At 36.6% G+C, this 125,036-nt stretch overlaps 6 protein-coding genes across 16 annotated transcripts; 4 read left to right on the top strand and 2 right to left on the bottom strand.

The window, feature by feature from the left end:
• Window positions 1-3,475: 3,475 nt before the first annotated feature.
• CUZD1 (CUB and zona pellucida like domains 1) lies at window positions 3,476-20,341 on the top strand. The gene is made up of 8 exons (XM_087932477.1): window positions 3,476-3,573; window positions 4,988-5,248; window positions 7,177-7,347; window positions 7,940-8,163; window positions 9,880-10,052; window positions 10,902-11,287; window positions 19,618-19,886; window positions 20,172-20,341. The coding sequence occupies exons 1-8, from the start codon at window positions 3,476-3,478 to the stop codon at window positions 20,339-20,341; spliced, it is 1,752 nt and encodes a 583-aa protein (XP_087788603.1).
• On the bottom strand, window positions 16,180-30,410 carry C4H10orf88 (chromosome 4 C10orf88 homolog). Of its 2 annotated transcripts, XM_087932576.1 has the most exons (7): window positions 29,566-29,903; window positions 26,617-26,817; window positions 25,535-25,607; window positions 24,216-24,419; window positions 22,754-22,970; window positions 22,510-22,603; window positions 16,180-21,644 (listed from the first exon to the last, which is right to left on the bottom strand). In XM_087932576.1, exons 1-7 carry the CDS (start codon window positions 29,784-29,786, stop codon window positions 21,422-21,424), a joined length of 1,233 nt encoding a protein of 410 aa, XP_087788702.1. In that variant the 5' UTR covers window positions 29,787-29,903; the 3' UTR covers window positions 16,180-21,421. The 2 variants fall into 2 exon arrangements, with proteins under 2 accessions (XP_087788702.1, XP_026560703.1); XM_026704918.2 differs by having other exon boundaries at window positions 22,510-22,970; window positions 29,566-30,410.
• Window positions 30,411-37,795: 7,385 nt separating this feature from the next.
• Window positions 37,796-75,723, top strand: LOC113439166 (disintegrin and metalloproteinase domain-containing protein 9-like). Of its 4 annotated transcripts, XM_087932570.1 has the most exons (23): window positions 37,800-37,973; window positions 38,941-39,038; window positions 41,197-41,273; window positions 43,086-43,164; window positions 45,837-45,913; window positions 48,460-48,661; window positions 49,169-49,234; window positions 49,555-49,623; window positions 52,924-53,096; window positions 54,242-54,326; window positions 55,074-55,195; window positions 57,955-58,126; window positions 58,913-59,002; window positions 60,472-60,667; window positions 61,953-62,058; window positions 62,708-62,882; window positions 64,635-64,715; window positions 68,618-68,723; window positions 69,520-69,652; window positions 71,779-71,872; window positions 72,608-72,660; window positions 73,457-73,647; window positions 73,678-75,723. In XM_087932570.1, the coding sequence occupies exons 1-23, from the start codon at window positions 37,901-37,903 to the stop codon at window positions 73,725-73,727; spliced, it is 2,568 nt and encodes an 855-aa protein (XP_087788696.1). In that variant the 5' UTR covers window positions 37,800-37,900; the 3' UTR covers window positions 73,728-75,723. The 4 variants fall into 4 exon arrangements, with proteins under 4 accessions (XP_026560706.1, XP_087788696.1, XP_087788697.1 ...); XM_026704921.2 differs by having other exon boundaries at window positions 37,796-37,973; window positions 73,457-75,723; XM_087932571.1 differs by lacking the exon at window positions 49,555-49,623 and having other exon boundaries at window positions 37,801-37,973; window positions 73,457-75,723.
• Window positions 75,724-79,717: 3,994 nt separating this feature from the next.
• On the top strand, window positions 79,718-88,050 carry PSTK (phosphoseryl-tRNA kinase). Of its 6 annotated transcripts, none has more exons than XM_087932582.1 (7): window positions 79,718-79,791; window positions 81,453-81,572; window positions 82,826-83,117; window positions 84,714-84,912; window positions 85,257-85,332; window positions 86,963-87,056; window positions 87,788-88,050. In XM_087932582.1, the coding sequence occupies exons 1-7, from the start codon at window positions 79,738-79,740 to the stop codon at window positions 87,982-87,984; spliced, it is 1,032 nt and encodes a 343-aa protein (XP_087788708.1). In that variant the 5' UTR covers window positions 79,718-79,737; the 3' UTR covers window positions 87,985-88,050. The 6 variants fall into 6 exon arrangements, with proteins under 6 accessions (XP_087788708.1, XP_087788707.1, XP_087788706.1 ...); XM_087932581.1 differs by having other exon boundaries at window positions 79,752-79,791; window positions 81,453-81,688; XM_087932580.1 differs by having other exon boundaries at window positions 79,752-79,791; window positions 81,325-81,688.
• A 3,443-nt stretch (window positions 88,051-91,493) lies between these two features.
• Window positions 91,494-102,716, bottom strand: IKZF5 (IKAROS family zinc finger 5). Of its 2 annotated transcripts, none has more exons than XM_087932578.1 (6): window positions 102,583-102,716; window positions 99,959-100,078; window positions 96,458-96,544; window positions 94,650-94,813; window positions 94,319-94,501; window positions 91,494-93,895 (listed from the first exon to the last, which is right to left on the bottom strand). In XM_087932578.1, the coding sequence occupies exons 4-6, from the start codon at window positions 94,780-94,782 to the stop codon at window positions 92,952-92,954; spliced, it is 1,260 nt and encodes a 419-aa protein (XP_087788704.1). In that variant the 5' UTR covers window positions 94,783-94,813; window positions 96,458-96,544; window positions 99,959-100,078; window positions 102,583-102,716; the 3' UTR covers window positions 91,494-92,951. The 2 variants fall into 2 exon arrangements, with proteins under 2 accessions (XP_087788704.1, XP_087788705.1); XM_087932579.1 differs by having other exon boundaries at window positions 99,968-100,078; window positions 102,583-102,707.
• A 311-nt stretch (window positions 102,717-103,027) lies between these two features.
• ACADSB (acyl-CoA dehydrogenase short/branched chain) lies at window positions 103,028-115,142 on the top strand. The gene is made up of 11 exons (XM_087932577.1): window positions 103,028-103,144; window positions 104,919-105,078; window positions 105,667-105,767; window positions 106,311-106,517; window positions 108,149-108,319; window positions 109,509-109,634; window positions 110,084-110,176; window positions 111,223-111,312; window positions 111,906-112,043; window positions 113,007-113,106; window positions 114,265-115,142. The coding sequence occupies exons 1-11, from the start codon at window positions 103,091-103,093 to the stop codon at window positions 114,333-114,335; spliced, it is 1,311 nt and encodes a 436-aa protein (XP_087788703.1). The 5' UTR covers window positions 103,028-103,090; the 3' UTR covers window positions 114,336-115,142.
• The last annotated feature ends 9,894 nt before the right edge of the window (window positions 115,143-125,036 follow it).

The following is a 125,036-nucleotide window of genomic DNA, read 5'->3' as shown; positions in this document are numbered from 1 at the left end:
TATCCAAGTACTTCCTAACGGCAAGCCACCCCACCATTCCCCCCCATTTTGCATGTTTTAATATAGGCCTTGATTTGGGGGGAGGGGCTTAATTTCATTTCATGCCTATAAAACATGCTGGGACTTCCTATTGGGGGAGACTGTATTGTTGGAGAAACAGGATATGTGTATGTATGTATGTATGTATGTATGTATGTATATGTATGTATGTATGTATATATATATATATATATATATATATATATGGATCTTTGGTTGTTCGGGTTTTCTCCCGCGTAAGATTCAAAGTATCTAGGCAACGTTTCGATGAAGTCTCATTTTTCGGAGAAAACCGAACAACCAAAGATCCACATACAAATACCCGAGAACCTCAGAAAACAAATATATATATATATATATATATATATATATATATATATATATATATATATATATATATATATATATATATATATGGTATTCAGCTTTGTTCGGATTATATATATATATATGAATCTCGCAAACCTGTCCAAGTTTCTCTATGTTTCACCTTGTACTAAACAAAAGCAGGGTTTTTAAGCATTTTTTCTCAAGCTTGCCTCCTTTACAGGAATGTGTGATCTGCTCCATAATTTTCGACTTTCACACAACCTTTAAAGTCTGGTTCATTTCTTCCCACGATCAACCCTACATTCCCTTTCATGTCATTTATGAAAGGATCTTCAAAGTAAAGAGCCTCCACAGCAAGGGGCAATCAACTTCAAGTATTGTCTTTCAATAGTAGCATGAGAAATGGAATGTACGCTGTCAACAAATGTTTGCTATCATGCCTCAAACTTATTTTATATTGCATAAGAAAAAGTGTTAGATTTAGTGGAACTCATGTAAACCAAGGTGCTATAGTACTGCTTGCAAAGCCCTTGATAGGATAACCCGGGGGAAAGAGCACTACTTTTAATAGATGGGCATAAAGGATGAGGCTTGTGCCATGGTGATTGAGCATAGCATGAAAATGACATATCAGATGAAGTGAGGGTTCACAAATACAACAGGCTTTATTGGGAATTCTGTTCCAAAGAAGTCTTGCTTCACCTCTTTGACAAAACAGGTAAACCTCAACTTACAATAGTGCGTTTAGTAACTGTTCAAAATTACTACAGCACTGAAGCACCGTTGCAGCATCCCATGGTCACATGATCAAAATTCAGATCAGTGGTGGTATGCTACCGGTTTGGACCGGTTCAGCCTAACCGGTAGTAAAAAAAAAAAGCCAACGATCAACTGAGAGGAGGAAAAAATCCTCTGGACAATTAGCTGAGAGGAAAAGAAAAGAAAAGCGCAGGATCAGCCCTCCCACTCACCCCTGCACTTTTCTCTTCTTATTCTCTCAGTTGATTGCCGCTGCAGGTCTCAGCTGATATGGGGAAAGCTGCACACCTGCATTAGACAAAGCATGCCCACCAAGCCATGCCCACCAAACCGGTGGTAGAACAATTTGAATCCCACCACTGATTCAGATGCCTGGCAACTGGTTCATATTCACAATGGTTGCAGTGTCCCGGGGTCATGGGATCCCCTTTTGCGAACTTCTGACAAGCAAAGGCCAGATTCATTTAACAATCGTGTTACTTAATATAAGAACTGCGGTGATTCACTTAGCAACTCTGACAAGAAAGATCATGAAATGGAGTAAAGCTCACTTAACGCCTATCTCGCTTAGCAACATAAATTGTGGGCTCAACTGTGGTTGTAAGTCAAGGACTACCTGTATATATTACTTCAAATCATTTACAACAACTATTAATGATGAAGAATTCTTTTGTATATCTAATGTACTTTAAGCACATTCCAATAAACCATTAATCCTGCAAAGATTCATGGGTTCTTATGCTAAAATGGAGCAATTCTTATTCATAATGCTATGTAATACAAATGAAGTTTGGAGAGGAAATATCTAATTGGAACCCTACTACAGGAAAAACTGTTGAACAAAAAGGCATCCACAGTGGGTTGTTTTAAAAGACAATTTCTTATACAGGTAGTCCTCAACTTAGGACTACAATTGAGCCCAAAATTTATGTTGCTAAGTGAGAATTTTGTTAAGTGAGTTTTGCCCCATTTTATGACTTTTCTTGCCATGTTTGTTAAGTGAATCACTGCAATTGTTAAACTAGTAACACAGTTGCTACATGAATCTGGTTTCCCCACTGACTTTGCTTGTCAGAAGGTTGCAGAAGGGGATCGTGTGACTTCAAGACACTGCAAAAATGTGACTTAGTTGTCAAGTGTCTGAATGTAAATCCCATTACCATGGGGATGCTGCAACAGTCATAAGTGTGAAAAACAGTCAGAAGTCACTTTTTTCAGTGTCATTGTAACTTCGAACAGCCACCAAGCCAACTGTTGTAAGTCGAGAACTATCTATATAAGAAACTAGTTCAACCTATAACCTGGATCAACATACAATCTGCTTTCAGACTTTTTAATCTTCATTGCATAATCATGACTCTTAAGGGAATCTGAGCCTTAGGATTTGTCCATCTATGAAATTGTAGACCTGTAGATTTTGAATGAATTAAGGCAAATAGTTAAAAAAAAATCCAGCTTTTTGGATGTTACATGGTAACTATAAATAGTTTATTCTGGTCTTCAAAAAATTTATAGTATGCAAAATCCATAATGTTAGCACCTGGTTCTTTCTCACGTACATCTCCAAATTGGGCTCAGACGTTAATGATTGTGAAATAAGCAAAGATATAAAAGGCCTTGAAAGGCATTAACGATTTCATAGCAAAATGTCTACACTGAGGGAATATGCTTCTGCAATAATCTTCTTGGCATTTTTCTTTGGTTTGAGTTTTGCTGAACAAAATCTTAAGTTACAAGGTATGGAAAACTAGAACAAAAGTTAAAGTAATATACATATCTAGTTAATGTGCAGTGGCTTCAAAATCAATCTTTGCCTAAATTATGAAACTATATTTTAAGCATAGTCTTCATTCTTGTAAATGAATTCAAAATGTTATATATTTGATAAGTTCTCTTATTGACATCACTATCACTATAGTTTATAAAATATTGTAATTGTTACATTGTTCTCTTATGTAAGACAAAGTGTAATGCACACATTTAAAATTTATTTACTTATTACATTTATATGCTATTTATGTCTCTGTCGAATGACTCTCAGTGGCTTATAACTTCACTAAAATATTTAAAAGGTAAAACATTGATCATTGAAAATTAACAAAAAAACCTGGGTAAAATAGAAACAAATACATAAATGGAGTGAAAGTCCTATCTTTTCAGTCTACTAACTACTTCCAGTGAGGAACATGTAAATATATAGATGCTTTTATGAGAATTCTACATTTACGTAAGTAATTGCCAAAAGTTTTCAGTCAAAATTCCTCTATAAAATTTTACTGAGATTAATGCTGGTTTTATAGAACGGAACACAGCATGTGTGAAAACACTGATGAAAAATTATCAAGCAATGCCAATTCAACTCAACGCAAGTGAAAATTGCATCTGGGAAATAAAGGGAGAAAGGGATACAAACCAAACCATTCGACTTATTTTTTCTTACGTCGAGTAAGTATTCTTTGTATGAATTCTGCCAGAAAAATTAGATAAGCAACCAGTATCTGCACTAGTTCGCAAACTGGAAATAACAAGATGCAAAGGAAGGAAGATCCTTGGAAATGGCAAGTTAACCAGAGAGTGAGATTAAGAGAAGATAGGGGAGTGGGACTTTGTTAGGCATTGTTTAGTCAGTAAAGAAATCAGATTTGGAGATCTATAGAAGAGAGATGTGTAGATTTACCTCAAAAGCTGGAAAGACAAGAAATAAAATTTTGTGTTTTAAAATGTTTTATTGGTGAAATATAATAACCAGAAGATATGATGTACAACTATTAACAGTGCTAATAAAACAAGACAGGAATATATAAAATGATTAAATGAATGACATTTGAAGAAAGTAAAAATATATCCATACAGTGTTAATACAGAACTAATTCAGCCTTATCAAATTATTAAATCTAGCCATATAGACCAAAGAAACAAAAAAAGCTGTGAAGTACACAAGCCATAGATGCACACAAATGTTCCAAGGACAACAGAGAAAAACCAAAGCAACTTAGCTTGGGTAGCATTAGGGGAAAAAAAGAAAGAAAAAATGATGGAACACTTAGATTAACTTTATTGTCGCGTTGAATATCCACTAATCGGCATACCTTAAAATGAAATTTAGTTGCATATAGCTCTCAAAGGGCCAACACCTCCAATATATACTACACCTTTTGGACTCAGTGCATCAAATATTTAGAAAATGCCTAACTTGACTGCTGCTCCTCTCCCTCTCCCTCTCTCTCTCTCTCTCTCACACACACACACAAAGAGAGAGAGAGAGAGAAATACCCCTCCCCCAGCTAGACTAATCTTGAGGTAACCCACAGTCATAGTTTTGCCATCTCTGACGCAGACACAAGCAACAAACCAGGTTGGCACAAAGATCATGAGTAAGCAAAGACGAAGGGAGAATTCATGTGATCATTTTTTGTAAACTTCTGGCAAGGAAAGTACGTGGGAAATCCTGATTCACTTAAAAACCATGTTACTAACTTAATAACTTCAGTGATTCACTTAACTGTGGCAACAACAGTCGTAAAATGGGGCAAAACTCACTTAACAACTATCTCGCTTAGAAGTTTGGGTGCAATTATAGTCGTAAGTTGAGAACTACCTATATAGGCATCATTTGTGCAGGGTGTCTTTCTTTTTTCAGTGACAGAGTGACAGAGAATTATGACACAATTATATAAAGCCAGGATTTGGAGACCCTGTGTAATGTTTGCAGGAGGGAGATACAGTACTGCTATAATGGAAGCTTAGTGCAAATATTTTGTTTGGTTTCAATCATCAGAAGATTGCATAATCATTTTGTTTTATCATGGGATTTCATTAATACCAACACATAGAAAAACCAATCTTCTTTTTCTCTTAGATTTAGCCCACTGTCCTCATGTGACGAAGAACATATTGAAATATATGACGGTCCCTCAACAAATTCATCTGTCTTAGGAAGAATATGCCATACTCAAGACTCCGCATTTCACTCATCATCTTCGGCTTTAACGTTTCGCATATCAACAGGCCCCACAAATTTTACACGAAAGATCCATGCATTTTACTACTATATTTCACCAGATACACGTAAGTATCCACAGAAGATGGGTAGGAGATCTCCATCCAGAATCGCCTGGGAGTTATAGAATAGAAACTGATCGATGACACTTTTGTAGAATTATTTGAACCTATAAAAATTGCACTTAGCTTTTCATAGCTATGATGAATTCTTAATTGAAAAGTGAGTTAAAAATGAAGTAAAAATACTTGAGTACAGAGAATTTTAAGAAGTCTGTACATACTCAATATACTCTGTATATACTCAATACCAGAGAGATTTCCACCTTACAGGTAGTCCTTCATTTATGACAATTGGGCTTGAAACAGGGGTGGAATTCCACCGGTATAACAACCGGTTTGGTGATCGTGCATGCGCACTCCGCATTTTAAAAAGGCAAGCCCATACTTACCTTCAACTGAAGCTTCTGTGAAGAAAACAGCTGAGGTGCGGCAAACCACTTTGCCGCGCCAGTCTGCTGGGCTCTAGACAAAGGCATAAAGCACAGGAAAGAGCAGGGGCAGGTGGACGGGTCCACTTCCTCATTGCGGTAAACCAGTTTGGAGCGAGCTGAACATAGGAACAAGGGGTTCACCCAATCCAGTAGAATCCCACCCCTAGCTTGAAATCTTGGTCATTGAGCTAAGCTGTCACTGAGATGCCACATGACTGCTTCATATACAACAGCTCAAGTTGTTATATCGAATATAACAGTCCCAGGCCTTCTCCCCACCCCACCAGGGACAGCGATTGTGAGAATGCTGATGTTTGCTAGCATTTTCATACCGGCAGAATTTGAGGTTCATTCCTCCAGCATATTGAAGAAGTTCCCCTCTGGAGGGGAAATCTGTCAGCTCACTTGGAGAACAGACCTCAAATCCAGCAAAAGTGCTAGCAAATGCTTCTGTCTAGCAAATGCCAGAGTGAGAGTGGCACAGTGGTTAAAATACAATATTTCAGGCTGACTTTACTTTCTGCCAGTTCGCGTCTGACTGATTCAAAGTTGACTTAGCCTTCCATCCAGCAGTATATAAGTTTAACTGCTATTGCTATTTTTCCCTCCCCTATGGAGCCTTTCCAATCCTTCCAGAGCGAAGTAGAAAGTATTATGGAATACCAGTGTTTTGAAAGGCCTGAAATCCAGGTATTCACTAGTATTTTTACCAGATCTAAGATCTGTTCCTCCAGCATGTGGAACAGTGGTGTCAGTTCAGACTGGCTCGCCTGTACTGGTAATTCTGACCATGGGCTGGGCCTGCCCACCCACCCCGGTGCTATCTTATCCTATATATCTGGCTCGTTCTTCCCACCCACACAGCCCAGCTCTTTCTGCGCCTTACCCGCTCTACTCACCACAGCTGCTGCGCGCAGGAAATCCCTGTGTTTTTGCAACCATGCGCACTCACATTTTTTGGTTCTGCACTAGGCGAACCAGTTGTTACAATATGTGCAGCCCATTCTGATGTGGAGGGATACCATTCGGGAGGAACGGACCTCAAATCCAATGTTGCCTCCACTTGCAACCTTCCCCAATAGCTTCCTTATATACTTCCTGAAAAGCCAGCAGAGAAGCTTGCAAATGATTACATGATTGCTGGGCACTTGGCAACTAATTGTAAATGTGGACAGATTGCCAAGTGTCCAAAATGTGATCATGTGAATGTGGGAAGTGGTGTGGTATTTTGCATCAGCTGCAAGTGTTTTACAGCCTGTTGTGACTGTGACTCTGAATTTTAACATGAGTTCTTGTAACCGAACACCAAACAATCTGGGCTCAATCTGTTTATGGCCAATCCCCCTATGATCAGCACAGAAATTTAGCGGAAACTCTATTAATTCCACATTGCGTGTATAATCTTTTTAAAAAATCTAAACTTGAACCCTAAGGATTACTGTAAAGGTAATACAGGCAATTGCATAATTTCTAAACAGCTTGAATCCTCCCACTGGCAAAGGGTGGGAACAGGAAGGATGGCAAACTATGTTGTATTTTCTGCGTACTGATGTAGTTTTTTTTTTTTTAATCTTTCTAAAGCCAAATGTGGAGGTTACTTTACTGGCCCAGAAGGAACATTCAACAGCCCAAATTACCCCAAGAAACACCTACCCTTTACATATTGTGTCTGGCATATAGAAACAGAACCATATACCCAAATAAATTTAATTTTCAAGGATATACTGTAAGTAAATTTTGGTTTACATGTGTGTTTCAAATTCTGGCCAGAGTATGAAATGTTAAAATTTATAAATAAAGAAATAAGCTCAAATAAGTTTTCAGATTAACCTTGCATTTAAAAATAGGCAGAATCATATGATGGCATCTCAATAAAAATCATTCAATAAAGGAAAAGTGGGATTTTAGCAAAATAATTACCATATGCTTATTCTTAAACTAATATTTGACCGTCACCTTTTTCCAAACTCTTTATTTCCTATTTTCATTCATTCTTGGGTCCCTCATTTTATAATAATCACTATAATACATTGATTCATGAATTATATATATTTTGGAAATATTTGCCTAAATCCAACCTAGACCTTACATCCATTTAGCTTCTGCAGCCAGCATCCAAACACTTATGAAAGCTAGTCCCAAAAAGTCAAGAAGGTATTATCTGGCATAGAACTAACATGGAGAATAAGTTAAGACTGCCCAAACTAGGACTGGGGAAAACCTGGAACCAAAGTTATTCTAAGGATAAATGAAGATAAATGAGAAAAGGTGGTATGGAAATAATAGTATAAAAAACTGTTGTTTTTCTCTGTGTCCAGGTTAGAAATGGATGAATACTGCAGATATGATTTTCTCGCCATTTTTGATGGTCCAACGTCCAATTCTCCTTTAATCAAAAAATTGTGTGGTCACTCAACGCCAACATTTAAGTCTTCATCTAATGCTATGACAATTGTGATGTCAACGGACTATGCTAACTCTTACAGGGGCTTTTCAGCTCGTTACACTACTACACCAATATCACAACCGAACAGTAAGTCCAGTGAGGTTGATTTATACTGATTTATATGGATATGGAAAGGGAATACCAAATACAGATCCATTCTTCCAATGATGTTTCGTATATAAATCTGCTTAATGACATCTTTTCTGGTTTTGGAAACATGGCAAGGATTTTGTCCTTATTTCAAGTTATGACTAGTTTAACATAGGCACAAGCACACTCAGATATTTTATCCATCATCAAAGATTCCTACTCCTATTTTTTATTTTGTGCCTTCAAGTCAGTGTTGATTCCTGGCTAGTATCTAAACAAGTCCCTGTAGGACTTTCTTGGCAGGATTTTGATTTACTATTGCTTGTTTCCTTGCGCTTAAAGCAGTGGTCACCAACTGGTGGGCCGGGGACCACTGGTGGTCCACAAGAAAATTTTTGTGGTCCACAGAGAAATGTTATCCCCAAAGCACCCCACCAAACAATCCAGGCTGTGTGGGAACACAAAGCTTGCGTCGCTTGCATTGCGAACAACACAAGGTAGTGAGGGGAGGGGGGAAAAGGTGGAGGGGGGAACTTGCCGCATGCACCCCACATGCCTGGCCTGGCCATCGGGCTGCTTCTTTCTTCTGCTTTTGGCTGCATGCAAAGAAAGCAGCAAAAGTCTTTCTATCTCTCTCCCAAACTCCGCCAGAAATGAGACTTTGGGACCCTGCAAGGCATCCTGTTCCAAGAGGCTATGCCAGCAAAGACTCATTTCTGGGGAGAAAAAGAAAGACTTCTGCTGCTTCCCTTACATGAAGCCAAAAGTCAGTCAGTCGGTCAGTCAATCTCTCTCTCTCTCCAACATTAGCAAGCCACCATCTCCTGATTTCCTTAGCCATCACATCATACTAACTCTCAATACAGCTATGCCTGACTATAATTATATACTCCTGATGACATGTAAGATCATTTATTTGTACAATTTATATAGCTGCCACAGCAATGTCACAGCAATGACTCTGGGCAGTATGCAAAGTTAAAACCAAATATTTAGACAATTTAAATAATAAATATCCAAGGTCACGTACAGCTAATTACAATTTACAATTAAAACACCAGCCAGCAGATGTTTTGTGGGTCTTTTTTAAAGTTCAAGTTAGTTCAAAATACAGCAATTATGAGAAATCCTAAAAAAAAAAACCCATGTTGAAAGTACGGAGCTTTGCTGGATCTCTGCCTGCAGGATTATAACATCATACAGAGAACAATGATGATGTACCTTGAACCTTATTTTTTTTTACTCTCTTTACAGAGCAGCTGTTATAGAAGGTAAAATATACATTTCAGAATCAACACCCAGTATCATATGCTAATATCTTGCTTACACTCAAAGAAATAATTTTAATATTTTTCTTCACCACTTTGGAAGTGCTTCAAGCTCAAAACATTTCCAAAGTGATATTAATAGTCAGTTTTCTATTTGTTTTACTTTACTGTTTTGCCATGGAACCAGGCTTCCCTGGGAATCTCCCATTTATATATAAACCTGTTTAACACTACTTAGCTTTTTCAACAAAGTCTTGATTAGATGCTACTTGTCAAAGATGTTTTGGTTTTGACACAAAAAGAAAAAGAAATGATCCCTTTTTCGCACAAAACAATTTTATAATCTCTATCACTTGGTTTCAAATCCATCGGGAATAGCAGTCACATATTTCTTCCTTTGACAAAAAGTTTATATTATTCATGACTCTATTCTATTTTTTTTCTTTCCTGTTAGCATCCCTCAGTTGTTCTTCAGACAGGATGACAATTACTCTCAGTAATTTTTACTTGGCTTCACTCAACTATAATGCAAGTTTCTTATTTCTAAATAACCAAACCTGCAAGCCTACTTCTTACAACCCAGTGATATTTTCTTTTCCTATCAACAGCTGTGGAACAATTAAAAAGGTAACATTTGTCTTTCTGTGAATTCATTTATTTTTTCCCAAAGCTGTAGTTGCTTTTAGTAGAGTCACTAATCAGGCTTGAAAAAAATCAAGATGACGATGAGTTGGCATCAGTTAGTTTTCCGTACTGGACTTGTTTCTTTCTTGGTTATCAGATTTTTGCAGCCCATCCTTAAGATCTTTTCTATTTTACTCGTTTCCACATATGTTATCCCTAGATTTAAACCCATCAATGGCATGCAATATTAAGTGAGTCCAATATAGTTGCATATCTCTGTACTCTGCTTTTACACAACTCAATATAAAAAAGAATGCTATCAAGCTATAAGTAAGTAAAATAAAAAAATACCCCATGAGTATAGATAGTTGGGAAGCATCAAACAGGATGCAAAATATGCGGAGCATTTACACCACATCCCACGAAAATTAATGGAACTTACAAAGGGGTTACAATCCTGAAACTAGAGATCAAAGCTGTAAATGGACTGCATACACTTTGTAGTTTTATTTACTGGCAACAGCCTGCTTCATTTAATGTCCTATGCTTTTACAGAATTCAAATGCTGATTTTTTTTTTTTCAAGATACCTTCTTGGTTTTCAAATGGCAAAAGTAGTAGTATCAAAGAAACTGATATTAGAGAAAACTACTTTTCCAATGTTCTTCAATGTATTATCATATATGATTTCTTTTCTACTGGTTGTTAAATTTAAACAAAATACTTAACTATAATTTTATAATTAGAGATTATAAAAACTTAGACACGTTTATTTGTAACTCAGAAACATTGTTTCTGTCTCCTGAAACATTGTACCATTTAAAATATCTTCTTTCTTTCCTTTCCTTGGCAGACTGAAGGTCAAAGCATCTCATACAGCAATACTGTAACTGCCTTGCCAGCGGGCGTTATGATCACCCGCCAAAAGAAAGTGGAAATTGTTGTAAAATGTATAATGGAAAACAATTCAACAGTAGAAATTGTGTATGTAACAGAAAGTGAACATTTAGACAACACAACGACTGTAGGTAGATACAATCTCAGCATGTCGTTCTATGAAACAGACTCCTTCTCCAAACCAATACTTGAAAATCCCTACTTTGTTGACTTGAACCAAATGCTCTATGCACAGATCAGCCTACATTCTAGTGATCCAAATCTGGTAGTGTTTGTGGATACTTGCACTGCATCTCCAGATCTTAATTCTAAATCACCAAACTATGATTTAGTTAAAAGTGGGTAAGTATATTCAGTGTTAATTACAACTAGGGTTTACTGCAACTATAAACTGAGCTGTATTACAATAAATAGAACTGATGTAATTTCCCTCATAGAGGAAAAATAGGACAAAAGGTAAAATAGGACAAAGGTTTCATACTGTATTACATACATTGCTTGTTTAAAGATATCTAAATGGCATGTACTGTGTTTTCCTGATAAGACCCATCCCCCAAAGTAAGCCTTGGCCTGGGGGTGGGCCTAATATAAGCAAGCCCTACCTCAAAAATAAGCCTGGGGGATGGGCATGGCCAGAAGAGATGGTGTGTGTGGGGGGCCGACGGTATCCAGCTGCCACTGCAGCCAGCTGACCCCTTGGTGCAGTGCAGTTAAGTCTGAGCCCTGAGACAGAGGCGGGGGGACAGGCGATGCAGATGTACTGTGTGACTGCATGGCTCACGGGAGGCTCACACTGTGGCAGCAGGTGGAGACAGAGGCACAAAAGGTGAGGCAGACAATCTCCATGCCCTGTGTGAGTGCCTGCCTGGCACGGCAACGAGTAAGCCAAGAGTTTGTGGGACGGAGTGGGCAGCACATTGTGATCACCTGCCTCTCCTCCCCCCATGCTTCTGCCTGGCTCTACCGGCACTTTTCGCCTAGAGGGAGACAAAGCTTTCTCTGCTTGCAAATGGGACGTTTCGCAACAGAGCGATTAGCTCTGCTTCAAAGCGTCCCATTTGCAAGCAGACAAAGCTTAGAGCCTCCGCATTTTTTTTTTAAACCAAATTTTATTGAATTTACAATTAAAAACAAATCAACAACACATACACAAACAGAAAAAGCAGAAAAGAACAAAAGAAAAAGAAATGCAAAAGTAAAAGCAAAAGAAGGAAAGCAGAGAAAGTGAACAGTTAAAAACATTCTCATTTTCGACAGTTTGTAAGATCTTTTGTCTTCTTATTTTATATCATATATGCACATCTTATCCATATCTATATTTAGATTGCACTCATGTTTGTCCCATTCTTTTTAACTTTATAATATATAGTCTATCTTTGGTCTAACCATTTATACCAGCAATTCCAATTGTTGTAATATGTTGAAGAATCTTTATTTTTTAAGGCTAGGGTTAGTTTGTCCATTTCTGCACAGTCTGAGATTTTCTGGATGATCATCTGTTCAGTAGGTATGTGAGGTAATTTCCAGCACTGAGCAAACATTAGTCTGGCCACTGTTAAGATATGTATTGTTATATATTTCACTCTTTTAGGTAGCTGTTTGTCAAAAATCCCTAACAGGAAGGACTCTGGTTTATATTCAATCTGTTCTTTTGTTATCTCTTCTAGCCACCTTCTAACTCTTTGCCAGTATTTCTGGGTTTCCTTAAATGACCACCACATATGAAAAAAGGTTCCATCTATACTTTTACATTTCCAACATTTTGGGCTCGTGTTGGGGTGCATCTTTGCTAACCTCGAAGGAGGAAGGTGCCATCTGTAAACATTTTGCAAGCGTTTTCTTTATAAGCTGCGGATTTGGTGATCTTATTGTTTCTGTTCCAAATCTTTTCCCATTCTGTTAATGTGATACTCCGTCCAACATTCCTACTCCAAGCTATCATGTTCCTTTGACTGTCTCTTCTTTTAATGCTACTTCCAGTAGGTAGTTATAAAATTTAGTTATATTTTTTTTATTTGATCCTAGTAAAAATTTTTCTAAGTGCTGAAGTTTGTTATTAATTCCAAAATCTTTATTATCTTGCCTATATCTACTATGGATTTGGAGATATACCCACTGATCAATTTTAAATCCCCACTCTTGTAGTTCTTGTCGTGTTTTCAATTTTCCTTGTGCATCTAATAAATCTTTATATTTGATCATTTTTGTAATGTCTAAATTGTTGGGGTGAACCATTGCCTCCATTGTCGATAGCCAAATCGGTACTTTTAAAGTGTTTTTTCCATACTTTTTTCCAAATGGTTAATAGTGAACCTCTAATTTTCCAAATGGTTAATAGTGAACCTCTAATTAAGTGTCCATGAAAATATGATTGATTGGGTTTCCCCACTTCCAATAAGAAGGCGTGCCAACCTCTCTGCAAGTCGTGGCCTTCTAATAATAGCGTTCTTTTGTTAAGTAAGTTCACCCAATCTTTTAACCATACTAAAGCAGCTGCCATATAGTATAGTTCCCAATTTGGAAGTGCTAATCCCCCTCTACTCTTCAAGTCCTGTAATGCCTTTACGTTAATTCTAGATTTCTTTCCTTGCCAAATGAATTTGAGTATTATCTTATTAAGTTCTTCAAAAAAAAAATATTATGCAATTTAATTGGAATCGTCTGAAATAGGTGTAAGAATTTTGGTAAAATATTCATTTTGATAGAAGCAATCCTGCCCAATAGTGAAAGTTGCAACCTACTCCATGATTCTAAATCTTTGTTTACTAGTTGCAACAATTTGTCAGTTATTCTCTTTGAGTATCTTACATTGTGGTGTTAGCCATATTCCTAAATATTTAACTTTCTTTGTTACCTGTATTCCCATACTCACCTCTAATTCCTTTTTCTGTTCTTCTGTTAAGGTTTGGGTCATTAATTTGTTTTTCTTCTATTGATTTTAAGTCCTGCTACTGCACCGAATTGTTCTAGTTCTTTTATCAATTTATATCCTTTTTCTATTGGTTCCTCCAAAAAGAAGAGCATATCATTGGCAAACGCTTGCAATTTGTATTCTTCTGTTTTAATCTTCGATCCTTTGATTTTGGGATTTTGCCTAATACGTGTTAAGTGTGTTTCTAAAGCGAATATAAAGAGAAGAGGTGAAAGAGGGCAACCCTGTCTAACTCCTTTTTCTATTTTTATTGGACCTGTGTGTTCCCCATTTATTAAGATGTTGGCCTGCTGTGTATTGTAAATTGTGATGATATTTTCAAATTTAGTGCCTAAATTCATATTATAAATTTTTTGAATTAAGAAATGCCAATTTAAGTTGTTGAATGCCTTTTCTGCATCTAAAAACATAAGTGTGGATTGTTTCTCAGGGTAGGCTTCATAAAATTCTAAAACGTCTATTACTGTTCTTAAATTATTCTTTATCTGTCTAGTCGGGAGGAATCCATTTTGGTCTTCATATATGTACGGGTTTAAAACTTGTTTTAGTCTATTGGCTATAATGGAGGAGAATATTTTATAATCGGTGTTTAGGAGTGAAATTGGTCTATAGTTGTTAATATATCTGTGGTCAGATTCCTCCTTCGGGATCAGCGAAATCAATGCTACCCTCCATGAGTCTGGCATCTTAGCTGCCAGTAATACCTCATTAAACACTTCCATCATCAATGGTCCAATTAATTCCGCGATTGTCTTATATAATTCTGCCGGGATCCCATCTGGCCCTGGGGTTTTATTGTTCCCTTGATTCTCTATTGCTGATTTCAATTCGGACCATGTAATATCTTTATTTAATAATTCTATCCATTCATCTCCAATTACTTTGTCTTTTGTTTCCTCTAACTAATTTCTTATTTTATCCTCATTGACTTCTTTTTTATATAACTTTTCAAAATATTTGTGAATGATGTCTTTTTTCTTTTCTATCTTTTTTTTTGAAACAAATTTTATTAATTTTAGAGACAAACAAAACATCATTAAACAATAAAAACATAAAACCTCTTTCCATTGTAAATCTTTACAAGGCAGATAAAACATTATTTTATACCGCATAATTCTAATTTACCCCATTTCCATATGAACACATAAATATCTTTTAACAAATTTCTCATTTCTCTTTATTCTTATTCAATTACATTTCTTTTCTATATTTATCTGTTTTATAGTCATCATATTTATATTTCCCTCTGACTTGTTTACAATTATTCTCATCTAACATTCCTCCAAGGTTTTATTAATTCTCAATCAAACATAAACACACAAAACACAAAAACATAAAACTTCTTTTTAGAAAGTGGCTTAGCCCCAGATTACCTCTCTTTGTACGGACTTCAATTAAATTCATGCTCATCTTATATACCATTACCTATCTTATTTACCATTCTATATCTTCTATATAACTCCTCCCCGCTTTTCAATCTTCTTAATTCTATTTTATTTATTTCATCTTACTTTAAATCATTATACTTGTATCTTTTGTCCATTCTTTTCCAATTAACCATTTATCTCATTCTCTATAATTAAAAAAAAGAAAATTTCTCCTGAAATCACTAATCGGAGTATGATGCCTTTCTATCGTTCCCCTAGATTAACATTTAAAATAACACCTAGATCCCAGTCTGATTCTGCTTAGTACATTCTACCTACTAAATTTTAAGAAAAAGAAAAGAATAAATCTATAAAATAATTAAGTACATAATTAAATATTAAAATCTATCATTAAATCTTAAACGTTTTAATATTTTAATTTATTAAATCTTGTAACATTCCAATTGTCTATTTCAAAAACAGATGCTGCAATAAATCTATATTAACATCAACACAATAGCCCATTAAACTCTATAATTAAACTAAATATTAAACTTTAATATTTTATTAAATCTTAGAATCTATCATTAGCATTTTAATATTTTAATCTTTTATTAGATCTTATAAAATTCTAGTTTTCTATTTCTAATACAAATACTATCATATGTACTTTGCAGAATTTTTTTTTTTTTAAATTATGCATTACCCTTTATCCCTAAAAAAAATTTGCTTTTTCCCATCTTGTTTCATACCTTTGTGGCTTTTCCCCCCCTTTTCCCTTTCTTTCTTATCCCACCTAGCCTTTTTACCCCCTCCTCTCCTAACCTCTGCCTTTTTAGCTTCCCCTCTCTGTTGTATTCCTCTTTTCTTTTGCTTTCTAACATTGTATTGATTTTGCATCTTATTTTTCTCTTTCTTGGGTGTTTTTTTAGGTCTTAAGTCCTTCATTTTCCTTCCTCTCTTTCTCTTTTCTTTCTTGATCAAACTTTTTGATTCATTAAAGATGGCTTCTTCTTCTGCTGCTGCTTCCTCCATCTGTTGTTGAGTTTGCTGGTAAATAGCAAGCGCCATTTCTAAAAAGAGAAAGGCTTCTCCCACAGCGTACTTGCCTTCTTTGTTTTTCCATATTCCTTTCTTAGTTCATCAAGAGGTAAAGCCATTATAAACCTTTTCCTCTTCTTTTTCTTTTTCCTCTTCTTCTTGTTAAACCAACCAAGATATTTCAAACCTTAAAACAGTTCCCCAAAGTCCCAGAGTCATCAAACAGTCCAAACAGAGCACAAAGTTCTTCCCTTTGCAATTTCTCTTCCTGGGGTAATATCAATTAGAAAAAAAACCAATCTGTATTTTAAAGCCTTATTGCAGTTAACTTCTAGTCTCTAAATCTTCAAGGCATCTCCTCCAACAAAATCTTAATATAAGTTTTTTTTTCCAGTCCTCTCCCTTCCCACTTGTAACAAAGAGCTTTAAAATTTTACCTTCTATAAAAAAGCAGGTTTTTCAGTGTCCATTTGTTAACTCCGTAAGGGAGGGAGAGTAAGCTTTCCCTTTCAGCACTTCCATTCACTGCTTTAAAAATCTCCACTGGAAACAATGTATCATCCAAAAGATCATGGTTTTCAGGATATTAAGTGTATCTTAAAAGTCCTGGTTCAGCCAAAAAACTTTCACTTTACAACTTTCTCCTTCTTCCTCCTGCACAGTCTTGTCCAGCTGCCGGCTTCTTTGTTTCGGCCATTACAGACCGCTGCTCCACCGCCTTGAGAAAAGGGGGTTTTGCTGGCTGGGGAGGGGGTCTGCGATACCCCCAAACCCCTATCTGGATCCCCCCTGTCTTCGGCTGCCTCTACGGGGCAGCCTTATCTTCCAGACCCGTCAGGATCGGAGGCACCCAGACGGCTAGCATGGCAGGGATCGCGCAGGATCGCAAATCCCTGCCGTCGCCGAAGCCTGGCAAACCGGAAGTCGTTCATTCTTTTCTATCTCTTGTTGTAAATCGCCCTTCTCGTCTATTAATTGGTATATCAATCTCTTTTCTTTCCTTTTTTTAAGTTTATAAGATAGCCATCTTCCTGGTTTATTTGCATATTCAAAATAAATTTGTTTAGTCATTTTCAAATTTATTTTTCCATTTTTTCTTGTTCCATTAAGTTCAATTTATGTTTGACTGTTATTATCTGATTTTGTACTCTTTGGTTTTTAGGGTTTTTTTGTAATTGGATTTCTAATTCCTTAATTTGTTGTTGTAATTTATTTTGTTGAGCATATTTTCTTTTATTTCTCATGGCATTATAAGAGATTGTTATTCCTCTTATAACTGCCTTCAATGTATCCCAGATATTTTGTTTCGAGGTTACATCATTATCATTTTCCTTTAGGAAATAATTTAATTCCTCTTTAAGCTTATTAATATACTCTTCTTCTCTTATTGTTTAATGTCCATCTTTTCTTTGGTTTTTTCCTGCCTTTCCAAATTATTTGAATTGGGTTGTGATCACCCCATTCATTTGGTAAAATTTCGATTCCTTTTATTTCATTTGCAATTTCCCCATTCATCCACACCATATCTATTCTTGTCCATATTTTATGTGGGTTCGAGTAAAATGTAAATTGTTTTTCTTCTGGGTTTAATCTTCTCCATAAATCCACCAAATTTGTTCTTCCATCATTTTTTACATGTCTTGGGAAACCCTCTTTTTCCTTTTTTGTTCTTGCTCGCATTACTATGGTCCTTTTGGTAATCAGCAATAGAGTTAAAATCGCCTATGATACAGATGTTCCTTTTTTCAAATCACATTATTTTTTGGTGTAAATATTTTTTAAAAAATTTCTGTTCTTCATTTGGAGCATAAATTGCTACCAATAGAAATGAAATAGTATTAATCGAGATTTGTAAAACCAGAGTTCTTCCTTCCGGGTCTGACCAAATTAGATCTGCTTTTAAGTCATCTTTCACATATATTGCAATTCCTTTCTTTTTTTGTTTATCTGCTGGTGCCGTAAATAACTTCCCTAGTTTAGAGCAAATTAAATATCTTTCATCAATTTTCCTTATGTGGGTTTCTTGTAAACATATTATGTCGGTGTTTTGTTTAATTAATTTGGCTATTGTCCTTTACCTTTTAGTTGTCAAATTTAAACCATTTATATTGATGGATAGAAGTTTCTTTTCTTCCTCCATTTAGTTAAATCTGTTTCGCTTTTTGTCTCATGATAATTCAGCTCTCTCCTTGTAGTTGTTATGGGATTGGTTCTTCTCTCTCTTGATGTGGGTAGTCATTCCCTTGGCTTTGCGGGGGGGTCCTTTTTTATTTCTAAGGCAACTTCGGTCTTCCTGCGAATTTCTTCTTGATTCCTCCTTACTATTTTGATCTTCCGTACCTACTAACTGTTCATAAAAGTCTTGTGCCCGTTCCATAGTCTCTATTTTGATTTTTCTTTCTTTCCATGTTACTAACATCCCCTCTGGGATTAACCATTTGAATGGAATTCCTTTCTGATTTAGAAAACTGGCTAGGAATTTGTAATCTCGTCTTATTTCCCTTATTCTTCTTGGAATTTGCTTGAGGATCATAATCTCTTTGCCCTTGTACATTATTGTTCCATCTCTTGACATTCTGAGTATTATATCTCACACACTCCTTCTTGCAAAATGGATGTGAACCTCTCTTGGACATTTATAGCGTCTTGTGTAGTTGGTACTGACCCTATAGACTTCATCAAATTCCTTGAGTATGTCGTCTTTGTCTTTTCCTAATAATTCAGCCAGTATTTCTGCCGTTAGCTGCTCCAGACAAAGCTTAGAGCCTCCGCATTTCTCTGTCCACGTGAAAACTGTGTCTGTCTTGGGAAGCCCTGTAAGCCGTTGCGCCTGCAAAATAAGATATCTCCTGAAAACAAGACCTAATGGGTCTTTTGGTTTGTGTGTGTATGTATGTATATGTATGAAAATAAATTTAAAAGACTCAGTCTTATTTTCGGGGAAACACAGTAAGTACGACTTTTGTTTGTAAACAAAAGTGGTACAGAGTGGCTATAGCCATTCATTCACCTTTACATATATTTAATAATCTGCTCAAAAGACTCCAGGCATTTGATAAAATAGATTAATAACTACAAGCATATAAATTGTAATACATCTCACATGGCTTTATTGTACATATGCAACAGACTAACATGAGTAACCTTCTGGACAGAATATAAGAGGGGTAACTACAGACTGAAAGAATTCATGTACCAAAGGAAACAGATGTAGGATTGAAACTTTTTTTGCCTTAAAAGAACCCATTCTTGAAATTTTACAGTTCTGATAAGCATAATATATCAATGCATATTATTAATCATGATAAAATAATCTGAAAATTCTATTTCAGCTGCACCAAGGATGATACTTTTATGGCCTATCCCATCATTGAGCATTACGGGAGATTCAGCTTCAGGTCCTTCAGATTTCTAAAACATTACCCATCCGTTTATCTTCGCTGTGAAGTTATAATTTGTGACAGCAAGGATTCTAATTCTCGCTGTACCAAAGGTTGCATTTCTCGGCATAAGAGAGATGTTTCCTCCTACAAATGGAAAGGCGATGCTGTGATTGGACCCCTCAGACTGAAAAGAGAAGAAAGTTCCATAGATCGCTCAGGTGAGAATGTTTTCTTGAAATTGATTACATCAGTAGATTTAACAGGGGTTTTTTTTGCGAATTGTTTAAGAGCACTTTCAGTATTATAAATAGCAATCAAAGCATGCTACCACTGAACTACAGACAAGCAGAACTGCCAGTATCTCCATCTCTACCCAATCAATCATAAAATACTGGCTAAAAAAGTTATAGCCAACAATTTTACACATTTTATTGTATTGTTCCATGATTTTGGAATTTGTGAAGACCCTTTAACCTCTTTGTCTTCTGTTTTTTTATATTCAGCCATTTCCAGTGAAGTTTATCCAGAAGAAAGTCTTAATGCACAGCCCCAGACCCTATATATCCTTGCATTTATTGTGTTGGCTACTAACATAGTACTCCTGGTTGGTCTAGCAGCAAAGCGTCTCATTACTCGAGAAACTGGATACAGATACCAGAAATTGAGTAACTAACAAGGATCTTCACCTGACTCGCTTTTCACCTACAGAGATATGAATGGAATGTTCTGTTGTCTTTCCATGATTTTTCCTTAAAGGATAATTTCATTTAAGATCAATGAATTATAGCATTAAACACATCTGGAAGGGAAATAGCCAAATACAAAACACACATACACACAGTTACATCAGATACCAAAAAAAGGAAATTGAAATTGAGGAAACCTATGGTCATAAATATGATTCTGCTCTTCCCCCCATCTTTTTCTTCTGGTGAATTTTTCAAGAAACACAGATGGCTGTGGGAAAGAAAACGGCCAGGAATATTCTCCTTCCATGAACTCCTTCACGTTAAATTTATTTTCAGGCAAACCCTTTAACCTTGTTTATGTATTAATACACAATCATTCAAGGAAAGTACTAAAGAAAAGTATACATAAATAAATCATAGAGAAAAAATAGTTTTTAATGTCAGAAATCATTTGATTCTATTGCTGTACTACAAAAATTCATCATATGTGTATTTACCCATGAATCGTTGTCAAATAGAGATAAATATATACAAAATAAGATCAGAGCAAATACATTTTGAAATATCTAGAAGTTCTACATGGATAACAAGACCAGATACAGAATGTGCCAATGAAATACACTGACTCCCTTCCCTTAATTAATCTGCTTTTTTCTAAGATTGATTTAGAACCCAGAATGAATGGATATAATTTATTTTATGTGAAATTACCCTACACTTAACTATAAAAATATTGTTAAATGTTGATAAAGCTACAAAGCACTTTATTTAGAATGTTTCAAAATAATTTAGTAAGACATTTATCATGCCCCAAACTAATTTTTAAATAGTTACAAATAAATAGGTCATAAGTAGATGTAGAAAATATTCTGAAATGTAAAAAATACTTATTACGCACATTACAGATATATAACAATTAATATTAGCACATAATACTTGCAAAATTACATAAAAAGTACAAAGTTTGAGATGTAAATGTTTACAAGCTTATAAGCAGAAAGTTTGTAAAATACAGACCCATTCTTATAAAACATATTAAGGTCTTTGATTTTTATAAGGATTTCCTACCTCTTCCCATCTGTGTTTCCTTCTTTCAAAGGATCACATTCTTGAGAAACAATATTGAAATTATTAACCAAATCCATGATTAAAGCAAGTTTATTATCAACATGTTCTTGAAGTTTTTGCATACGTAGGTCAATATAATCCATTAATCTCTTCTCTGTCACGTCGATCTTTTTGGACATGAACTTTTCCAAATACAGACAAATATGCTTCTGTTCTAAACTGCAAAAAAATGCAAACAACCAAAAACTGATCCATGCCATCCAAAAGTATAAATTATGTACCCAAAGTAGCATGAATTTTACAAATACTCTAGTAGAATATCTGACAATGAACAATTAAAATCTGAAAATCTTTCAAAGCTAACATTACTTAATAGTACACATACTAATAATTTAGAAATCTTTAATGTGTGTTTTTAAATATTAAGCAGTATCATCTACCAAATGAGAAGATGATTTATTAAATTAAGTCAATCAAATACCTCTGGTAAGGCAGCAAGTAAAATATGGTTATAGCCCCTTAATGAATACAGAGGCATACAATTCTTCAGCATTTGAGTACAGATAAAGTAACCATTACATTACATTGGAATTGGAAGAAGACACTGTTTCAATATGAATTTTGTGAATTATTGTACCCAATGCTATAGTGTGCTTCTACAAGTTTGTTGGATTCTTATTACTGATGTATTATTTCGTGTTCTTATCACTGTGAGTTACTCAAAATCATTTGATAAGTGGGCACCCATATCAACTGAATAAGTAAATAAATATCTTTCTTTTCCGTGATTTCATGCCAGCATCTTAAAACAGTAAATATTCAGAAAATATCTGCATAGTGAACTATCTTTCAAACTCAACTGATTAATCTTTTGTATAGTTCCTACCATCAGAGTGCAAATATTTATGGAAAGTGAACCATTCAGAAGTTAGTAATTTGAGTGCCCTCAAAACCCAGGTAAATTCAAACTCAGGTTTTGTTAACAGTTACCTAGTTCAACTGCCTGGGTAAAGTCTACGTTTTTTCAAAGAGGCATTTTGAGCCCAATTTTAAAAATGGATATTTTTTTTCAATACAAACTCACCCAACAGTTTGAATTCCATCTTTCTGAGAAGCAAACTTGTTTTCACAACATTTATCCTTTTCATCTGTGGGCAGACGATCTACTTGACCACAGGCTGTTTGAAGAAGTGGAAGCAGCAATGAGGAATTAGGTATATTTGAATTTTCATTTCTTTGTTCTTGAAAAAACGATGCTAGCAATCCTTTACAGTCACTTTCAGAATGTACAGTACAAGGCTGAAGTCCAGGGAGCTCAAATAAATTACCTGTAATCTGTCTGGTTATCTTGGAGTGTGCATTCAAATCCTCTGCAACTGTTTTAGCTACCAAATTAGCTTTTAAAAGAGAAGGTCCATTGGACAAGTGGTCTAACTGTTCAAAGTCAGAGGTCTTTTTCAATCCATCAATGGGATGATTTTTTCCATACACAAATCCATTTCCTCCTAAGATGGTTTGTAACTTGCCTCCAAAAGAAATCCCATTCTAATGGAAATAAAATACATGGTCTCATTAATTAGATATATAATCCAAAAAAACAATTGTACAATTTCTAATCTCAATAGTATTTCTTTGTATATTGCAGATTCATATTGAACTGATGAATAATGCCCTTATTGGAAAACCATTTGCTCAATGTGTTGTTTTTCTAATAATTTTCTATATTTAACCCATTGGCTCCTGCTAACCCTGGCTATGTTGGAGAGAAACTCACTGAGCAAGGGGCAAGAACCAAGCAGGAATTAGTCTGGAACTGTTATGTGGGCATAACAGGGCAAGGTCCAATCCCCCCTGAATGTTCTTGAACCTAGTTTGGCCCAGATGCAAACTGCCACTGACCTGTGAAATAGGCACGAGCAAGAAAGTAACTAATGGAATTCTTCATTGAGTTGTATAGATCTGATTGTCCATGCCTAACAGGTTGTTTGATAATATTGTACTGAACTTGGCTTTATTTTACTATAATTTTTGATAGGACATAAATAATTTGGAGCTTTCAAGAATAAAGTATAAATAGCTCTTTTCATTGTTATCTTAAATTCACACTCTGCTAAATATGGAATGAGCAGGACAAATGAAAAGGAGAGTAACAGTGGTAGAGCAGAATATAATTGCATTTTCACAGTTATTTTCTTAATTACTGGATTGATCCAGACCTTAGAAGCATGATAATTAATGAATTACATAGCTTCCAATCAAATGACACCCACATTCACAGTTGAATAGTATGACTACCTGAAACACCAGTGCAATTGTCTTGGCAATAATATAGGAATTGTTTGCCATCCCCTAGTTCATTTTTTCCTTCTAGACTATCCTACAATTCTGGACTCTGGTAGCCTCCCAAGTACTATGCAAAACTGAGCTTATCTATGTTTGGAGTCTAATTGGAAGATTCACGTGTTACTTTAACTTCAACTTATATATCCCCTACCTTTCCAGACCAATTATGCAACTTTGTGTTACATGTCTAATTATCTATCTTCACTATGCAAAAAGACCACATAATTAATCTGTAAAGGAACACTATATATAAACAGAAATTCTACTACACAATTAAATTTTGTATGAGACATTAGGAAGGCAAAACCTGCCTTTATTTCTGTTACTTAAGAGCACACAAATAATATACAAGTGAAGAATACAAATATCCCATATTATACAGTCTCTTCTATATCTTGCACATAAAAAGGACGTTTTATGAACCGTGTTTTGCAAATGGTAACTTACCTTCTGTTGAAAACGAACCATATCTAGGAGTTGTTGTGCCCCAGGTGATAATTTGGATCCCATTGATTCCATTATAGTTTGTACTTTATCTAGGTCTATTCCTGATCCTAATGTAACATTTGGCACAGTTTTTGCACAGGCTGACTGGACTTGTACTATGATTTTATTGATGAGTACTCTTTGTTTTCCACTGATGGATAATAGCTAGTGAAAAGAGAATTCTGGTGAATTGAGGAAACAATTCAATTAATTTAAGATACCTCTTTAAAAATAACCTCCAATTTTCTCCTCTTAACTCTCATGGTAAGCCTTATGCAGGTGCTAATAATAGGTCTGATATAACTAAACATAAGAATAGGCTAATAATACTAGGTTGAAGCAAAACAGTAGTTGTATTAAAATTTGTTATTAGATACCATTAAATCCACAATTTCAAGGATTAGTTTCTTGATTCTGCACTCATGTGACTTCAAGCTTACATCTTATGGAACTTTTGAAAGCAAAATGTCCATTATGTCAGTAAACATGAGTTTCTAATCTTTTATTTTCTGAAAAATCGAGAACCTCTTTTCTATTTTCCTCTGATCAGTTTTATATTAGTTAGGCATACTGAGTCAGGCCAGGGATGGAGGTTAAAGAATGAAGAAAAGTTCTGGGATAGATATGCTTATTGCACATTTGAAACTGGGAAGGAATAGTTTTTCAGAACAAACCCTTGGTGCTTCTAAAAGTTATCAATCTGTCTCCCTATCATAGTTTACTTGTGCTATATTGCTTTTTTTCCATTTCTAAATATCCTCTTTACAAACAGAGAGAAAGAGATAATTAAAAACTACTTATAATCAAAATGTCTGAAAGAAAAATATCACAGATTAAAGGAAATGGTCTTCTTTTTACAACTTCTGAAATGTAAGAGGGAACACAATAATTTTATTTATCATCATTAGGGTAGTACAAGGCAGTCAACAGAGGCTCTTTATAAAGCACATCTCTTCTCAAATCAGCTCTATCACTGGAAGGCCTGTACAACTACTTCAAATATTGTCTCAAGAAGTTTGCAGGTGTGCATGTCCAGCTGCTTTATTTGCAGTTTCAGAAGTATTGCCTGTGTATACCGATACACATACAGTACGTACATTCAGCTGGAGAAAGTTTTCAGAGAACCTGCAAGACAGTTGTTTCAATGCTTTCAGGAGGAGTGCTTCGCACACTATCATGCTTTGCAAAGGCCCTCTTTAAAATAATCTGCAAAACTCCTGAAACTATCTTTAAAAAAATGAGCCAAAATTTAAGAGGGTTTTTTTTTTGTAATAACCTACCTTAATCTTACAAGAAACCGTGGGACATTCCATTTTAAGATATTTTTTGTATAATGAAACCTGGTCACCTTTGCTAGAAAAAAGCAAAATAAAGGAATTGTAATTTTTTTATAAATATTGCATCAGTGAAATAGTTTTTCATAAAGAACAATACAACAAATACTGATGTTTTTCAAGATGCTACTTACATTTTTCTAACATCCAAATAAACAAGACAGCACTAGTACATTTTCAAATATTAGAAATTTTCAATAGCTCTTACATTTTCTTAGTAATCTGCATAATATAAGCAGTTACTTATATATAGCAAAAAAAACTAAAAACCCCACTCACAATCCATAAATTCTATGTACATGGCAAGCACTTCAGTGTTAACACTGAAGGTACCTCTATCAAATGAGTACCTCTATCAAATGTGGTACTCACTGAATTCCACTGAAGGTTCCCCCCCCCCCAAAAAAAAATCACAAGGTCAGGAAAATAGATATTAAGAGCTATAGTGAGATGAATAAGAAAATTGCAATGCTTAATGCTCAGCAGGAGCTCTAACAATGAACTTTATAGTTTATTTTAGCTATTTTGGAGAAAAATATCAAAAATAAATTTAAAAAGTTAGTCATCCATATATGATTAAAAGTCTGCTCCAGGATTATTTTTAAATAAACCTCTTGGAAGCAACCTAGCTATAAGAGTTCTCTCTCCTTATATAATTTGAGCATGTTTAAATAATCTTTTTTTTTCTTTCATGTAATGAAATATTATTAAGATCTCTATTAGTATGTCAAATTATTAATATTGTATCTATTATATTCCTGCTATCCCAGCATGATTCTTTAGGAGAAAGACCTTTCAAAAATTTTCTAACCAATCATCAAAATGTTGCTTTTAGTTTGACTACATTAGCAAAATGCAATCTACATACCAGTAAGAATGCAGAATGAAAAAAAACAATCAAGCCACATTACTGACATATAAATAATAAAATATTTGATATATAATTTCTGGAAGTCTTACCTGCGAGACTAAATATAATGTTACTATATTATTGACTGAATCAATGTGAAAAAAGACAAACAACTGACCTGCCATGTTTGACAGTACACACTCGCTCTCCCCTTCCAGTTCCATAGTATTCATCTCCTAAGTAGACTTCCATGTTCCTTGCTTCACTTATAATACTTAGACTGACAATTTCTTCAGATCCACATGGATCACAGTGCAAGGACAGTAAACAGGGAACTACACCGTCATCATTTATTTGTTCTTCAAGAACAACATTCTGACTAAATAAGAGAGAAAGGTTATTTTAAGTAATTTAAGTAAATGAGTAATTTAATTACTCATTTAAATAATCAGTACATCCGGGAAACAAATGTTTCAAATATACATGACAAAAATCCAAATATTTATCCCATGGCTAAAATCTGACACAGGTCTTCAAACGGCTCTCTCTTCAAAGTGTTATTGTAGATACATGAAGAAGTGGTTTTTCCTACCCTTTGAAAAGAGAGGCTAAATTTAGATTCAGAAAACTGAAGCATGGACTACTGAAAAGAAGAAAATGAATCTTGAGAGCAAAAACTGTATGGCGTCCATACATAAAAGAACTGAAAACTGCTATTATCCAAGGATTCCAAACATTTTTTCTACAGTCCTCAATCTCTAGGGACAGCATCAGCTTTTCTTTATTTCTGTTTCATTGAAAACATTGACTTTCTACATTTTCTACCCTGTCAATTACCTCTCCTGCTCATCTCCTCTTTTGTTTTCTCTTTCTTTCTCTTCCTGCGTAGCCATCCTTTCTCATCCTATTTCCATCTCATGTTTTCCACTTGTTTTACTTGGTAAAATAAAGGAAGATATTTATGTATCTGAATGTGTATAAGTGAATGAGGCAGTAGTCTGTGGTGAAGGAAAATGGTTAGAGGATGTGTATGTGTGACGAAGGAATCAATTTTTTAGAATATGGATTCTGGCAAATGAGTATATGTATAAAAGAATAATCATCAAGACTACTTTTAACTGAGCTGGCAACCCTAGGTTAACAAATCAGGGAAGCTAAAACAAGTTACATAGATTTGAGTGTACGTCTAAACATTTTTGTGTTGGGCTGATACAAAAGATAAAGACTAAAATCAACTTATTGACAGCCAGGGATTGCACTGGGTGATAGTGGAGAAAATCACTGTGGATACCTTATATGTATCATAAGTGGGGGGGTGGATTTTTGCTTTGCTAAAATAAGTGTGGATTATTATTTATCTTGTGTATGTTTAAATCTGTCTAGCTTATTTTAGGATCTGCACTGGAGCTTTTACACAACCAAGAATGAATGACTAATGAAATAAGTATGAACCGAACACAAAAAGGAGTTATCAATATTAAACAAGTATGTTGAGACTGTTTGATTACAAAGGCCTTCCTTAACAAACAGTAACTGGGGCTGGCAACTCCATGCTAAGCAACATAGTCATAAAAAGCAATGTCACATGACTGTACTGATTTACAATGGCAGTTATTGTTGCAAATCCTCCATATTGTTCGGTGTGACATCACGATTGTCATTTGCGACCTCCTGCCAGATTCCCCATTGACATTGTTAGTCAGAAGCCAGGAGTGAAGGTTCAAATTGTAATGCAACAGAGGATGCTGCAACCATTTTAACCGTCAGCTGCCAAAAGCCCAAACTGCAATCATACAACCGTAGGAATGCTGCAACAATGAGGGCCAGTGACAGTCACCTTATTCAATGTCATAATATCTGAACGTGTGGTCATTAAATGAAAACTACTTGTTTAGAGAATGAATGAGAACCAAACATGAAACAAATCAATAAAGGAAGATAAAACAGGTCCAGAAGAAAAGTAAGCCCTCAAAAGTTGTGACTGGATGCAGGTGGGGAGAACTCAGAAAGAGGGAGGTAGAGAAGTTTAAAAAACCAAAAGCCGATGAAAGGAATGGGTGCAATAAATGGATAGATGGATTGCACAGAATTGTTTGGAGTGAAACATTAAATGTAAACTAGATTTGATTCAATTTATTTTCTTTCTATCTTTTGCCTTTCATTTATTTTGCTATTTCTTACTATTTTCTCCTTACCCTTCACACAATAAGGCTTAATTCAAAATGGATTAATTCACTTTTGGACATTTGATTCACTCATGGCACTAAATCTGAGCAAATGGGAAGGGGGGAGGGGGGCAAGAAAAACATACAGTTAATTGTCAGCAGTTCTGCTCCAAGATGTTGGGGAGGGAGCCGCAGAAAACCCCATCAATTGTTTCTCCTCCTCCAGTTCCCACTTGCTAACCGCAGATTTGGTGCCATTAATAAACCCAGTCCTTCTATTACAATGGTTTTAAGTTTTATTTTTTATTTTTTTGAAGCCTGACTAGCCAGCAAATCCCAACAGATTGGATTCACACATCCAGGTAAACCATATGCCGCGATGTACAGAATGCATGCCACAGCCCATGCCCGAATTAAACAAATGACGGGCTCCTCACTGCACACCAGAAAAACTAGACACAAGAACAGTTTTTTCCTCAAACACCACCACTCTGCTAAACAAATAATTCCCTCAACAGTCAAACTATTTACTAAGTCTGCATTATCCTCATATTAACCTTCTCATCGCTCCTTATCACCCATCCCTTCCCACTTGTGACTGCACGACTGTAACTTTTGTTGCTTGTATCCTTACGATTTATATTGACTGTTTCCTAGTATGATTTGATTGCTCATTGTACCCTATGACTATTATTAAGTGTTGTACTTTATGATTCTTGACTCTTGAACGTATCTTTTCGTTTTATGTACACTGAGAGCATTTGCATCAGGACAAATTCCTTGTGTGTCCAATCACATTTGGCCAATAAATAATTCTATTCTATTCTATTCTGAACTCAGCCTGGATAGAACTACTCAACCACCCTGCTGAGGAAGCCTTGGCATCACCAGGCCACTCCTCGGCCGTTAGCTACACTTCAGCGGTCCCCTTTTCCCTCCCCGCCTCAAAAGGCCCTTCTCACCCGTTCGGGGCGGGTTCCGAAAGCTCCTCCGTATCGAATTCACCCGTCGGGACGACGCAGAGAACACTCGCCAGATCGCTCGGACACACCCAGGAACAGGCGACCGAGACGCGGGAGCCGCCGGCAGAGTCGTCCCAGCCAGACTGGGGCTTCTCCGTCAGGCTGCTCCTGTTACTCGCCATGGCCAAGTAAGAGACCCAAGGGCCTTTGTAACACAGCATCCCCGGCCGGGGTGAAACCCTGGCGGAGTAATTTTAAGGCGGAACTGAATATCCAAGGGACGCGTTGCTCACCGGACGTAGGTTTATTGGAACTTCCGCCTTCTCACAAATTTAACCATAGACAAGGAGACCCCTGTCGTCGGTATAGGTAGGAAGTGAGTTGTTCAAGCACGTGATAGCGCCGCGGCTCCTTTGTCAGTAGAGCGACCTGCCTGTTTTTGGTGCTGTGGCTCTCCGGAGCGTTGTGCTTCCTGCAACTGTCTGTCGAGATAATAGAAGACCGGCATTTGCTGATTGCTGTAACGTAGCCACAGTGTCTTTGCATCCAGTCCCTCTTCGGCAATAGAAGCCAAGAAGGAAACTCGTGGTTATTTTAAGGTTCTGGGTGCAGAGCAAATAATGTAACATGTTTTTAAAGAAATGTTTTCCTGATGTTTCCTGTATTCGAGAGTAAAATTAAACTGCCCGGCATGACTAAAAATGAAAAAATGCCCATACTCCTCTCAGGCAATCCAAGATTGCAGCATCCCTTGCCTGCAGGTAGTGATTATAAAGCTGGGTCTTCCTTGTAATCAAAAGCTTGCAACGCGCGGTCTGTCCTGCTCCATGTTTGCTTGCTTGTGTGTGCGTGTGTGTGTGTGAGGGAAGGACAGAGAGAGATGGAATATAAGGAAATGGATTCACGTTAGGCACAAAGCCATGATTTGCTTAAAAAGAATTGTCAGGGTTTGCCCAGTTTAGGCAATCATGGATTATAGACTGTTTTATGGCTTGGGTTGATGGGAAAACTTAACAGAAATTTATTTGCATAACCCTTGAAAATGAATGGCTATGGAGATTCTCAGTCATCCAGGTCATGGTTGTTCCAAAGAAAGTCCAGTTGCCTCTTGAAAAAACACCATTGGGACCTTGGAAATTGAATGAAATCTGTACTATATGTATAGTGCAGATATGCAACACTGTTTGCAATGGCTTTCAAAGAGGCTGGAGTAGAGGCCATTCAGGCTTTAAAAACCCTCACAACATTTTGATCACTGAAACTGCAGTGCTATAGAACAAACACACGGAAAGTAGAAATACTTTGATTGAAAGTCATGCTTAGGCCAATGAAGTTTTATAAAATAGTTTTTCAGGAATTCTTAAGAGTTTGCATGACATTTTCATGTTAGTATGTTGCACAAACCAAACATTGATTAGTCAAGGCAAACTCATAAAACTGGTTTGTGTAAACCATTGTTAACAATGAATAAGCATGTCTTGTAAACACAATTTTCATCAGATGATATGGTTAAAAGTTAGAAAAATGGAGATAATAAAGAGCTAAACAAGGAGTTGCCAAAAGAATGGATGGAATAAAAAATAAAGGGCTGAATTATCTGGGATAATCTAACAGGAAGAAATGAAAGAGTATTTTAGAAATCCACTGGTAAGTTTTTTGATTCATGGGCAAATATCAGTACTTCAGATCAGTTGATTATTTCTGGCACTGCAGGAATACCATTGGTTATTTAAATCTGCTTAATGGCAATTGTGGAAGGGGGAGAAAATATGCAAATGCATACGAGTTCATCAAACTTAATGCTGTCAGTCTAAATAGCAGAAAACTGCACAGCTCAAGAAACTCAAGCTGAGTGACCAATCTAAAACAGGAAGGATTCCTTCAGGTGAACTTGAAAAAGAAGGCAGAAAAATCTTCCCTTTTCTACCTCCCTTATAATATCTTTCATTCCCCCAAATTAGAATATCTGTTCAGTCTGTTTCCTACTTCCAGTCCCAATTGTGGTAGTAAGTCAAGGACTACCTATATACTCTTAAATAAATAATATGCTTGGAATTGCTTTTATAGACTGTCATCTTTTGTAGTTTGTCAATATTTTCTATAGAAGACATTACATGAGTCATTAGACTTTTTAAAAAAAAATGAAGGGAAGCTAATTTGGGCTCTTCTATGGAAAATTGGAAAAAGGCAAAAGTTTATTCTGAACATCTATTTCCCCTTGTGAACAAAAAAAGAAACAGTTTAGTGTCATGTTTTTTGTTTCTGCTTTTTTTTTGCAAACTAGCGAGCATAGTATATATGTATGTGTGCATACATACACATACACACACACTTATGGGGGTAAGTTGATTCATACAATAACAAATACATAGGTCAAACTAGCAATGGGGAATAAATAAAACACAGATCTAAAGCACCCCATTTTTCAATGACCAGAAAATAAAAGGATATCTATCTGATGCCATATGAAAAGTCTTTTTGACTAGCTATTCAAAAGGTATATGCCATTTTTGTTTCCTTATCTGATTGCAAACCCTAGAGCAGGGCTTCCCAAACTTTTGGACCTCAGGGACCACCAAATTCATAATTTTAAATCCCGCGGACCAGAGATCCTGGAAAAATTCAAAAAAAAAGTATGCAGGAAAATTCCCTACCCTGTTTTTCTACCGATCGACCATTGTTTATTTGGGATCACAGGATACCATCTCCGGCTCTGTTCTCAGGGGGAGAGAGGGACAGAGACTTTTGGCTTCATGCAAGGAAAGTAGCAGAAGCAGCAGAAGTCTTTCTCTCCCCCAAACTTTGCCAGAAATGAGTATTTGTGAGACTTGTCACACCGGCACAGCCTCTTAGAACAGGATGCCTTGCAGAGTCCCAAAGACTCATTTCTGGCAGAGTTTGGGGGAGATAAAGTCTTTTGCTGCTTTCCTTGCATGCAGCCAAAAGCAGAAGAAGAAAGAAGTGAAAAGAAGCAGGCCGGTGGTCAGGCCAGGCACATGGAGTAAATGGGGAAAGTTCTCCCCCTCCACTCTTTCCCCCCTACCTCGACTACCTCATATTGTTCGCAATACAAGCCTTGTCTTCCTGCACAGCCAGGATTAATTGCTTTGGGGGTGACATTTCTCTGCGGACCAACAAAATTTTCTCGTGCACCACCAATGGTCCCCGGCCCACTGGTTGGCAACTACTGCCCTAGAGGACAGCTTCAGAAGTACTGTACTTTGGATTCAAATCCGTGAATACGGCTAGTGATAGACCACAGGTATCCTGGCCTTAGGCAAATGCATTTTTTACAAATCCTTTTTAAAAGCCTCCTTAAATTTGATTGGGAAACCGACCAGTTCTCTATGCAATGCCCTGACAATTAATTAATTAATTACTCTTATCTCAAATTCAATATCTTCTAGATTAACTGGTCTATAAGTTTGCCATCCTCAGCTGATTGGGGATGGTACCCAGAGTCCTTCAGCAAATTTGCAAACAGATAAAAAGTATTTTATTATAGTTGTATAGTTACCCTCGATTAGAGGTCTAGGCATTTCATAATTGATTCAAGGCTGAAATAAATGATAAATATAAATAATAGAAAAAACAACTGAGGGGTGTCATCCAAGAACTTTTTCTCATATTTCAAATGGGAAATATTTAATTGCTTAAATAATTGCCGGAAGATTACTTTTGTCTCAACAAAATTGTGGTTGGTATATCATCTTAACTTATAACAGGAACTTTGGGCTAGATCTAGGAATATCCCCTCCCCCCAAAGTATGAGTTTTACCTTTCAAGGGAAGTTCCACTATCTCAAAAATAGGATGAATGTTGCTTAGCTGGCAAGTGAAAGTCATCTGCAATCATTCACATCTGAGTTTTCAGTTCCTTGACCCCCAATCAAGCCATTACACCACAAACATTGGTGCAGAGACATCTTCCTTGCCTTTAATGAAAAAAAAAAAAACAGCTCTTCCATGCAGATCTCTCAATCTTGAAGGTCTCAAGGAAATACAATACATCCAAGACGTAGAGACTATGTAACCTATACTGACACAGCAAGAATTTCCATGCTTACCTTCTGGAATCAATTATCCAAGGAATGAAGTAGCATAAAATATCTCTCTGTGAAACCACTTAGTTAAAAAAAATTGATGGTATTGAAAGACCATCATGCATAGATACTTTCTGCATTCAGAAAAATACTGAAATTAATCAAAGATTTCATTGACTCATAATTCATGACTACTTCCACTCCCAAAGCACTTTTGCCTTCTTATCACTTAGTATAATTCTGTAGTTAATGTGTCAAGTATATTCAGGTTTCCACACCCAGAGGAAACCTTGACATAACCTGCCCACGATTTTATAACATTTCATAATGGTGACGGGGATATCTATCAAATTCTTGGCCAACTGTTGACTTACGTGAAATAGTTCATAGTACAATCTACACATTTATTTCCCGCCTACATGGGTTAGATTTGACAGAATGCCTGAAGAAATATGAACTGAAATTTGTGACATTAAATAAAAACAAATAGAACTATCCCCAAATGCAGAAAACAAAAGGAGAACCAGCTGACTGTTAAAACGTTGGAAGTAATGGAAGAAAGTTGGAAAGCTAAAGGCAACAGACACAAAGCCTTTTCTGTGATGAATGGTTAGTTGGAAACTGTTCATTTTTCTCCTTTTCACCTTGTTATTTTGTATTGTTTTAAATGGGTTTAATGTTGTACACCACCCAGAAAATCATGATGGTGTCAGGCAGCCTTATAAATGTAATAAATAAATAAAGTCATGGGTATATCAGGCATCTGATCTTCATACTGAAGAATAAACGTCCAGGAAGCAACAGTTAGAATGGAATATGAAGCAAACAAATGAGTCTACTGCTGTCCACTATTCCCTTATTTATTTAATTTATATGCTTAATACATTATGAGCAATGCTGGACTTGAAGAAACAGACACTGGGAATGAGAGTCCTTGGTGCTCTCTGAGCTGGCTTGTTTTCTTTCAAACTTTACCAAACTAGGTAACTTCATCAGTATTCATTTAGTTTGGGTAATGAAATGTCTGCAGGAAAACAATTAAGCTCAGAGAGCACCAAGGACTCCTCATTTCAATTCTGAGCTACAAATATTCTGCTTTAATGGAGACACTAGGAAATTTCCTTCGAGAAATTTAAGCAATCTTAACATTGTTGATGTGCCAGTGAGAAAAAATTTAAGAAATACCATGTTGAAGGTAAAAGAAAAGCGAACAAAAGCTGGGCTGCTGTGCAACATTACATAAAACAAAAAACAAAAAAGAAATGTCAAAGATAAAGCCAACTCAATAGAAATAGGAAGCAAAGTTAAAGTAAGTTTATCTGCTAGAGTAGGGGTTGCCAACCTTTTGGACCTCAGGGACCACCAAACTCATAATTTTAAATCCTGCGGACCAGAGACCCTGGGAAAATCTGCAAAAAAGTCTTCCCCACCACATTTTTATTTGGGATCACAGGATATCGTCTCCAGCTCTGTTCTCAGGGGGAGAGAGGGACAGAGACTTTTGGCTTTATGCAAGGAAAGCAGCAGAAGCAGCAGAAGTCTTTCTTTCCCCCAAACTTCCCCAGAAATGAGTCTTTGTGAGACTTGTCATACTGGCACAGCCTCTTGGAGCAGGAAGACTTGCAGGATCCCAAAGACTCATTTCTGGCGGAGTTTGGTAGAGAGAAAGACTTTTGCTGCTTTCCTTGTGTGTAGCCAAAGGCAGAAGAAGAAAAGCGGAAAGAAGCAGCCTGGTGGCCAGGCCAGGTGCATAGTGTGAGTGGGGCAAGTGACAGTTTCAGTCGTTGTTGAACTCATGATGCTGACCTCCAACCAGTTTGGGTAGGCATCGACGATGATTAAAAATGTATATCCCTTTGTGGGTCCGGCGAAATCTATGTGGATCCTTGACCAGGGGCCTCTGGGTGTCTCCCAGTCAAGGACCAGTGCTAAAGGGGGGATAGGTCTGGATGTCTGGCATTTATGACATGTTTTTACCCATGTTTCAATGTCTTTGTCTATTCCTGGCCACCAGACGTAGCTTCTGGCCAGGGACTTCATTTTTACCATGCCTGGGTGTCCCTCATGTAACATGTTCAATACGTCTTCCTGTAATTTCCTTGGAACCACAACCCTATCCCCCCACAATACACATCCTTTTTCAATTGACAGCTCAGTTTGCCGGGTTCTGAACGGTTTAAACATCTTGTTTTTGTCGTTTTCTGGCCAGCCCCTCCCCACCCAGTTCAGGAGTCGGGCCATTAGTGCGTCTTTTGTGGTTTCCCTTGCGATGTCCGATGCGGTGGTGGGCAGGTTCAATATTGTTTCAATTTGCAGGTTGCGTGTGGTGGGAGCTGGGTCGTGGTCTAGTAGAGGTGAGCGGCTCAGTGCATCGGCGTGGGGTATGGCTTTGCCTGGTCGATAGATGAGCTTGTAGTTGTAGGCTGTCAGAAATTCCGACCATCTTGTCATCCTTGGAGACAGGATGTTTGGGGTGGCTCTGTCTCCCGCCAGGATTCCTAACAGTGCTCCTCCAATGTACCTTAGTGCTGCTACCAAATCCCCAATACTCTCGCCTTCTCGTTGATACCGTTTATAAAATTCATGTCTTCGAATGAGGTTGGACACAACAGGTGCGTAATGGGCTCTCAGCATCCGGTTCAGGTCTGGCCATGCCATCTGTCTGACATCGTGCGGTCTCGCCAATGCTTTCGCCTTTTTAAAAATGGCCGGTCCGCAATGTGTCAGGAATACGGCTCTCTTCCTCTGGTCAGTGATTCCTTATAGTTCGTTGCTTTCCAGGAACATCAGGAACCTGTCAATATATGATTCCCAGTCTTCTTCAGCTGGGTTGAACAGTGCAGGTGGCGAGTTGTTGCCGGCCATCTCGTTGATTTCTCGGCCTTCGTTGCCACGTGCTTACGGTCTTTGTCCCCTCAATCCCACCTTCGTCGCCAGTGTTCTATCGCCAGAACAAAGTAGACTCGAGACCAGAGTTGAGTTCAGCTCTTTATTCAACTGTAACTTCAACTAAACTCGAGCCGCGGCAGCCTCTTCTATAGCGGCTGTTTGCGGCTCGTAAACAATGGCATTATTTTAAACCTCCCGCCGTTTAGGCAGCCAATCATAATCTGTTAACCACCAATCACTAGGCAGTAGTGATTGTCCAATCGGAACATAGTATTACGAGTATGCAAATGTCTATATACAACAGGAAGGATAAGGATAAAAAATATGTGGAGAAAAGGAGGAAGTGCCACAGATCTCATCTTAACAAGTGATTTAAACTAGTGTTTGATCAAGGAGAGATTCGACCTAGAAATAAGGAGGAATTTTCTGACAGTGAGAACAATCCACCAGCTTGCCTCAGAAGTTGTAGGTGCTTCATCACCGGAAGCTTTAAAAGAAGAGACTGGACTGCTATCTGTCAGAAACGGGTCCCCTGCTTGGGCAGGGAGTTGGACTAGATGACCTACAAGGTTTCTACAACTGTAAAAAAAAACAAAAAACCTCAGTCACTTTAAGCTGTGTGGACTTCCCTGAAATCCACACAGCTTAATGTTTCTGAATGGGAGAAACCCTGATTTGAACCACAGTATGATCAAGCTACTTACTTTCGTTTTTTTCTGGGTCTGGAATTTGGTCTTTTTCCTTTCAAGGAAAGCCCTCCCCCACCCCCACCTGGCTCGAAGTTTTCAGCTTCTTCGAATCTAAACGCTGGAGGGGGACGCGCTCTCTTTATTAGAGTGTAAATGAGATTTTAAAATATCTATATAAGACGCCATCATGGTTTGTTAGCTGGCCATCATTACCCTCAGAATGTGCCAAAGGTGCTTTTTCAGGAGGCAACTGGACTTTCTTGGTTCCTCCCCCTCCTTTTTTTTTCTTTAAAGACCTTTTGCTTCTCATCCAATCGTGACCTGGATGATTGAGAATCTGTGCAAGCCTCATAGTCCCCCTCAGAAGCAACCCGGGCTTGAGACTGTCTAAAAAAAAGAAATCACTTGTCTTCAACTTCCTTTTTTGCGAAAACTCCCCCACCTCCCTTTGCTTAAAAACTGGGGACGGGCTGACTTCCCCGGCTTCGCTCGCTGCTCTATCAGTCGCCGAGCGCGCACGTGGTCAATGCTCCAAATGCGGCGGAACGAGTTCCTCAAATCTCAGGACCGGCGCTCCCCCGTCGGTGGGGAGGGGTTTGTTGAACTCCTCCCGCTGGGCGCCTAAGGTTTTAAGCGCGCTTGTTTACCAGCAGTCTTCGGATGAACTCCTCCAGGGCAGTCCCCGCCTCGGTCGTCGAAGCTGGCAGAGCGGATCATGTTAGCAGCCTGTTACTTGAACTTCCTCGTCTTGGGACTCAGCGCCGTGGGAAAACCAGTCGTAGCCCTGGGCAAGTAATGGTCTTGGTTGGCTTTCGGGCGGCTTTTAAAAGAAAAGAGCAGCGGAGAGTGGTAGCTTAACAAAAAAAAAAAAAACCCAAAACGTTCAAGCCCGAGTTCTTGGGAAATGATCTGGAGGTTCCTTATATGGAAGGAAATGCTGTCAGTGGGTCCGCTTCCCAGCAAAGGCGTTTTCGGAGAAAGTTGACTGGCAGTTAACATTGTTTGCTCAAGGGCAGCTGTGAAACACACCAGTTCTCGTTTGTCGATGATCTTTCAGAATCGACCGGCTATATAGACCTCCGTGGAGGGAAAAGGTTTACTAAGGGGTTAAGGGAGAGAGAGCACTCTTCCTCTTTAAAATGTCCATTGCTGTCCTGGGTTAATGATGCTGAGCATGACAGAAAAAGTTGAGCCCTGGTGCCCCTGTGAAAGGCTATTTATCGGTGTACTCGTTTGGAGAGAGGGAGGGAGGGAGAGAGAGATTTAATTACACACTGGATTATTCATTTGTTCACTTTAAGCCCATTTTTTCCTTCTCAAGTTGTCTGCAACTCTTAGCTATCCAAGAAACTGTCCGTGGTTTTGCTGAATTGGTTTCTTTGAACTTTTCATGCTTATGCACAAAGTATAGAGGTGAAATAAATTGAAGTGTAGAAGATGGAGCTGACCTTTTAGGCCCAGATCTAGAAGCTTCTGCTGTCCAGGCAAGAATTGTCTCCCCATACTGCAAAGAAATCATAGATATTTCTGGGGTTTTCAGTCCTACATCAGTTTAGCCACTTTCCACATCTGATATGCTTTTTAATAAAATTTGTTGGTCTGAGAAGGTGTCACTACCTTGTTTCTGATTTGGGATTCTCTTATTATAAATATGTTGCTGTAGTTGCTGTAAAGTAAAATTCTGCATTCTTTATAATTGTATTTAATAAAACTAAGAAGTTATTGGAAAATCTATACTAATTTAATTATTTGTAGGTGGACATACTCAACAGATCTCTAGGCATTCCACATATGAGATTATAATTCCTAGAAGATTAACAGACAGGGAGAAGCGCTGGACATATTTTAATGAGGTTTGTTTCTATTTAAGTTATTTTCATTCCTGTGATGCTCCTCAGATAATATGCTACAGTATTTAACAATGTATATAAGTAGACAAGACAAGTAATGTTGGTCAATCTATGTCCTAATTAAACAGAATCAGGGGGAATAATAGCACTATATTGATTTAGTTGCTATTGCAAGACAATTTTGGGTACTATGGAGCCATAGTATTAATAAAAAAATGTTTTATCACATATTTTATCATTTTTCTATCAACATGGTTGGTAGCCAGACACAGCAATCCTATCATTCAGTTAAGAGGACTCCAGTGCTGGATATTCCAACATATAGAAAGGTTGGACACTGCCATTAGAAGAAGAAAAAACCCTCCCTCCCTTCCTTCCATCCTACCATCCATCCATCCATCCATCCAACCACCTTTTTGGAACAAATGTCTTCATGGCAGGTCTAGAATGCATATAAATTAATCTCCTTGAGATTAGGAGTTGGAAAACATTGGATTCAGCAGATCCTTTGGACCTGTCAGATGTCAAAGAAAACTAGCCTTATACCCAGGAGGAAATGGAAGGATTCTGAACAAGCCAAGAGTCGATGGAGCATGTCAACTGCACAATAACATCATTGTTGCAATTGAATCAAGAACCGTGGTGGCACAGTGGTTAGAATGCAATATTGCAGGCTAACTCTACATTCAACTGTCAGGAGTTCAGTCCTGACCCGCTCAAGGTTGACTCAGTCTTCCATTTTCCGAGGTCAATGGAAGGAAGTCCCAGATTGTTGGGGACAATATGCTGACTCTGTAAATTGCTTAGAGAGGGCTGTAAAGCACTATTGCAATTGCAAAACATGCTGGGAAAAGGTAGCAGCATATTCTATTCACCATGTTAGTCCATCAAGAAATCCAGTGAATTTAGCTACATTGTCAGAATATAATTTATAGGTAGATCTGCAACCTTGGAGTAATACGTTTGTATGTGCATTGCAGATTTATATTGGGGCTTTCTAACTCTATATATACATATATGTAACCAGAATAGGATTTGCACCTCACCTGGCATCTTCAGGGATTCACTGTATAAATGGGGCATAGCATCCTCCCTTCAGTGTGACTGTGGGGTCTCACATCAAACTGTAGATCACATCGTGATCGGCTGTAAGCAGAGGGCATATTTCGGTCCAGTATCTTTTTTTTTCAGATAAATGATGCTGTGCTTCAATAGTTAGATGGCCTAGACATTGGTACCTGAATACAGTTCTTTTTAAACTTCATATTTTACTGTGTTTTTAATCTAGGTGAAATGTTAATACATGTTGTAAGTCTGTGCCATACCTAAATAGCAATAGCAATAAGACTTATATACCACTTTACAGTGCTTTACAGTCTCTCTAAGCTGTTTGCAATCTGGGTCCTTTTTTACTGACCCCAGAAGGATGGAAGGCTGAGTCAACCTTGAGCTGGTGAGAATTGAACTGCCGGCAGCCGACAGCCAGTAGAAGTAGCCTGCAGTGATGCATTCTGATTGCACCACCACGGCTCTTTTCAATACCCAAATACCTAAATAAATAAATTATGTGTGTATATGAATATGTATGTGTATGCATGTGTACTACATACACACACACACATTTTGTTTTTAGATGCATCTAAGTTGCAGAAGATGTGGTAAAACATACAGTATGTTACATGTCAAGCTGGAGTGAGCTGTTTGATTTGTTTTTTGGTTAAAAAGTAAGCATAACTGTACCAGCGTACTTTTTTTTGTAAGCAACAGCACCATTTCAAAGAATTGGTGAAGTACATGTCAAATGTTCTTTGTGTGTGTGTGTGTGTGTGTGTGTGTGTGTGTGTTTTCTGAGGTTCTCACGGGTATTTGTATGTGGATCTTTGGTTATTCGGGTTTTCTCCCGCGTAAGATTGGCAGTATCTAGGCAACGTTTCGATGAAGTCTCATTCATCATCTTCAGGCTTTTCAATACCCAAATACCTAAATAAATAAATTATGTGTGTATATGAATATGTATGTGTATGCATGTGTACTACATGCCTGAAGATGATGAATGAGACTTCATCGAAACGTTGCCTAGATACTGCCAATCTTACGTGGGAGAAAATCCGAATAACCAAAGATCCATATATATATAAATAAATGATTGATTATATTTCAGGAACATGTAGATGATCAGCTATCTTACTTGATCCAAACTGGAAATGGAACACACATTCTGAAATTAAAGAAAAATAGGTATGTTGGATGCAGTTCTGAATCTTTTTTCTATTTTATTTTAACTTTTTTTTTGAGGGATATGAGAATTTCACTAAAATAAGCAGTTTGAAAAGTAAAACACAATAGAAGGAATCCTTTAAAGAATGGCATTTGCTAGCATAGAGATCAGATAAAACATTCTATTGGGCATGAGACATTGAAATAAAAAAACCAGAATATTCTTTATCTCACAAGAACTGAGAAGTTATGCTAGATTGTGGGCTGAAATAACTTTACTGTAGATGCCTGAGGAAAGAAAATATTTTGGGTGTGGATCCTATGTTTTATGAGCGTATGTTATCAGAATGAAAAGTTTTGCAAAACGCAGATGGCTTTTGCAGATGAGAAACAGATGAGATTTCTGGAATCCACACTCTAGCTAAACTGGATTTAGTTAAGTGGAGCATTAGGTCATACAGTAAAAATGATACAAGTCTTCCTTGTCATTTGAGAACATTTAAGGGCAAAGCATAACGAACAAAAAATAGGAGGGACAAGTTAAAGCATTACTTGCTAATAGTATCTTGATAAATACAGTATATTGTCAGTTAGGATCTGGTAACGGCAATACAACTAGCATTCCCCCATAAGTAATATGTGTGAAAAGCAAAAGACAAAGAAATCTATATTTAAATCATAAAATCTTACCTTGAATCATAGATATCTATTGGAAGGTCTCCATCACCCTATTTACATGAGATGCATAACTGGATCAATGAGATGATTAAATGTGACTTAGAAACAGCAAAATGGGTTAATTGAATTGGGTTAGTTTCCTTTCAATAAGGAAATCTTACATAATTAGTGACTGGCTTGAATAAGCATGCTATAGGAATAGCTTGTGAGAGTAACTCAGTATATATAATATCTTGGCAATACCTACTGGAATTCTGCTTGCTCAAAATACGTGGCATTTTAAGATTATTACACAATAACTATTGTAGAATTAATTTTGGCACAAAGATATTGCAAGTCTAATCTAACACTAAGCTCCAAGGCAGTGCATAGTTATTTCTTCTTCTGTTTCTCTTGAAACATAAATTATGAAAATAGTCATAGAAAAATATCAAAATATTATAAATGCAGGATAATATTTGGCAGGCTTTTAAATGTTGAATAAAGCAGGGTAATTGCACAATAAAAGTGAGAACTCCTGGTGTCTGTGATTTAGGTAATGAAGGTGTTGCTTATCACTCCTATTGACTAGGGAAAGACTTTAGATGATGGAAGGATATCCCAGTATAGAATTACATTCAGACCCGGAACTCTCAGATTGGGGTTTTCCCCAGATGTGCCAATATGACATTTCTAATAAAATGGATCTTTGGAAAGATGATATTCTCTGAGTCTTTTTCTTTGGAGGTTGTTAGTTGGAATGATGACAACTGAGATCTTTGCTAAACTACATGGGATGCTTCTATTTCTTGTGTTAATAGAAAAAAATAACTATTAATAATTAACTATTAATGATTTATTAATAATTACAGTATTATTACGGTATTATTAAATCATTGCTTAATATTACACTTTAACATTACACTACATAGTAGATTAAAAGGATATGGCACTAGCATTGCTTAAAATGATTAGATTTCTGTATTTAAAATTGCTTGAATGTTTACTTAATAATTTTTTTAAAAAAATCAAACTCAGCTTATATTTCATTAAAATATTGGTATGTGGATAAATTTTATTATGAACTTTAACCAGTATATTGAAGTGCTGTAGTGTTATCATTCATTGATGAATAGCCTGCATCTTAAAATACTATTAATTTTAAATTTGTTGTAGAAACCTTCTTGGGGAAAAGTTTACAATATATATTTATAACCAAGAGGGCAAGCTGGAGAGTACTCCTGTGGAAACTCAGGTATGTTGTATCTGTGAAGAAGCCAACTTTCTATTCCAGTTTTTATTATTAAAGGTAAAGGTGAAGGTTTCCCCTGTCCAGATGTGTCCAACTCTAGGGGGGCAGTGCTTATCTCCATTTCTTAACAGAGGGAGATAGCATTGTGCAAAGACACTTCTGTGATCATGTGATCAGAATGAATATACTGTACGTCAAAGCACACAGAACGCTGTTACCTTCCCACTGAAGTTTTACCTATTTATCTACTCGCATTTACATCAGTGGTGGGATTCAAATTTCTTAACTACAGCTTCTGTGGGTGTGGCTTGGTGGGCATGGCAGGGGAAGAATACTGTAAAATCTCCAGTCAGAGGTGGGATTTGCTGGTTCTCTGAACTACTCAAAATTTCCGCTATTGGTTCTCCACAACTGGTCAGAACCTGCTGAATACCACTTCTGATTGACGTGCTTTCAAACTGCTAGGTTGGCAGGAACTGGATCAAGTACAAGAGCACACTGTCCCACACAGCGCTTGGGTCTTGAACCCAGGTTGTCACAAGCTCAGTATTTTTAATTGCTGTGCCATCTATTTTGGTAAATATGGTGCATAAACAGTGACAAATACACCTTCTTGAGTTCCTAAAGGAAAGGTAAAAAATAAATGAATAAATAAGGCTTTAAGTTGAACAAAACCTTTTTGAATGGCCCTGCTAGCTGGATGTGGTGTGAGTTGTAATCTAGCATGTGTGAAACACGAGAAAAAAATAATATTCCATTCCAGAAAACCACTTTTCTGTGCCAAGCTTTGTCATATTTGGTTCTTGGAATACACTGTATTTTCTCCTTTGCCATGATGATTAATAGTCTGGGAAGTTAAACAATATATCTTAAGAATCTATATTCTTTTACTAGCAGCATTTTTAGCATACAACTAACAGCTGGTTTTATAAGAAACTTTATTACACAGCCTGAACTTGCCTGTGAATTTGAGTTCCAAATATTTCTGACTGATGTTCTAGGACTCCCACAGAAAATAGCACCCCCAGAATATTCTTTCTATTGTGTGTGGGGGGAATAGACACCATGAATCTAAAAAATGTACAATTCACTTCCTTTGAGCCCCAGATCAACTCATTGCTATTAGTGCCAAATGAGAGATGAGTAATTAACTTGATAATTTGTTATCTAAGTTGACCTTTTTGCCAATAACTTTATCTGCTAATAAAAGTATTTTTTGAAAACTTAAAAGGCTGCCATTCTAAGGCATTAGTGGCTCAGAGAGGAGTCAATTCAAAGCTTAGAAAATTCCATTCCAAAAAGGAGTGCAGGATTAACACTAGACTTCCAACAAATCTTGCTAGAGTGTAGCTTCTCACTGTTTGGGCCAATTTAAATATTATGATTGTCTTGACTGAATTTTATGCAAAACATAGTATCAAAGACTACACACTTGTATTAAGTTTGACAGTCCTGGAACCCCCAAGACCTGGAGGTTTTGACTATTAAATTAAATTTGATGTATATTTTTCTGCAGAGATAGTTAGCTAACCTAGCTCTTTGATACTGCTTCTCTTCCAATGCAAAAAAGTTTTATTTAAATAAAATGGGGGTAAGAAACTATATCTAGAAAGCGGCTGAAGTTCCCTAATTCAATGGGAAAGTCCTGTGAAAATCAAAATCACACTGTTTTGTATTACATAAAATAGTCCTATGCCTTCAGGTTTATCTAACTAAAATAGCAGCAATTTAGTGTTTGTACATTACACTGAGCAAAACCCAACAAACCACATCATACATTGCAACATACTATAAAAGCCCTGTCACTATATCCTTTATCTAAAAATGATCCAGAGAATTATATCGTAATGGTTTCAAACTTGAGCAAGACATTATAATGATCCATATGTTATAATACAAAAAGTTTATCTCACTTTTTCTGTGAGACATGAAGGAAAGAAAATGAAACCTCCATGGTAAGCATGTTCCTTTTACATCTTTCCCTTCGCCTGTGCCATTCATAGGAAAATAAAATGGCTGGGGTTAAGTACTTGCACAGGATCTCTCTTTTCAAGTGATGCTTGGCAGGAAGAGAAACATGCTCTATTACTGTTGTGGTTCTGTTGGCTTTGATCATCTTAAGGTAGCAGGATAAACATTACTTGCACTACAATCCACAAAATTGTACAACAAACGTCTTAGGAACTGAGTAAATACAGATAGTCCTTGGCTTGCAATGGTTCATGTAGCAACTGTTTGAAGTTACAGTGACCGGGGGGGGGGGGGAGTGCTTTATAAGTAATCCTTGCTCTTATAACCATGGCAACGTGATTAAATTTTGGGCACTTGACAACCAGCATGTATTTATGAAGATTTTGGTGTCCTGGGGGGTCACGTGACCTCCGTTTGTGACCTTCCCAGCTAGGTCCAACAAGCAAACTGAATGGCGGAAGCAAATTTGCTTTAACAACTGCATGATTCCCTTAACAATTGCAGTGATTTACTTAAAAATGGCAAAACAAAGTTGTAGAATCGGACAAGACTCACTTAACGATTGCCTTGTTTAATAACACAAATTACAGTGCCAATAGTGTTCATAGGTTGAGAGCTATCTATATGCCATCCTTCTTTACATCAGAAAATAAATTGCATCTGCTTTTTTCCTTATGAAAATGCTGTTAATTATCTGATTTCAGACACACTGTTACTACCATGGAAATATTGAAGGAGTTTCAGATTCTCTGCTTGCCCTCAGTACCTGTGATGGCCTTAGGTATAATCCTTCTTTTCCTTTTGTCGGTACTTGCAAATGGATAGTTTTGAATACAACAGAGGAAATTTGAAATCACCCCTGTTGTTGAGATTCCCACAAATATAAGTTGTTTTCAAGAGTTTTTCTGAGCCATTTCTGACTCAGCTGGGATATAGTTGAACCTACTGTGTTGTTTTGTGTCTTGTCTCATCCAGTCTTTGCTTCTGAGTTTTCAGTCAAATAAGGAGAACTTATTTTAATTCCTCTAGTAGTACCCAAAATAAAATGTTTTGCCTGTCTTCATTCTTTCTTTAACACTGGAATGCAAAATGAGATAACCAAATAACTAAGATCCCCACTCTCCTCTATTCTTTTTATTCTTTTATTTAATCATAGAATAAAAGGGTTGGAAAAGCTCAGGATTGTCCCATTCCACAACCATAGCAGATACAACATCTTCATTTTGCTATCATAGACTGTTTTAGAATAAGGAATTGTTATGATAGTGCAGGGGTGTCAAACTCAAGGCCTGCGGGCTGGATCCAGCCCTTGAGGCTGCCCTGGAAACAGTGAAGGACTGGCCTGTGGTGCCTCTGCCAGAAAAAACAGCTTGGGAGGAGTACCAGCAGCCCTCACAAGCTCCATTTTCACTGGCAGAGGGTTGCAGGAGGCTGTCACAGCCAGAAATGGAACTCAGGAGCCCGCTTTTGCTGACAGAGCACACAGGCCACCATAGGTGCCCCTGACACAAGTGACATCGAGCAGGCCATGCCTTCCCTGGACGTGCCCCTCTCAGCCTCTCCAAGGTCAAGCACAACCCTGATGCAGCCCTCATTGAAATCTAGTCTGATGCTGCTGTTATAGTGAATCATAGCCAGTGGTGAGATTCCATTTTTTTTTACTACTGGTTCTGTGGGTGTGGTTTGGTGGGCGTGGCAGGGGAAGGATACTGTAAAATCTCCAGTCAGAGGTGGTAATCACCCAGGAGTGGGATTCTACCAGTTCGCACCTATTCGCTAGAACTGGTTGTTAACATTCTAAACAGTTCGGAGAACCGGTTGTTAGAAGAAATTACTGGCCTAATCCTGTAAGGAAGGCAGGAAGGAAACATTTTGGTGTTGTTTACAGAAACTGCCTCTCCGTTAACCCTTATTACATTCTTGGCAGGACTAGACTTCCTGTCTCAGGAACTTCTCTGGAGTATTTTTCCCTTCCTTTGCTGGTACTTTGCTTGTGTGAAGTGACCATTCAAAGTTACAATGGCACTGAAAAAAGTGACTTATGACCATTTTTCACACTTACGACTGTTGCAACATCCCCACAGTCTTGAGAGCCCGGGCGAGGAGATGAGTACCTCGATGTAAGTGATATTGAGTTGGCCACATCCAGCCAATAACATGACCACCAAGCCATGTCTACCCAGTCACATGACCACCAAGCCATGCCTACCACCTAGGCCACGCCCACAGAACCGGTTGTTAAAAAATGTCAATCCCACCCCTGTAATCACCGGTTCCCTGAACTACTCAAAATTTCGGCTACCAGTTCTTCAGAACTGGTCAGAACCTGCTGAATACCACCTCTGATCGTAGCAGTAGCTTTGAGCAGGCTAGTGATTTTTTTCCCTTCCCAGTATTTCAGTTCAGCAATGGTGAAAATAATCATGGATCATCTTCATGTTACTTTTGAAAGTTTGAAGGGTCCAAATGTGTTAGGATTGTAATTCTTAAGATTCTCTGGTTTTAGCTATACTGACAGAGTTCTAGCAAGGACGACAAGGACAAATTAAAAAAGGCTGATAAGAGAGAGAGTGTGTTGCTGTTGGTGTAGATTAAAAGTATGGTTTACATCTATTGCCTTCCAGTATTTTCTGAAGAATAACTCCCAGTAGTCACAGCCAATAAGGCCAATGATGAAGGAGAACGAGAGAGTGTATTGCAGAAAGATTTGGAGAGTGAGATGTTCCTGTGCCCAGTTTACATTATTGGAATTTTGGAAAGTTATTTGGTCTTTCAAAATGTGTATACTTCTAGACATTTGTGCCAGAACTGAATCTGACATTTATTCACCCTATACCGGTATTCCTCATCGTACAACAGTTCACTTAGTGACCAGTTGAAGTTACTACCATACTGTAAAAGTGACTTATGACCATTTTTCCTGCTTATAATCATTGCAATATCCTCATGGTCATGTGATTTACATTCAGATGTTTGACAACTGATTCATATTTATGACCGTTGCAGTATCCTGGGATCATGTGACAAGCTAGATTCACTTAACAACCATGTTACTAGTTTAACAACTGCAGTGATTCACTTAACAAATGTGGCAAGAAAAGTTGTGAAATGGGACAAAACTCATTTAACAAATTTCTCACAGCAACATAAATTCTGAGCTCAATTGTTGTAAATCAAGGACTAAAGACATGTCATTATATTTCCTTATTGAGAAGCTAGTACATTTGTACTGTCATATTGCTACGTATTACATTGTGGTACTTATTTAGGGTTATTTTTGTTTACATAGCTGGCCTTCGATTAAATAACTTTTCTTGTCCTTTTTAGGGGAATCCTCTATATTGGTGACAAGCAATATGGCATGGAGCCAGTAAAGGGATCAAATAAATTTGAACACTTTTTCTATGTATTAGATAAATCTCATGAATCTTTTTCCTGTGGTGTACAAACTGATGACCAGTATCATGAATATATTTTAAAATATACTAATATATCACATTATCCTTTCAGTAAGGATACACTTCGAAGGGTGAATATATTTTTATCTTATTTTTCAAATATTGCATGCTTTAATCTGTGTATTCTAGATTTTAGCCACAGCTCTTTTAGTTTTAATAAATTATTTACTTCACACCAAGGAAATTTTTCCTCGTGTTATTTCTTTCTGAAATTAAATAATGCTTGGAATGTGGGTGGGGAACAAAGATAAAATAATAATTTAAAATTCTGTATCTTGAGTTGCTACACCTGAAGTCAAATTCAGGTAATTTCACTGAAAAAAAGTTGAAAATGTACTGCTTCCTCACAGTTTGATTCCAAATCCAGTTTGAATTGAAATACTAGAAGCAAACAAGGAAGTTTGACTTGACTTCATTTTGAAAGTAATTGTTTGACCTGCCTAAATGAGATTATTTTCAAACAACAGTAGTTCACATAATGAATTGGCTTCAAATGCCTGGTGTTAACTTTTACTTAATTTTTGAACTAATTCCAAATAAAACAGCTATGTAATGGGGATCTGTTTTCAATTTTACAGAAAAGAAGAACTGTGTTGCCAGAGAAACGATACATCGAACTCTATATGGTTGTTGATAACAACAGGGTAATTTCTCTCAAATATCTTTAGCTTCCTAGTATTATATCTGGAATTTCTCTGTCGCTCCATTGCTGATATGAACACAGTAGTAAGTTTTTATTTCTGCCAGGACAAAAGGTTCAGTTTCTCCCTAAGCAAAAGATAAATAGATGACTAATCACTTTAATTTAATGATATTTAAGTTGTGTTAAGTTGATTGGTCCATATGAAGGTACATATTACCTAATTTTAGATTTTGGATATTTTTGGTGGGCCAACATTGCTATGGGATTTTTTTTAAATTTCCTAATTGCGTTTCCTGATTCTTCTTTCTTTAATTGTTTTAGTATTTATTCAAAAGAACTATTGAAGCTGTACAGAAAGAAACAGTTGAATTGATTAATTATGTAGATGGGGTAAGTCAGAATATTTTGTTATTCATTTTTTAGGTCATCTTTTTATAAGAGAAAATGAAAAAGGACAATAATATAATTTCTATAATTGAAGCTGGTCACAACATCGATTTAAAAAAAAACCAAGCCCAAGATACAGAAGTTAGTTTAACCTTCTGCGGAATGTATAAAATTACATTCTATTTATGTTACATAATTTAGTTTATAGTTAGGCTTTGTTTGCTGTTGATTTCCATATATATATATATGTATGTATGTATGTATATGTATATATATTCGTAGATTTTCACGGGTACAGGTATGTAGGTCTAGGTGTGTTCGGGTCTTTCGGGTCTTTTCCCATGTAAGATTAAGAGTATCTTGGTGATGTTTCAGCGAGGTCCCACTTGCCATCCTCAGGCTGGTGCTTTCGGCTTCGTGCCAGTGCAAGCAGTGTGTGATTGGAGCTGCCGTCTCTATAAATACTGGTGGTGGGAGCTGGTGTGCTGGGCTGGTTGGCTGCGCTGTTGCCTCTTGATTGGTTGATGGAGTTGATGTTGTTATAATGGACTGTGTGATGGCCTTGTGAGTTTTGTTGTGGAGATATCCTGGATCTTGTGCTGTAATCTCCTGGGTCGTTTGTTTTGTAGTGATCTTTTTTCCATTAGCCTCTTGTGTTTTAACAGCTTGGGTAATGGGTTGTGTGATGGGCTTGCAGATTCTTTTGTTGTGGTATCCTGGGTCCTGCGTTGTAATCTCCTGGGTCGTTTGTGTTTTGATCTCTTTTCCATTAGTCTCCTGTGTTGTAATGGCTTGGGTAATGGGTTGTGTGATGACCTTGTGAGATTTATTGCTGTGGTATCCTTGGTCTTGTGCTGTAATATCCTGGGTCATTTGCTGTGTTGCAACTTCTTGAGTTCTTGTGGTGTAATTTCCTGAGTTTTCTGATGTGATATCCTGAGTGGGCGGCCGTGATGTAGCATTCTGGGTTTTAGTCTGGCTTCGAGTTTGGGGTCTGAGTCTGTGTTCTTGGCGTGTGTCAGCTTGTTTGGTTTTGGGGTCGGGGTGTGTGACAGCTGGCGAAGCAGCCGTGGTCTAGTTTCTGGATCGTGGTTGTCCTTCATTTATAGGATGGGCTTGGGCCTGGGTCTGATGAGGGGAATTGGCCTACCAGACATCTGGAAGCTAGCCCTTACCAACAAATGAGTCCCAGCCACGAAAACCAACACCAGACCCGAAACAACATGGGACACCACCGCCAATCCCCCTCATTAAAACATAAGAGGCTAATGGAAAAAAGATCACTACAAAACAGACCCAGGAGATTACAGCACAAGATCCAGGATATCTCCACAACAAAACTCACAAGGCCATCACACAGTCCATTATACCAACATCAACTCCATCAACCAATCAAGAGGCAACAGCGCAGCCAACCAGCCCAGCACACCAGCCCACACCACTAGTATTTACAGAGAGACGGCAGCTCCAATCACACACTGCTTGCACTGGAACGAAGCCAAAAGCACCAGCCTGAGGGATGGCAAGTGGGACCTCGCCAAACCATCACCAGGATACTCTTAATCACATATAAATACCCGCGAAAACTTAAGAAAACATGCATACTTACATTATACACACACATATATATATATATGTACACATATACACATATACACATATACACAGACACACGTGTGTGTGTGTGTGTGTGTGTGTGTGTGTGTGTGTGTATGGAAATCAACAGCATGTATGTGTATATATATATATATATATATATATATATATATACACATACATACATACATACACACATACACACACACACACACACACACACACACACCAGACAAAAGCAAATATATTTGTAAGAATGAGATTGTGCTCTATTAAAGGAATCTACATATATATAAATTGTGGCCTTGTTATTCTTTAGAACAGAACTTAAAACTTACTGCTGTCTTTAGAATTTTAATATTTATATTTAATACTTGTAGAATTTTAAATTGTGTTTATGTAAAAATTATATGTCAAATATATGTAATTAAGTGTTAAGAGTTGTTGCAGTAGGCAAGTATTTTTTTTCATTATCATTTCATCTTACTAACAAGGGGAACAAGTTTAAGAGTAAATTGCAATAGCACTTAGACTTATATACTGCTTTACAGTGCTCTCTAAGTGGTTTACAGAGTCAGCATATTGCCCCCAACAATGTGAATCCTCATTTTACTCACCTCAGAAGGATGGAAGGCTGAGTCAACCTTGAGCCTGGTGGCATTTGAACTGCCAAATTGCAGGCAGCCAATAGTCAGCAGAAGTAGCCTGCAGTACTGCATTCTAACCACTGTGCCACTAAGGCTCAAATGATTTTATATTTCCTGAACTGATTAGGATTTACAACCTAAATCTTTTCTAGTCTGTGTGACTGCCATTTTCCCTGGTATTAGAAAAACACTGCATGTTAAACAATGTAATTATTTGGACAATTAGGGAAATAGTGATTATACTTTTTAATATATGGAGAGTAGCAGCTTATCAAGAGAAGTTTACCTCAACAGCCTATAAAATGTCACCTTCCTTGCATAATTGGATAATGATGGATACATGGGACCTTTTCTGTAAGTATTACTATCCCATTCCAGAGATCAGAACTTGCTATCTTTATTCAATCCTTTTTCTTGAAGTCATACAAATCTTATACAAATCAGTCTGCTGTAGGAAAAATTTTCTAGCTTGCCTTACATGATTGCACAAAGATTCCTCATGCTATGAACCTTACCCCTTTATCTCAAATAGTTTGGGAGAAGATAACTAGTAAACTTTAGGAGACAGGAACTTTTGGATTAAAATGTTTGTTTATTGCATTAGTTGTTTTGCTTGTCCTTGAAATGAATATAGCTGTTCAACTCATAAACAGCATAATTGATACTAAGAGTAATAATTTTGGAGAAGTGTTTGTATGCGTTAGCAGGAATTACCTACAACAAAGCCTCAGTGGGGGCATATTTGTGCATGTTGTGGAATCTGTTCAAACAAACTCAATATTCTTAAGTAACCAGGTTTGCAAATCACAACCTTGGAACTTGTAAACCATGCCTTTTTGTGGTGTATTATGTCAATTATAGTTTGCTTTTTAACTCATAGGTAAAGTGGACTATGAGTTCAACATGTAAACATAGTGTGTTGATTCACATTTATTGGCTAACTATAAATACTTATTTGCATGGCATATTGCAAAGAGGGTTTGCAGAGATGGAACAGTTTGGAAGAAATTATCTAAATTTACTGAAACCTACATAATGGCAATCAATTGTATATTTACAGATGTTCAGACCCTTAAACATACAAGTTGTCCTAATTGGATTGGAAATATGGACAAGTGGAAACCAGATAGAGGTGGGTGGTGATTCAGCTGGAGATGTGTTGAACAAATTTGTGGCTTGGAGGAAAACAAATCTTATTACGAGATCAAGAAATGATATTGCTCATCTGATCATGTAAGGATTTTTCTTTATATTATATATACAGATATATTGGAATGTTGAGAACAGTGAAAATTCTACAGTTGTAATATTCTAGTAATTTTAGGAGTTTATATCCCAGTATCATTTAGTGAAGGATTTTTGTGGATATGGTTGTGGATGTTTGTGGGGATTGGCAAGGATTTAAAAATATTTTTTTGCTGCTAATTGCCTAAGAAAATATATTTTTCTTAGAACATAAATCAAAATATGTTTCAACTTTATTTTTAAATTTTTGAACATAGTATATTTTACACCATTATAGTATATTATAAATAAAGGACAAAGAAGTTTAAAATTCTCATGCAACAGATTAATTAAATTATCATTAACATGGCATAGAATTAATCTGACATGGGGAAAGATACAATATGGGTAATTATACTGCATCTATCTGCTATTAACATAAAAGACAAGATATTCAGTCTGCCAAAGACATTATATCTTAAAATCAAATGAAATTAAAATAATGGGCCAAGGGTCCAACATATCTCACATCCAATTAAATAACTTTTTTTCAGGATGTTTAAATACTATAGCAGGGGTGTCAATCTCAATTTCATTGAGGGCCGCATCAAGGCTGTGGTTGACCTTGAAGGGGCATGGCCAGTTTGATGCCCCTCATTGGGTTGTGGCCAGCTTGATTCCATTCCCCAAACTACTGGCATGTTTCTTCTTTCTACCATGCACTGGGTAGATATAGGGCCAAAGCCATGTTGGCCTGATGTTTCCTCTTCACATTGGGTAGATGGGCCAAAGCAACGCAAGTAGATGGGGCTGAAGCAATGCAGGTAGTCTGGGTTGAAGTAATGTGGGTAGACTAGATCGAAGTGACATAGGCCGCCCCCTTACATTTTCTAGGATTGGCCCCGCAGCCGGATCTGACTGCATCATGGCCTGGATCCGGCCCATGGTCTTGAGTTTGACACCCTTGTACTATAGCATCTGAAAAGATCTGGGAAGCAATGGATACACTGTGTGTGTGTGTGTGTATGTGTGTGTGTGTGTGTGTGTGTGTGTGTGTGTACCAAAATATCTATAAATAAAGAATATGTGTATATTGTTCAACCTGGAGATGGATCTCAACCCATCTCTCCCGTTAATCTATTCCTGCATTTCAGAGGGAGAAGGCCATTTGGTTCAACAGTTGGAATGGCTTACGTTGGCACAGTCTGTACTGCAGATCACGCAGGGTCTATCACTACGGTAAATATATCCCATTTCAGTTGTAAACTTAGAGTCTTTTATATAGAGAACATTTTCATCTGTTATATTACATTGTGTCAGGATTGTGAACATTCAACATTGAGTTTAGATATATGTGGAAAGCAGAAGCGCTTAGCAGATGCCTATGCTGGTGTTGACTGCAAACCTATTGACAAAGTCATGCTAAACAGCTACAAAGTATAATACCAGCAACCAGGAACGTAGAAAAGTTAGAGCAAAGGCAGTTGTCCTACAGTGAAAGCTTAAAATACTAAGGCTTTTTATGATAAACAAAAGGCTGATAAGAGGCAACATGACTGAGCTTTATAAAATTGTATACAATAGGGAGAAAATTAAAACAGATTTTTTTTAAAAAAAAATTGGTGGTCTAATTAAGAGCAGGAAAAGAGAAAAATTTTCAAAATGTTTGTAACTATGCAATTCATTACCATGAACTGTCATAATTGCTACCTGCTAAGATGTTCTGAAAAGAGAGTCTTAGTGATTCTGTGCCAAAACTGAGCAGGAATGGAATTCTGCAACTAACACCATCTCCTACTTGTGAGCTTCTTCTCATCAGAACTTGGAGTTCATCGTGGAAAATAGAATGACTGATGTCATTTTGATTTAACTTGCCTAGCTCAGCTGTTTTTTTCCTGTTCTTCTATTCTGTTGCTGCTTTTCTTGTTTAAAAAAAGAATTGTTCCCCACCGCTTCCTGTGCTAATAATGCTGATATTTCTGCCAGTTCGGTCAGGAGTCTCCCATAAGTCACGCTACAGTGGTTGCACATGAGTTGGGACATAATCTCGGTATGAATCATGATGATGGAAGATGTTCAAATAACTATATAATGCACAGTTCAGATAAGTAAGCACATTTGCTTAACATTATTTTTATATTTATTTATTTTTATATATATTTTATATAAATAAATTTATTTATATATATATATATATATATATATATATATATATATATATATATATATATATATATATATATATATATATATATATATGCTTTTTAAAAAATTATATTTATGCTGTGTATCAAGTTAACATGCCAAATCTTTCTTGGTGTTTGATCAAGCAGGGGTTACCAACCAGTGGTGCTCGCGCCCTGTGGGGGTGCAAGACCATGGGGTATGAAAAATTAGGTTTAGAAGTTTTAAAATTATAGTGTATATGCATAATTATGTGCATATAATGATTTACTTTTGTAAGGGGTGCGAGATATATCAGAAGTGTTCTAAGAGTGTGGGGTATAGAAAAGTTTGAGAACTCCTGAATTAGAGAGTTTAGGATCAAGCATTGCAGTCTAATGGAGATACAATGTTAGAGCATTTAGCTCAGTGATGTCAGAAACAAACATGTTATAGATACTAGCTTTAATAAAAATATTGGTCATTGCAAACTATTATAATTTCAAGCATTTCAATATTCCTTGAAAATCAAAGACTGATGAGTTATATGCTGAACAGTATTCTGTATTAGTAGGCTATTTTCAGTAATATTTTATTACTATATATTTTCAAACACTGATACTTATGCATTTAAAAGTAGGCACGTATAGTTGATGAGAACACAAAATCTTTGTTCTATGAAACAGCTTTTGAATCTAGAGTCACATTATACACAGGGTGTTTATGTTTTCAGTTATGCTAAATTTAATGAACAGAAACCGATGGAGGCTAAAATTATATGTTTTATCTATTTATATACAGCTTTCCTTTAATGGAAAAGTTGGTTAATTAAATGTAGGTGATCGACACTTAGCTACATTAGTAGAGAAGTGAAGAGGCAAGGAAAAGTCAGGTGTTGACTAGAGGACAAGGAAAAGATACAAGGAATACCTTAAAATAGAAGTGTAATAGGCCTGAACAATGTTTGGAGTAGAATACAGAAATCATTTCATTTAAATAAAAAGGAAAATTAAAAAAACACAGATAATTACCTATCCTAGATCTGATATGGTATAAGGTTAAGGTCTTGGACTATAATTGAAGAGTCTCAGGGTCAAGTCAAAGCATATTCATACAATCCCCTTAATGATTTGATCTGGTTTCTCTCAGTCCAGTATCTTCACAGAGCAGTTGTTGTGGGATAAAACTGGAGAAGGGAAATACGTATGACTGGCGGTCTGCGGTCTGAATGCGTTATGCATAGGCCACGCCCACCCCAGCTCCACGAAAGGGAAAAAAACATCGTGAAATGTCACATGACAGCAACATGATGCCACGAATTTGACACCTATGCTTTAAGCTCTTGGAGTAAAGCTGGAATATTAATCTAACAAAGACTGCAAAAGGAGTGCAGTCCAAAGAGTTCACAGCAATCCAGGCATTTGTCAGGTTGCATGCATGTAGATTAGCATCATAGGTAGTCCTCAACTTATGATCACAATTGAACCCAAAATTTCTGTGGTTAAGCAAGACAGTTGTTAAGTGACTTTTGCCTCATTTTACAACCTTGCCACAATTGTTAAGTTAGTAACTCTCTTATTAATTGAATCTGACTTTCCTTTTGACTTTGTTTGTTGGAAGGTTACAAAAGGTAATCAAATGACTCCAGGAATACTGCAACCGTCATAAATATGAGTCAGTTGCCAAGTATCTGAATTTTGATCACATGAGGATGCTCCAACAGTCGTAACCATGAAAAATGGTCATAAGTCGCTTTTTCAGTGCTGTTGTAACTTTGAACAGTCACCAAACAAACAAATAAGTTGAGGACTACATGTACATGCTAATAATCATTCTGTTTATAAGCTATTTTCATTCCTGAAGAAGGTAAAGACTTTGACAAGGACTTTAAGCATCCAAAATACTTGTCAAATCCCATGGACCCCAGCCAGTTGCATCGATCAAAAGAAAACAAAACAATTTCAGCACTCCCTAAACTTTTCTTGAATGGTTCAAGAGGAAACAATGAGCTGTTGTTTCTCTGGAGAATGAATTGGGTAGAAGTGGACAAATTAGGATAGACTTAAGAAACAAATTCCATATGGAACAGTTCACCTAAAAGTCTTGAACTGAGAGAAAGCTTCTGAATGACAGAAAACAATCGTAGTCGGAATCTTTACCCTAGAGATAGATGTCAGAGAACTAATGGATGGAGATTCCCCACCCTTGAAGACTGTTCATGGATGCTGAATTTAGTTTACACATTCGTGGTGCCAAGTCATGTAAAAGAAATGCTGCCAGTGGAAAAAATGAAGTCATAGCTTTCATTGTGATTCATCGATCTGAGACACATTTTGCAAGTTATGAAGCTGGCCTAACATTTTAAAGGAAAATCAAGGGATCATCTGGGTGGAGATAGTTAGGCTTTTCAAAATTGGCTGGGGTGCCGATTTGGAAGTTTTCTTTTTTCAATTATGACAAGCCTATTAAAGGAATTACAGTGCAGTTTTTGTATATTTCCCCATTTCAACAATTGGCCAAGTTTCTGCCTCACAATATCATGTAATTCTCAGAGTCAGAAACAGGCTTATTTTGAGGGGGGTGGGGAACACTGCTTTAATGTTATGATGAAGTATAGTATAATTGTAGAAATGTAACTCATTAAAATGTAGGCGCAAAATGGGAAATTTATTACTCCATACCCTGGAAAAATCGTTCTTTCTAGTGGGTCCAGGAACTTCAGCAGCTGCAGCGCTACTGATTTTGAGCAACTTATCTTGAGAGGTGGAGGAAGCTGTCTCAGAAATTCTCCCAAGCCGAGTGATATATTTACAGAACCCATGTGTGGCAATAACATTGTGGATAGGAATGAAGAATGTGATTGTGGCACTCCAAAAGTAGGTAATTTGTATTTATATTTTAAAATATTGATATGCTAGAATTATACACATACACATACACCAATACTAGTGCAATGCAATGTTCCAGATTCTGTTTTAAAATGCTAAGTGAGGGTTAGGGTTAGGGCTAACCCTACACAGATTTTTCTATAACACCTTAGCACAGCTGTGTCTTTTTCTGGATCCACATGCTCATCCATTTTTAGAAACCAGGAAAAGATACAATTGCTTTAAAGACATGTAGATAGATGTTGCATTTGTGTCCCATCACAGCTTTTTGAAATAGAAAGTGAAGTAATATAACGCGCATTGCTATATTTTGTTCCTCAGTGCTACCTTGATACTGGCCTAATGCAACAGTAGTGCAATTTTTGAAAATAAGAGTACTGTAAATCGATAAAAAGTTTCTGTTCTGTTTAGCTTTGCTGGTGAAGAACATGGAGAATGTCACTGATTTCTGCCCCATGTCCATGATGTTTTCTGTTTTCTATAAAATCATTCCTTAATGATAAATGAAATAAAATTTTGTAGTAATCACATTAGAAAAAGAAAGTTCCTTGCCATCAAGCACCTTTTGTTCAGGTGTTTATAAAACATTGATTTCATCATGTATAAATTGGTGCTTTAAAAAAAATTCAATTAAAAAGCAAAGTACTGCAAACTGTTTCTTAAAACTCTTTTAGTCACATCCCAGTAGTGAGAATATTGATCTTATTGAGTCCAATGGAAGTTTTCATGGACAGTTGACCATGGAATATCCAACCAAGGTCATTTTCTTAACAGGAATGCACCAATCCTTGCTGTGATGCTGCCAGCTGCAAGCTAACAAGTGGATCAGCATGTGCTGAAGGATTGTGCTGTGAAAAGTGCCAGGTAAAATAGATTGTCCTTTGTGTAGATGTGGAGTACATTCCCGTTCTTGCATGTTTTGTATTAAGCCCCATTATGTTCAGTAGGTGTACCCCAACATTTATATATACATAAAATTGCAGAGTTAACATATTCTTCTTAAGGTGTGTTTTAAATTCATTATCATTTGTCAATATTGTATGCATGTGTTTGTGTACACAGTAACATTTTATTACTCTACATGAACATTTAAAAAATTCAGGATGGCATCTGTGATTACACCATCAAAGCCTTAATGCTTTGATGCAAAAAGGATGGGTCTTCTATTGTGTGGCATATCACATATGGGATGACCTTTTAAATAAAACAGATGAAACGGCCACCAAACTTTGATGTTTGTTCATTCAAATTCCTTATACTGTATATATCACCAAGGTCTACCTAAAGCTCGGATCATATTTGGTGACAAAAGAATGCAAAAAAGTAGACAATTCTGGAGAACACAAATGTATTTTCTTAGAACTGTGTATGTGTGTATGTCACATAACAAGGATTAGTTGCCGCCCAGAATTACTTAGTTGAGTTGGGCAGCAGTATAAATTAAGTATATAAAAATTAGCTGGCTGCTTTGGGTTTATTTTAATGAAAAGTTCACTTTGAATGCCTACATGTATACATTCTAGTTTTCCAGTAAATTATTTACATTCTCAGAAGGTGAAAGGAGGAGGGAGGGAGAGAATGGAGAAAAGGAATGATTGTGTGTACACCTCTAGCGCTAGCTTCTCGGACTGCAACCTTCTCTCCCAGATCCTATACCTTAGCTGCAATTGTGTGGTCTGAATTAATTCCTTCCTTCCTTCCTTCCTTCCTTCCTTCCTTCCTTCCTTCCTTCCTTCCTTCCTTCCTTCCTTCCTTCCTTCCTTCCTTCCTTCCTTCCTTTCCTTCCTTTCTCCCAAAGGAAGACTCCTTTACAGTAGTCCTATTATGCCAATGATTTATCTAGCATCATCTGGGGAGACTAAGCTGGCAAATATATTTGGTGAGAGAGAAAACTAAGCTGCAGAAATCCACCAGTTGCTGTTCCATGTTCAAATAAGGACATTTGCACCAGCTGACTTTGGTACTGAGGTACTGTACAGATCAGCAATGGGAATAGTGTAATTTTGCTAGTTGAAGGACTGATACATTTGCATTTCAGTGCAGCTATGAGGCTGTACTCATACAGGCAATAAATATTGGCTGTTAGGTGCAGGATGATAGCATATGACTGAAACATGTCTTGTGGCTTTGCTTTGGGTTTTGTTTTGTTGTCTATACAATTAATAATGTGATCAGTGACATACCGTTCCAGCAGTTTGGCCCAGGAACCATTCCAATCTCTCTTTCCTTTTCACAAGTCTCTTTCTCCTCCTCCCATATCATTAAAGAGATATGAATGCTGTCAAGGTGTTACAATTAGAAACCAATAAAACCAATAAAACTCTGTTTTCAAGTTCAAGGTAGCAGGAGTGGAGTGTCGACCCAAATCAAATACCTGTGATCTCCCTGAATATTGCAATGGGACCTATTATGACTGTCCAGAAGATGTGTATGTTATGGATGGCTACCCATGTAATAATATGAAAGATTACTGTTACAGTGGAATTTGTGAGAGTTACGATTCTCAGTGTGAATCCTTCTTTGGAAAAGGTATGGTTTCAATCATTTGTGATTGATACAACCGATAATTAAACTGGCAGGTGTTATATAGAAAATATTCATATATTGGAATGTAAATGTTTATTATTTTGAAATGTTTTTTTTTATTCCAATAGTAAAGAATGTATGTAACTTGGGGTTGATCTATTTGAATTCTTGGTGTTCTACAAGCTTGGTTGCTTTCCTATAGATGTTTTGCCATCAGACTAAGTAATATCATCGGTATGTGGGAGGGTGGGCTTTGGTAGTTGTTTATATATACTGTCAGTCTTGGTTGGGGTGTGGTTACTTTCTTGATAGCTTTTAGTTAGGATATCGTTCTTCCCCCATTGTTTATCTGGTGTTGTTTCCTGCTTTTTGGGGTATTGGTTGCTAGATAGGATGTTTCCTTCCTTCCTTAACTTTTAGTTAAGTCCTTTAAACACAGGTATTCCTCAACTTACAACCATTGATTTAGTGACAGTCAGAGTTACAACAGCACTGAGAAAAGTGACTTAAGACCGATTTTCAGACTTTGCAGTGTCACCCTGGTCATGTGATCAAAATTTGTATGGTTGGCAACTTGTTCATATTTATGATGGTTGCAGGTTACCGGGGTCATGTGATCACCTTTTGCGGACTTTCTCCCCATTGACTTTATGGGAAAGCCAGATTCACTTAACAACTATGTTAATAACATAACAACTTAACACTTAACAACAGTGACAAGGAAGGTCATAAAATAGGGCAAAATTCACTTAACAACTGTCTCCCTTAGCAACAAAAAAACGTGGGCTCCATTGTGGTCCTAAGTCAAGAACTAGCTGTGTGTTGCACTCTGCCGAGAACTGTAGAGTCCGACACTGTGGTTCATAGATGAGTTATTTCTACGTGTGCTGGTGGATGGTTTCTCAAAATGCCAATTCCAGGAATTTTTGCATTTGGCTTGATCTAAAATGACTCCAATTCATGGTTGAAACTGTGGTTGAGTTTTTCCGTGTGGAGAGATTAAAGAATTTTTGTCATGCCTTCCACCTGCCAGTTTATATTCCTGGAAGCATTCTGCCTATTTTCTACCTGTCTATCTTAAATAATGTGTGTTCCCATCTTCACATTGCACGTTGTTGATTATTCAGTCAACTTTTGTTGTTTGTGCCGTCTTTCGGTTTGCTTAAGAGATTTTTGTGGGGATTTTGTTGGTTTATGTGCTACGGGGATGCCAAGAGGATGTAGTGATCCATTGTTTGTGTCAGAATTATCCTCAACGTAGAATAATGAACTTTCATTTATTTTGTAGGAGCAAAAAAAGGACCAAATGTTTGCTTTGAAAGAGCCAATAGCAAAGGAGACAGATTTGGCAATTGTGGAATGAATGGGCCAAATTTTGTAAAATGTTCCCAAGCGTAAGTAATCAGAAAAAATATTTTATATTCTGAACGCACATTCAGACTATATGACTCTATGCAGACTCAGTTAGGGATTAAGTCCCATTGAACTGACTATTCTTATTTGGATAATAGGCAACATGATTCAGAGTCACAGCTCTGCACTCTTTTTTTCCTTTTCCTTCTAAAGAAGCATACCAACAGCCTACTTCACTAAGACAAAATTTCCTATTAGAGATAGTCCTTGATTTACAACAGTTCATTTAGTGACCCTTCAAAGTTGTTTAGATCATTCAAACCCAGGGTGGGATTCAAATTTTTTAACAACCAGTTCTGTGGGCATGGCTTAGTTGGTGGGTGTGGCTTGGTGGTCATGTGACTGGCTGGGTGTGGCCAACTCAACATCACTCACATCGAGGCACGCATTTCCTCGCCTAGCCTCTCAGGACTGTGAGGATACTGCAACAGTTGTAAGTGTGAAAAATGGTCATAAGTCACTTTTTTCAGTGCTATTGTAACTTTGAATGGTCACTCCACACAAGCAAAGTACCAGCAAAGAGCGGGGAAAAAACTCCAGAGAAGGATAACATTTTTTATTTATCATACTGCTTCACTATTCCTTACTATGTATATGTATTATAATAATTCATATCATTATTATTTGCAGCAACAGTTTATGTGGCAAGATTCATTGTACATCTTTCAAAGAAGAGAATCTCCCGCCCCAGTTGTATTTCCAGAATCAAGATGGAATTAAATGTGTGACTACTGAATTTGATCTAGGATCAGATATTCCTGATCCAGCACTGGTTCATAAAGGCACTTCTTGTGCTGAAGGAAAAGTAAGAGTTTTCTGCATCTATGTGGATCTCACTTGCTTATTGAACAAATCACTGGCTGAGTTTGCACTCGGCACCAAGTCATGGTTTGTTATGTTAATTTGTTACTCCTAAGCATAAATCATGATTATATGCAATAGCGGTTGAGTATTTTCTATATGCTAAGCCAAAATCAGAAAGCCGCATTATTATTTAATATAAAATAATAGATAACAGAGTTCAGGAAACTTTTCCAGTTGAAGAGTCATATTATTTCTTCCTTCCCAGCTGGGAGATGTAATAAGCACATTAGCAACATAGTTACACTTTCAAAAAGGTTGGGGCTAAAATATTTGGATTTCAGGCAAAAGTATATTAATGATTTTAATAAGCCCAATTATTGGAAATTGGGGAGATTTCATTAATTAATTAAATCAATCAATCAGTTTTTAATGACACATTAGCATTCAACCTCTGGAAGACTTAGACCCATATTTTAATGTCTCACAAAAAGATGAACAAAGAATTACCTCTGGAATTTGTAATCCTGCCCATATGATTTTGGAGGCTGAGGGACTGTTTACATCTTATTCATTGTAGGTTTCCTGTTCAGTATGTTGTGCAAAACTATCCAGTGTTGTTTGTAAACTATCTCTATAGCATAATATTACACTAATAGATAGGACAAAAGACGCATGTAAATGACATGTGCATAATGATGTAATCATGGAAACATTGCAAGTTTACTTGTAGATTGACACAAGTACATAACTGTATTTGCATGCTGACATTGTGCATGGGGCATCATTTGTCATCACTGTGTTGTGTTGGGAATACTGCCAATTACACTTATCTTGTTTCAACAGATGAAGCTTAAAAGAACCTATATTACATCATTTGGGACTTGATCCATGCTTAATTTTAAACTGTAAGCTGTAAGTTCCAAATCATAGTGTCTAGATCAGTGGTGGCTAACCTTTTTGGGCTCCTGTGCAAAAAACTGCACATGCATCAGCACGCACCACTTGCGTGCCAGCACCCAGAATGTGATGCGCACCCCATCCCCACACTCCCTGTGCATGTGCGCACAGTCCCCCCCACCCCCTTACTTGCACTGTGACTCACGGCTGATTTTTTCGGCTGGTTTGAGGCCTTTTTTGGCCTCCCAGATGCTTGGAAAAGCCCCTGCAAGGCTTTTCAGGCCGAATTATAGGCCCGTTTTATCACTTCCAGTATTATAGGAAGTGATGAAACAGGCCATCATCCTGAAAATCCTTGCAGAGGCATTTCCCAGCCTCTGGGAGACTGAAAAAGGCCTCAAACCAACCGAAAAAAAAATCAGTTGTGTGGCACGCACACGCGCAGTGAGGTAAGTTTGCCTGCAGCTCGCGTGCCAGCACAAATGGCTCTGCATGCCACTTGTGGCATACGTGCCATAGGTTCGCCATCACAGGTCTAGATTCATACTTGTATCAAGTTGAACCCAGACAAATTGTATTGTTGCATGAAACAGAGACACAAAATTCACTTTGCTCCCATTTCCAGCATCATCATTTTAGGCTTAGATTTGTCCATCTTTTTTGGCCGTGTTCTTTAAGAGGCTACAATTCAGGATTAGGTCACTATCCATCTTGGGGAAGACCATCATGCTAAATTTGGTTTAGAGTTACTCTTGAACCCGATGACAGTCTCTTCTTGATAGCTTTGTGCATTTGCAGATAAAACATGCTTTCAAAGACCATACTAAAAAAACAACTATTTTCCCCTCCTTTTTAGGCTTGTGTTGATTACAAGTGCGTAAATGCAAGCTTGCTGGGTTACAACTGTGACATAAAGAAAAAATGTAATGGCCGTGCGGTAAGTTAAAATATTATGATGATGATATTGTTCAGGATGAGACAAAATTATAATAAATAAGTATCTTGGCATATAGTACAGATAGTCCTCGAATTATGACCACAATTGAGCCCAAAATTTATGTGAAGTAAGGCAGTTTTTAAATACGTTTTGCTCCATTTTACAACCTTTCTTGCCATAGTTGTTAGTGAATCACTGCAGTTGTTAAGTTAGTCACACAACTGTTAAGTAAATCTGGCTTCCCCATTGATTTTGCTTGTCGAAAGGTTGCAAAAGGGAATCACGTGACCTTGGGACACAGCAATGGTCATAAATATGAACCAGATGTGAAGGGTCTAAATTTTGATCACTTGACTATGGGCATGTTGCAGTGGTCACAAACTGTAAAAAAAACTACCATCAATCACTTTTTTCAGTGCTGTTGTAACTTTGAATGGTCATTAAATAAACTGTTGTAAGTCGACGATTACCTGTATTAGGGTCAAATAGGGTTGAATACAGCAGTGTTATGGTAGTTCTTTGTAGCATTTCTACCCATTTATTTATGGGACATTATACCACAACCCAAGTATTACCTCATCTAGAGAACATATATGTAGATCACAGGTGGGTGTTTTTTTTTTTTTTTGCCAGCATCTTATTTAAGAAAACATTTTGCATTTCAAGAAACATAGGCATATATAACACCTAGAGGTTTTGTCAAATGAAAAAAACTATGTTGTGTCATCATAACTCAAGCCCCACTTCTTACGGGTTTGCATGCAATATGCAAACATAGTACAAGTACAAACGGGATGAGTATGCATGAAAATGTTCAATACATGATTTACCATTTGTTTCCCTTTCCCTCCCTTTGGATGCCCAAGGCAAGTTAAAATGTGGACATTCTGGTTTTTTTCCCCCTCCTCAAAGAAATAAATACTTATTTTCCATCAAGTTAAATTTGCCAAGTTCAGAAATAATAGGAAAGCTAATCATACAAGAAATGAACCTCATGTTGTGGCCTGTCGGCCGCCGGCCCCTCTGGCAGCCAAATAAGATGAGAAGGTAGAGTGGGAGTTGGGCATCAAGGCAATCTGAGAGCTTTGAGGGGGAAGAGGGAAGGGAGCTGTCAGAGACCGAAGCGGAGCCTGGGCTGTCCATCAGCCCCCAAATGTGGAGTCAACAGCTCCCAGGTCCAGAGGTAGATGATGAGGAAGAGGAGGAACAGCTGGGTTCCTTGCCTGAAACATAGATGCGCAGAAGGCAGGGGAGAGGAGAGCACCAGGAATCTATGGAAGAGCCACCGTGCTAGCTAAGCCCCACCCTAGCTCTGGGGATAAAAGGCAGGGGGCGGAGATAAATAGGTGTGGCAGACAACTATTTGTCTTCCTGTCAGTCAGAGAGAGAGAGACTCTCTTGGTGTGTTGGAACCATTTCAGGGGGAAAGGGAGCAAGCTTCTTTCCAAAGGCACTTAGAGATTTTGTTAGCCTGCTGTGTGTGTGTGTGAGAGAGAGAGAGAGAGAAAGACTCTTTGCTTGGGTCACTGGCACTCCTAATAAAGGGAACGTTTAGTTAACAGCATGCTGGTCATGTTTGGTAGGCGGGTCAGAAAATTAATTACCAGATTGTCATAGGAAAACAATTGTTTTTGTTTTCCTGTAACATTATGGGAATTATTGATATGTTCTTTAGTGTCTAACAAAATAATGGATGGAAAACAGTAGGTCCCATCAGTGGTTTGCTGGAGGTGGTTCATATTGACTCATTACAGATGATCATTACATTTCCCAGAATTCTGCAAACTAGTTGAGAGAAAAGGATATCTCCAATGCCTGCCCAATCACCTCTTTGGAAGCCATTGGTATAGCACTGCCAACACCAACTGTTTTATTTATTTATTTTATTTATTTATTTTTATTTGTCAATTGCTTACAAGATAATAGGTATAAGTAAAAACATAGTTATGAATACGTGGATACATATAAGAAAAATTAAAAAAATATATAAAAGAAACAATAGGACAGAGATGGTAGGCACATTGGTGCACTTATGCACGCCCCCTACAGACCTCTTAGGAAAGGGGTGAGGTCAATAGTAGACAGTCTAAGATTAAAGTTTTGGGGGTTTGGGGAAAAAACCACAGAGTCAGGTAGAGTATTCCAGACATTGACCACTCTGTTGCTGAAGTCGTATTTCCTGCAATCAAGTTTGGTGCGATTAACCTTGAGTTTGTATCTATTGCTTGCTCTAGTGTTGTTATGGTTGAAGCTGAAGTATTCATTGACAGGTAGGACATTGCAATGTATGTTTTTATAAACTATACTTAGATTGGCCCGAAGGCGGCGTAGTTCTAGGTTTTCTAGGTCTAGAATTTCGAGTCTGGTGGCATAAGGTATTCTGCAATGAGTAGAGGAGTGGAGAACTTTTCCTGTGAAATATTTCTGGACTTTCTCAACTGTGTTAATAGCAGATATGTAATGTGGGTTCCAGACTGATGAGCTGTATTCGAGTAGTGGTCTAGCAAATGTTTTGTATGCTCTAGTTATTGGTGTAATATTACCAGAGAAAAAGCTACATAAGATTAGGTTAACAACTCTTAACGCCTTTTTGGCTATGTAGTTACAGTGGGCTCTAGCACTTAGGTCATTTGAGATGAGTACTCCAAGATCCTTGACAGAGTTTGGATCATCAACAAGGTCTTGACTGTTCAGCCTGTATTTTATTTTCTGATTTTTTTTGCCAATATGTAGGACAGAGCATTTATTTGTTGAGATTTGAAGTTGCCATTTGTTTGACCATTCTGATACATAGTCAAGGTCTTTTTGAAGGGTAGCAGTATTGTCTGTGGTGTTGAATAGCTTTACATTATCAGCAAAGAGAACGCAGTTGCTCTTAATATGATCACAGAAGTCATTTATGTAGAGTATGAAAAGAGTTGGTCCTAGAACACTGCCTTGGGGGACACCACTGTTGACAGATACAGAATTTCATAGGACGCTCCCAATTTTGACCATTTGTTGTCTGTTTGACAGGAATGCTTCTATCCAGTTATGCAGTTGTCCAGAGATACCGTAAGATTTTAATTTTAGGAGTAGTTTGCCGTGTACCACTGAATCAAAGACTTTACAGAAGTCTATGTAGATTGCGTCTATTGCTTTTCCGTGATCGAGTTGTGTAGTCCATATGTTTTTGCAGTGTAAGAGTTGCAGATTACAGGATAGTTTTTTCCTGAAACCAAATTGTTTATTAGAGAGTAGGTTGTTTGTTTCTAAGTGGAGCATGATGGATTGGTTAATAATTGATTCCATGATGCAGCATAAAGTGATTGGTCATAATTTCAAGGAGGCTGGGGTCTCCCTTTTTGAAGATGGGGATGACTGTGGCTTGTGACCATAGTTTTGGCAAGGAGCTGGTCCTGAAAGATTTTTCAAAGATTATGCTTAGAGATTCTGCTGTCAGTGGGTAGCTTTTTTAAGAAGTAGGCACATATTCTGTCTGGCCCAATAGATAGAGATGGTTTTAGATTGTGCAGTGCTTTTTCAAAAATGTCTTCTGTAAAATCAATATGTACTAACAGAGCCAACAGAGCTGGTTGTTAAATATTGATCTGTACACCACACCACTACTTCCCATCCAAAAGAGAGGTCAATATGATACATTGCATAGCACAGGCAGGAGAAACCATGGAACCATGTTCATTATTACTCACTTTTGATATTCAGCTTTTAATAGAATTCTTTTATAATGGCATTTGAATTCTTCTACAATTAAATTCCTTAAGAGATGTGCATGGATTCTTGCACACTTGTTCGGGGGAGAAACATAACACCCTCACCCTAATATTACGATATTAAAAATTTCTATAACCTATTTAAAAATTGTGATTTCATCATTTTGTTTCTTTTTTTTGTTCCTGTAGGTGTGTAACAACAAAGGCAATTGCCACTGCAATCCTGGGTGGGCACCTCCTTTTTGTGATGTGGCTGGCTATGGGGGCAGCATAGATAGTGGCCCAACACATATAGGTATCAAGAACCATTCCTCTTTCTTACCTTTCAACTGATGTTACTCACTTTAGAACACTGGTTAATTTTGCTACCTGTTAAGGTAGCTTTATGTCTTATTTGGCAAAAGTCACTTTCATCTTAAAGTGAATAACTGTCACTTAATTGAATAACTGTCCAAAAAAAATATTCTACTTTAAAAATGAAAACTAAGAACAAAAGTCACCATAGCCTTTGCTACTCTAGTTTAGTGGATTTTATTTCTGCTGAAAATAATTATCTTTAAATCTGAATCTATAGCTGTAAATTAGCATATGTCCATTTTAAAAGTTTGGGTCTTTTATTTTTGGAAGATGAGCTTCTTCTTTCTTGGAAATTTTTTATATATATAGTGGTGCTTAAATGTTTGCCAACAGTTTTGAATTTTCAATATTACTGCTCAATGTCTATGGAGATTTTCAGTCATCCAGGTCATAGTTGTCCCAAAGGTGCTTTTTCAAGAGGCAACTGGACTTTCTGGTTTTTCTTTGAATTCAAAGAAAAAGTCCAGTTACCTCTTGAAAAAGCACCTTTGGGATATTGCTGCTTAAATATGACCTAAAACACGATCTGTTCTATTGCATAAGTCCTAAAACTAGAAAAAGAGATTCCAGTTAAACAAAGGGGTCAAAATATTATACTTTTTCATCTATTTATTGAAGAAAATTATCAAAAAATGCATATTTTATCTTGGTGAGAAATCAACCCTTCCTTCTTATAGCCCCATTGTCCAAATTCTACATTTAAATCAGCGTACAATGCTTATTTTCTTTCTTAGATACGTCCCTTCGAGATGGTCTTCTGATATTCTTTTTACTTGTGTTGCCTATATTAATTCTACTTGCAATTGCATTTGTCAAGAGAAAAGAAATTAAAAGGCGTCTCTTCAGAGAACGTAGAAGACAACACAGGTACAACATTTATGCAATTGAGGATATTGAGAACGGAACACATCTATGCAAGGTTAAGTCAAAAATTCAAATTAGAAACATAATTTGTTGGCCTAGTGATCTTAAAAGACAAACTAAATGTTGTGGTGCAAGCCATTCAGAAGCAAGCTTTATTGAATTCTATGAACATATGAAATAAATATTAAATAAAATATAAAAAGGTTGAAGCCTTTTGAAATGATACCCTTATATGATTAGCTATATATGACAATGGGACAAGATTTATAGAGGTTTTTAGGAATGTTTGGAATGAAGCTTGAAAAAGCAGACGGAAATCTAGAAAAATAATATCCTTTCATTATTTTTATCTAGGTTTTATTGGCAAGCTTGAAGAAGCAAGTTCTGTTTAAGGTTTTAAATTACACTTCGTCTATATAAGAGACAAGGAAAGGATATTATTTTCCTAAACCTTAACTCTGTGATATTCAGACAATTCATTACCCATCTGTAACTTACAATGTAATATTTTGGCTTTTCATTTTTTTAAGAAAAATGCCTTAGAAAATATTAGGAAGTTATTCCTCATAATGCTAGTCATAGAGCCAGCATCGATAGAAGAAAGATACTGCCTAGATTGGGTAATTCTCTAAGAATGGTTAGTATTTCTCAGATCCTGGTTTTGTTACTGATTCTACAAATTATGATTCCTCTAATACAAACTATGATCATTTCAGTAGAAAAATATATTTGCTGATTTTTTAAAAATCAGATAATATTTTAGGCCAGTTGGCTCTTAACCTGTGGTCCACGGACCCCTGGGATGGGCCGCTGTCATCACAGGCGATCCACAAAAGCTTGAAGAAATGTTATGATTTAAATTTAGAGTTAAGTCTTGGGGGTCCAGGGGCATGGTTTATGGCCACAGAAGAGTTTTTTTTAAAGGGGGTGTTGTCTATGGTGAAGAAAAGGTTGAGAGCCACTGTTTTAAGTATTGGCAGTGCTTCCTACTAAAGTAGCTCTTTGCTTTGCTTTTCCTTCATCCATTTTGATTTTTCAATCCTAGACTAGCTAGGCTACACCCCTTACTTTATATGAAAATCAACTAAGTAAGGTACTCCTGAGGTAGAATCATCATTTTGGGAAAAGTCATTTAGGGCACTAAATCTACTCCCACTACTAGCCTAGTCGGTGAAGGAAACTCAGTCTAAACATTTTTCAATTTCCAATTCAATGGCTGTCTAGCCACTGAAAAGGGGCCTACCAACCCTCTTAGTACTTTCCATATTCAAGTAGTTCAAGTTGTTTTTTTCTGACATTCAGTTGGGATTTGCTTTACTGTAATCAATGATGTTCACTCTGGGGCAATAGAAAAAAAGCAGCCCTTCTTCTACATTACAGCTTTCAAGATTGGAAGAGTGTTATCATAGCTTTCCTCAGTTACCTTTTCCAAAAACTCAACATTCCAGCTTCTTTGATCTTTCGAGGTTTTGTTTCTAATTTATCATCATCATTATTGTTCTTTTCTTAATCTGTTTGTCTGAATCACTGTAAAAGAGTATTATCTAGTTATCTACTTCCACATTTACTAGCTGGGAAATTCCTGACTTCATAATTTTAAAAAACCTGAAGCCAACACTGAACATAGGAACTTAAAAATTATAATGTTCTAAAACCGTGCCAGAATCAAACTCAAGCCTGGTAGATGGTTGTGGAATGAACTTAATCCATTATTGCCAATTAAACTGAAACCAGCCAACAGCGGAAAAATGCTTTGAATTGCTTCATTTCTGTCATCCCAGATTTTTTTTTTTTTCCCAGGGAAAAATAACATTTACACGCAAGCAAATACTTTTTTTTGTTTGATAGGTCATATACATCCTCTATTCGACTATGTAGTATTTTTCAAGCAGGAATGATTAGCAAAAACCTATTTCCCTGTTATTGTGAATAAAGACACCTCTATGTGTCTTAGCAGTGATTGTCCTCCTTTCAATATTGTTATACACTCTCTCTGCATCCACAGTGGCTTTTAACAAAACTTTTTTTTTCTTTTTGGTTTTTAGCTATGTCTGTTGATCTGGGGATACTGCAAGATGGGCTTTTATGTTTATATAATTTTTAACTGTTTGCTTAAATTGTTCATTAAGGACTGAAAATGCACAGCAAAGAAGACCGCTACCTGCACACCAGAATAATACTCCAAGTGAACCAAATCCACAAGAGGAAAAAAATAGAAGGCGGGTAAGTACTTTCAATTATAATGTCTACTTTTAAGTAATTTCCATTAATAAGAGTCTTTTAGTACAAAATATCAGCTGAGCACTTTTTTCTTTCAGTTAATTATTTTTTATTCAGAAATTCAGTTTGCAGAATTTAGAACAGTATTTTGCTGGATTGTAAACATAAGCATAGGGAGCAGTGGGTCAGCAGTTAAAAACACTGATCTTGTCAACTGGAAAACTGGCAGTCCACGTTCGAGATCAAAGTGCCACGCAATGTGGTAAGCTTCCATTCCTTGCTGCAGCTTCTGCCCAACTAGCAGTTTGAAAGCATGCAAATGCGACTAGACAAATAGATACCAATTTGGTGGTAAGGTAACAGAGTTCTGTGCGCTTCGGTGTATAGTCATGCTGGTCACATGGCTGCAGAAGTGGATTTGGACAATGCTGGTTCCCTTGGATAAGACAGGAGTCCGCAACTCCTGGTTTGTGGACTAGCACCAGCCCACAGCATGCCAGAAACTGGGCCACGCAAACAACCGACGCCCCATCCATGGGATGCAGGAGGGAGAAACCATGCCTCCTCTGGTCCATGGAATCAGACCCTGGTGCCCCAAAGGTTGGGGATTACTGAGCTAAGAAACAGGTGAGCACCACCCACTAGAATCACACATGACTGGACAGGGGAAACCTTTACCATTATCTTTTTAAACATAAGCATGACCTTTTATTTATTTAATTAATTTATCTTTTTCAGCCTACTACTTCAAATTCAGGAATCTTTACAATATCTCACTTTCCAACTCCAAGGTTTGTACTTTTTGATACAACTTTTCAGCAGAATCACATATGGTATATGGTTTTAAGTACAGGCAAAACATGTTAAAAACTAGAGGTGGATAACTTTTTTTTCAGTAGAGGGTTGGGACTGCATGCTCTATAGCAATTTATTGCAGCCACATGAGAGTAATGGCTAGAAATGGAAGCTGGTTTTCACCATTAAATTGCAACTGTCTCCAGTGATAAGCACACTTTTCTCGTATAATGATGTGTGGTGATTAAAGAGTGGGAAGCCAATGTCTCTTCTCAACCACAGAGTTCACTGGGTGATTTTGGGTCAGTTACTTTCTTTCAACCCAACAGTGTTTATTTATATTGTAGGAATCAGAAGGCCTTGATGCCTAAAGGAAACTAGAATCTCAGTGAATAAATAATAGTTCATATATTCATTTCATACATTAATATGTTGTAGTCATTTGAATGCACTTCATTCATGTCTGGCACAATTGTTTAGGTGGCTTTTATGTCAATAACTAAAGTAAAAAATTGTTTGAGATAATTTGAAGATGAAGGCTTAGCTCAACTAGTAGAACAAATTCATACTGTTTTCCAGTTCAGATAAAGGATTACTATGTGCATATGGTTACTTCAGATCAACTTACTTGTACTTTGATGCTACAGTAAGTCTCTTTGAGGAGATGGACAGTTCAGAAATGTGAAATAGAAGTGAATAAAAATAAAATAAGTAGTTCTTTATCAGGACTCTTTGTACCCACCAAAACCTGAAATCCTTATCTACAGACTGTTTTCCTCTTCTTTTTTTTAGGCCACCAGTACAAAATCAATTTGTTCCACCTCAACAACAACCTCTCGTACAACCACCAATGTCACAAAGACCTCCCGTACGACCACCAATTCCACAAAATCCTCCTTTAAGACCACCAATTCAACAAAATCCTTTAAGACCACCAATTCCACGAAACTCACCTTTAAGACCACCAATTCCACGAAACTCACCTTTAAGACCACCAATTCCACGAAACTCACCTTTAAGACCACCAATCCCACAAAAACCCGTTTTCTCTCCTCCATCTTGAAGAATTATAAAGACATGTATGCCACTAGGGAAAATATTATATTAATGAAATGAATTAAAAGTGTTTTTTTTTTAGAAATATACAAAGGAAGACCTCAGTTTAATTTCTAAAACAGAATGACATTAAACTTAATTTACTTTAGGGTCTGCTGCTCTACCAAATCATTATTTAGGAAATAAAGTGTTGCCTTAATTATTAGACCACAGGATATTGCTTTTACAAATAATACTCATACCAGTAAAAATCTTTTACCCTAACATAGGGCCAAACTAGATATTGTAGAAAATGTGATGAGAAACCCTACCAGACTTATAAAATGTAGGACATGCTTGTGCAATTTTTATGAGAAGAAGCGGTGGTGAGGTTCTTCTCTAGTTGTGGGCTCAATGAGATTCCTCCCTTTCTCTCTTCACTCCTAACACATATTAATTATTAACATTACAAGAAAACACCTATTGAAGTTACTTGTCATGATTGGGGAAAGAGTAGTTAAATCTGTCATAAAAATTACCTTGTTGTTGAGCCCAATAAAAATTGGGGGAGACTGCTGCTCTTAGATCAATGACAGATTTTCTAATTATGTAGTTGCTCTGATTTTTTTTAAAGTGTGCAATTGGTTCTTTGTAGTCAGTTGGTTTATTACATTAAGAAACAATGTGAATGGAATATAATGAAGTGAAGCACAAGATGGGTTTCAAAAATCAGTCAATCAGTGAAGAAAGGGCTATATAGTGTAGTATTATCTATTTGAGCAAAGATCAGAAAGCAATTTGTATTGCCTTAAAATCAACAAATGTGACTTGACAGCACTGTATTGTTGATCTGCATGTTTACTGCTGAAACTTCCCACACAGGAAGATTTTAAACACTTATTCTTAAGTGTTTAAACGATCATGTTATTGTAAGATATTTCTCAATATTCTTTCAACTTTCCAAGTAAAAAGTGAATATATTTTAAATGTTTTATTCTAACACTGAAATAGATGATACTTCTGTTTTCATATCATAAATCTGTGAAAGTTATACATTTTTTATTTATAGCTTTATCTGATCATTTTGATAGTCATGTTGATATTTTATCAACATGAGACAAAAGGTCAACTACATGCTGTAACATAATAAGACATGTTTTTTTAACTATGCTTTAATGAAAAAAACACAATTGACTGGCCTCATTAAGCATGTCAAACCATTTCAGATTCATAATAGTAATTTGTACCATTTTTCATTAAAGTGCAGCGATGCCACATTTCTGCAATACCAGCCCTGTTAGTAATTTTGGTAAAAACATTATATGACATTTCAGTATGGATTCATTAAACCAAAGATTTGATTAAAGAGTATCCTTACAGTGTTGTATCCTTGCATCCTTACAGTGTGACAGCCTTTGTTTAAAGTCACACATAATTGTAGTTTGCATAAATTTTGAAAAAGATAATGTATTTGAAAATTGGGCAAAGTGTTGAATAATTATGCTTCCTAATATATGGCTTAGGAGGCACAATAACCAGTTCAGACCTGTAAATCAAGACTAAGACATATGGTCCACCAAATTTAATGAATGATTTATATGACAACCTCTTTCCACTATCAGCCATATATGAAATTCTATGCAGAATTGATTACAAAATGTTTTTGAAAAGTTTTTAATATCTCATTTTTGGCAATGTAATTGTGTTGATGAACAAATACCGTACGCTGGATACAAATGTCAAAATTTAGATATTAACATATTTTTAATGTTTACATTGTCTGAAAATTTATATTAATATGTATTTTAGAGACTATAGAATACTTCAAAATTGAATTTTCTTGTAATCAATCAAATTAATGGTTCTTTCACCTCTAAGCTTTGTACCTATATAAAGTTATTTGCAGTTTTGCACAAATCACTTTTGTAATTTAGTGGTAGAAAAATCAGTTGCACAATTTCTGTTAAAATGTTGTGAACCATTTTGTAAAAAAATAAATAAAATAAAATGACATACAAATGGCATATTTTTAAAAAATCTGATATTTCATTGATGTGAAAAATCAATAACAAATTTAATGCTTTTACAATATTACTTTCAACATGATTGCAGATAAATAGTATAGGGTGTATAGGTGATTCTCATTTAGTGACCATTTATTCAGCAACCTTTCAAACTTTTTTTATAAGTCACTTTTTATTAGGTTATAAAGTGTTATAAAATACAAAATAGAAAAGCAAATAAAAGGGCACGGATAGGGAGAGAGAAAGGCAGAGAAAAGCGAGTAAGGGTAAGGAAAGAAAAAGAAGCACTTCTGACTCTACCTATTACAGTAGAATAGGGCATTAACAATAATCACAACTTTTTATTTTACCATAATTGTATAAACCAGTCACTTCTGCAAGAATCTATCAGTCTAATCTGTAAAACCCAGAATCAAAGTTTCATTCTTTTCCACATCAGGCATGAAGTTCAGAAGCAATTTCCCTGTGGAAACAAAAGTACTTATGTTCTTTTCTTTAAGCAAAGTAGTCAATTTTGCCATTTCAGCCAACTCCATCAACTTCTGCAACCATTCTTCTATGCAGGGGTGGTATTCAGCAGGTTCTGACCAGTTCTGGAGAACCGGTAGCAGAAATTTTGAGTAGTTCGGAGAACTGGCAAATACCACTTCTGACTGGAGATTTTACAGTATCCTTCCCCTGCCATGCCCACCAAGCCATGCCCACAGAACCGGTAGTAAAAAAAATTGAATCCCATCACTGGTAGGAATCGAAGTGTCCTTTTTTGTGTATACAAAAGTCCATTTTGTGCATACTAATAATCTTGCTGCTGTCAACATGTATAGTAACAAAGTTCCAAACTTTTTCTCCAATTCTTTTTCCATTAAGCCCAAGAGGAAAATGTTCTGTTTTCATATCTCCATTTTCAGGATTTTCTGTATTAAAATATGAATCATAGTCCTTTCAAATTTTCTGACCAAATGGTGCTCATCACTGTACGTTGAATTTGTTGCCAGTTTTGTAAGGTCCTCAAAGTCACATGATATCATTTGTAACCTTTCTTCTGGCTTCCTACAAATGAAGTCAACAGGGAAACTGGCAGGGCGTTTCAAATGATGACCATACAATTTCCTTGCTTAATGACCCAGGGTGATTCACTTAACGACTAGAAGTGCCGGAATTTCCATTGGTAAGTGGCATAGTCACATGATATCACGCTTTCCAACTGTGTGGCTTATTGACAGTAATTCTAGCCCCATTAACCAAGAACTACCTATAGTTGAAGAATTTTAAAGAATTTCCTTTTTGATTTGGTCTACAGCCATTAACTTCTTTTGCCAACTTAAGTATTTTGATTCTGATTATTACTGCATCTATAAACCACTTTGCTATTTTTTGACAATGAAAAAGGAACAATACTTCTAATAATTCATGTTAGAGTATAAATGTTATTAAAACATTTTAGGAAAAAAGTATACAATATAGAAACATTTAGTGCCATCTACTAGCTACCTGTAAAAGAACTACAGGTAATCCTTGAGTTACGACCAGAATTGAGCCCAACATTTATGTTGCTAAGTGAAACGTGTTGAGTTTGCCCCATTTTACTACCTTTCTTGCTACAGTTATTAAGTGAATTGTTGCACAAGTTAAGTTAGCAACACAGTTGCTAATCTGGATTCCCCATTGATTGCGTGTCAGAAGGTCACAAAAGGTGATCACAAGTATTGTTTACTTGATTGTTAGTCTGAAGTTGACCTCGAAGTTAATGTATGCTGATCTGAGTTCTGATTACTGGTGAAGAGGTGCTGGAGTCCTTTTCTCTTTGGGGCTGGTTGATTGTCTCTTTTGCACAGTCTACAGATGTTGTTAATATCTACATGTCTATTGATGGTTGATTTGTCAGAGTGCCAGGCTTCTAGGATTTCCCTGACATTTTTGGACTTAGCTTGGTCTGGAATGGTCACAGTTTCCCAATTGAAACTATGGTAAAATCTGTCTATATTTTGTGAAATTAAAGAATTTTCATCATGCCTTCTGACTACCAGTTGGTGACCATGGATGCATTCTGCCTGTTTGTCCTGCTATGCTGATTTCATGTGGTTGTAGTAGTCTATCTGAGATATGGCAGTAATCTATTTCTGGCTTGTGAGATAGGTTTATTATTGCTACATTTTCCAGTGTTTCTCAATTATTTAAATGAGCAGTATATTGCTCTGGCTAAAAAATAATAATGTACAATAAGAGTTTGAAAAAGTTTTGAAGTGGTCTAGACTGCAAAATAAATTAATGCGAATTCAGTAATTATATTAATAGTGTGTTTCCTAATTCAGTACAAATTATGTATACTTTTTTTTAAAAAAAAGTTTAAATGCTTCCTTTTAATGATCTTATTCATTTAATATCTTTTTTCTAGCATCATACCCGCACTATGGCAAGTTCCACTCATTCATTTAATATCATACACATTAACATGTGTATATTTATCTCTTTGTGTACAATTGTTATTCTTAGGTTGCTGTTTTTCCTTATCTTGTAGGTTTTCTCTTGTTCCACATTTTTAAAAATCAGAAATGCTAGAAATTGTCTATCTAAAGTACCCCAATTTATTTTTCCCCAAGTTGTTTCTTTCCATCATAGAACTTAGATTCTAATTGTCAATTCATAGTGACTCTCTGCATATCTCTTCAGAATGGAGCCATATTCAGCAGGGTCAGAAAGCAGAATATTCTGAACATTTGCTGAGCTTTATACCACCAATTCTTATCACAAGAAAATGTTCCACAGAGAGGCAATCTATGCTGCAGGAATTGTATCCCAGGCACACAGTTTCTAAATACTGGTCCCATTTTGTTTCTGCATTTTATCATTCCTAAATCATTCCAAAGCAGCGGAGTCGCCCAAAGCAAACCACATTATGCTTTATGCACTGTTTTTCCAAATTTGGCAACTTATAAAAATGTGTGGATTTCAGTTCCCAGGATGCTCCAGCCAGCATGCTGGCTGGGGAATCCTGGAAGTTGAAGTCCACATATCTTCAAATTGCCAAGTTTGAAAAAAGTTGTTTGAAGTGCAGGGGTCTTCAACCTTGGCAACTTTTAAGTCTGGTGGACTTAAAGCTGGCTGGGGAATTCTGGGAGTTGAAGTCCACCAGGCTTAAAGTTGCCAAGGTTTGAGACCGCTGCTTTAGTGTATATTCAGCTAGGAAAGCAAAGCTGGCTGAGGAATTCTGGAAGTTGTAGTCCACAAGTCCTCTAGTTGCTAAGGTTGGAGACCCCTGACCTAGCAAACTCCAAGATCTTCCTTAGAAAGAGGTTGGTGGGTGGGGAAGAGTATTCTCTCTCAGGACAGCCCTTATTTTTTATTTGTTTTGACCCAATCAGAAGCAAGCGGGTACAATAGCTGTTGGCCAACAAACTCGTCTTCCTATGGGCTATTCTTTTGCCTAATGCCCGTGCTTCCTCGAAAATGAGCAAAACCTTTGGGGTTTTGTTTTGGTTTTCATCTTAATGCCGTTCCAGTCGCATCCTCAGCCGATCGCAGGTCAGGTTGTGTGAACGTGGAGGCAAGGCAACCTTTGAGCTAGTTGCCACTTCCAAGCCTTCGCCAGGGAGAAGCCAAAGCAGGCGCTAAAACTCGAAATGGAAGACCGGCTGGGTTCCATTGGTTATACGGAGCCGAAAGTTTTATATTACTCTTGTTCTTATTCCCACTGCAGTTGTTTCCTTTAATTTTTTTTTATCTGAGTCCAAGTTAACATAACATGTGTAAGTTTCTTTTTTAAATCCAATTATATCCACTGACTGTGTAGTTTTAATATAGATCCACACATTAAAACTAAACAGCGATTTGCTCGTTTGCGGCTTAGCTTGCTGGGTAAATTCAGCCGGCGAGGCTTGTTGAGAAGGAGGAAGCCACTCTTGGCTCTTGATTTCAAACCCGAAAGCGGGCTGTCTCATCCTTGGGAACTTTGATATGCGTGGACTTCAACTCCCAGAATTCAACGCGTACACTCGGCTGGACTTTAGTAAGCGGATGATAGAGTCCCCCCTTCCCGAAGATAGAGTGTCGCTGGCAGAGGCTTATAAGGTAGGGACGGTGGTAGGAACAGCTGTCCCCCCCACTTGGCTGGGAAAAGGGGTGACTGCTGTCGAGGGCAGGTGAATGGATAGAATAGAATAGAAAGAATTGACCCGATAAACAAATCTGGGAGAGACGGTAAGTGGCAAAGGGAAGCCTTTTAAAACACTGGCTGGGTCTAGGTGATCCACTTAATCTGGATACTGAATTTGCCCAGTGCATTACTTAAAATAACCAAATGGGCTAAATCAGGCACGACCTCGGAACCAGGTTTAACATTTAACAAACGTGACCTGGCTGTGACAGCCATTTTTCACTTGCTTAGTTCAGCGAATTATTTGAACAGGGGACTCTGGAAATCCGGGGCGGAAATACTACTTCAGCAACAGAGTGGTCAATGTCTGGAATACTCCACCTGACTCTGTGGTTTCTTCCCCAAACCCCAAAAACTTTAACCTTGGACTTTCTACTATTGACCTCACTCACCCCTTTCCTAGGAGGTCTGTAGGGGGAGTGCATAAGCGCACCAACGTGCCTACCATCCCTGTCCTATTGTTTCTTTTATTTTTCTTATATGTATCCATGTATTCATAACTATGTTTTTACTTATACCTATTATCTTGTAAGCAATTGACAAATCAAATCAAATCAAATCAATAAATCAATAAATCAATCAATAAATAAAAAGATCAAAGCACGGAGAGATGCACAACCCCGCAAAATAATCCAGCATTTATTTATTTATTTCCACCCCATAAATTCAAACATCTTAGTAGGTGTTTTTTTTTAAAAAAAAATAGTGGCTATTCTGTTATACATGCGAACAAGATAGATAAAGATGGTAAGATACTCCTGGTCTATATTTATATTTTACTGAAAAGTTATGAAATTGTTACATCTGAATTCCCTAATAGGAACATAAAGCAAGGGTAAATATTCATCCAATTCATTCATAAATCTTTCAAGATTCATCTTTAGCACCAACTTAAAACAAAATGAAATGCTGTGGACTTAGAGTTATACGGTTGTGAAATATTTTTCCCCAAATTTCTATTTTTCATTGAGTGCTGATTTAAAATCACAATAATTGTGATTAGTATTACTGAGAATTTGCTTTAATTTATAGATAACTTCAGTAGGTGGCAGTAATGCCCATCTTATTTTAGCTTTCTTTAATTTCTTTAAATTACTTTAATTTTTAAAAAATGCTGTGGGTTATTGAACAAACCGCACGATAAACATAAATCATACTTTGATACTGATTTTTTAGTACTTATGAAAAATGATAAATGTGGGAAAGTAGGAAGAAGGTGTCTAGCTTGTTCACCGCCTTGTTACTTATAAAGCAATAAAGGCAGAATAAAATTCTAATAATAAACAGCAAAAGGTTATTATTTTTTTAAATAGATCTCAGTGTATCCATTTTCAATATAACAGTTGCCCTAGTGAATGCATGCGTTTTTTATGTTCTGTCAATTATCTGCAACACTAACAACTCAAATTTCTCTGTCATTTATTATGAGCAATTGTTGTTCTAACTAGGAAAAGCGTGGCATCAAAAGCTACCAGAAAACAAAGTATTCAGACAAAGCAGTGGTTCCTTCAGTACTGGCATTTCTGATCATTCTTTGTGTGAAACAGCAAACACACGCAATGTTATCTTAACACAGAACGTCAAACCGTCAGTTCCTTGGTCTCACAGAAGTTTCATCAAGGGGAAACCATGGAGCAAGAGAGAGTTGGAGGCCATCAGCTGGGTCTGTGTGTGCTTTGTGGTTTACCAGCAGCAGGTAAAACTAGGACAGCACAAGCTCTGAGTTCCTCCTTGAGGAAGTGCAAAGGTTGGTCCTGCATTCTTCTCAGTTATGACGATCTCATTCCTTTGGAAGCATTTGGTGAAACAGAGGTAAGATTAGGGTAAGTCAGGTAGTAGACTTTCATCAAATGTATTATCATCACTTACTTCAGAAGACTCTGGGCAGTTGGAAGATTTTCTCACTAAAGTTTTTTTAATGCAAATTTAGTAAGTTAATCAACAACAAATAGCAAATTATGAGAATAAAGAGATTTATAGAGTTAAATCCCAGCTTGATGTTTAGAACCATTAAGGGTGTGTATATGTGTGTTACATACAGGCACACACATTGATGGTTGTCATTGCACTGTGGTATTTTGGTGGTAGTCATTGCACTGTGGCATTTTCAGATTTCATATTAACTTTATAGTTTAATTAGTTCAATATTTTATTTTTAAAATTAACAATCTTATCTTGTGTATACGTAGTCTTAAATTTTCTAGTACGAGTATAATTTGTATATAAAGGGAGCATACTGGTTTATCACAAATTCATTAAATCCTTGACTAATAAAATGTCATGTTAGTTTTGACTTTATTTTCATAGCAATTTGTTTCTTTTAATAGAATATATTAACATTCTCAGTAAAAAAATAAAAGTATATCAATCTTTTAAATACTTATGAATGCTGGATAACATTAACATCAATACTAGCCTGCATTTTTAAAACATGCAGAAATAAGCTACTGGAAATAGTTCTATATCCAAATTTTACTATTTTGTTCTTTAGTTGTAATATTTATATTAATTACCAACATAGTGTTAAATTTTGATAGTATTTTTATATATAATTACTTGAGAAGAATAAAAAGAATAAAAAGCTTTGCACTGAATCCTTTGTCCAATTGTGCTGTTAATTTTGAGAGGGTCTGCTGCTAAATTGTTCCAACAGGAACTGGAGTTAAGTAGTTTTTCTGGAAAGACTCCAGCAGTACCTTTATAGTGAAATTGAGTTTTCTAGCAAAATATGTGGGGAGGGGAAGGATTTAAATTAAATAGAATGACATGGCTAAACAGAAAAAAATTACCAGTAATCTAAAATATGATGACCACCATATCAAAATCTATGGAGACCAAATCTCCATTTTATATTGAGGTAAATAACAGTGCATTTGTTGACATTGATAGCTGCTCCAGATTGCAGCCAATTTGTAATCTAACATGAATAATTGTCTTCTTACATTATAGATTTCTCATTGGAGATCATACCGGCATGAATTATTATTGTACCTTGAACACTTCCTTCAGGCTCTTATTAAAGGGCAGCATTATGTTCCTCCTTCAAACAGAACTGAAACAATGTGGAAAAGTTTTTCCTCCTGTTTGATAGAACAAGGATTAATATCTGCAGGAACAGAAGACTCTGCATTTTGTCAATATTTAATAGATTTCATTCCACTCAGGCCAATATATTTTATTTTAGATGACAACTTTTATTATCGGAGTATGAGATATGAAGTGTACCAGTTAGCTCGCCAGTGTAAGTTGGATGTTATATTTTACACCAGTGATTCAACCTCACAATTTAGCAATGCAAACCATAATGTTGAGTCGTTGTAGTTAAAAGAGATTTTTCTTGGTGAGCGGGGTTGAACTTCTCAATGACATCTTTTGTGCTGTCTTACAAATCAGTAAAGTGTTGCATACCAAAACATCTTTAGTGGGCAGTCATCCATGGTACAGGATGCCACTATTTTTTGCCTGATTTTTGTGAATTGTTGTTTTTGATATACTTATAAATCTTGGGGCATGAGTATAGAAATGACTTTTCTCAACCTGATGAATGGCCTTGGCTGGAAGAGGACCATAAATCTCTGTGAGATGGAGAGTCAAATTACTTCAATCACCAATAGGAGTATTTCTTTTCTTGCCTTTCTTTCCAGTTCGATAGCGATTCTGATAAATTGGCATCTATTCATTGGTGGATTAGTATGCAACAAAGAGGCTATTGGTTAGGAGTTCCTCTGTGTAAGGAGGGGCTACTCCAGCTGTTCCAGACAAATTGGTGCTGTTCTTGAATCTGAGGTGGTCAGTCTGTGGTGTTCAGCTGTTCCTGGAAGGACATTGTGAAAACTGTTATAGCAGTTAAAGCTGGCATGCCAGCTGCAGCTTCTTCTGGACAGAAATATTTTGACCTCAAAAATTCACATTTTGAAAGATTGATTATTCATTATTTATTAAATTTAGAGGCCATCCAACTCTATCAGGACAGCCTACATTTTAAAAAAGTAAAGAACAATAAAACATACATAGTACACCAAAGAACTGTCTGTAGGAGAATGGGATTATATTTTACTAGCATTCGGATGACCTTATTTTTCCAAATTTAATACAAATACTGATGCTTGTTAAAGGTAACTCCTTCAACATACATGTCTATTCAGGTGTTTCCTCTTTTTTTTACTTTGCATGATCTAATTGTTCTGTTTCTCTTGGTACTGAATTTAGGCAATTGCTACTTATTTAGGGTGGGGGTAGGAGACTTCTAAGATATTTTGTATCCTGCGGGGTTCATTCTGACAGCATTAAAAAAGACTTTCCTCTCATTGAAGCCAGTGGAAAGTATATAGCCAGCTCTGGGACTGCTGTAGATAAAGTGCTGGGTTGAAGTATGTCCAAGAGTTTGGATGGTTTTATAACCCGCTGAGCAAATTCCCTGGGCTGCAAATATCATAATTTTTCTCTTGTATTGAAACAAATTCTTCCTTAAAGGCCGACACCAGAGAGACAAGCTTTTTTCGTGTAAAGGATAATGTAATCCATTGACATAATAAACCTCAAAAGGGGAAAATTGATCACCCCATAATCCTATTTGATGTCTTCAGTTTTCCAAAACTATTTTTCATGCAATGTATTTTATGTAATGCATATATGCATTTTGCTTGCATATCAACAAGATTTAACCTGAAAAACTTGTTTAAGTAGCTATGCAGATTTGTGTGTGTGTGTGATTACATTTAATAAATATTTAATTCACCCACTGTTTAATTTTTAATTTCAGTAAAGTTTTTTTGCATCTTACGCAGTTTGAGTTTTAAATGACCGTTTTTGATAATACATATTTTTTATGTTTTAGATTCATTGGGCTTCTGTCAATTGTTCCTAGACAGCCAGGTTGAAGTTTGTTTAGAGAGAAATTCTCAGAGAAAGGAGCCATTACCTGAGGAAACCATATTTGCAATGGCACAAAAGCTAGAATGTCCAAATCCAAAAAAATACACGTGGGAGGAAAATAGCCTTACTCTGAAAAGTGCTGAATTTTCATTTGAAGATAAGTATGTTATCTCATTGCAACAATTATTTATATTCTTTTTATAATGGTCTATGGGCAGTCTCTGTGTGTAGGATTCTTACTTCAGAGAAAAGGAACTTTTGAGAACAGGGAAAACTTACATAGTCTAGTAAAAGTTGCTTTTGGAAGATATGGGGGAGGGGAAGGGCTCCTACTTGTAGAGAAACTCATTCATTTGTACTGAATTGCAGTTTGTACATTGAGCTTCAGGTTTAACTAATTAAATGGATGTTATTGGTCCCATTGATCTCAGATATTATCCTTGAACAAACTGCTAGACGTCTATATGTGTGTGCATTTGCAACTTAATGTTATATATTTTTTCAGTCTTCAGGTATTTAATTTGTTATCTTCTGCTTTGGAAAATCCAGTAAAATCTATGGAAGAGAATGCAGAAGAAAAGGTACCTTGGATTCTGTGGGTAACAAGTTCAAGAAATGTGCTATGGATGCCCTTGATAGGAATAATATATTTTGCCCCTGACATTGTGGATAAAAATAAACAAGAGAGCTGGACAGCTATCCAGTGTTCTATACCAGGAATGACCTCCCCCTGCCTAAAATGGAGGAGTGCAATTTTTATTTATTTTTAATTTATATGCTACCCATCTCACTATCAAGTAACCCTGGGCAGCTTGCAACATCATAAAAGGACAATATAAAACAATGAGAACATTAAACACATTAAAAGCATTCAGCATTAAAATCAAGATATTAAAATAATCAAAAGACTGGATAAAAGGGATCAGCGCACAATTGGCCTTTGACAGTTCAGAAGCAGATCAAATGGGATAGATGCAAAACTCAGATTCATTTTAATTATATCTAATCAATGGTGTGTGTGTGCGCGCGCGCGCGCACAACATGTTTGTTCAACTAATGGAGAGGCTTTAGAGCCATACACTTTGGAGGGCAGGGACTGCACACACTATGGAAGCCAAACTTTATTCATATTAAAATATAAATATTATTTATTGTTCAATTTCTGCTTCCCAAAAGCTGGGTAGAATAAAAAAAATTACTACTCAGAAGGGTTAGGGTTAACCTTATTGCTTATGATTGTTTTCTATTTTTAAAGTTCCTAAAACAAAATTTAAATTTTCCAAATTGTCTCCTGGGCTTTTTATACAAATGCATCACCAGTTTCAAAATCTTAAATCTTTTGATCTTTGACTTAAAGACACTGTCTTCTGAAAATATAAAAGCAACTGCAAACAGGTGGCAGTAATGATGCACTAGAAGTTCAGATACATTCTTTAGTATCTTGTTCTTTCAATTCAATTGATGGAAAGTTGCTGTGAGAAAAGGTTGCATTATGTAATTGTATGTGGGAATAACCTTGGGAGAGCAAAGGAAGACCTGTAGCCCAGGCAATGATCTGATAAACGGAACTTTAATCTGAAGGAGGAAGATTGGTGAAAATGTCTCAGAAGTGCCTCTCCCTAGTTCTGGCCAGAAAAAAACACCCCAAAGATGGATCTTGGGTATTTCCCCGCCTCCTTTTCCCCTATAGTCTTTGATGCCAGGAAGTTTTTACTTTTTCCCAAAATTTGAATAAATACATTTTTGGACATCAAATGAGGTGGAAAAGATTTACAGAATCTTTAATGTTTAAGAAGCTTGTTCATCACTGACAAAAATGTGTACTGATTATGTGGAGAAGGAATACAGGTAACAAAATAGCCCATTTCAAGTATAATTTCTCATTTACAGTAAAATACCCCTATTTAAGCTATAGTTATGCAGGTGGAGGCAATACTGTTCATTCAGCCCTTGTGTATAAAATTAGATTGTGGAGGGAACTTGCTGCAGAGTTGGAAGAAAAGCAGACATTTTGGGGCTATGCCAAAACTTGGCAGGGAAGGTGAATAACTTTCAGAAAGTAACCTAGAATTGTTCTGATACAAAGTAATCTGTATTGTTAATTCTTGCTAATTTATCAAAGTTAGACACCATCCATCTTACTATCCAGAATTCTGGTGGACCAAGGTATCAGTAACTCTTATTAAAACAATGTTGGTTGATCTTGACTAGGAGATGGATCGGGCTATATGTGCAAGCAATGTTCTACATCAAGCTGATCAAGCTCTCAGGCGAACAATCTCTGAAACAATGCGGAAGGCTAAAGGTATGCTTAGCAAGGGATGACTTCACTAGTGGGAATGCAACTTTTCTGAGAATTTTACTGCAAGGAGGGTGCAGGTCTGCTTTTTTTCAGATCAACTAAATGTTGATCCATTGTTTGCAACAGGAATTGACTTGACTGGCTTGTCTCCTGAGCCTAATTTCATGGGCTGAGGGAGAGTGCCCCAAAGTCAGCCAGCCAGCTTTCATGAGTAAACTAGAACTTATAGGCTTCTGGTTTCTAGCCTGGTACCTTAGCCACTGGACCAAACTAGCTTTCATTATAGGAAATGTTAACTATTGCACTGAAGACGGTGCTAACAAATGATGCCTATGGAACAGAGAGCTGGGCTGGCTGTAATATATCTGAGAAGGATAGTAATCTTACAGTTGAAAGGTTGGCTGTTTTTTTATTGTGAGGTTGAGTATTAAAGGTATAAAATTAAGTCTCAAAAGTTTAGTATATATTGTGATATACCCTATGGAGTTGATAAGCTGATTTATAGACTAAGCCACAACTGGCTGGGTTTATACAACACATGAAACATGTCTTTTATACTACAGAGGCTGATTATACCTGCTAAGCCAAAGGAAACAAACTACAGTATACCCTAGACTTGTTTATAGATCTGTTTTATAGCTGTAGCCATGTTCTTTTTATATAATAGCTATCCTTCTGAAATGTTAAGATAATACCATGTTTAAAGTACAGCATTTCATTGTTTTGTTTTCCAGCCAAAGGCCTTACCCCCAGTGAAATGAAGATTTTGTCTGAGGAGCTCAACAAGCAGAAAGTGGAATTCTTAGAAAAAATAAAACAAAAGACTAATAAAGAAAATAAGTTTTATGTAGAAAATAGCCCATTTAATATAACTTCTGTATTTTCCCAAGAGACAGATGATATTGTTAAAAAGTATTTAAATAAACATTAGCATTTTATTTTGCTTCATGATGTGGTATCAACGGTGTGGTGGAAATTTAACAAGAATAAAGCTATAATAAATATAACTTCCCTGTGTAATTTTAAAAGCAGCTAAATTTAGTTCTGAATGGTAGAATGAAGTAATGGGAGCTCACTCCATTATGCGGTGCTAGGGATTCGAATTGCCAAACTGCCAACCTTTCTGACCCACAAGCTCAGCGTCTTAACCAGAGCCACCGCAACCCTGACATTCATTGACTGAATGAGTCCTTGTCATTCAGCAACTTCAAAGTTATGACAGCACTGAGAAAAGTGAGTTAAGACGGTTTACACATTTACGATCGCTGCAGCATCCCCAGTCACATGATCAGAATTCAGACACTTTAGATGGTTTCAGTGTCATGCGATCATGTGATCCCCTTTTGCAACCTGACAAGAAGTCAATGGGGAAGCCAGATTCATTTAGCAACTGTGTTACTACTTTAACAACTACAGTTATTCATGTAACAATTGTCTCACTTGGCAACATAAAATTTTGGGCTCAATTATGGTCATAAATTGAGGACTACCTACACATAACAAGGATGGTTGTTTTTAACTATATCATTTTTAAGCCTGAGTGTGCATGATCTGCAGTATTCCTTGTTACTGACATTTGCTGATTTGCCCTAAATACGTCCATATCTCTATGCATTCTGTCTTTCTTATATATGTTTGATCCTTTATAATAATGGCTTCTGTTCTCTTGATCATAACTTGGTCATTATCCATGCTTCTATTCTACAAAAGTACTGGCATGACTTAAAAGCAAACAATCTGCCAACAGTCTTAATTTCCTCCAAAATTAAGTTTACCTGTTTTTCAAAAAGAAGCCCTCACCTGTTCAATACTGTTTCCCACTTCATTGCTACGTGGCCATTTCTTGCTGAAACCTAATTGTTGCACTCTGCCTTGTTTTCCAGTTAGCATATCTGAATCTGTTATTTTATTCTGCCCATCCATCCCTGCTTCTAAGTTATTTCAATTCTTAATGAATTAAAGAGAAAAGAAATAGGTAAAACCCCATTTTCATTTCACGGATTTCAGTATTTTAAAATACAAAATTCATATGTGCAGTAAGGCAGAACATGCCCAAATTGTTCACGAGTGAAGTGCTAGAATGGGACAGGACTACCAATGATCTTGTCACTTGCTTGATATAATTGGCACCAACTAGTATTGGTATTTTCCTGTTAAACCTGCTCTCCTTATCACTTAGCAAAACAGGACAAATGAACTGGTTATTGGTTAGTAGACTACAGTAATCTGCCTGACAAACTGTATTCTGTATTTACCCATTATTGCGAGCACTGGAAATTGTATAGATCAAAGATGTTATCTGAGATGGATGGGAACGAAGCAGTGAATATCCAACAGTATGAATTATTCAAAGTGATCTGTTGTAGGAAGATTATTAAAAAACATTTTCCAAAATACAAGGCTGGTGGTGGTCATAGAAAAAGGCTTCTTTCTTTGGAATATATATATTTTTTTTTAGAAACAAAGGCAAAATATAATTGTGATTAGAAAAACACTTTTGGAACTGAGTTTCCTGCAAGGAGTTTGCTGAAGTTTTGTATTTACACAGATGGAAAACCTGGATAGCACATATTTTAAAAAATTGTATTCTTGAAAAACTATTGAAAAACTCAAGACTATAACAAAATAGAACAAGGCTATGTGCATCCTGTCCAATACTATAATTGGGTTAATTAAAAATAGCACAGCATTTTAGTTCCTATCACAAAAGCATAGACACACTGATTGTTCCATCCAGGCCGAGTGCTTTGACGTCTCAAATATGGCTTTTGTCATTGAAATAGGGGACTTTAAATAAATTTACTGATTTCTCACTATTTTTGTCAGTTGCACCCCATCCACCTTTAAATTAAATATCTAATTTCATGAATTTTTTTGTTTGTCCTAGAAATAGCATTATGGGGTACACAGTATACAATCCCACGGGACTTTATAAACCACTCTGGTGGTTTACACTGTTTTGCATATTGCCCCCAACAATATGTGAGAGGCTGAGTCCATCTTCAGGCCCGTCACGATCAAACTCTGGGCTGTGGGCAGAGTTTGCCTGCAATACTGCATTCTAACCACTGTGCCACCAGTGCTCTTATCCTACTTATCAGTCTTTGTGTTACAGGTAGCAGTTCACAATCAATAGTACTGCAAAAGGCATCAGGGAAATTCTAAAATAAGTGGAAGTGTTCCTTGGGCAGCACTGCCACTTTAATGCCAAAATCTAGACTCATTTGCATAAAACAAAAAATGAACATTAAAAATATTAGCATTTATTGAGCTTTTGCTGCAATGTTATTGATGTTGAACCCAAATCTTTAAATTTCTACATTTCCAAAGGACCTATTAATGAAGTTATTTCGTGTAATGACCCTATTTGGAAGTTGTACAGACAATCAACAGATCACAAGAATTGGTACTTCAGGCTAGTGGAGTCCAGTGTAACCTAGTCAGTATGTTTGGTCTTTGTATGACCAGATTGGTCCAAGTAGAAACTGCAAAACTATGTATTGCTGTTATAGGGACTCAAAATATCTGCAGATCAGCTTTCCCAAGAGATCACTGATAAATACTTTCTCATAAATACCTATGCACACAACCACATGCACTTTTAAACCTAATTAAAATGGTAGACTATACCATTTGTACTTTTAATTTAGAGCTAAACCACACCATTATCTCTTTCAAATGCAAGACCTGCAGAAGGTCTTGGATTCCTATACCAGCACTACATATTTTGAAGCTTCCTAGATTTCTGCATGGACCAGTGTGGCTATACAAAGACCAAAATCATTGACTAGGTTACAGCTGACATCTGAACACACGCACACACCTCATTAGAAACTGGTACAATGGAAATCTGCTAGAAAGGAACATCAGGTAAATAGATAATTATGTGCTGTTTTAAAAAAGTCCTGCAAATATTTAATATTTTACTCAACTGGTAAGCTACTGAATATTACTCATCATGAGACCATTTACAGCACTTTTGCAAATGAAAGTATCAATCACTCAAATCTTTATTACCATCATAGACCAGCAATGCAAATAAGACTTGAAATATACTTGGGAGATTTTTTTTTTCTCCCCAAAAAGAAACATTCCCCCCTCTGAAGAAATGCATGAATCCACTGATTTGCTTTAGGCATATGAGGTCATCAACAGCTATCTTGCAAAACTAGTAGCTACTTACCAGATGCTTCTACCTTTCATGGTTTACTGCAGGTGGACAACATCTAAGCCCAACTTCCACCAATAGATACATTCAGCAGTGATGGGAATTTAAGCGCTAGGGCATTTTGTGAGATCCTTTTGCAAGGGATTTTAAAAACTACCACTGATGATAACCAGTGCTAACCAGCAAAACTTCAAATAAAAAAAGGAAATTCCAAAAATGCTCTGACCAGAGATAGCATGTAAGAGTGTCTCTAAGTAAACGACATTTCCCCCCCCCCATTACCACCCTGTACTCCTCCTTCCAAAGGTCTGGAAAGGCCTGTTTTTCAGAAGGATCAAACGTTCTGAAGATGAAGCTTGTAATCAAGACATTCCCAAACAGGAAAAGAAGCAGGGTTTTTGAACAGTTCAATAAATGCACTCTATCATGTTTGAAATGGGTTTGTATGTGCATATTTACTTGTTATGCAATGGATAGCAATATAAAGTATATTTCTGTTTCCTGTGAAATAAAAAAATATACAATAAAAGTGCATTTCAGTGTTTGTCTTCTTGTATGCTATTAAAGAATTATGTGCTATGAACTAATATTCTGTAGTCTCCGCTAGCATAATTTGTTTAAAGTGCCTATTTTTTTCCTAAGTATTTTTAAGACAGAAGTATCATACATTTTATATCCACTGCAGTTCATTAATGCAATTCTGCATATTTGCATCTTGCCTTACCATGTCCAGAATCTTTAAAGAAAACCAAGAGTCTAGACTATTATTTGTCCCTTGTTGCCTCTATGACTACAATGCTGTTTTCAAAAACGAAATGGTTCATAGTTAAAATGACCCGCAAAATCTGAATGGGTCATCAGAATCACATAACTTTCTTGCTGTTTCATTTCCATTGAAAAACATTACTGCTTAGAAGGCAAAGGCAAATTAGCACAGACATCTGCACTTAAAGGCAATGAAAGTATTTGTAATGTGCTGCAAAGCTAGTCAAAAAGCTTATGGTACATTCTTTTAACACATTATCCATTTTGTTCTAAAGTTTTCTTTTTCCAGTTTTGAAAAGTTGCAGAAGTTTTAACATCAGGCATTGTTTGGTTGTATTCCCCCCGCACCCACCCAAGAACAGGATAGTAGTACTGGAAAATGGGTATTTTTGTACTCATTTCACGTTATTACTTCCACAATGTACTATTACAAAAGGACCATTATTAAACACCTGACTGCAATTACAGGGTTTTGGACGTAGGGAATTCTAGATTTTCTTGTAGATATGTTTGCTAATAATGCTTACAGAATTTTCTAGAAGTTTAGCAGGTGGCTTACACATACAATCTTGCAGCCCCCAAACTGATTGTATTAGGCTAATTTGAGAAAAGCAGAATTATAGGCTATTTTGTGGCACAGGCTAACCTAAGTAATTGTAGCTGTGCTAGAATTGATCCAAGATTTCCTATTATATGAAGTAAATCCACATTTTGTTGTTCTAACAAACCTGTTTAGAAGATACAATTGCACTATAAGCCTCACTTTTGCTTGAGGAGTTCAGTATAAAAGAATACCACTATGACTAGCAAACATATCCTCAGCAAATTATGACAATATAAATTGTCTGCATCCAACATTAAATTGTTATTTGGATTCCTCCAAAGGCAACTTTCCAATTACGTAAGAAACAGAAATGTGTTTAAACAAATAAATAAAAGCACGGTCTACATTAATAAAAAATCAGTCAATGCTGGCTATGTTGGCCTCTGGCAAAATGGCAAGCAAAGTCATACTTGTTTTTACATTTGCAACCACAGATGTTGCATTGGAAAGGGTTCTCAAAGCCATGGCATCCCATATGAATAGTGTACAGGATATTGTCAGCAAAATACATATCACAGTGCTGGCAGTGATGAAGAAGCTGAGGATCTTGAACTGGAAGAGTTGGTGTTGGAGTACTTGGTTGACTGTTACTGATACTTGGGGTGCTGGCCTGGGCACTGTGGTCACTACTTGGACCAGCCACCGGACTGTAATTTCTTTGTGAATGTACAGGACGAGGATCTGGACTTGTAGGGGATGAGTTCTGGGGAATACTGGTTGTGACAGCTGGAACAGAAGTTGCTGCAGCAGGTTGCTGCATCATAAAAGGCTTTTCATCTTGACATGGTACAACATCAGGAGATGGTGGGTTTTGGTTTTCAGGGGGGAGACTAGACAACTGTCCTGCTAAAGTAGATAGCTGGTTTAAAGGGTTATCTATCATAAGGTCTTGTGAATCTCGCGGCAATCCACTAGTCTCTGTTGGCTTTGTTATACTTTCGTATGCTTCAGCCTGAATATTTGGAATTTCATGAGTGAAATCATTAAGATAGTCTGGCTTCTGAACCACCATGGAAGGTGGGCTTAAGTTAATGAGTGCTCTTCGGCTATACCCCAAGTTACTGGTCTTCTTTTGCAAAACACCCCACATCTTCTTGCTACTAAGGGAAGGCCTTGTACCCTTTATTGGCACCATTTTATGTTTGCGTCTCCGGTGGTGAGACAAATTGCTTCTGTCACTACAGCGGAAGGAACACAATTCACATTTGTAAGGTTTTTCACCAGTATGAGACCGCATATGAGCTTCCAGGTGACGTTCATAGGCTGATGCAAAGGGACATAGGTGACATCTATGTGGTTTTTCACCTGGAGAAACACAAAGAAAGCTTTATTTTGATCACTTTTTTATGGCAATTGCACCCTAATAAAGCAAAGTAACTACAAATAAATCAGTGGCTGAAAGTAGGCATTGCATTGAGATGAATTCTAAAGTCAGGATTCTACTTTTAGCAAGTTCTACCAGTAAGCAGTTAAGATACTTAACAATTACAAGAACCAATTAGATCCAAAATCTAAACTGCAGTTTTATTTCTAAAATAACAAAAAATAAATAAAATTAGGAAGTCTGCCACATGAAAAATATAATGTGGCTTGTTTTTCTTGGCTTAACTCTATTTAAATTTTAAGCATTTATTAGAAAATATAAAAGGAAAACACATAGCTCACATGCAATTTATTAAAGTGCGTAATACCACTACAAAGATATAAAATATGTAGATAGAATGATACCTGTGTGGATTCTGATATGTTCTATGAGTCGTGCTGTTCCTTTGCTGGCATAGTTACAATATCGGCATTTTAATTTCCCATCGAAAGTTCTTTCAAAACCATCTACTAACACTCCTGAGTTTTCATCCAGTGGAACTTCTACTGAAGGATGATCTAATCCATTTTGATCACCTTCTGTCCCTGCTGTAATTAACAACAGAAAGGCACATCAAGCTTCTTATTGGGAAACATTGTAGAGGTTACAGTGAAAGAGAAAAAAGGAGTATTAAACATTGAGCCTCTTTTAATTTATACAGATGTTTGAAAGCTCAGCTGCATCACGTTAACCTACCTCCTTGAAGTGTTTCTGCATCTTTGTCCCCACTAACAGAGCCTGAAATCATATTCACATGGTGAGTCTGTTGAGTTAGGTATTCTTGAAAATCTTTTACAAAATCCAAAGGTTCTGGTTTCTTTTCGCCCATAGTCACACTACAAATTCACGATGTTGCAAGCCTAAAACATGATATCAAGTTATAGTTTATACCAAAATTGTTTCAGGATTTAGTACAGTCATTTGTTGAAAAAGTATCATCCTAACTCACACAATAAAAAGGAAAGTGGTAAGATAAGCATAAGTGCCACGTGCCCATATATACCTTCCTTGTTGCTTTTTCTAAAGGATTTTAATTTGAAAAAGAAAAATAACAAAATGAAGAGCTAACATGTTGAAATGGAAAGTGCCAATATCTAACACCATTTTCATTTTTCATAATACTTCTGGTTTATATACATTCTTAATAAATTAATTAAACAAATGGGGGCACTCTTGGTACTTAGTTTAATGAAAAGAAGAATTAGGGGTGTGATAGCAATGCTCCAATATCTAAGGATCTGCCACAAAGAAAGGGTATGTGTGTCAATCTACTTTCCAAAGCACCTGAAGGTAGGACAAGAAGCAATTGATGGAAACTAATCAAGACAAGAACCAACCTGGAACTAAAGAGAAATTTCCTGATGGAACAATTAATAAGTGGAACAACTTGATTCCAGAAGTTGTGAATGCTCCAACACTGGAAGTTTTTAAGAAAGATTGGACATCCCTTTGTCTGAAATGGTATAAGATTTCCTACTTAAGCAGGGGGTTGGAGTAGAAGACCTACAACTCCCTTCCAATTCTGTTATTCTGCTAATTTGCTTGTATATGCGTACATGTAGCCAATTAAAAAGAGATGGGTAAACTAGCCTAAACTAGCTACAAGAGTAAAGATACAGTGCAACCATACCATGGTAAATAGGTTGCTTCTAACTGGGCCAGTCATAATGACAGTCATTTTATGAATAAGCAAGTTCCACTGGTTGCTATTTGGTGAGAACACATCTTACTCTCGACATTCCAAACAAGCCCAAGTAAACTGTCTAGCAGCCCAACAGAAACTGGCTGGGTTTTCAGAGTATAAGCCAATTTTGTGATAGTGATTTACTGTAAACTAAAATTGTTTAACTACAAGCTAAATCACAATAAAAAGTAATCCCATCGTGGCTTAATGTAATACATGAAACCAGTGATTTACCACTAACTGAGGCTGTTTACATTAGTTTAGTTTAGTTTATTGTCATTGGACCTCGTACAATGAAATTAAATACCATTTTCAGTGTATATTATGACTATGAAAATAAACACAAACACACATCCTTCACATATACTACACTGAATTGAAAATCCCTGATACTGCATTACTATCTGCACTATACAGTAGAATTCAACAGTTACTGCCCTGGGATAGAAGCTGTTTAGAATTTTATAAAATAATTAGAACTTTATAAACTAACTCCATTTCTTCCACACAAAGCATTTTGCAATGATTGAAGTCTCACCTATGTGTTTTATGATTACACAAGAGTTATTATAACATTATTAAACATTCCTTGAGCACTTAAAAAATCATTGCAATTACCAAATATGCATTTCTTTTCATTAAAATGGTTCCTTAAAACAAGACTGGCTCTCCAGCTGGTGTTGAACTAGAAAGGCTGAATATTGCCTACCTCTGTGCTGTGAGAAAAGAGACCCATGATTCGAGTAACAATTAAACGGTTGTATATGGTTTTAAAGGCAAGATCTCTAAAGTGACAATTTTCCTATTAGAAATATCATACCTGAATTTGTTATGTTGAAAACATTGTGAATTCTTCAAATCTTACAAGATTTTTTACAAGATATAAAGCAGATGTGTCCCACTTTTCCTAAGAGAAAAAAAGTCAGCAGAAACATATTAGCTAAATTAGCACATCCAACAAATTAGCACTTCCAACAAAGGTAGTTCAACAGCCATAATGCCCTGTATCACATCAAAATTATAGAAAGTAGAAATAAACTACACCATTATTTTCAACTTAAGGAATATTTGTGCAATTTGATCAAAAGATACAAATCAACCCAACTACCAATTGAAGGACCACAGAAAAGTAATCTTCCCTTAAGGAATCTCATAGACCATTACTAAATCAGTCCAATTATCTGGAATAATCATGATTTACAAACAATGAAGTCTTCACAAAGCATACTAAGCAAACAGAAAAACCCTGTACCAAAGGAAAACAAAACAGAAGTTATCTACAAAATAAGACCCATGCAAACAACTTTATATTGGCAAAAGATAGCTAAACATATCCCACAAATGCTAACTACAGTAGCTGTCACAAGGTGTGCCTCAACTTTATTAATCATGCTCCTGGAGGGTAACTTCTTAGAAACAGTAGAACTGTTACAAGTCAGATTGAAAAATGCAAGTGAATTTTTAGAAACATGTCACTCCAATTCAGCCAAAGGATAAAAGCACTTAGCTATGAACCTGTCAAAAATATAATCAAAGTCCACTAATGTAGACCAACTCAATAGCCAACAACGTTCCTTCCCATCACACAGCAGTCAGTCAGTACCTATAAACTAGAGTTATTTCCTTAACACAAATATAATTACAATTCAACAACCACACACAAAAAAGAATGCCATTCTCCCAACAGGCTATCACCTTATACAGCTATGACACAGGAAACAACCACCAGTTAAATACATAACATACCAACAACAAGGCATCACTTGCAAAACAACACCCACCCACCACTTTAGCATAAGCAAAGAAGGCAAGATAGAAAGATATATAACCTCAGTCAGTCAATGTTTTTTTTAAAATGTTTTGTTTATCCAAAATTCCAGCACTGCTGTTACCTAGTAGGGCAATGAAACTTCTACAACTTAAAACTAACCTTGGAAACTGAAAAAATTCAACATTGCATGATCTGTATCTATTTGTTCCACTAAAATGTTACCATCAGAAATTTTGTCTTTTCAGACTTCAACTTGATCCTCTGTTTTGCCAACTTCTTAACACTTCACTATCATCTCATATTATGCTCTCTCTATCTCCTTTTATAAGCAAATTCCTTCAGATTTGCTTCTTCCTCAGCTTTTCAATAGACCAAACTGGTTCTGCCTCAGCAGTCCGCCCACAATTACCTCAAGCCTGCCCCAGTCTAATCTTTAAGCTGCCTTTTCACAGAATCATGCCTAGAACAACTACAACTTATTGAATCCCAATACAAAGAATATACTGATTGTGAAGGAAAATAATAAAGTAAAGCTACAAACTCTTTTCCAAACTCCTCTCCCTGTTTTTCTTTGTCTTTTTCACTCCCACCTCCCTGCATCTCCAGTTGCAAACTACCCATTTCCTCTGCTGTCCCTGCTCACCCCTCCAACTTGCATATGTAAACTAGAGCAGCCCCAGGATAAAGCATAAGTTAAACATAGCTATGTGTCCACCAAAGTTGCCTTTTAATCCTATCACAAACACAATGAAAATTCCTCACCTAAAATAGGAAGCAGGAAAAGGCCACAGATAGCCCATCTTAACAATGGAATTCTTACCAGTTTTACTTTACAAATACACTCTCCTTTGTTTAAATACCCATCTTTCTTGCTCAAAATGTGTCCATGAATCAGCTTCTTGAGATTTCCTGCTTGTCAACCCCAAAATGTATACAGACTTCTGCCTTTCTGTTATTGAGGATCTTTCTTGCAAAAGAGGCACCCAATGATCACTGAATAAAGATTGGCCATTTCTCTTCAGAATTGTGCTCCTTTCTTTAACTTAACTTTCAGGACACTGATAATATTTTTCTTCATGCTCCTTGAAATGTTTTATTTAATTCTGCAAACCTTTCATCAGTGGTATTCTCAAATACGGATAAACTTCTTTTTTATTATATGCTTATATTATTTAACACATTTGAATCCACAAAGCATTTACAACATAGTTAAAAATTTGTAAACTTAAAATATTTATAAAACATCATGCTCTGTTGTTTTAATACAATTGACTTATCTAGAGAGCAAAAAATCTACAGCATTTTGTAGTGAACGTTCTACAGATTGTAAGATTTATCAACTACAATGCTGGACTCAATAGGGATTCACATACGCAAACATTCAGTTTATGATCAAAGTTCTTAACAGGCAACAGAAATACTACATAACCCAGGAACTGATTACAGTGGAAACAAATATGAAATAGTAATTATTACAGAAGTACTAAACTTTTTAAATTTGAACTATTTCACATTTAAAATATATCACTTGAAAGTGATTCAAAACAATGGTTTCATCTCAAAACCAGAATCATCTTACACCAGTGTTTCTCACTTGGCAATTTAAAAATGTGTGGACTTCAACTCCCAGAATTTTTAAATATCTTAAACAGTTGCAAAGGTTGAGAAATACTGCTTTACACTCAAAAAGTTTTGTCTGTATTTGTATCTCTAGTCTTTATACCATTTGGTTATTTTGGTTCTTTTTGTTTTTAGAAGTTTCATTTTTGCTTAAAAGATATAACTGCATCTTGTAACAAGTGAATTTTAACCATTTTTTTCTACTTCCAAGTAGTGTCAATAGAAAATCACCCTTAGAATGCTAAGACTTGTTGACAACTACTCAAGGTTAATAACAGGTAACTGTTAAAAGAACAGCCCCCCCCCCAAAAAAAAAACCTAATAAACTCAAAATTGTAATAAACATGGATAGTCCTAAGAAATTCAGAGAGAAAATCCCACACAGTTAATTTCTACCATTTAACCTCTTTCCTCTACTAATAGTCAAAATTCACATCTCTTAAATCTCTTTCTCTTATGTAATCTTGTATTTGTTGCACTATTATTCTATTATTATTACTAGTAGTTCCCTAATTCATACCCAATGACACTACAAAGAAATTTAAAAGTCCTTAAAAACTACTTAAAACTTTTTGGTTGTCACTGTCGATTTTGCTTTGTTTTTTCTCATCATACACAAACAATAAGTAGAAACCTTAGTATTAATTATTCAGCTCAATATAGAAACCTTTATTATACACCTAATACTTTTATGTGATTTTTTTTTAGTTGCTTATTAATGCTACATTTAGCATTGGATGTAAAATTTAAACAATCTTATACTTATTAACATCAACACTTCAAATCATAGTTAATACTGATATAAACCTTTATTTTTCTTTAAAAGTCTGAGTTATCTAAACATTAAAATATTAATAATATACAGGCATTTTTAATTGTCTTATAACAATAAAACAAAAATAAAAAACAATTTGAGGTTATATAAATTACCTTTATTACTTTAGTCCAAATCAGCTTCAAATCACTGACAGAGGCAAAAATCCACTTCTGAGATTTATGTTCCATCATACTTGGAAATACATTTTCCTCATTAATGCCTCTACAATCAGCCTGCAGGAAAAGGAAACCAGGACATTTATTTTAATAAGTGTGACATTTGCTTTATGTACTTTAACAGAAGGATTATTTGTATTTTTACTAGTCAAGTTTTTTTTTTAATATAACTTAGGAAATGCTAGTGTGGTCTCAGAAAAAGGAAAGTTTCCATAAGTATTCTGGAAGAAATGTACATTCCTTCCTTCAAATGCTATATATCTCATGTCTCTCACATCTTCTGGGAACTCCAACTAGTTCAGTCTCAACAGTGATAACAGAGAAAATAGCAATGCTTCCCTAGAAAGATTCCTTCCTCAACCACACTAGACAATTGTGTTAAAAGTTAGCAACAGTAAGAGTGACCCTAGCTAAAGAAAAAAGTCAACAAGACATGAAAGGATATGAAGTAGAGGAACCCACTGTACCTTCATCGGTACCTTGAGAGTTTTGCTGTATTAATTATGCACAATCCTGTTAGAAAATAATACTTCATTTGCTAGCACCTGTTTAGTTACTCTGCCTGTGCAATTCTGTGAAGTTATGGTTACAATCTCTTTCATATAATTGCTATACATAAAAGCTGGAGAGACTGGATGGAGGATGAGTAGGCAGTTGGAATAGAACTCAGATTTTTCATTCACCAGAACTCTAAAGGCCTGCTCTATGACGTACTCAGTCTCTGGCCTCCCTTTCTTCAGGCCCACACAAAAACTGGCTTGCTGCTTTTACACCTTACCAGACCTCTATGCTACAAACATTGAATGCAATTCCTATTTCTTCTATTCTCATCGCTAAGATCGCCAGGCAGTCTTTGAATTATGACCACAATTGAGCCCAAAATTTCTGTTCTATATGAAACATTTGTAAAGTGAGTTTGCCCATTTTACGAATTTTCTTGCCGCAGCTGTTAAGTGAATCATTGCATTTGTTAAATTGATGGCATGGTTGTTAAGTGAATCTGGAATGCCCATTGGTGTTGTTTGTCCAGTGGTCACAAAAGCTGATCACATGACTCTAGGACACTGCAGCCAGCCTAAACGTCAACCAGTTGCCAAGCATCTGAATTTTGATCATGTGACCACAGGGGATGCTGCAATGGTTGTATGTGTGGAAAAACAATAATTCACTTTTTTCAGGGCCGTTGTAACTTTGAATGGTCACTAAGTGCACTGTTGTAAGACGAGGACTGCCAATACTTTCCCTGTTTGCTTAGCTACAAGCCAGTCTACCTGTTGACCACACACACACACATACACTTGTAGACGCAACCAACCTTTCAAAGGCTGCTGGCGTCATTGCCACCTCTCTGGTTTGTGTTAACAGAAAGGAGAACGTGGCTGTCTGAGGCAGTTAAACATGTGAGGAAGTGTCAAGAATTGGTTTTATTTTCCTTGTAGAGCCTATATTACAAGGTTTGTGTTAATAGGGAGTGTGGGCTGTCTGAGGTGGTTAAAGCATGTGAGAAAGTGAAGGTCTACTATGCAATGAAAGAAAAAGGCAGTATAAAAATGGCTGGTCAGTAAGGGAAAGGTATATGAATAAGAAGCAACAGTGCTAAAAGCATTTTACACAGCCGGTATAAAGAACAGTGATGAAGATGCACTGAAGATTTCCCACTGTTGCTTCCTATTCCTAAACAGTTTCCTTTCCTTACTGACCAGCCACTTTTACCCAGCCTTTTTCTTTTCTCACCAGACCTTCACTTTCTCACCACACTTAACCACCCCAGACAATCACACTCCTTTATTAACACAAACATTGTTGTAGACTCTACAGAGACACTAGAAGAAAATGAGGGAGGACCTCATTCCAGACACCCTCTCAACGTCTGCAACTCTCCAGGGTTTAACTTCTGGCAGCAGCCCTTTTCTTCCTCCAAAGTTGGACATTGTCTAAATCAGGGGTCCCCAAACTTGGCAACTTTAAGACTTGTGGACTTCAACTCCCAGAATTCTATGCTAAGCATAGCTGGCTGGAGAATTCTGGGAGTTGAAGTCCACAAATCTTAAAGTTGCCAAGTTTGGAGACCTCTGGCCTAAACCTCTCCAGACAGACCAGCCCCCACTCCCAAGAAATCGGGGTCCTGGGATGGTCGCCAGGGTGACTGAGTTCAACGGAGGGGTGGAGGGAGGCCACTGCCTTGCAACCGAAGGGAGCTTCGGCTTTCCTCGCTTGCAGGGCTCCACGGACTGCCGAGGATGATCTTCGGCGCAGCCAGACGATGCAAGGCCACCGCAACTGACCGGTGTCCGCCGCACCACCACCCCGCACCTCCCGGGAAATGTCTTAAAAAGCCACGGCTCCAAACTCATCCCGGAGCTTCCGCGCGTCCTTTCGCCCGCGGACTCTTCAAGGCGCCTCCCGGGACACGCCAGCCTTTTGCCCTTGACTTGCCCGTCTCCCGCCAGCCGCAAGAAGCCAGAGCCTGCCGCCGCCTTCTTAAATTACCGGTGAACGAGAAAGAGGGGGGAAAAGGAAGAAAAAGACCCCGGAGGACGACACGGCCTTCCCTGACTCACCGCCGCTGTACTTTGCAGTCACCCGGGCCCCCAACTCTCGTCGCTACCGCCTCCATGTTTGTTGTGTCTCCCGGAGCTTAAACGTAACCTATCGCTTCTCCTTAACAAAGTCCCGCGAGAATTCCACACAGCACGTCCCGTTCGGGCCAAGGGAAAGGGCTTTAAGAAGGATTTCCCAAAGAGTTCGTAATTGGTTCATTAAAAAAAAAAGGCTTCCGGCTGTCAAACGCCAGATAGGCTCCGGAGCGTGCGGGTGAAGAACGGGATTAAAGCAATCATTTTGGTGTGCATAACGCTGTCTACCTGAGCGTCGTTTCTGAAGCAAAGGTTCGTCGTTCGGGCAGATGGCAAGGTTTCTTCTGGAAAGGATGAAATGAGTGGCCAGCCCCGCAGATGCTGGATTCCAACGGGAACCAGAAGTGGGGGATAAATAGCACCATCTCTTATCTCTTTGAGGGAACGACCCTAGAAGGCGACTTGGGAGAAGCAAGGAGCGGGATTGCTTTAGATGTCAACGATGGCACCTGGCGGAGCTTTGGCTTTGCTGAAATGCTGCAGGAAAGTAAGCGGCTGGTAAAACTGTAAGGGCGAGAGGCGAAGAGCTGCCGCCCTGGATAGCTCCGTGGCAGAGCGCAAGTTTATCACGGCCAAGGGTGTCGCGCTCGGTGCCTGGCACATCCAGATGTTCAAATAACTAGGGGTGGGATGTTGCTTGTTCGAGGACACTAATCGAGGCGAAGCCGTGTCCTTTTACGGTGGGAACGAGGCGAGAAAGTTAGGAAGCCAGTTTTGCAAATTCTGAGGTGTTGCCAAATATTTTGGCTTGGAGTCTTGTGTGAAGCAAACATTTTGGCTCGCAACACAGAATTAATTGTGCGTTGCAATGCATGAACCTTGACAGGGAACAGAAAATATATTTATTGGACCGAGTAGATAAACCGATGAGAATCCAGACGGGGCATTTTTAGAGTTAATTCCCTTACTCACTGTTAACTCTAAGATATGGCCACGTTTGGTTGCTGTCCACAGCTTTATGTTCTGAGATCGCAGGGTTCAGGTGATATACAGTGGTAAAGCATTGTCACCTTTTAAAATTAAGAATGCATTGCTGTGGTATGTAATGAAGGGGTACAGACAGAGTTAGGGTTTTTCAGTGAGAAAGTACAAGAATGTCAGAGCTTCTGTATTGTTATGCTAATTTTCATAGAGATCCAGTTGCTGACATTTCTCCTCCTGCACAACATTAAACATACAACAATACTTTTGATTTGGTCGATAGCCTTCTCCTATGTTCTTTTCACACTGAGGAAAGACTCTGTAATAGGCAAGCTTTAAACATATGCTACATTGGGACTGTCAATTACATTGGCATGCAATATATTATATTCTGTCATATGTGTGCCATTTTTCATTAATTGCAAAAGTGAAGTCAAGATATTTTAGCACCTTTTGAAATATATTGCCCATATTTTTAAGAATATATATATACATATATATACATGTTTTCTTAAGTTTTCATGGGTATTTATATGTATGGTATTCAGCTTTGTTCAGGTATTTTCCCACGTCATACCCGAAAATGGAAAATACCCGAACAAAGCTGAATACCATATATATACATATATATACATGTATGGCATTCAGCTTTGTTCGGGTATTTTCCCACGTCATTGTAGTTGTGCTTTTAAAGTTGTAGCAACGTTTCGGCAACGTTTGTAGCAACTTTAAAAGCACAACTACAATGACATGGGAAAATGCCAGAACAAAGCTGAATGCCATACATGTAAGTACCCACGAAAACTTAAGAAAACATATATATACATATACATATATACATATACATATATACATATACATATACATACATACATATATATATATATATATATATATATATATATATATATATATGGATCTTTGGTTGTTCGGGTTTTCTCCGCGTAAGATTCGAAGTATCTAGGCAGCGTTTCGATGAAGTCTCATTCATCATCTTCAGGCTTCTGTCTCCGGCTCTGTGCCTCTCTGAGAGGCACAGAGCCGGAGACAGAAGCCTGAGATGATGAATGAGACTTCATCAACTGCCTAAATCTCAATCTTACGTGAGACCAACAACAAAGATCCACATATAAATACCGGAGAACCTCAGAAAACAAATATATATATATATATATATATATATATATAGCATATACAGACACACACACACACACACACACACACTACAGCCATGTAGAACAAAGAAGTACAGATTATTTTTGAATTGTCATTTTCTGAATCTAATCTTAACGCTTAAGTATTTTCTTTTTTTCTTTATATTAAAATATTTTTGTCCATAGCCAAGGTGGAATATGCCGTTCTGCATAAATCATTGGATGGCTCATCCTTGTCTCTCTAAATCTTTCAAATCAGAAGCTTTACCACACATAGTCAAAGAAGGATTAACTTGTGCTCCACTTCAGACATTTACAGAAGAAGAGTTAATGATTAAACAATCAGGTAATGTGTCTAGTTAATCAAACAGATTCAAATTCTTTCAGCAAAATCCTCTAAAAATTTGGGAGGATCCTCACTAGTGATTTAAACATCCTCTAAAATCATTCAACGGTTGCTGTGCTGATACAACAGTAATAAGATTAGATTTTGCAGAACCTCAATGACGGAAGTTTGATTTTAAAAAATTATAAATTATAATACAGAAATACCCCAAATCCAGTATTTATAGTAGTTTGTAAATGTGTTCATTTGTGAAATATTTTCTCCTATCTGGGCATTGTGCAAATAGTAGTCTATGGAGGACAGAACACTGGGTTGTTTATACTAAAAATATGCTAATAATATGAGTGCAACACATTCAGTTCTTCTAGCACTGCTTTTCATAAGCTAGGTTCTTTAATCTAGAGATTACCTTACAAGCCAATATATTGTTGCTTGTATCCCTCAGCTTGGAAGTGTGTGCAGTCTACTGGCAGTCAGTTAGCCTGCTGTTTATATGTATGTATATGTATATGTATGTATGTATGTACGTATGTATGTATATATAGTGTATGTCTGTGTGTATATAATATCCTTGTTTATTTTTTCTAGTAAAAAAATTTGCTCAAGAACAAGTTGCTCCATTAGTACAAAAAATGGATGCTGATGCAAAAATGGATGATTCTTTATTCCAAGGACTATTTGAACAAGGGGTTTGTATCTTATTTTTTATGCTTAAAATGACTTAAGCTTCTTTTTCAAGTTTAACTAGGTTTCATACAGTATAAGCTCTATGCACGTACAGCATATTGGTTAGTTGTTAGCTACACTAATATAGTCTGTTGTAGAGTAGCATAATCTAAAAATGAATTATGATAATTGCCAAGTGAACATTGGGACAGAATGCTGGTTTTCATTCACTTTTTTCTGTTGATTTTATTCTTTTATCTTCTGCTTAAAGGAGAGACAATTTAGCAAAAAAATTTCAGTGGAAATATATTGGGGAGATACATGTGTAGTAGTATGCAACAAGCATTTTGATTATTCTTTAGTAAGAATAAAGATCTTACAATCAACAAGAGTGGTTTATATATCACTGATTTCAAGATCTGCTGCCTAATATTCCATTGACTTTCTAGATTCAATCCCAAGTAATTACCCCTAATTTTGGAATTACTTGGAAGTTCATTTGGGTATCAATCTCAGCTTGTACAATTTTCTTCTCCATAACAAAAGTTTATTCTTTTTTTTCTTAGTTAATGGGTATTGAGCTTGAAGCAGAATATGGAGGAACTGGATCTTCTTTTTTTTCTACCATTCTGGTAGTTGAGGAGTTAGCCAAAGTCGACCCATCTGTATCACTTGCGTGCGAACTCCAAAATACTTTCACTAATAAAATGTTTACAACATATGGCACAGAAGAACAAAAGAGAACCTATTTGCCCAGGTTGGCAAAAGACATGGTAGGTAAAGCACATTGATGACTAAGTTAAACAAAAGGATTTACAAACTTTGCAGTAATGTCACTATCACTATTACTATGAAATTAAGATCCCAATCCCCATTCTGGTTACATTGAAACACCGTGATGTTCAAGTTAATATTAACATTCTCCCAGTTGGAATTGTACAGGTAGTCCTCGACATAGCATCACAATTGGAGCCAAGATTTCTGTTGCTAAGCAAGACAGTTATTAAGTATGTCTCACCCAGTTTTATGACCTTCTTTGCCATGGTCATTAAACAAAACACTGCAGTTTAAGTGAATCTAGCTTTTTCTACATTCACTTTTCTTGTTGGAGGCCAGCTGGAAAGGTTGCAAATGTTGATCACATGACCCCGGTACACTGCAACCGTCATACATACTTGCAGATTGCCAATCATCCAAATTTTGATCATGTGATTGTGGGGAATGCTGCAGTATTCGTAAATGTGAGGATCCATTCTAAGTCACTTTTTTCAGTGTTATTGTAACTTTGAATGTTCGCTAAATGAATGGGCATAAATTGAGGACTACCTTCTGTATATAGAGTTGCTATTGATTTATTAGATATTAAATCTCTATGTTTTAAAACATAATCTCTTACTTAGGTCTTTTGCTGTCTTAGATACTTGTAAATTTTGCAGTTCGAAATTATAGTGTATTTCCCTGCTAGAAAACCAAGGTCAATCTTGTGGTTTAAGATGGAAGCTATAAAGTCTGAAATGTTACTTTTAAAGTTTAAATTTTATTAAACTATTAAATATTTCATTTTTTTAAATGTATCACATTTATATAGCCGCCCATCTCATGAACATGACTGAATGGCGTACAATAAAAAACAGACCATAAAAAAAACAATATATTTTTAAAAAGAATATTTAAAAATACAAGAAGGGAGCATCTTTACACACATTTAAATCAATAGCTTTGAAGTGATCAAATATACAGTAAATATAGATGTGAAATAGAAAAGGTAGCATGACTAATTACATTTGAATAGCATATCTTTCAAAACTATTGTTATGAGAAAATTCGTCAAATGTCTCTTGATCAGGGATGTCAAACTCGATTTCGTTGAGGGCCGCATCAGGGTTGTGTTTGACCTCGGGGCTGTGTGCTGGAGAAGGTGTGGTCAGGGTGGGCACGGCCAGCTCAACGTTACTTGTGTCAGGGGCGCCTGTGGTGGCCCGAGCACTCTGCCAGAGACAATGGGCTCCCAAGCTTCATTTTCGACTGCGACGGTCTCCTGCAACCCTGCATGCGGCCCTCCCAAGCTCTGTTTTCACTGGCAGAGGCACTGTGGGGCGGCCCCTCACTGTTTCCAGGATGACCCTGCAGGCCAGATCTAAGACCCCAAGGGCCAGATCAAGCCCCTGGGCCTTGAGTTTGACACCCCCAGTTTTGATTTACTACCTGCCTTTTTCATTATATCAATGGCTAATTTTGCCAATACAGCAATAACCAGGCTTTTGCCTCTGTGTTTTATAAATTGTCTTGACCCCTTTCAAGGCCAACACCATAAAAGGAAAGTTTTCTCTGATTACGTTGTCAAACCTACATTTTCAGTGTCCAGTGGGATTAGCTGACCGCTGAATTCTATGTTAAATGGTAGATGGGCGCCATCTGCATTTCTGAACCAGAAGCTGGTAGTGATGCCTTCTCCATGAAGACTCGTGCTGAAAAGCAAGGGGATTATTACATCATCAATGGATCAAAGATGTGGATTAGCTTTGCAGAACAAGCAGGGATGTTCTTGGTGATGGCAAATGCAAACCCTTCAGCAGTAAGTAGTTAAAAATCACTGCAATGTGATTGTGCACGTATTGTTATACTAAGGTTAAAAATATAGGATAATTCCAACTTTTCTAATTGCCATTTTCACATAAATCTTCAGTTTATAGAGCAGGGGTATCAAACTGGCGGCCTGCGGGCCAAATGCGTCACACACAGACCGCCCAGCTCCACGAAGGGAAAAACATCACGATATGTCACGTGACGGCAATGTGATGCGGCGAGTTTGACACCCATGTTAAACTGCTTGTATTTCAGCAGACAAATAGGGGCAGAAATTGTGATCTTTGCCTCCAGAGAGGTTTTTTCCCCTTCATCTGAGGAGACCTGTTCATTCAGACCAGCAAAGCCTACTGTGCTTGGAAATAAGGTATTGGTACTTTGTGACTACACTGAGTTTTGACCACTTTCAGGTGGCCTAAAAGATTGTTCAGGAAGGGACTGTCTTTGGAGGCAGAGGTGATCCAATTGCAATGCAGACAAAATCCCGCTTTTCTTTTCTTTGCTTCACTGTTTTCTTTGTTCTTTTCTTTTTAAATGGATTTCATCACTTGGAAACCTGTCAGTATCTTGCTCTCAAAGAAGTTTACTTCAAATGAAATGCTGGTAATTTCTTAATCTATCAAGGAGTATGTTACAGAATCTCATGCTGTAAAATAGCAAGCATACATTTTTAATACAGCTGAAGTTTCATAAAAGTGCCCAATCTCACGAGAGATACCTCGTTGAATCTCATTTAATAAAACAAAATCTTACATAATTTCAGATTCTTTGCCTAAAATTGCCCACAAGCAATTTACATTGAAGTCTCTCAAAATTTGGGAGCTTTGTATTTCATTTGAGGTATGTATGTGTGTCTGTATAGATTGACCAGAAGTGGTGTGGAATAGTATGGACATCGTGTTGCCAAATCAGACACTTGTTTATTATATTAACATAGATGCTCTGGCATGGAGAATCCATGCAAGTCTTGATACAAAATGCAATGTTATGGCAGGAACTGCAGTTGGATCACCTTTGTAGAAAAAAGTAATCCCCAGCTATGGATGCCTAAAGAAGGACCCACTTATTTGAATGGAACTTTGAGTATGAATTGTTTTGCAAGGGTTGGAATGTATTTATGTGGTATAAAGTCTCCATCATGGTTAATGTGTTACTGTATCTGCTTTTTTTTTCCTTAGGGCTATAAAGGAATTACATGTTTCATAGTAGACCGTAATACGGATGGCCTACATGTAGGAAAGAAAGAAGATAAACTGGGAATCAGAGCAGCATCTACATGTCCTGTAACATTTGAAAATGTGAAGGTAGAATAAAATTTGTAAAGCAGCGTTGCATTTGGTTTTGAGTTTGTAATTCTATGAGGTAAGCCTTATAGGCTAAAGTTATAGAAGCCATTAATTTGGAAAGAGAATGATGTATTTCAGGTTTGCATTTTGTATATGGGCGATAGCCTAATATGTTAAATATCTTATCAATACCTGTTATCAATTGGAAGGCACATGGCCATAATTTATAAGTGACCCAAACTTAAAGCAAACTTCTGAATATCAAAAGCTGCACCCTTTTGGTTTTCTGCTCTGCTTTTAATTTCTTCATTTTTAAAACATGCATTAAAAAAATGTAAAACTAGATTTTCCCAGAACCGAATGCAGTGTCATAATAATGGCCTTTTGACTTTTGGAAATGACAGCAACAAAAAAGGAGTTGATGCTGATCATGCTTTGTTTTCTTTTGTTTGTTTTTGTTTTTATAGGTTCCTGAAAGAAACATAATGGGACAGATTGGTCAGGGTTATAAGTATGCTATTGGAATGCTGAACCAGGGAAGAATTGGCATAGCTGCACAGGTGAATATATTTGAAAATAGTTGGTCTTGATGGGCAAATCACAGTAAAAGTAGAACTTGAGTTCCCCTTTGATTCTGAGAACAATTGCCCCTGCAATATTAAGCTAAAACAGAAGCTCAATAACAACATGCAGAGAGAGCTCAGATGCATGAGAAAGTCAGTTAAGCTGGAATGAGAGCAATAAGTATGGAAACAGTTCTGACAGTTCATTCCCAAAAAATGCATACTTAGGATTAAAGTGTTGACCATACCAAATAGTACAAAGAATAATTTTAGGCATGCTCAAAAACACGAGCTTGGATTTTTTGCCTTTTTTTGTTCCTTTGAACTACAGGCAACTGTCACATACTACAATCTATTTTTGAACATGCAGTCTGTTTCCAAAAATGGCAGATTATGAAAAAAAGGAATTATTTTTATTCTTATTATAATTGTATTGAAAGTTTTAGAAACAAGAGGAAAAATTAGTACAAATTAAAATAGAATAAGAAGGGGAAATTCCTATACATATCTATAAGCGGTTCTGAAAACTCCTTTTGAAGGTTTGTAACTTTTTCCTGAAGAAAGACAGTTAATCATTCTTACACCACATTTGTATTTCTTTGTGAAATCTCATATTTGGCAGATGGATTTCTTTCGTTTTGCAGAAGGACCTCCCTTCAAAAATACTGATCCAAATATTTGGAGTAAAGCAAATAATTCTGTAATCTGTTCTTTGCTGCAGTATTTTCCTAGTGAGAATAAGACAATGATAATATGGTTTTCTGCATTTGAGTAACTTCTTTTTTTAACAGGAGGCATTTTATGGCTTCCAGATGTTTCTGGATTAAAGTTTCCATGTTTCATGGCCCTGGATCATGTTAGTTGACTATGTTAGGACAGCATGCCAGCCCTATTTTAGAATGAACAAATCTAGGATTAAATTACCAGCCCTTCAGGAACCGCTATTTAGTGATAAACCTATTGCAATAGTTGCTATGAAATTAAGTCACTGTGTGAATTAAAGTGTTTTGCAATAATTTTAATGCTTGTTTATCTGCACACAGATGCTGGGATTAGCACAGGGGTGTTTTGATCATACTATCCCATACACAAAGGAAAGAACCCAATTTGGAAAAAGCATTTTTGATTTTCAGGTATTGATTGATATGTTCTGTAAAAGAGATATAAATATAAAATATAAATAATTATGACTGATAGAAATAAACATTATGAGCCGTACTATATTGTTACTATTCTAATGCAGCTAATACTGAGTAATTACCATAAAGTAATATATTGCTACTCCCTATTTAATATGCCATACGCAAAATAAATAATACTCACAAAGTATTTAATTGAACAACATATCTAAAATGTCAGTACCATTGCAGATGAAAATAGTTTGCCTTTTATTATTTCATATGGCATGACAAAATTATTACAGAATTCATCTGCATTGTCAATACAGGTAGCAGTTGTAGTACATAATAGTAGTATATGTAACTCATTTTGAAGAACAACAGTGACAACAATGATTTCTCCTTCTTTGTCTAGTTTTTAATTCAATTTTGGCCATTCTGGCCACTGACATTTACATACTCATAACTAAGCACTTTCAAGAGCAATTAGATATACTATATAATTGAGTAAAGCATTGCAAGGATGCTACTGAAAACTCCACGTATTGTTGATGGCTGTGAATTTTTTTTCCTGAGGGCAATGTTTCAATAAAAGTTTTATTTCTAAGGGACTACAACATCAGATTGCTCAAGTAGCCATTCAGATTGAAGCTGCAAGGTTGCTGACCTACAATGCAGCCCGATTTGCAGAAACTGGGAAGCCATTTATAAAACAAGCAAGCATGGCCAAATATTACACAGCAGAGGTAAGGTCTCTATTTTTTTTATGTTTAAATTTTAAGCAGAACTGAAGGGAATTATTGTTTCTTTCCGGTCTCAAATTTCTTTGTTTCAGTCAGCTATGTAGAGGGGAGGGCAGAAGAAAGATGAAAAATGAAACCTTAAATACATTTTATAGGATTATTTAAAAATGAAAGAATAAATTATTTCCTACTTTAAAAGAGAGAAATTATACATTTTGATTATGTGTAGGTTTATTTGCTAACTATGACTTAGATGCTGCTCCGGTCCCAAAGGACTAGTGAGTGGAGTTTTGGTTTTTTATAGATATTTTTGGTCCCTTGGAACACTCCCTGCAGTTTTTCTGGCAAGTTTTTTTGGGGGGCAGGGGAGTGGTTTGCATTGCTTACTTCTTAGGACTGAAAAAAAGTGACTAGCTCAAGGCACCACATTGGCTTTGTGCAAAAAGCAAGATTAGAACTCACAATTTTTAGCTTGATGCCTTAACTACTACACCAAATTGGCTTTCAGTGGCTAATAGACCCTCTTAAAGTAAGATATGAAATTCGAGCATGCTATCACTGCAAACGTTATCTTATAGAGGGCTGTAAATCCAACCCTATACAGATTTGTTATCTCTGAAATAAAATTAAAGCACAGGCTGCCATGAGCTCAGAGGTTTGGTTTGATTTGGTTTAAGCATCCCCATTTAATTTTTTGGTCATATGAATATCAAAGTTCATTGTCAGATTCTGCTCAGCTTATCTGGAAATTATATTTTAAAATAAACTGCAATGATCAAAAGAATTACAGTTTTCCACTTGAGATCCATAAGCTTTAGAGCTCTTTAATTATGCATCATTAGCTTAGCATGGCTTTATTCGATTAAGGTTTTGTATCTTTTGTAATATATTTATTAGAGGGATGGTTAATAGTAGAAACCAAACAGTTCATAAACCCTCACAACAGGCTTCTTTTATATCTTAAAGGTTGCAGCGCTAACAACAAGTAAATGCATTGAATGGATGGGTGGAGTTGGCTTCACAAAAGATTATCCAGTTGAAAAATATTACAGGGACTGCAAGATTGGTAAGTTATATATGATGCATTTCTTTGTTGCATTGTATTGAATTCAGAGTTTAATTATGGCAAAGCTTTTAAAAAGCATTAATTTTAAGAGTTTTCCAATAGATATTCAGAGGCAAATTCTTCATTTATCTGAAGAACATATTCTTCATTATCTTCCTTAGTAATTTACCTTTAAAATGGGATGGGTGGCATAGATGAGTTGAAAATATGGTAACGAAAGCTGATACATTTCTTCTGCCTAATTTTCTTAGAGGAGTAGTAGTTAAAGTTCACAGTAACTTTCCTCTGTATCCATGTGTAAGTGTATATATTTTATTATTCATTAGATTTTTACCCTGCCTTTATTACTTTATAAGTAACTCAAGGTAGTAAACATACCAAGTACTCTTATTACATCCATTTTAGCCTTTACATTTATTTATCGTCTCACTTCCCTGAACATTCTCATCAGTTCTGTGTATACCACTTTCCTTCAATTCAATTACATCCGTTCTCTTTTTCCTAATTTCACACACAATGTATCTATATTTCTTCCTTTCACTCATTTAATTAATTAATTAATATCCTTGTTAAATAAGCCATGATGGTTCTGTTCACACATAATGCTATAAAACATGCTTATGGCTGAGCTGATACACGGTTAATCAAAATCAAATATATCATGTTATGCTTTAGAACACTAATAAATGCAATCATTGTTTCATCGGTAAACGATTTACTCATTAATGCATCCCTGACTTCAGAGAACTGTCATTTATACAGGTGGTCGTTGAAATAAATATAGCAGTTTCATTTATATGGATGTAGTCGCCTGTGGGCATAACATTGAGAGATAAGAGGAGGAGCTGACTAGACAAACAGAACGTAGAAGATTTCTCAGAACCACGAGGGAAGCAAGAGGGGACTCTCCCTAGTTTTCCAGGGAGTAAAAGGAACATAGAGGAGAAATATTTTCAGTCTTGCAAAATTATGTTAATGTAAGCTTATAATAAAGATAGAGCTTGTATTTGTGGTTGTGCTTCATGTCTGGACTACACAAAGGGCAAACAACAGTTGATTGTCTCCCTTTCGTTTACCTTGTGGTAAAGTAAAGCTGAAAGCGCTTTAATTTTCAATGCCTCCTTGATTCATTTTTTTCCCCCTGATGATTTGTTTCAGGTACCATATACGAAGGAACTTCAAATATCCAGTTAAACACTATTGCAAAGTGCATTGCCCAAGAGTATTGAAATTCCAGGAATTGAATGACTGTTGCCAACCTCATTTCTTCTCAGAAGCTAAATATGGTTTTACTTCTTTGTGGGTTGCAGATTATCCGTTCATTGCAAGTTTGAGAACAAGGCACCAAATGATAGTAATTTTTAATCACTGGGCAACTTTCTGTGCAAGAGTGCAATGTAAATGGCTGGGCTATTAGGAATCAGTAATTACACCATAAGAACGCTTTGTTGTTTTCCCAATCACTGAAATAAGAGTTTATGCACTTCCACAGTCCCTTTTAAACAAAGAAACAAACTTTCTTTGTATTAGCTCAGTGGTTCTCAACCTTTTCTGGCCAGGGACCCTGAAAATTTAACTCAAAATTTAAATCATAACATTTCTTTAAGCATTCTGGATCCCCTGTGACAACATTGTGCCCACCCCAGGTCCATTTTTAGATCTACACAGCAAACTCTAAATTCACTTTTTTTAACCTTTTGTTTAAAATGAAGTATTCATTTGAAATGAACTATACTTTTTATTTCCACGAAGTATTCTCTGCTTGGATAAATGTTATCCTGTTTAGTTTGGGCTGCATGCAGTGAACCATATTCATTTTTTTAAAAGATGCTGGTTTTTCTTCCAACCTAAAGGTAAATTTTGTAAACAGAACATCTAATACGGACATATGTTTTTATTGCTTGTATGTTTGCATTGGTGATGGAAACTTGATTCTTGGAAATGTATTTTGTAATTTTCATACAATGATATAAGCTTCATTGCAAAATGATTCTGTGAATCTGAAAATTAAATACAAAGATTAAATAAAAGAGTAACTAAATCCTATACAGTATGATTTACACAACACAAGGATCACAAAGTGTTTGAGTTCCATGCTTCTTTACCTTCCTCCCATAGCATAATCCTCATTTGCTTCTTCCATTATTCTTGCCATTAAAACAAAATCAAATACATGTCAGATGTCATATAAAACTTACTGCTGTGATGGCGAACCTATGGCATGCATGCCATAAGTGGCACACAGAGCCATATGTGCTGGCACGCCAGCCACAGGCAAACTTACCTTATTGCTCATGTGCGCACCTCACAGCTGATTTTTTTTGGTTGATGATAATTTGGCCTGAAAAGCCTTGCAGAGGCTTTTTCCAAGCCTCTGAGAGGCCAAAAAAGGCCTCAAACCAACGGCAAATTCAGTTGTGAGGTGCAGTGCAGATAAGGGGGTGGTGGGGGGATTGTATGGGGGCGTGGGGAGGGGGCACACATTGCATTCTGGATGCTGGCACATGAGTGCGTGCGCACGTGCACAATTTTTGGCACAGGAGCCCAAAAAAGTTAGCCACCACTGGCTTACTGTATCCTGAAATAGCAGACACACAACTGGCCATAGAGAAGGTGACCTTGGACATAACATCCTAGTACAGGATGGGAAACTTGCTTATTTCAAGATCAACATATGATACTGGTAGAGCCGTAGAGGTGCAATGGTTAAAATGCATTACTGCAGGCTCAAGGAGTTCAAATCTGAATGGCTCAAAATTGATTGAGCCTTCCATCCCTCCAAGTTTGAAAAATGAGGACCCAGATTGTTGAGGCCAATATGCTGATTCTGTAAACTGCTTTGAGAGGGCTGTAAAGCACCATGAAGCGGTGTATAAGTCTAAGTGTTATTGCTATTATGATAGGACAGAGGTTGTATTCGTTCCTAAGCATAAGCATGTCCACACACATGCACTCACACAAGTCGTTTACAGACTAGTTATTTTTGCACAACATGGCTGTTCAAGCTACAATTCCATTCCCAAATTGATGTTGGCAGTCTATCGGGCTTCCACATATTCAGTCCACGTAGTTGCAATGAAGAAGGTAGAAAGACAGCATTTTTCTTTTCAAGTTCTGTTGGTTTATGTATGTATTTTTTAACATAATAAAAAAAACCCATTAAAATGTATTGTACATAAATACACAGTAAATATTTTAAAACTAACTTTTAGGAACTTTTCCAAAGAGCAGTTGATAGTAGTATCCTAGATGAAAGAAGATTGAGTCCAACTGAATTAATATCTGAGTTGATGAGTGTTGTGTATTATGTCTTTTTAATAGGGTTTGTTGAGTGAGGTTCACAGAAAAGCAAAACAAACAAACAAACAAACCCCATATGAAGGCTTTTAATGTTTATATGTTTGAAGTTATTGGAAGCCTGTCCTCTTTTGATCCCAATATAATTTAGATTGCTAGGGGGGAAATTTAAAGATTTCTTGTTCCTTTCCACTTCTGTGTCAGCTTCTGATTTACCAGTTCTGCAGCCATTGCTATAATGCCAGTTTTCCTTAACAAGACATGCTGACCATTGGATATTCTTATTACAGAAGTAAAGCCTTGTTTGTATCAGTATGGATAGGACTCTGTGGAAACTGGATCTTGCAAAAAGAGCTTTCCAGAAAATCAGCTGCAGTTGCAGTATCGGTAAGTCAGGAAAGGGCTGGCAAGTGACAAAACAGGGGCGACACCAGAGGCCCCCGAGGCCTGCTGGTTGCTCACCTCTGACCTTGTATAAGATGGGAATGTTGTTGAATCAATTGGAAAGAATGAGCATAACCTCATCAAACTTAATGTATATTTATGTGGAAAATTGCCAAAGTAAATCCAAAATAGTTTCTTTTAACTTCAGAAAAAGGAAACTTCTCAAAAATGAGATTAAAGCCAAAAAGGTCAAATGTCTCCACTGCATCTGGGGTTACTCAAAAACTGCACGAATAGAAACTCAGCTAGGATGAATATTGCAGGTCAGGAAAGGTCTCAACAAGTCCACCAGCTCATCAATGTAGTTAATAAGCAGTGGCAATAGTGCCAAGGAAGCTATTAGAGAAGGAAATTTTTCCTTCACAAAATAAAAACAACATATCCACCAAAGAGATGCAAGTAGAAAAGAGATGCCAAAAAGAGGATTTTTTTTTAAAGAGTACATAATAAAACACAACCAGGAAAGCTTCAAATGCATCACAACTAGAAAACCATCAGGGAGATAGTTGAACAATAAATCTTACTTCCATAGGTTTGTTTGCTGCCCAGCTTAAAAACGTCCAGGATGGTCTTTCAGTGAAATTTAGAAAACAACATATATATATAAAACAGAACATTAACCAAATAAAATTTAATATCAAAGGTATAGATTAATATTATCAGACAATAACATTTTTATCAGAAAGTTGCAAACTAGATATTTGAACTGAGATTTTCCCAGGAATGGAATGGATTTGAATATTTTATTTGGCCAAGTGGGATTAGACATGCAAGGATGTCTTTGGTGCAGAAGTTCTCAGAGTATATGCAAAGCAGTTGAACAATGATAACCATAATAATGGCAATAAGAGGGAGCATTATGTTTTGAATTATTTCGACCAGTTGCTATTTTTTTAACTAGTCATATTGATGTATTTTCTTCTTCTTCTTTGTTTTCTTGTGCTATCTATTTATTGTTCTATTACTTTTGTTTTGTTTAAACTTCATTTTTAATTCTTCACTTTTTATGGTTGTGAGCTGCCTAGAGAAGCAAGATATGTGGCAAATAGATTTAATATTAATAATTTAACCAAAATATTCAGATCAAATATAAAATGATTGATTTTTCTAATGACAGTGTATTCTTAAGGTTGACCTCCCAAAAAACTAAAATGTGGTTATAATAATATATTTTTATATATAAAGAACTGGGGTGATGCATAAAATTGCCAACCCTTTTGGTGAAATGTGCTGTGAAAGATGTACAGCACATTTCTGCACTGTGGAAGAAGAAAGCTTGCTGAAGAAAAATTACTTCATATACATACATACATACATACATACATACCTTGCATTACCAACCTTTTAAATTTGACCACATCAACATGTATGTGAATTGGTGTGATTTCATTGACCTAATTTACTTGGACCCCTAAAAGTGTTCTGATTAATTATCCATTCTCATCCTGGACATTCATATTTTGAACTGTTACCACCAGGGAGGCATTATGGGTGCCTTAAAATGAGGAATAATAGACGGAGAAACAGTTTCTTTTCCAAGACAATAATTGTCTTGAATCAATTAATGCATATGTGATTTAGCCCTGTGTATATAGTGACATTTTAAACTATCTAACTTACTATATGTTTTAGATAGGTTTTAGACTAGATTTTTAATTATTATTTTAATTATTTTAATTTTTAAATACTCTGTAGTGTGATTGTGATGTGGTGTTTGGGACACTATACTGGAGTAGCTTTCAAATTTCATTGTATTTGTAGAATGCAATGACAATAAAGGTATTCTATAAGAATGTCTTTCCCAACCTATTGGGCTATGGTTCCTCTAACTTTCACTTGATATAAAATATTTGGATATCACATTATCAGGACAGACAGGGAAAGGTCCTGTTGAGCTTAATAACTAAAACAGCTCAAGGTTGGAAAAGCAGCTATTGTAGGATAACACAATACATGCAAACTTTCTGTAGGGAAGTGTGTAGTTTTGAAGCAAGGCTGGGAAAGCAAAAGAAATGGAGTCCCTTTGTGCCTTTCCTTGTGCTCACCAACATCCCAGCTGTTATTCCCAAAATGTTATTTCTAGTCTGTGAGCCTTGTTTGAAAGAAATGTATAAGGTGAACTAGTTCCATGATTTTTTAAAAGAAAAAAACTTCTATTGTGCATTTCAATGACCTTGTAGCCTGCATTGTAAATTGATTGGAAAGAGACCCAAGCCTAATAAACAGTAATCAGCAGACTTAATATCCAATATCCTAGCTGGTCCAATTTGGCAAGAATACATAACTCATCACTATAACTCATCATGACTATGTTTCTTTTGCTGGAGTTATTTACTCACAATCCCAAAGGATCAAATCTATTTTGAATTGTTTAGGTCCTTTGATGACTCCAGTTTCTTCCCAACTGCTTGGGGTTGTACCTAATGCCATCTTTTTCCAGGATGGCCTATGAAAATGGGTTTGTTGTTAGGACCATTTTTGTTGTAATTTTATCATGGTTTCTGTTGTCAGAGTGATTTAAGAAGTTGCCTTAAGGTTTCCAAGAGATGGGAAAAATATTTTTCAAATAAAGACTTTCTGAGTCCTGAAGTCCATTTCATGGAGACAAAAAAAATGCATTGATAAGTCATTAAAGTTTAACATGGCCACATTCTTCCTCATGGGACAATTTCTGAAACTTATTACATAAGCATGAAATGTTGCACAACAACCAACCATGTGGCTTAGCATTTTCCCCCACTTAAGGCGGCCACCAGAGGGCTGTGCATTTCTCAGTATTGTAAATAAACGGAACATATTGGAATCTATACAGCAGAGGGCACAGGAGTGCTTCCATTCAATCCCCAAATTATTAAATCTGTGTTGCATTGAAAGTACTGAAGGGGAGAAAAGCATGGGGAAAAGTGCCAAGAAAGCCTGCCATTCTGGGAATAATTAAGTGTATTTGTTTCCCGAGTTAACATTTTTTGAAGGTTGATAATAAGTTATCTTTGGCACTGAAGTGAAATAACTTTTCAAAGAGTGCAGTGTTCATTCATTATGGTTTTTCCTTTTCTTCTTCTTACTGTTTGGTGCCAGATTTTCATTAATTCTAAAAATGCAGCTGCTTTTTCTCCCCATGAATAGCAAATTAAGTATGTTTCTCCCCTCTTCCATTTCTCACAGTGGAAGTCAGGCCATTTGTCCATCTAATTTTTTTGTGGTCCCAGAGCCCCATACTTCAATTTTGTGTGCTGCTGCACATTTTTCATAGTTACAAATCAACAACATGGGAGAGAAGGGATGAAAAGTATAACACTGGTTTCCAGTGGCAGGTTACTACCATCCCACCATTATCAGTCTTAGCCATCTATTTTTTTTTACAAGCCTTTTTTTTTCTCCAAGCTACAAAAGATTTCCCTTCTCTTGGTCTATATTAACCAATAACAACTTTGCCATGGTTTCTTCTGGTTTATTCTCTTAGTCATATAGAATAGAATAAAAGAGTTGGAAGGGGCCTTGGAGGTCTTCTAGTCTAACCCCTTGCTTATGTAGGAAACCCTCAAACCATTTCAGACAAATGGTTGTCCAATCTCTTCTTTAAAAGTTCCAGTGTTGGAGCATTTACAACTTCCGGAGGCAAGTTGTTCCACTGATTAATTGTTCTGTCAGGAAATTTAGTATTTCCTGACAGAATCATTTAATACAACTCTTCTTGTAACAAATATTCAGAAAAACTTGTTTCATATAGATAATTAACTAGATTGTTGTGACTTACACTTCGCTTGCATTTGTGATCATTTCTATTCAAACACTTTCTCTTGTAAATCCATTGGCTTGTTGGTCACCATGAAATAGCAAAAGAATGGTAAAGAAATTGGACTCAGTTGGGATGAGTGGGTAATTCAACCTGAATTTGCTTCTTGGAATCATATGAAAATTTTAATTAACTAGGGTAATCAGAAGATTTGTCCACAAATTACCTTGTTAGGAATAGAAATGTTTAGCCTATGTGAAGCTCACACATGATTTTGAATTATACATATTTTGAAAGGAAAAAGTTTCAGTCTCAATCTGACTGTTAAAGAAACAAGAATCACATTCAGAGCTTTTCTCCCAACTAATGTCTTCATTTTATTCAAAAAATAAAAAGAACATTGCACCTTAATGAAATGCTTACATATTTGGTTTTGCCAAGTGTATTTTAAACTCACAGTCTCCAGATACTTGAGATTATAGATCCCATCTTTCCTGACAGCGATATTGACTGAGACCAATGGATCTGTAGTTTAAGAACCAGGAGAACACCAGGCTGAGGAAAGATAGTACAGATTTTGATCAATTGTGAATCGGTGTGACTCCTTTTGTTCTAGGAGAGTTTTATTTTATTTGATCCAACAGTGTTATAAAGTATTCCCTTTTAGCATGAGTATTTGTTTAACACTTATGTTCCATAGACCAATTTATTAGATAAAATACAATATAACCATAAGCATGAAGTGAGTAAATAAGATCCATTTGCCAGAATCCTTCAGTGAAATTTGAGGGTCTCTGACAAGTTACCTTCTGAAACAATAACATATATTTAGATACCCTGAGATAATTCTATTTGTAGCATTTTAAGAAAGAAAAATGAACATGAGTGAGCAAGATATCATAACTGGCCATGCTTAAGGCATCATTTCTGAAAATAAAAAAGAGCAAGAGCAAACTTCTTACAATGTTTCCAAAACTATACGATTGGATAAAGGATAAGAGAGGATGAAGATGTATTAGATCCAACAAAGGAAACCCGTTAACACGATCTGATAGAGTAATCAGTGTTGTGCAAGACAAAGAATCAAAGAACCAAACAGAACAAGATTTGTTATCTTAGAGATTTCTTATCTTAAGAGATTTCTAATTTAGAAATAAGACCTATAGAAGATACTCTATTCAGTATTGCTTTTTGACATTTTCCATCCAAGAAAAGAATATGGGTGGTGCTTTCCAAAAACAAATTGCAGATCCTATAAAAATATATATAAAATACCAATGATAAATTGAAGCTTTTAATTACTCCAGTATCAACTGGAAAACAAAGCTGGCCCTTCTTGATTTGTCTTGCTGACAACTTTTTCCTTCTGAGAATGGAGGAGTGGATAATAGAATCAATTATCATCGACTCGATGCTAACTAATGAGGAAGACACAGTCAAGGATGTTCAAGTGGCAGGAAAGTTAGCAAAGACGACTATGTAATGTTGGGATTGTTCACTTTAAGAAAAACTAGAACTGTAATCGGGTGTATGTATAACTTCAAAAAAGGATAGTTCAATGAACTTTACTCAAAGGTAAGTAGGATTCCATGGCAGAAATCAATGGAAAAATATAACTTCACTTTGGATTTTCAAAACAAGTGGGCTATTTCAACTGGGACAAAAATTGGAAAAATTTGACTTGACAAAGTATTCCAGTGCATTATGATTTACAAGCTTACTGAATCTTGAACTGGATGGTACGACAGTTGTGAATACATTTGGGTGGGAGCCCCTATTCAGACAGCACTCAGCAGAGGTTTCTAATCATCCTGAGAAATTGAGCATGATGCCAAAAGATTCTGCCCCAGGGTTTATACTTCCAATGTGACTGTTAATACTGTTCCCTTAAAAATGCTGAGGTGTAGACTGAAGGGTAACTGGGTTGGTAATAGTAACTTGTGGAAACAGTTGATACAGGTTATATACCTTCTAGTTCCCTATTTCTCCTATGGATGTGTTAATGTTGAAGTCATAAGAGTTGCCTTACAGATAACAGGTTCTGAGAACACTAGGCCTTAACCTAAAAGTGAAAATATCTTACCCTTGAGTTTATATTATTTTTATCTTATATAAAATATGTGGTAAGAATATATAAAATATTAATCTAAAATAAACTTGATGAATCAATCCAACAGAAGAAATACAGCATAAGTCTCCAAACTCTGGACCTTGGCCCACTACCAGGCCATGACCCATTCAGAACCAGACTGCAGAAGTGGCAAGCAAGCATGCATGCAGCTCCATTTGTGTGAGGAGTCCCTTGAAGAATGGCTCATGGAACACCACAGCTCCGTGAGCTGCATTGACTGCCTGCCATCTTCTTTCAGTGCAGTTCAAAGCAAGAATATATTCAAAGATTTTCTACAAAAACACCAGTGAAGGTGGCCTTCAAATTCTAAGATTAAATCTTATTATAATGCAATGGATCTATTACTTGGAACCCTGACAGCTAACCATATCCATAACTTATTTGGCTTGATAAAGTCAGAAGAATTGACATCCTAGTTAAAGATGGAATGCATAAATATCTCAACTAGCAAACATTAGGGCACTTCTTTTTGCCAAAAATATTTACAAAGTATTAAAACATTCCTTCTGAATATGTTCAAAGTTTGGAAAACATGGCCCACTAAATCAACTCTTAGACCAATAACTTCAACCTTTTATACATTTCATCATACCTTTTATTACAAAGATAAAATTAAACAGTACTGAGGCTGAGAAATGAAAGGATCTGATAATTTGAAAGGTTACATGATAAGAAAATTCTTAAAATAGAAAAAAAATACAAATAATTTTAGGAAATTTTACTCCTTCAGTTTCCAGTAATCAGCTTCTGCATTTCACTACAGTTCCAGGAGTTAAAAACATGCAACTAGAGCCATGACAAAGTTAAAATTTAGCTAAAATAATTTCTTACTAAGGACAAAAGGAGAATTTTAAAAATGTACAACATTCTGTTAGAGGAGAAGAAAAACTTTTGAAATTTATTTAAAGTGATACGGGACTCAGATATAAAAGCCTGTTTACTTTTGATTTTATGATTATCTGGTGACAAAGAAAACCACTGACATCAATTTTCGACAAATTTATGGAAAATTCAGTGATACGTTTTAGGATATATTAAAAAATATAAAGAAAGAGGTTCATATAATAATATGTGGTGGAACTGTAAAATCATTCAGTCTCTGGAGAATGCAATTTTTATGTTGTTGCTTTGAGCTTGGCAATTTGGTTTGAAACCTTTCATCCCCAATTGAGGAGACATCTTCAGCGCGCTTTGGACTGTGTTTATTTTTGAAATTAAAACAGGAAGAGCAAATTTCCAACAGTTATAAAAAAATTTCAAAAATTATAAGATTGAATGAAGCGTATAAGAATAAAACACAATCCAAAGTGCACTGAAGATGTCTCTTTGAATAGGGAGGAAACGTTTGCAACCAAATCAACAAGCTTGGAGCTCAAACCAACAACATTGTCATCCAGAGCTACTAATATTAAAAAAATGCAATTTTTTTATTAAAACAGTACAAATCACAACTTAGACTTAACATTGGCTTTATTAGTTTTTAAAATAAGTGATACTTTGAAACAGAAAGAGTTGATAATTTTCTTATTGTTGCAGTCAGGCAGATAAGCAAGATCCCAGGAAACAGAAAGAATTTTCAATATTTCTATATAGTAGCAAATACGTTGAAAAATCACTTTAATGGAAAATTGGCCAAAATTTCAAAGTCCCAGATAACATACTGTACTTCAATAAAACTATAGGTGTTTTGCTTTTATATACATTCTATGCCTCAGTATTCTAAATTTAAATTGGGGGGGGGGGAATAATATATTGACTCCTAATTTTGCACTCTCTCTCTCTCCCCTCCCCTCCCTCCTTCCCTTCCTCCCTCTCCCTCTCCTTCCCTCCCTCAATATATTTTCCCTATATTTTCCCTGGTATGCTGCAGTCTCTTGATCTTTGAAACCAGTGCTGATCTGTATTTTTTTGTTTGTGGGAGATATTGCTACAACACAAAATATTAAGAATCTTGGGTTCACTCCACAAATACCTTTTGATAGCATTTCAGTGACTACATTAGATATTGTTTCTGTGTCCCAACAAGTTTCATTTTCTATCAGTGGTGACAATGATTTCCTGACAGGTTTATCTTTCCTATGTATCTATTTATTAAATTTCTATGCTGCCTATCTCTCCTACAAAATGATTCTCGGTAATTTACAAATTAAAAAGACAGGTGAAAAATAATTAAAAGAGTAAAAGATTAAAACGAACCAACATTTAAATATTATTAAAAACTGTGCTAAAAGAGCCTATAAGAGCCAAGAGATGAATGGGATGGGGGTAAGATATTCTTACCCTGTCAGCATCCTTCAGCGGTGAGTGCCCCCCTCTAGGCCA

Source organism: Pseudonaja textilis, chromosome 4 (assembly GCF_049901715.1).
Source record: "Pseudonaja textilis isolate UNSWEBS1 chromosome 4, rPseTex1.2, whole genome shotgun sequence".
NCBI classification, from domain to species: domain Eukaryota; kingdom Metazoa; phylum Chordata; class Lepidosauria; order Squamata; family Elapidae; genus Pseudonaja; species Pseudonaja textilis.
The sequence above is the reverse complement of the archived record's forward strand: the minus strand, read 5'-3'. Positions and strand labels throughout refer to the sequence as shown.

What these genes read in the sequence shown, in the direction of transcription:
- CUZD1 (XM_087932477.1), top strand. Translation starts at nt 3,476, where the DNA reads ATGCCAATTCAACTCAACGCAAGTGAAAATTGCATCTGGGAAATAAAG. An exon ending in ACAACCGAACAGTAAGTCCA is followed by an intron (nt 8,164 to 9,879) that starts GTGAGGTTGATT and finishes CTTTCCTGTTAG; the next exon opens with CATCCCTCAGTTGTTCTTCA. An exon ending in AAGTTCCATAGATCGCTCAG is followed by an intron (nt 19,887 to 20,171) that starts GTGAGAATGTTT and finishes TTTTATATTCAG; the next exon opens with CCATTTCCAGTGAAGTTTAT.
- C4H10orf88 (XM_026704918.2), bottom strand. Translation starts at nt 29,786, where the DNA reads ATGCTGTGTTACAAAGGCCCTTGGGTCTCTTACTTGGCCATGGCGAGT. An exon ending in CGGTTTCTTGTAAGATTAAG is followed by an intron (nt 24,420 to 25,534) that starts GTAGGTTATTAC and finishes TCTTTTCACTAG; the next exon opens with CTATTATCCATCAGTGGAAA. An exon ending in GATGGAATTCAAACTGTTGG is followed by an intron (nt 21,645 to 22,509) that starts GTGAGTTTGTAT and finishes ATTTTTTTGCAG; the next exon opens with TTTAGAACAGAAGCATATTT.
- LOC113439166 (XM_026704921.2), top strand. Translation starts at nt 37,901, where the DNA reads ATGTTAGCAGCCTGTTACTTGAACTTCCTCGTCTTGGGACTCAGCGCC. An exon ending in AAAAATGTAATGGCCGTGCG is followed by an intron (nt 64,716 to 68,617) that starts GTAAGTTAAAAT and finishes TTGTTCCTGTAG; the next exon opens with GTGTGTAACAACAAAGGCAA. An exon ending in AGGAAAAAAATAGAAGGCGG is followed by an intron (nt 71,873 to 72,607) that starts GTAAGTACTTTC and finishes TATCTTTTTCAG; the next exon opens with CCTACTACTTCAAATTCAGG.
- PSTK (XM_087932581.1), top strand. Translation starts at nt 81,506, where the DNA reads ATGGAGCAAGAGAGAGTTGGAGGCCATCAGCTGGGTCTGTGTGTGCTT. An exon ending in GAATTTTCATTTGAAGATAA is followed by an intron (nt 84,913 to 85,256) that starts GTATGTTATCTC and finishes ATATTTTTTCAG; the next exon opens with TCTTCAGGTATTTAATTTGT. An exon ending in AACAATGCGGAAGGCTAAAG is followed by an intron (nt 87,057 to 87,787) that starts GTATGCTTAGCA and finishes TTTGTTTTCCAG; the next exon opens with CCAAAGGCCTTACCCCCAGT.
- IKZF5 (XM_087932578.1), bottom strand. Translation starts at nt 94,782, where the DNA reads ATGGGCGAAAAGAAACCAGAACCTTTGGATTTTGTAAAAGATTTTCAA. An exon ending in TGCAGAAACACTTCAAGGAG is followed by an intron (nt 94,502 to 94,649) that starts GTAGGTTAACGT and finishes TGTTAATTACAG; the next exon opens with CAGGGACAGAAGGTGATCAA. An exon ending in ACATATCAGAATCCACACAG is followed by an intron (nt 93,896 to 94,318) that starts GTATCATTCTAT and finishes GTGTTTCTCCAG; the next exon opens with GTGAAAAACCACATAGATGT.
- ACADSB (XM_087932577.1), top strand. Translation starts at nt 103,091, where the DNA reads ATGTCAACGATGGCACCTGGCGGAGCTTTGGCTTTGCTGAAATGCTGC. An exon ending in TGCTGAAATGCTGCAGGAAA is followed by an intron (nt 103,145 to 104,918) that starts GTAAGCGGCTGG and finishes TTTTGTCCATAG; the next exon opens with CCAAGGTGGAATATGCCGTT. An exon ending in TAACATTTGAAAATGTGAAG is followed by an intron (nt 109,635 to 110,083) that starts GTAGAATAAAAT and finishes TTGTTTTTATAG; the next exon opens with GTTCCTGAAAGAAACATAAT.